Source organism: Amblyomma mixtum, chromosome 2 (genome assembly GCF_055824585.1).
Source record: "Amblyomma mixtum isolate Tamu chromosome 2, ASM5582458v1, whole genome shotgun sequence".
Lineage (NCBI taxonomy): Eukaryota > Metazoa > Arthropoda > Arachnida > Ixodida > Ixodidae > Amblyomma > Amblyomma mixtum.
The window spans coordinates 87,231,988-87,376,166 of NC_143013.1; the positions used below are offsets into that span (position 1 = coordinate 87,231,988).

At 47.7% G+C, this 144,179-nt stretch overlaps 3 protein-coding genes across 3 annotated transcripts in view; 2 read left to right on the top strand and 1 right to left on the bottom strand.

Annotated features, from left to right (window-relative positions):
* Positions 1-14,042: 14,042 nt before the first annotated feature.
* Positions 14,043-44,827, top strand: LOC149360046 (uncharacterized). Its single transcript, XM_089569184.1, has 5 exons — positions 14,043-14,172; positions 24,414-24,475; positions 32,232-32,339; positions 42,521-42,547; positions 44,713-44,827. Exons 1-5 carry the CDS (start codon positions 14,070-14,072, stop codon positions 44,794-44,796), a joined length of 384 nt encoding a protein of 127 aa, XP_089425310.1. The 5' UTR covers positions 14,043-14,069; the 3' UTR covers positions 44,797-44,827.
* On the bottom strand, positions 24,581-30,705 carry LOC149360047 (uncharacterized). The gene is made up of 2 exons (XM_089575302.1): positions 27,891-30,705; positions 24,581-24,584 (listed from the first exon to the last, which is right to left on the bottom strand). Exons 1-2 carry the CDS (start codon positions 30,698-30,700, stop codon positions 24,581-24,583), a joined length of 2,814 nt encoding a protein of 937 aa, XP_089431428.1. The 5' UTR covers positions 30,701-30,705.
* Positions 44,828-87,518: 42,691 nt separating the features above from the next.
* LOC149360048 (sodium-coupled monocarboxylate transporter 2-like) overlaps positions 87,519-144,179 on the top strand; it is a 181,138-nt gene continuing 124,477 nt past the window's right edge. The window contains exon 1 of the mRNA XM_089572150.1: positions 87,519-87,690. The gene's annotated coding sequence lies outside the window, so the exon portion shown is untranslated. The remainder of the gene's footprint in view (positions 87,691-144,179) is intronic.

Here is a 144,179-nt window from a genome sequence, read left to right on the forward strand (position 1 = left end):
TGTTAATGATGCAGTGGTCGCTACCGAGGGTCTCCTCGGTGTTGAGCCAGTCTGCGTGTCGTATGTTGCGAGTGAAGGTTAAGTCCGGACACGTATCCCGTGTCACGGAATTTCCTAGCCGGGTTGGGTGGACAGGGTCCGTGTGGAGGGTGAGGCCCAACGTGGACGCAAGCTCCGCCAGCTTACGCCCGCGCGACTCCTCCTTGCGATACCCCCACTGCTGACTGGGAGCGTTAAAGTCGCCCACAATCAGCAGGGGATCGCGGCCCGCTACTCTTAGCGCGCGGCTAAAGAGGTCCGCAAAAGTCACTCGCTTTAGTTTGGGAGAGCAGTACACGTTGAGTATATGCAACGGTGGGTCCCTGCGGCGGACTGGTAGGAGGGTCACCATTACATAAGAGTACTCTAGTTGGAGGTCGAGATCCACTAGGTTGGCTGTGTAGTCTTTGTGAACGAGAAGACAAGACGCGGGGTCCTGTTGGAACGTCGTGTAATTTGAAATTGTGGCGCCCAGGCCTGGCTCTTGGAGGGCAACCACGGCTGGTAAGGACTCGAAACTTTCAAGGCAGAGGCGGAAATTGGCCCGCTTAGTGCGGTCCTTAAAGCCTCTACAGTTCCACTGTGTTATTGAAGTTGACACGGCCGAATTGGATATGGCGGAACTCCTTTGATTAAGGTGTCTCGCCATGATTTAAAATTCTTGGGGGGGAGGAGGAGGGATTGGCTGCCTCAGAGCCAGCTACTTGCGCCATCAAGGGGGTGATGACGGAAGGAGCGGGGCAGCTGTCCTCATTGTCCGAATCAATAATCAGACGGTTGAATTTTGAAGGACGGGATACGTCCCTAATGGGCCCCGTCCGACGGAGGAGGCGAGGGTTGTCCAATATGTGTTTTGATACTACCGCGGGGATGGCAAATTTGACCTTGGTCAAAATTTGGTCCATGGCGGTCTCGATCATAGATCGTAATTTAGAGGTTAAGCGCTCCTCCATCGCGGAGATGGCTGTCACGAGGGCAGGCGAGATCTCCGCGTCGCTCTCCATTGCGTCCGAGTTCTGCGGGCTCGGAGCGGCGGACGCCAATTTTGATTCTAAATTTTGAATTTTGTTGAGCAAAAGCTCATTCTGTGCCCGGAGCACGTCGATCTGTTTTTTGTATTCCGCATCGAGTGCGGAGACGGTAACTGGGGAGGAGGGGGAATGGGAGGAGGAGGAGGCGATCTCAGCCCAGCTGCTCACCTGTTGTTTGCCGTGTTGAGACGCTGATGCCCGGGCGCCGGCAGCGCCATTTGTCTTGAGCGCCGGGAAGTGGCCAGCGTCCCTGCCGCTGGGCGGTGGCGGTGGGGGCGTAGTCTTGTTCCCGGGTGGTGACTTCACCGAGGATGATGATGATGACGTTTTGTTGTCGATGCCGTCAGCTCCACGCGGCGTTCCGCCACCGGCACCTGAATTGGGATGACTTGCCTGCCGGCCAGGTCGCTGTTTTTCAGGGAGCTCTGGGCGCCTAGTCTTGCGGCCGGGCACCTTGAGCTGCCTGAATTTCCCCGTGCAGTCCCGGGAGTTGGTGGCGTGGGCTTGCCCACAGACTGCACAGGACGGTGTGCACTCATGCGGTGTCTTCACCCCGTCGACGGTCGACACCGCACTGCCACAAATGCCACACTTTTGATCCGGGCAGGGGCATGTGTCCGCTCGGTGTCCCACGGTGCCGCACCGCACGCAGGCCGGGATGGTTTTCTTATATGTACGCACAAGGGTGACTTCCGAGTTGTAATGAACGTATCGCGGCACCACTTTGCCCACGAAGGTGAGCACCGCGACGTCTGATTTTCCAAGCTTGCGGATATCGGCAAGCTCTCCAGCACGCCACTGGATCTTGTTTTGCAGGGACTCACTGGTCTCGTGCTTGGCCACGGTGATGACGCCGCGGCACACGTCACCAGTGAGCTTCAACTGGCCGTACATAGAGAGCTGGCCTTTCGGTGTTGTTAGTTCGAAGTCCCGCAATAGCTTGTCTGCGACGTGCGGCTCTCGGGTGCCTGCCACGATCAGGTTTTGCTCCCATGTGGGGAGCAGGCAGAGCGATGCTGCGGCCTTGGCGCCCAGGTAGGCCGCGAACGCTGCTCCCAGCTCACCATGTTGAAAGACATCCTTCAGAGCGACGGTCACCCGGGGCTTCAGGATGATAACGATGTCTTCGGGATGAAGCCGCGGCAGCGGCTTTGGTTTCCAAGCAGGTCCCTGGGGCCCACCGTGAAGCGCTGCAGCGCGCGCAGCAGCGTTGTGCCGTGTTGAGCGGCCTGGCGACGTGGCGTCCGCTTTCTTGGAAGCGTTCCGCTTGCGGGAGCGGCGTTCCACTAGCTTGAATAACTTCAAGTTCTCGATGGGCGCAGAGGCCGGGCTATCAGGCGCTGGATTTGCTGGAACCTCGGACCAGGCCATGGCGTCCGGGTCGTAGCCACGTTGCAGGTTTGGCGAAGCCATCTTGCCGCGGGTGGGCGACTCACTCACGGCCGGGCGCCGCCGTAGGCGCTAGGCCCAGCGCCGCCGCCACGACACCTAAGTGAAGATCGGCCCTAAAAGGCCTAAATTTTGCCCCACCTGTGTGCGAGAGGTATGCACAGGTAGCTGACGACTTCGGGAAGCCAGACGCGGCTGTGTTGACGGGGTTGCGGTCGAAGATACGTGGCTCCAGCCGAAAATTGGCGGAGCCGATGCACCGACGCTCTCTCGCTCCGCGCGCTCACCAGAGTGGTGCGCGCCGAGTGCGCCGTAGTCTGTCGTCCGTCACCACTGCATGTACCAACGTTTGCATGTACGGAGGTAGAATGGATAGGGGACTGATTCTCCGAGGCGGCATGCGCACATGCGTTCTCTCTTCGCAATCGCGCCACGCTCTGCTCCGTTGGCAGGCGGCGCTGTGAAATATGCTGCAGTACGCGATTGATTGTCCGCGTCGACCACAGCGCTATCAGCATTGTCTTCCTCATATAAACCGCCGGCTTATGAACCAGGCATTGGTGCAACAGGTTGAACTTATCTCCATATCTCCGACCACGTACACTAGCCACCTTCATGACAAAAACTGGGAGAAGAGTGTTACTTGAAGAAAGAGTGTGTGCGAAAATATAGAGTGTTTTGTAACTGTGCATACATACACGTATCTCTCAAATTCTTTACTTAAGTATATCGGAAAATCGAAATACCCAGAGAGCTGCGCTGAAATGTTTAGGGAGCTAGTATCGTAATCGTCCTTAGAATTTTTTTGATAAAAATGCGCTAGCAGTTTCGAAACAAAACTTAATGTAATAAAGACGCATAACCGTCATGCACATCTATGAGCCTTAATTATTAGAGATACGTGGTTTCCGATGATTTCGTCATCGCGCTTCTACTTGCGAACAGTGAGAGATTCGTCGGTCTATGGCGGGGATACCTAGTTATTTTCCTTTGTTCTCTGGCTGTGATGCGAGCGCACGTTCAGATACTTTTTCATTCGGTTAGACGACACTCTCGCGTCGTCTGCGTTGTGGTGGTGGTGAAAAACTTTAATCAAAGAGAGCTTGAGGGTAAAAAAAAAAAAAACCCTGCTGCATGGTCGGTATCCTTAGTCCGGGACACCGCACGACGAGGCCCCGTCTCGCGCCCGCTTGACCAGAGCCCTTTGGGACTCCAGTGTGGAGCAGTTGAGGAGGGCAGTCTCCCATGCCTCTCGGGTGGGGGTGGGGGAAGGGGGAAGGTGAGGATTCTGAGTACATGCCCACACCATGTGAAAGATATCGCAGATCTCTCCACAGTGCGGGCAGCGCCCATCTGTGTTCGGATCGAAGTGTTTTGCTATAGGCACCCTGCACCCGCCAGGCACCGCCACCGTCGAGGCTGCGTTCAGCTCCCCCGCGCGGCCAGTTCCTCGTCCCTGTCAGGAAGGCTCGCCCCGCGACAGCGATGGGATGGCATCTGCTAGCGGCTGCCGCTGTTCGTAGAGGCGGGATTTCGACCTATGCATTCATGAGGCTGAAAAATTCTTTCGAGGAGCGAACGTCAGGAAAGGAACGAAGCTTTTTGAAGCAGGCCATGTACACAACGTGAAAGAGGCGGTATCTTGCGACGGGAGCGAAGTAGCAGGCCGGTACACTGCGCAGACAAGCATCCCTGCGCCACCGAAAACCATCAAATTAACGCTAAGAAATATTTGTATCTGGTGCCTGTTACCGCTGAACTCTCACTCATTTTTTTTATGTAGCTATAGCTTGTTACCGCGAGCTGTAGTTGCAAGGCAGGCATCGCAGGCAAATGTAAATGCGCTGCTGTCGTTGCCGTGTTTTTGGAGCGGTGTGAAACGCTCTCCAATACGAGCCACCCGCAAGCCTGCAGTGTTCCTGCATTTAAAAAAACTTACCCTAAACTTTCAAAGACGGCCAGGCGGCATAACATTGAAGGTAATTAGAAAAGTCCACTTTTTGAGCGAGCGGCGCAAACTTGACTTCATAACATTCTCGTCTGCCGCAACTTCGGTGTTCGATGTGAAATGCCCTGTTCAAACTACGCCTTGAAATGATGTACCCATGGCGTAATCTGCCGCTCATATTTTCTCATTTTTCCAGCAACTGCCAGGTCCTTATCGTTGCAACACGTGCGTCAGTGTTTTGATGATATGAGATGTCCAATGTACTAGCTTTTGCAAGCAGAAAAGGATGCAAGCTGCGGCGAAGCGCCTGTGCGCACTGAAACTCAGTGCGGAAAACATAAAACTTTTTGACTGGGATTGTGCAAAAAAGGAGTATCCCAGCTATTTCATGCAGGATTCTTGCAGAATGCGTGGGCTCAAAAAGCGGGATTTCATTGCGAGCTTTGTTTAATTTCTACACATTCAGTACAAGTACCTAGCTAAATTTTCGACATTAGAATTGTACTAAATTATCACCCAGTCGTTCAGATGTGGAGGCAAAGATTTATCAAGAACATGTTGCCGTTGCCTCTGAAAACGTGCCTTTACTGTCGAAAAAGACGCTGGACGACACGGCGCAGTGGAAGCGAGCAAGGATTCCGCGCATAACTGGAAGTAAGGTAAACGATTCTTTACTGCGCAAAATTTCGGCTTCTTCCACAGGCGTGACTGCGGGCGAGTTATGCGTGGCTTTTCAAGACCACATATTGTGTACAGTCATGCATGAGTCAAGTAAGCTTCTGCACGGGTTTGACCACTGCTTGACCAGAAACCGCGCGTGCGTGTTGCCCGTCGCGAAGGGTGGGCAGTCTCCCAATGTCGCGTCGGAAGTCCACAAAACCTTGTCCCAGGCGAATTTATATATGCATTATTGCATCCTGCAACACAGCAGTGTGTCCTGCTGTTGTTATGTGCCATTTTTTGCTCGGTAAGGACGCCCAAAACTGCTTCGGGACGGCGCGCGCAGCACAGCGGGAGCTGTCGGGCTACCCCAGCCTTCCTGACAGGGACGCGCGCGCCGCCGCCAGTGGCGCGCGCGTCGCGCTGGAGTTAGATGCGCAGGGTAGGCGCCGCAGAGTTCGCTCCTCCGCCTTACTCAGCCCCTTGGCAGGTGCCGGGTAGAGACGGTGGCTGTCGCAATAATAAATTAGGATTTCGCGGAACCGCAGAAGCGGTTTATGAGCTTCTGAGCCATGAGAGCTAGGATGAGGAGCCCGGTGTGTGAGCGCTCGGGCGGCCGCATCAGCGGCCTCATTGCCTCGTAGACCCTGGTGGCCTGGAGCCCAGATCACTTTTGTGTGAGTTGGATCGGCGAGAGCGCGTCTTAGAATTTGCGAGGCAAGAGGTGATATTTCGCCTGCAAGATAATGTTCACAGGCCCGGCGAGAGTCTGTGATAACCGTTTTCGATTTTGGATCGGCGGCAGCGAGAGCTCCGCTCGTGTTGAATTTGGGGCCCGAAAAGATAGCCCATCGACATTCATTCCCCGGTGGACTACGGCAGCCGTGAAGAATCCCGCGGGCGACGGCCCTGTGATGTCCACGTAATAGACGCCCTCTTTATAGCCATATTGCCTCTCAAGCGTGCGAACCCGCGCTTGTCGTCTGCCTTCATGTGAAGCCATGTCCATGTTACGCGGGAGCGGAGCGACCAAGAGCATGTGGCGCCACAGCACCGGGATGTTCTCCGTCCCCTCTGGTATGCATGTGTGTTGGATGTGTAAGCGGTTTAGCAGGCGGCGCCCAGGCACATCTACGATAGCCGCGTATATTGGTTCACGAGGTGGGCCTCCCGCAACTCCTGATAGGAGTTTACCACTCCTAACGCCTTCAGTTTGGCGTTGGAGGTAGCCACCGGGAGGTACAGTGCTCGCTTTGTTGCCTTCCTGATGATGGCGTCAATGCGCTCGTCTTGTTGTTTGGTGGTGCGTAGGTACGGCACGGCGTAGAGGATGCGGCTGGTCACGAAGGCATAGGCGAGCCGTAGCGCGTCCCTGCCCCGCAGACCACCCCGCTTGTTGGAAACACGGTGGATCATGCGCCCTACCTGTTCACCTATGCTCTTGAGCTTCGCTATAGTAGAGTCCGGCCTAAGTTTGTTATTGATGAACAGACCCAGGGTCCGGAGCTCTGCGACTTCTCTGATGGGACCGCCCGACAGAGATATGTGTAGAGACGTGTTGTCCTTGTGGTTTGTCCTGACGTGTAGAAGCTCTGATTTGGCGGGAGCACATTGGAGACCGCAGTCGGAAGCATATGCTTCGACTATGGAGGCGGCCTGCTGAAGGCGGTCCTCCATCTCCCCAAGGCTCCCCTCGGTGGTCCATATTGTAATGTCGTCTGCGTAGAGTGCGTGTTTTATGCCCTCCACCTGAGCCAGTCGGCCGGGCAGGTGCATCATGGCGATGTTGAAAAGGAGCGGTGATAACACCGCCCCTTGTGGTGTACCTTGTGTACCTATAGAGTACGGGCCGTATTCCTCGTCCTCGATCCGGAGGAGTGCCTGACGCGCAGGGAGGAAGTCTCTGACATAGGCGAGGACCTTCGCCCCGCAGTTAGTGGTGTTCAAGTTAGAGAGTATGGTGCCATGTTTAACATTGTCAAACGCCCCCTTAAGATCGAGGGCGAGAATGGCCTTGTCGTTTTGTTGCATGGCTGTGGGTTGTATTATGTCCCTATGTAGTTGGAGTAGGACATCCTGTGCAGACATGTGCGGGCGGAACCCGAACATAGTGTCTGCAAAGAGGCCCTTACCCTCCATGTATGGAGAGAGGCGATCCCGAACCATCGTCTCCATGAGCTTTCCCACACACGAGGTTAATAAGATGGGTCTCAAGTTGTCCGTAGTCACGGCTTTACCTGCTTTGGGGAGTCTGCGTTGTCGGTTCCGTTGGTTTATGCCAGATTTCTTAGTTTGCCCTTAATACGGCGTAAATTGGAGTTCAACCTCGCTAATACGAACAACCTGTTTATTCGAAGTGATTCTTTGCGCCGTCCGACTGTTTCTTCTTCTTCTCCTTCCATGGCGAGTGTCTGCGCCGTGCGTGACGTCACTCGGTTTCGCGCATGCGCAGAAGTATCAAATGTGTAGTGTGGCTCACGCGAAGCGCGGTGTTGACTAGCCTGGTGAAGCTTTCCGCTTCAAAATAATTGAGGCGACTGCTTACGCAAGGAAGCTTGACGAAAGAAAGGCCATACGGCTGGAGCGCCATACGACTGCATGTTCGGTGCGAATGATATACCGGGTGATTTTTAAAATGTTAGATTTTTATTTTAAAACCTGTTAGAGCTACGTCTGTGTGGTTTGTGCAGGCGGGTTGTACAGCATGACGGACACCATTTACGTGATCATAATAATTGGCTACTTCATAAAATAACTAATTTTAAGGGGCAATAAATTGAAAACCGTCAAAATATAGGTTGAGCTTAATTTTTTTTATTTTCTTAATCGGCCATGTATACTTAGAAATATCGAACTCCAAAAATAAATATTTGAAATCTCGTTGAGTTGGCTTTATTGAATTACACATTTATAAAATGGCATCGCTCCGACCACACTATCCGAAACAAGAACCTCATAGGCTGCAAAAAAGTCTCAATGAGGGTCACTGTAGCGCCCCTCACCAACTTCTTGTGGTATCAAGAAACTACACGATAGTATGGAAATTAACTCGACGAGTGGACTTCACTAGAGAGTACCATATATCGGATGAACACGTGGCCCATAGAAATGCTTGAAAGATGAAAGGACAACGTTCGTCATGGCAGCATCTTGGCTAACTTGAGTACCACCGATTGTGGGCGCAAGGCATTCACATATGTAAGAGACTTTCTCTCGAAGCGTCACGCCTTCCTCAAGATTGACGACGACGAATACGGACCATACACGATGGGTACACGGGGTACACCCCAAGGGGCGGTCTTGTCACCCCTTCTTTTCAACATTGCCATGATGCAGCTTCCGCACCAATTGGCCCGGGTGGAAGGCATTCATCACGCACTCTACGCGGATGACATAACAATTTGGACTACCGAAGGGAGCCTTGGGGAAATGGAGGACCGCCTTCAGCGGGCCGCCACCATAACAGATAGCTACGCTATCGGCTGTGGTCTCCAATGTGCTCCCGCAAAATCGGAACTTCTGCACACCAGATCCAATCCTAAGGACAACACGAGTTTGCAAATCTCTCTGACGGGAGGTCCTATCAAAGAGGTCGGGGAGCTCCGCATACTAGGTCTGTTCATCCATAACAGGCTCAGCCCGGAATCCACTATTGCCAAACTCAAGCGCGCAGGCGAACAGGTCGGACGCATGATCCATCGCGTTTCTAACAAGCGCGGCGGGTTGCGGGGCAGGGACGCGCTTCGGCTCGCCCATGCCTTCGTGACCAGCAGGATCCTCTACTCCGTTCCCTACCTTCGCACTACGAAACAACAAGAAATAAGAATCGACACCATCGTTAGGAAGGCTACAAAGCGAGCACTGGGCCTACCAGTGGCCACATCCAATGCTAAGTTGTCGGCGTTGGGGGTGATCAACTCCTACCAGGAGTTACGGGAGGCCCACCTCGTGAACCAATATACGCGACTCTCGCAGACGGCATCCGGGCGCCGCATGCTAGGCCGCTTGCACATCCAACACGAGTGCACTCCAGAGGAGACGTGTCGGATTCCGGAGCTATGGCGTCACAAGCTCTGGGTCCCTCCACTCCCGCGCAACATGGACACACATACACACGAAGGCAGACGAGAGGCGCGCGCTCGGGCCCTCGAACACCAACACGGATCCAAACAGGGTGTATACTACGTTGACGTGGCAGGGCCGTCGCCCACTGGATTCTACACGGCCGCAGTAGTTCACCAGGATCAATGCGTTAACGGGCTCTCCTTTCGAGCTCGAAATTCAGCACAGGCCGAGGAAGTAGCCATTGCGCTTGCCGCCTCGGACTTGAATTCGAAGGTAATCGTGACAGATTCGCGTCGAGCCTGTCAACACTACCTGGCTGGCGAGATTTCACCTTTAGCCTACAGTATAATAAAGCGCGCAGTGAGGGAATCGGACCCTTCGCCCAAACGCATAGTTTGGACTCCAGGCCATCAGGGCGTTAGAGGTAATGAGGCTGCGGACGCGGCTGCCCGAGCGCTTACCTACCGGGCACCTCATCCAAGCTCTTCCGGCTCGGAGATTGTGCAACCGCTTCTGCGGTTCAGAGAAATTCTGGACTACTATTGCGAACGCCATCGGCTTTTCCCGGTCCCGGCTAAGGGCCTAAGTAAAGCTGATGAGCGAACTCTGAGGCGCTTGCAGACCAACACTCTGTTGTGTCCTGCAATAGTGAAACATTTCGACCCCAAAATTGATGGGCGCTGCCCTCACTGTGGGGAAGTATCCGATACCTTCCACATGGTTTGGGCCTGTCAAAATAATCCTTCCCTTCCCCCCAGTCCTTCCCCTTCCCGAGAGGCATGGGAGGCAGCCCTGCTCAACTGCTCGGGGCTGGAGTCTCAAAGGGCTCTAGTCCAACGGGCGCGAGTAGCGGCTTTGTCCAGCGGGGTCCCGGACTAAGGACTCCACCTATGTAAAGGGCCATTTTTGGTCTGCAAACTCTCCTTTTGCTTATTAAAAAGTTTTCACCACCACCGTTTCGATGGAGGCGGAACGCAAAAGGCGGCCATGCGCTGTGCGATGTCAGTGCATGTTAAAGATCCGCACGTGGTCGACGTGGTCGAAATTATTCCGGAGCCCTCCACTACAGCACCTCTTTCTCTCTTTCTTCTTTCACTCCCACCTTCCTCCCTTCCCTTACGGCGCGGCTGAGGTGTCCACAGGGATATATGTGTGACCGATACTGCGCCATTTTCCTTTCCTCAAAAAACCAATTTACCAAGCATATGTATACTGGGCACCAGGAGCGAAGCTCGGTGTTGTTTGGGATGCCCTGTACGGAATGTCTAGAGTTGTATAAACTATACAGTGAAGGAGTGGTACATAGAACACATCTTTGTAGCTGCTGCAGTCGGCTGCGCCCAGGTTTACCAGGTTAGAAGCTGAATTTTTGGATTGTAAAACGTTTATTGCCAACAGTCTGAAGGGCATATAGGCCCCCCGCCTAAACGACGGCCGGAAGGTCTTGGCTCCTGGCGGCGTCTTCGGCCAGTTGGACGACTTTTGTTTGAGTCTCCGGATCGGAGCTGAGTAGGAGAGCCTCCCATTGTTCAAGTGACTTTATTTTTTGTCCCTCCAGGGGGGCAAAAGGGCATTTCCAGAGAATATGGTTGAGATCCGCTTTGGCCTTACATTGCTTACACTCGTTTGAATATTGTCCCGGATAATAACGACTACACATAACCGGGTTCGGAAAAGTATAAGTTTGGAGACGGCGCCAAGAGGTGGCCTGACTCTTTGTCAATGATTTATCAGCAGCGGGGTACTTTGTTCGATTGAGCCTATAATGTTGTGTGATTTCTCTGTAACCTACAAGACGATCCCTGTCTGCGAAGCCCTCGGTATGGCCACTGGCTCGGAAAGCAAGACCTCGAGCCAGTTCGTGAGCTGCTTCATTTCCAGCCAGGGATGCGTGTGCAGGTGTCCAGACTATACGAATTTTGCGGTCGTCCCTTGCAGTCCGCAGGATTCCGTTCGTCAGAGGGGAGACCCTCCCCTTGGCAAAGTTCATCACTGCTACCTTTGAGTCACTGACTATCATTGACGCATCCGTGCCCACTATTGCAAGTGCGATGGCGGCTTCTTCTGCAATTTCGGGACTGTCCGTCGTGATCGAAGCGCCGGCTCGGAGATATGTCTCGGCGCTAGCTACCGCTATCACCATTCTCCCCCTCCCGCAATTAGCTGCGTCCACGTAGGCCACGTCTTCTATCGGATAGTTTTTGAAACATTTGCCGAGGGCTTCAGCCCGTTTCTCTCTGCGATCCTTGTGGTGGACGGGATGCATGTTTTTCGGTAATGGTGGGATCATCAGCCTATCGCGCACGCTCTTAAGCATGTCCACTTTCGGACCTCGCTGACTCTCGTAATTTATTCCTAGTTTCGCGAGGATTTGCCTGCCTGTAACGCTTCCCGACAGCCTTTCGTACTGCGAGACTGTCACGCCTTCCACAATTTCATCCAATGTGTTGTGAAGACCTAGTTCTAAAAGTTTTGCGGTGGGGGTCCGAATTGGTAAACCCAGCGCCTGCTTGACACTTCTGCGAATGATCCCTCCCAGCTTGGACTTCTCCGCTGCCTTGAGATTAAGGAAAGGAGCTACGTAAGCAATCTTACTTATTACAAAGGCTTGAACTAATCTGATTAGATTCGTTTCTTTCATGCCATAGCGCCTATTTGCGATTCTGCGGATGAGCCGCATAGTCTGTTGCGCGCATATCTCCAACTTCTTTATTGCTTCTCCATTGAAACCGTTGTTTTGAATGTACAGCCCTAAGACTCTAATCCTGTCCACCGTCGGGATATCGAGTCCCTGAGCCTTAAGAGATATCCGCGGGGGATCCGACCGTGATTTCCTCTTTGGTTGGTAAAAAAGCATTTCCGATTTTTGCGGGGAGCACCTAAGCCCCCTATCATTTACATACTTTTCAACTTCTCCTATGGCCATTTGTTAGAAGCTGAAAAAATAAAAATAAACGATGAACGATTATCTGTGCATTGCTATTGACTCGCGCTTGCCAGAATTCACGGGGAGAGCAAATACGCTTACTGTTTGGCACGTACAAAGCGCATATTTGTGAAATGCTTATGCTGTTGCAAAGAGTTCGGTTGCAATAGTTCAGCGTCAGCAGGCGTTAAGCAACGATCCAGTCATGGCTTCGTTCAAAACAAGTGAAGATCTGCAATCAGGCCATGGGGGAAATGAACTGGTTCATCAGCTCTACCGCGACATAGATGACCGCGTCCACCCATAATCCCCTGGCCATTCCTGGTGACGGGGGACGACGCAGAGCTGTGCAGGGAACAGGCAGCCGAACGCTACGAGCACATAAGAGAAGAACGCGCCTTGTTCCTTCCACCACATCCACATTTCATCTAACAACAATCCCCAATCATTTGCTACTTACCACGTGCTACTTACTACACACAGGCTTACTTGTTCGTCACCGGCAGCGACAAATATTGCCCAATTTATTCTCGATAAATAGCAAGCACCAAACAAACAGGTACCTTTTGCAACACTACCCACAGTTTTCTCTCTCCCCTTCCCACAACCTCAGAGGGCGTGGCTACATGTGAGCTGGACAACCAGTGAGCCCTGTCTGTGCGACGACCCACTTACTGGGGTCATAATCAGACTCCACGATATAAAGTTACTCTGAATGAGTGAGACTGCATATGTACCTAGCTGCTTAGTGTGCAGCTCACTGGTCCAGCGTTTGGGATACTCTCCCCGAGGCTTTGCAGCAAGGCGCAGAAAGCTTTTATACGGCGTGTTTCAATGAAACCCACCAGTGGTGTTCAAAAATGCGTTTTTTTAGGTATAAAGACGACTTTAGCACCGTGATAAGTCTAGTTAATTTCAACTCGCTAATTCGAGCTGCCGGATTACTCGAGGTAACGCCCCAGGGGCCATCAGCATCAGGTGTGCGAAAAGCTGGGCTCTCCGTAATTCAAACTCCTCATAATTAGAACAAATTTTCTGTCCTTTTCGAGTTTTCATTATCCAGTGTCGACTTAAAAGTGGAGGCCTATGTCAGGAAACAGATGAATTGTGCTAAATATAGTTGAATACAAATCAGGAACCAAGCGGTGAATTCCTTTCAAAGTGGTCCTCCAGTCGACGGAGTTCCCCCTCTGAGAGGAATTCGCCGTTTTATACTGATTAACCTCGGGCATTAATTGAGATACTTAGCTTCATGTCCCGCGTTCACGACGGCACTTTTTATTTGGCTGCCTCATCACCGTTTCAGTGTGATCGTAATGTGGCTGAACAATAAGCATGGTGATACCATCCACCTGCTGAAAGAGGGCTCAAGCGACCCCAGGGAACTTTCTTGCGCATTCATTTGTGCCGACACTTCTGTCGTGAAGTGACAACGTAGAACTACTTCGGCAATTCCTTTAAACTTTTAAAGGGAATCGTGAAGATGTGTTAAAGCAATCTTTCTGCATCACGAATTCACATTTTACTGCTTCTAAAACGGGCTACTATGAGGTGAATTTTTCGATGCACGTTAAGTGAACTCGGAGTTTGAATTAGAAGGGAATCAATACGTTTGCCTCTTAGGTTGCCTTGGACTTTCAACGTAGAAGTTATTCACGATACACCATGATGCTTTCAGTGTCGTAATGCAAATTTCTTGGGGCAAGCATTTCCTGGTCGCTGCGGAAACATGTATTTCCAGTCATGAGAAATGAAAACATCGGATCGGATTCAAACGCGCAGAGCCTCCGCATGAACGCTAATATGTAGTACTAGGAATGCGCACCGATTATGACCGATCATGTAATGAGGATAATCAGGGCGCTGTTAGCTCAGCTGTCAATACGGGCAGCCACTTGGCTCGATATGGTAATCCAAGCAAACAGTGGTTCCGTATAAATCGGCGACGTCAAAAACGAAAAACCTCGCTGGCCAAGGCTATGACCGAGTTTCAATACATGAGCCGTTCACTATGAACTTCCGCCAAATGCACACGCTTGCTCTGCTGCTTCTATCCACCTCCGTGCTTCACGTATTTTGCGCGTCTAATGCGACGAATCTGGTCAAGTTGTGCGGTATCGTTTTCATTTTCAGTTCACTGTCTTTGAGATGTAGCGCTTCGGCCGAGCTAGGGTGGATGTTAATTTTAAAGTGTTCCCTTTAATTGTATTCTTTTCTTTCATGAGCCGCTTTCTCAGCGGACCTCATTAACGCATGACGGTTTGTACGGGCATGAATGCAGTGAAAAGGGTAGGCTAAGAAGGAAAAAAAAAACGATTTGCTGACATAGCCCATTGTTAGCGGTACGAATGTGTCGGAGCTTTTTCGAAGTTTTTAATAACCTACATGCCTTTGTATATAGTGCACATAATCTTTTTTGGAAAGTTTTCCCAGCAAGGACTCTCAGAAATAGATGAAGGATCTTAATTAAGGAGTCGCTCAATCAAGTGACGTCACCATCACTAGTGAGTGTGACAGAAGTTGATGGTAACCCGCCAATCGCTAACGATGGATGGCTGGTGCGAATGTACCATTCCTGGTAATATATTGCTTGTGGGGCGGTACCATAAGTTGAACCTTGTTATAACGAAGTTCAATAGTAGCCCGACGATTACTCCTTTATAGCCGTAGCTTCTTTATAGCCTACGTTGACCGAGCTTCCAAGGGAATCGTCATTCCTTCGTCACAAATAATTTCGTTATAAACCGTTTCGTTATAACGGAGTTCGATTGTAGACTGCGGGCCCTCTTGGGTGTGAAAGAGAGGGAATGAGGTACCACTATCGCACTTGCTTCTTCATAACAAGGGAGGGCTAACCCAATACCGATCTAGCTCGTACTGGCTACACGTGTGACTGTTTTGAAGTGCCGAACCAGATTTGTAAAAAGGAGACGCACTGGTCTCTCGCACAGCGCCTAAGTGGTACCCATCGTGTTAGGTATGTAAGAGCTTTTAGAACATGAAATATCTGCAGGCGCAACTAAATTATGACGTCTATACTACTGACTATAAAGAGACCTTAGATTGCTCCTTCAAATGCTCATCCAAGAATGACAAAAAGCGGTGGAGTGCTCTGAATGTTAGAAGTAGAAATATTGCTGTATATATTGTATGTTTTTAAGGTGCCCTGGAACGTTTAAAATAAGATAAATAAACGCAACGCGTGTCAATTTTTGTGACACTTTAGGCATAAATACAGGAATTGCATAAAGAAATAAATACCGGCGACAATAAGTTGACAAATGCTTTGCAGAGTTCGTGACATATGTTGCGGTAACTTATTGTTCCAGTTTTCAATCAATGATGGTAAACAGGCAAACATGAACACATAATGCTCCCTCGAAATAGGGTGATATATAGCCTGAAGTTGTGCCGATGGCGGGAATTTTTGTGTGTGTAAGACCCTGATGTAGACCACAATGTCTGGTGTATATATAGGTTGCGGCTATTCATCCTTAAGTGTTAAAATTTTGTGCTGTCCATGCTATATGTAAAGGTGCTGATTATACAGTATTTTTGTTCTTAATCATGAAGTGCAACTGGCAACGTGATTCTCCCTGTCGTGAATTTTTTTTTACATTCGTACTTATGCTGTGCTTACGTTTAAACTACGCGGCACACTGGCCTCAGAAGCCATCTCGATTTCTAAGGATATCACTCGCGTGTGTGCCTCGTGCAACGAAAAAAAAAAGCGCAGGGCGGGTCATCGGAGCGTGCCTTACATAACATACGTGCGTAGCTGAAGTTCGGTGTAGACGAGAGATTTTGGATTCTTCGCGAAGGGTAGATGATAATGAGTCACGATGACGCTCGTTAGCGATATATATAACGCAGTAAAAGCGTGTACACAACTTTTATGCCTAGGCTGTTCACATGGCATACTTGCGGAGTTGAGTTCAGTTGAGTTGAGTTGCTGTATGCTACAGGTGGAATTAGCCTTGCTTATTCTACCGGCAATTGCTCCACCGTCCCAACAAAGACAAAACCTCCTCAAAATCTCCCAAAAATGACCCATCGGGACATCTGGAATCTCCCCAGGAGGTGCTCATTTTTCCCGAACACATCTAAAAAACGTCCCCACAACTAGCAATGTCCAAAAAGTTGTGCGTCCCATGGAAAGCCCCAAAAGGTTAATGCTCGATTTCTCGGCTCGGTTCCGACTTTTTCATGCAGCCTGCAGGCATCCAAGCGCACATATGTGCCAAATTTCAGGTGCATACTTACGTTACAGGTGGTGTAATCCACCTTTCCACTCGTCTGAATGCGTGCTGTCTCGGCCGTTCTGCACTTATCCGTTTACGTGACATGTCCTAGCATTTTGCACACAAAAAAAATATGAACTCAAAAAGTCACCCGATTTGGCCCATATAAGAGCAAATAGCAGCGCCATACGGAAGTAATTTCAGTTTACTAGCTGTGCTCTTGCACGAATTGCATCCTGTCGTCCATGCCGGCGACCGCACCATACACCACCACAATCAAAATGCATTCATGTTTCAGTCAAAGAAAAACAATAAAGACCGAATTGAAAGTCCGTGCCGAACAAACCTTACGTTCAACGGCGTAAATCTGAATGAATACAAACAGCGGACGCAAACGCATGCACCATTTAATACACAGTGTACATACACTACGGCGCCATGCATATAATGATGGCCACTTTTTTCTCCAGCCCTGAGAAATCTGCAATATGAAGCAAGTAAAACAGAATACAGGCTGAAAGTTGATGCACCTTAAACGAGCGTTCTAAGGTCTACAAAAGCAGATATGCACACGCAAAAGCAAACGTATGTAAAGAGCAACTTGGGTGACAAAAGAAAAGACGAGATGGGCGTACGCTGCAGACACGCAGTTTCAGGTCACGGATTTTCTTCAAGTTGAAACCCCCCTACGCTTAGACTCGGAGCAAGCTTCAGCGACGTGTTATCAAAACAGAAAAAAAATATTAGTTCTACTTGGCGAAAATAAAAAAAAACTGCGAAAAGGGCCTGCAGTATGCTTAAATAAATAAATAAATTAATTAATTAAATAATTAAAATAAACCAACATACCTTGACGACGTTGCCTACGGAAACCCAGGGATGAAATACAAGGCTGCAACAGCTGAAACCATAAATTAAACGCAGGCCTCTGTCCTGCGTCTTCTCACAGCACAGCGAGCGCTCAAACATACGCGTTACACCCTCGCAACGATCTTGGGAGTTTTATTTTCTTGTGACTAAGTGTGGGGATAAGACTGCTTGGAGCCAGGCGGGAAGGTGAACGTGCTCAGGTACGTGCGGTGGCGCGCTGCATCCATGGTGCGGCAGACCGCGCATGCGGCACAGTCCAGCTTGGGAGTCGAGATCAAGGCACGATTAATCCAGTGGGTGAGAGTCAATATAACCACGCGAACACTGCACAAACTATACCGCTGCGGCAGGATGGCTGCGCGGTGGCGAAGTAGGTAGAGCAGGCTAATCCATGGGCACTCGCAGAAAGAGAGTGGCGGGTCTCCGAAAGTCCTTCCCGCCTCAGACCGTAGTAGACGGCCACGCTGCCACCACCAACGTGCTGCAGTCGTCGGAGGCGCTGAGGAATGCAGGGTGCGTGCGAGGAGTCACCCATTGCCACGAACTCCGCTGCCGCGAACGCCGCCTCGGACAGCGGCATCAGTAGGGCCGTGGAGCTGCGCAAAGGACTTGCGATGCGCGGCATCAGTTCCAATGGTGTGGGCACGCCGAGGTGCGCGGGAAAACTTCCGTGAATCCGTAGCTACGAAGTCCACGACAGTCCAGTTGGCGCAGTGACGAGAGCAAGAACTGCCGCGCGCTGGGGCTTGTGCTCGAACGTCTCGGGCAGCGCGCATCGCGCGCAAAATGGCGTCCGTCCAGCGAGGAAGCCGGGCGAGCGACGGGAGGCCATTACTGCACTTCTGCTAGACAGCGGCGCAGCGAGGAGTGCCGAGAGTCGGAGACGCCTGTAGGGACCACCACATAATGTTGAAGTTTGGCGCAAGCTGGGAAAACGCTAGAAGACGTGAAAGCTGGTGACCGCCGCTGCCGGCGGCGCGATGAAAATGCAGACCACCGCCGCTTGCCTGCAGCATGGAGCCGACGGCCCACGTGCGAGAAACGCATGCGTCGAGAGAGATGCGGGGTTTACCGTTTCCTTCGGCTGTTCGAATGAAACTGCTGTTTCATCTCTCAAAACGGCGACTGCAAGAGGAAAACCTTCTCTCCCCGCAGCTTGTGGCGCGAGGGAGAGAGAAAAGAAAGCAAGTAGTCGATTTTTATTTCTTGTTGAAAACCATTGGTCCCGAAAACGTTATACCCAGTTACCTTTCTGGGACCAAAACGCATTAATTCTTTTTTGTTGCTGCTTAAAACTCTCGAAAGAACGTTTCTAGACCTTTAGTGGGAGCACTGCCTTTCTTTTGTGTTTCTATGTCTTGCCTCTATGGTCTGGAAACGTTTGATAAATGCTGTACTGGGACTGGGACATTCCATCCTTTTTTGGAGTTTCTGAGGAGGTTTTGTGTTTGTTGGGGTAGCGTCACTTATATGTTAATAATGACCTAAAACCGGTCAGATCTGCCCCGCTATGTACACAGTCGCTCATAATAGAACATAGGCCATTCTCGCAGTCACCATCTATGCACACATTCACTCACAGCACAACATTATCCATTCCATACGTCACCATTTATACACACATTCAGTCACAGTAGAACATAGGCCATTGCAGAGCCACCATCCATGCACACACTCACTCACTCACAGAAAAACATAGACCGCTCCAGAAGGCACCATCTACGCACACATTAAATTACAGAAGACCATATACCGTCCCTGATGTCACCATTTAGAGTCAAGATCACTGTCCTGCAGGAATGTTAAAAAAAGGACTATGTACCGTAGATGTGTAGAGTCTAGTGAACACTTTTTTTTCAGTCAAAATTATGGTATTTCGCCGCTATCTCTATTGGGTGAGATAGTGCGATCCCTATTTTAAACGAAGGAATGCACAAAAGTTTAGCCGGCATATTGTTGTCTTACCGTTATCTGCCAACAAGGAGACTACGTCAGGGGCTATATCAATTGCACAAAGAAAATGAGAGCCCTAACGCGCTTTCTTGCGAAGTACCCGGTGCAGCAGAGGTTGGCGGAGAGCAATTGTATTGCCTATTTCCACTGTTGCATCCGATTCCGTAGGTAAGAGATGATATAGCTTGCAATAGCAATCGGTGTTCTGGTCAATCTCTGTGCAACACGGAGTATGCAATGCATAACATTTCCGAAACATTTACTGGGGCCGTATTCTCTAAGCTGTTCATTTTAAGATAGCCATCTCGCGTCCTGGTTAAAGAATGCAGAGCGAAAAGACAAGGACAAAAGAAGAAGTGGACAGGACTGGCGCGGACTTCTTCGTTTGTCCTTGTCTTTTCACGCTGCATTCTTTAACCATGATCACTGACCAACAAGCCCAAACAGCCACTTTATTTCGCGTCCGTCTGGTCATCTGTCATTGGCCAGTCACATATACTCGTGGCTTTCAAGCGCCTGTGGGAAAGCGACCCGGCCATGTGGTAGTTGCCGACCGGACCTCACCATTGGCTGCTATTGGCTGCCATATGCACCCAATGGTGAGGTACGGTCGCCTTCTATCCAATGGCTGGGTCGCTCTCCACAGACGCTTGAAAGCAGCGGGTATACCCAAAGACCGCTGACAGCGGAACATACAGGCGTGAAATGGCAACTTTAAAATGAACAGCTTGTGGAATACGGCCACAGAAGTCTGAAAATATTATATCTATAATTTCGTATATATCTGGAATAGCCCTGAAATCGTGACCTGCCTTTTATGGACCGAATTGAAACGAAATTGAGGCACCAATTTTGCGTAGTATGCCAAATATATGATTCTGCACTACGTATTCAATAAACGCGCAAAAGAACGACTTTAAGGAGATAGGGTGGTAGTTGCTGACACATAAACTACCACCTTCTTTCTTTCTGAACACGAAAACTGCCGGTAGGCCAGTCGAAAGGCAACAAAGGAGAACTAAGTTATAGGTGAAATATAGCTGCTGCGAAAACACTCCATACCTTTCACTTCTCAACCTAAAAATAAGAAATCTTGTTGCCCCATCGCATGCCCGTGCGTCCAATTTCCATTGTTTCTTATTCTTCTTTGAGTCACTGCGTATCACCATGCCATCTTCCACTTGCAACGGGTCTGTGTATGAACTCACTTCCTTCTCGATGCACCTGTCGCACTTATTACGCTAGAAAATTGGCATAATGAAAGCATCGAGACCGACTGTCCGCGCCTGACGCCGCCACTGCACGCGAATCATCATCTATTATGCGGTTTTTTTAGGACAGCGCACTTCTAGGAGCACTTCACGGATTTCGGGCAGCATACGTACTGTCGAGAGCAAAAGCGGTATATTCCACGCGGCGGCCGCCAGAGCAGCGCGAAACTACGCAAAAGTGAATCGCAATGGCAGGCGGAATTTGGGATCGAGACAGCCAATGGGAGCCCTTTATTATCTGCAGGCATGTGGCTTGACTCTTTTCAATGCAACGTGCTTCAGCTCGCTAAAATGCCGAGAGGCGCCGCGGCAGCCACTCAACAAGGAGGTGAAACTTCCTATACCTCCCAGCGGTCATGAATTACAGACGGAAGCGCCAATTCCTCCTTCAGTTAAGTTCATAACGAATGGTGTACGAGTTATCTCCATGACAACGGACGACCGTCGCATGAATACGGATGACCGATGACAAGCGTGAAATATAGCATCGGCTTCAAGCATAGACTGGTCCAAATCGGTCCCGCTGTTGGAGATGGGCGGATATAGTATTGCTGTCCGCCTGGTGCGCGCGGCCGCGCGCCGCGCTTTATACTTGGGTCAGCATTTCTTTGCTGTTGTGGCATGTTAAGATTGGTTGCGCTGCTGGTCAACAATGGTAACCTCAGCTCTAGGAGACTGTATGGAGAACAGAGTACATATGTATTTCACGGTTTTGTTGACACATACGTCCTTCTCGTTAATTTCAGCGTAAAAGAGATATTTCTCAAGATGCGCTATATGTCTACGTTACATCATTCCCTACAATACAGGTAATGTGTGTAGACGCACAAGAGGTGTTAAGTTTATCTCAAATGGCGCAGCTGACGTTTTCGGTATATCATTTCGTGCATCATTCACGCAATACATGTGCGATCATTCGTGCATAATGTTCACCCGATACATGGAGATCATTCTATGCGCAGTGAGTGCACGCAATTCAATGCATGCGTGATGTAGTACCTTACAGTCGTAGATAATTGCACAAAAAATTGTTTAATATTTATGTAAACGCGTGAAAGCAAACCACTATCACGCCACTGTCCATGCCGATATATCGACACCAATAAAATTCAGTTAGCATATAGTTGCACCATCGGTTCCCGCGATGTTCCGACTTTTCTGCGGATCAAACCTGATGACGGCTTCGTCACCAGCAATGACTAAATCATTGTTCATGATCCGCGGTGCCGAAATGAGCGGTGGCCCCCGGTAAAGCGAGCGCAGGTAGTGGTTCCCGTCGTATCCGTGCGGATCTCGGTGCACTCTTCGCAGTTTGTAAGGTCACGAGCACAATACCAAACACCACCGTATGTTATCGTAGCACCGACATCACTAACACATGAAGGAACACGACGCCAAAGTGTCTGTGATCAGCGCTTCAAAGCAGGCGACAGCGCCCGAGATAACGCGACTGACGGAGTTCACGAAAAACGCGAATGATGCGCGGCGGTTACAACGGCCGCGGGGGATCAGAAATTCAAAAGATATAGAAAGCGAGAGAGAGAGAGAGAGAGAGAGAGAGAGACTTTTCTCCTTTCAGAACCTTCTTTCAGTTAGACCTTGTTCTTTACGAGGTCTGTTAGAAAAGTATCCGACTTTATTTTTTTTTGCGAACACCTGATGGATATGAAACAAGCGCGTTTACAGCAGCCGACCTTGAACCCTCGTGCGCATGCACGAATTTTTTCCCGCCTGCCGATAGCGTCAGTCGCTGGGAAGCAGCGTTTGAGTGAGGCAGTGCGCAGTGCTCTCGTCGGTTTTTTAGTGCAAGCAAAATGGCGGAGCGAGAGGAGCAGCGCTACTGCATCAAATTTTGCCAGAAACTTGGCGATAGCCAAGGGGAAACCATTCGAAATGTTCAGACGCCTTTCGGTGATGATGCTATGAGCAGCACACAGATTAAGCAGTGGTGCAACTGGTTTAAAGACGGCCGCACATCTGTGGAGAGAGAGCCACGCTCCGGTCGGCCATCAACATGCCTAAATTACTAGGTAATTGCCGAAGTGAACTCTGTGGTGATGCGGGACTGTTGTGTGACTATCCGAGAAATTGCGGAAGAGGTGGACATCAGCAATTTTTCTGCACATTCCATTATCACCGAAGATTTGGCCATAGAGAGAGTTGCGGCGAAATTCGTGCCGAAGCTGCTGACGGTGGAGAAAAAGCAGCTTCGTGTTGAAGTCTCACAGGAGATGCTGGATTCCACAAACAGTTACCCTGACTTCACCGACGCCGTAATCAGTAGTGACGAGTCTTGGGTGTACGGGTACGACCCGGAAACCAAATCCCAGTCGTCACACAGGACGCATTCCACGTCACCAAGACCAAAGTCTGCGCCCGCCAAGTGCGCAGCAATGTCAGTTTTTCTGACTGCTTTTTTGACTCCCTCTGTGTGGCACACCACGAGTACGCACCCCACAGGATCAAAGAATGACTAAAGAGTACTACAGGGATGTCCTCCATCGCCTACGTGGTGCTGTGCGGCGCAAGAGACCGGAATTGAGGTCAACAAGAAATTGGCGCATCCCTCGCGGCATTGCTCCTACACATTCCTCGCATTTGATTCAGACTTTTCTGGCGAAAAACCAGACTCCTGTAGTTCAACAGGCTCCTTACTCTCCTGATATGTCCCTGTACGACTTCTGGCTGTTTCCTAAAATCAAGAGGCCATTAAAAGGAGCGCGATTTCAGAAAAGAAAGGACATTATGGCTGCAACGACAGCTGAGCTAAACTCCATTCCGAAAAGGGCCTTTTCGGAATACTTCCAACAATGGCAGCACCGCTGGGAGATGTATATGGAGCCCCAAGGAGACTACTTTGAAGGTTATTAGGTTTCTAACGCTCCAGTTGTGCCAGTTTTTTTTCTTCGGCCAAAGGTCGGATACTTTTCTAACAGACCTCGTACTACAGGCGCTAGCGCCAGTTCCTCTTTCAGTTAGGTTCGCCACGGATGGTGTACGGAGTTCCGGTTTCAGCGGAGGATTCTCCAATTAGCCGGGACGGCTCGCGCTTTCCTCCCACTGCTCTCACGCCGTATCTCGTGGGCCAGCGAGGGCCAAAAGAGGGCCAGCGGATCGCTACTGCTGCGGCCTCGCTCGGCATTTTGGCGAGCTGAAGCACGATGCGTTGAAACGAGCCAAGCGACTGTCTTGATCCCAGATGCCGCCTGTAGATGGTGTTGCGATACAGTTTTGCGTTGCTCCGGCGCCTGCCGCGTAGAGTATACCACCTTTGCTTGACTTTTGCTGTCGACAGTCGCCTGCAATGTGACAGGCGGCCCACGGGTTGTGGTACATCTGGCCGCCAAAGTAAAGTCCTTCAATTTGGACAAGAGCCTTTAGGGTAAAGGTCTTCATGGTAAATGCCTTCCCGGTAAAGACCTTTAGGTAAGGACTTTAGATAAAGGCCTTTATGGCAACGGCCTTTAAATCAAAGAATTTTTTTGCATTCACAGCACGTAAGGACCATAAGTGCCCATCGTAACTAGTGCTACTGCATGATATTTCGCGCTTATCCATGTTAAACCGTCTGCTAATTTTTTCTAAACAATTATATGGTGCTAGGATCAAGTTTGTAGGCCATACGGCGAATAAAGAAAATATAATGCTGACTTCAGGCTGGTTACCCAGTTTAATTGCGACTTTGAGTGAGCGAAATTTCTTCATGAATGCGCGCTAGGGATGTTTAATTCTGATTATGAAGCAAACCGCACTGACTCGCATTTGAGAAGAAAAAAGCTGTTTTTTTTTTCAGGTTTATAATTTCAGCATTGCTGATGTACCTTAACTTAAAGCCCTACATGCTGTGTTACGCAACTTCTGGGCTGTCGACTTTTCGTTTTCGTTTTCGTTTTCGTTTTCTGATCGGAAAAAAATCCACGGTACCTTCACCTAATGTTTTTTTCTCCCTCGCCAAGAATTGATTTTTGTTTTGAGCAAGCAATCTGGCATGCCTTAAAAATTCGGCACTTTGGCTTGCAGATATGCCGAAAGACATGATGAAGCACTTTTTCCATTGTGGGTATATGATTCTACCTGGCCACGTAAGTACCACTTGCTGGCTCCCCATTGAATTTGCCACTAAAACTCGGATAGCCCATAATTTGTTCTTCGGTTCGTTCTGCTCAGTTTTTTGATAAATTCGTACTTCACCTAAGTGAACATGTGCAGTGTATACAAAGCATTCACTGCTTTCAGTTGGTTTAAAAATTATTTTGCAAAGCCGGAATGCAAAGAAAGACACGCTTTTTTTTTAAATTTCGAGCTACTGCTCAACTAAACGATAAGCTTTGCAAAGAAAACTACTGAACACAAAGAGTAATGGATGCCAGCGAAGCACCTCAAAAGTTGAATTCACGTTTTGAGTTGACCGTATTTTCATTAAGTTCGCTCTCATGATGAATATATAGAAAAACCGATTAATTTTATGGCCGTTTCGTATTACTGCTGCTGTATATTCGAAGCAGTTGTAACACGTGGACAGATTTTTCCCGTTGTCCATGCTTTGCTGACTGCAGCTAGTGCCATTGCTAATAAGGTAAAATTAAACACTTAGAGCAGGAGCCCAGAACTACGTGGACAATGGTCCCTTCATATCCTTGCTAACTGGATATATCTGGATGTAAGTTTCGGCCTAGCCGGAAATGATACCGCTATACTGCATCTCCCTTTTGTTTTTGTGAAAACAACCGTTTACCACGCAAGGGACACGCTATATATTTAAACTGCTTAAACGACATAAATATATTGCAAAGTATAGTTGTCATGGGTTCGGCGACTAGTCGACATCATCACCGAGTCCGGACAATGAGGGGGTGGCCGTTTGATGCCCGGCGTAGCCGGTAAGCAAACGCAGTGACTGAGACCGAGGCGTGTTAAGGGGTAACAACAACAAAATAACGTTTATAGTTCGATTGAACAATGCGGCAGCTTTCACAGATGCATAATTCACATTCTACAAAACAATTGCGGAAAGCACATAGCAGTAAACACGCTGAATTAAGTTATACATTGAATATTTCTACACAGCTAGGTCAGAACACAAGTGAGAGGCCAATTAGATACATTCGATCAAAAGTCAGAAGGTGAACAAACATACAGTCAACCGGGAAGCGCGGCTGCAGTCCATCCACAAAACACGCAGTCAGTGCGGCCCCCGAAGGCGACGTCCGTCCAGGGCAGCTTGCGGTTTCGAGGATGCGGTGCGGCGGCTCGGAGACCCGGGAGTTCGCGGCGGCAGCGTTTCCACCGACGAGCGGACTCAAGTTAGTTTCCATACGGCCCCCTTTTAAAGCCCCCGGGCGCTAGCGAGCGAGCACTCGCGGCGCCACAGCGTCGGCGTCGAAAAAAACAAAACACCAAAAAGCGCGACGAGAGCACGTAGGCACCTACGCTTTGACTCTGCATGGCCGCCATCTTGGAGGAGGAAAAAATTAACGCACAACTAAAAAGAAGCCCCAGGCTTCGACTCTCGATTCGGTGACCTTGGAAACGCAAAAAAGTAAAACACAACCAAAAAGCCAGTCACGTAGGCCGCAACTTCTTTCCCGCTAATGGTCAGCTCTAGACTTCGGCAGTATCGGGGACGAGTTTGAGCCGCCTCCGCTTTCGCAACGCGAGGGGTTGTCTACAGCACTGAAAAAAACGTGCATGCATTCTTGCTCTTCCCGAGACACATACAAAGAAACGCGGACGCATCAGTTTTATACAAACAAAAGTAATTTACAGGTTGCCGCCACTTCTGTGACACGGCCCCCCACTTTCGGAATATTATCCGATAATATTCTAGACCCACAGAAGTCGGCGAGCAGACCTGTGCACAGATATACAGCGCGTAACAGAACCTCTTATATAAATCTAGCACACACAAACTACAAGTCACCGTGTATACATGCACCATAATACTTGAATAAATTAATAGCGAAAATTAATAGCGCGCGACAAATCTACAGCCTGCTAAGAAAATCAGCACCGACATTGTCCTTGCCCTTTATATGCTCGACGGTAAACTGATATTCTTGGAGCCGCAAGCTCCAGCGCAGGACTCTGCTGTTTAGCTGTTTGGCTCTTTGGATGTAGCTCAGTGGTTGGTGGTACGTCTGAACTAAGAACGGTACACCATACAGGTAGGTGGAAAACTTCTGTATTCCCCAAACTAACGCTAGGCACTCCCTCTCGATTGCGCTGTATGCTGCTTCCCTGGGGAGCAATTTTCTGCTCGCGTATGCCACCGGGTGAAGCGTTCCGTCATGCCGCTGCATTAGTACCGCGCCAAGGCTGGTATCAGAGGCGTCCGTGCGCAGCACAAACGGTTTGGAGAAGTCTGGCAGCCGTAGTATCGGAGGGCTTGAGACTCGTCGCTTGAGCTCTTCGAAGGCTTCCTGATGGGCCGGCGTCCACCTTACGACGTTCCTCTCTCCTTTTCTCGTCAGCTGGGTGAGGGGCTCGCTTATTCTTGCGTAGTCGGGGATGAAGTCGCGGTAATACCCCGACAAGCCAAGGAAAGCGCGTACCTGACGCTTTGTTCGAGGAGTTGGCGCCGCCTGTATCTTGTCGAGCGTTTTACCGAGTGGTGCCAGCTCACCTCTGCCAATGCGATGCCCGAGGAACTCGATGCTTTCCATCCCGAATTCGCATTTGCTTGGTCGTACTGTCAGGCCGGCCATCTCGATTCTCGCAAACAGCTGCCTCAGCGAAGAAAGATGTTCCTCCCACGTAGCACTGGCAACGAGGACATCATCATAGTAGTGCTGCACTCCGGGAATTCCCTCCACCACTCGTTGCATCAATCTTGAAAATACTGCCGGGGCAGTTTTTATGCCGAACGGCATAAAACGGAATTGGAAGAGACCCGATGTCGTTGAAAACGCCGTTTTGGGCTTGGACTCCTCAGTCAATGGGATTTGCCAATATCCTTTGGCAAAGTCTACCTTTGAGAAGTATTTCTTCTCTCCAGCTGCAGCGAAGACCGCGTCCGCTCTGGGCATTGGCTCCGAATCGGCAACCAAGACGTCGTTCAGGCGTCGGAAATCAATGCAAAGCCGGTTCGTGCCGTCTGGTTTCTTCACCAAGAGGACCGGTGAATTGTAGGGTGACTGGGACTTCTCGATTATTCCCAGTCGCTCCATCTGCTGCATCTCTCTTTCTACGGCTTCTCTCGTCGCAAACGGAAGTGGGTATTGTTTAATGTGGACCGGAGTGCGGTTAGTGAGCTCTAACTGGCACTCGGCCCAGTCCGTCTTGCCTGGGACGTCGGAGAAGATGCGAGAGTGCTCTGATATCACTTCTCGGAGCTGTCTCCGTTGATCCGCCGTCAAATCATTAGAAAGCTTCACATCTCGCTCGCCCTCCGACTGTTCAAGCGCCGGAACAGGAATGGCTCCCTCGCTGTCCGATTCGGTAACGCCGCAGATCGCGTGGCACACGCGTTCTGTTGGCTGGCTTTCCCGCTCTTCGTACTTTTTAAGTAGGTTGGCGTGAAAAATCTTCCTCCCTCCGGCTGTCTCGATAACGTAGTCGGCCTCTCCTTTCTTCTCTTTGATCTCGAAGGGCCCCTTCCACTGAAGCAGCAGCTTGTTGTTGTCCGTAGGCAGCAAAATCAGGACCTTGTCTCCCGGATCAAACATCCTCTCTTTGGTTTTCCGGTTGTACAGTTTTGCGTAGCGCGCCCCGGCCTTTTCGAGCTCCTCGTGCGCTAGCTTGCACGTGTCTACCAGTCGATTACGGAGGTCAAAGACGTGCTGGTATGTGGTCTTCGCCTCCTCGTCGAGGTGATGGTTTGTCCAGAGCTCCTTCAAAATGGCCAGGGGTCCCCTCACATGCCGCCCATACAAAAGCTCGAAGGGCGAAAAGCCCAAACTTGCCTGTGGGACCTCCCTATATGCGAAGAGCAACGGCGCCAGATAGCGGTCCCAGTCTCGCGGCTTTTCGGCGCACATTCTCTTCAACATTAATTTCAGGGTGCCGTTGAATTTTTCGACCATCCCGTTCGCCATGGGGTGGTACGGCGTGGTATGCAGCTGGCGTATGGAGAGAAGTCGGGCCACCTCCTTCATTAAGTCGGAAGTGAAATTGGTGCCTCGGTCGCTTAGGACTTCATTAGGGACTCCAAATCGAGAAAACATTTCGACCAGTGCCTCAGCGACCCTCTCAGTTTCCACGCTCGGCAGCGCTACGGCCTCTGGGTACCGGGTAGCATAATCCATTAAGGTCAGGATGTACCGGTTGCCATGTTTGGAAGGGGGCTGGATTGGGCCCACAATGTCTATGGCCACTCTTTTGAATGGTGTTTCGATGAGCGGCGTCCTCCCCAGCGGCACCCGGGCGACCCGGCCCTTCGGGATTGTCCTCTGGCAGATGTCACAGGAGGCGACAAATCGCTTCACGTGCGCGGTGATACCCGGCCAGAAAAAATCTTCCAATATCCGGTCCTTCGTCTTTTGGGCGCCTAAATGTCCGGCCATTATTCCGTCGTGCGCAGTTTTCAGCACCGCCTCTCGATGACACTTTGGAACGACGAGCTGGCGCACGATCCGCCCAGTTTTCTCGGTGTAGATTCGGTACAGTACTTCATTCTCTTTCTGGAATTCTATTTTTCCTTGCGAATCCCTACACGTCACTTTCTTGCCAATTTGGGAGAAGCAGTGCTTGAGCGACTGGTCCTCTGCTTGCTCCTCAGCATAACTCTTCCTGCTTGGCTCCACTGCGACGCCGGGGGTTTTAAGCGCTTGGAACTTCTTGTTTTGCTCCCTTGCTTTCGCTCTTGTTACAACCGCTGCAACTTCCTCTTCAGCGAGCTCGTTGCTGACCGGTTGTTCAACCAATTCCTCCGGGTCATCTGGAGCTCTGGCGCCTTCTATGTTTCCGAGAATTAAGTCATACAGCGGCTCCTCCATGCAGAGCACCGATATAATCCCAGAGAAATACGGGGTGTCGATGTGAACCCGCGCCTCAGGCAGCATCTTAGCTGTTCCATCCACTAGATAAACTGGCCTCTTCTCTCCTGTGAGCTGGTCGTCGTTGATGAGCTCTCGTCTCACGATCGCCGTATTGCATCCGGTATCCCGCAGTACCGATATGCTCTTGCCTGCCAACGTTCCAGCCACCACCGGCAGTCCTTCAACGAGGAATTTCGGTCGCGTCATCATGACCGCGTTCACAACGCGAATCTTATCCCCATTTTTGAGCTCCAGGTAGCCATCGCGAATGCTCTCCTCATTAACGTTCTTGACGGGTGAGTAGACGCACGATGCCTGTGGCCTATCCTTTACCGCTGAGCGGCACGCATCCGCCTTGTGTCCCTTTCGCCCGCACTTGAAACAGGTGACGCTAGTACTGTTACTGGTGTGGGTACGGCACTGTGAAGCCTGATGCCCAATGCGGTTGCAAAGGTAACAGCGAGGCGGTGCTAGTTGATTGATTCTCTTTCCTTCGCTTTCGGGCCTCCCGGAATCGTCTCGGCTGTCTTTCTTCAATTTGGAGAGATTCAGGCTTCCTTGCGCTTCTAAAAACTGATCAGCTAGGTCCAACATCTCTCCTAGCGATTTTGCCTTCCTCTCCTTCAGGTAAAGTGCCATGTTGGAATGACAGCCTTGTAGGAATCTTTCCTTAATGAGGAGCTCTCTGAGTTCCTGAAACTCTGTCTTGATGCCTGAAAGTTCGATCCAGCGGTCAAAATAGTGGCTGAGACGCGCTGAGAACTGAGCTGCAGTTTCGCCATCCGCCGGTTTTCCTGTATTGAATTTCTCTCGAAATCCTTCTGCGGTGAAACGAAATCTCTTCAAAAGGGCGGTTTTCACCTTCGTATAATCAGCTGCATCACCCGGCGGCAAACGCCCATAAACACTAAGGGCTTCCCCACTCAGACAAGTAGCTAGCGCTGTCGACCACTGGCTCTCCGGCCACTTCTGGCTCTTCGCAATGCTTTCAAATCGTCTGATATACGCATCTAAATCATCCTTCCGGTCGTCAAATGGGATCAGGAGTTTACTTGTGTTTAACTTCAAATCACCTTTGTCCTGGCTCCCTTCTTTCTCTCTTGTCTCTTTCTCTAGTCGCTGACTCTCTATTTTTAAACGCATAATCTCTATCTGACGTTCGTCAGCTGCCTTCGCGGCCGCGCGCTCCGCCTCTGCGGCCGCGCGCTCCTGCTCCGCTCTCTCTCGGGCAAACGCCCGCTCTTCGCGCTGCTTATCTTCGACCCATTTTCTGAGCTCAGTGCCTTTCAGCCCCAACTGGCTACCCATAGCTATCAACCTTTCCAAATCCATGCTTCTATCTCCAAGCACACTTTCAATAACACAGCTACAAGCTTAGCACAAAGCAAATCCTATTGATACACGACACCTCTATAAAGTCGGCACAGTTCAATACCTCAACAAGTCTCCCTCTCAGTTCACCACGTTCCCTTCGCATCAAACGTCCTGTCGCGGACGCCAGTTAATTGTCACGGGTTCGGCGACTAGTCGACATCATCACCGAGTCCGGACAATGAGGGGGTGGCCGTTTGATGCCCGGCGTAGCCGGTAAGCAAACGCAGTGACTGAGACCGAGGCGTGTTAAGGGGTAACAACAACAAAATAACGTTTATAGTTCGATTGAACAATGCGGCAGCTTTCACAGATGCATAATTCACATTCTACAAAACAATTGCGGAAAGCACATAGCAGTAAACACGCTGAATTAAGTTATACATTGAATACGTTTATAGTTCGATTGAACAATGCGGCAGCTTTCACAGATGCATAATTCACATTCTACAAAACAATTGCGGAAAGCACATAGCAGTAAACACGCTGAATTAAGTTATACATTGAATATTTCTACACAGCTAGGTCAGAACACAAGTGAGAGGCCAATTAGATACATTCGATCAAAAGTCAGAAGGTGAACAAACATACAGTCAACCGGGAAGCGCGGCTGCAGTCCATCCACAAAACACGCAGTCAGTGCGGCCCCCGAAGGCGACGTCCGTCCAGGGCAGCTTGCGGTTTCGAGGATGCGGTGCGGCGGCTCGGAGACCCGGGAGTTCGCGGCGGCAGCGTTTCCACCGACGAGCGGACTCAAGTTAGTTTCCATACGGCCCCCTTTTAAAGCCCCCGGGCGCTAGCGAGCGAGCACTCGCGGCGCCACAGCGTCGGCGTCGAAAAAAACAAAACACCAAAAAGCGCGACGAGAGCACGTAGGCACCTACGCTTTGACTCTGCATGGCCGCCATCTTGGAGGAGGAAAAAATTAACGCACAACTAAAAAGAAGCCCCAGGCTTCGACTCTCGATTCGGTGACCTTGGAAACGCAAAAAAGTAAAACACAACCAAAAAGCCAGTCACGTAGGCCGCAACTTCTTTCCCGCTAATGGTCAGCTCTAGACTTCGGCAGTATCGGGGACGAGTTTGAGCCGCCTCCGCTTTCGCAACGCGAGGGGTTGTCTACAGCACTGAAAAAAACGTGCATGCATTCTTGCTCTTCCCGAGACACATACAAAGAAACGCGGACGCATCAGTTTTATACAAACAAAAGTAATTTACAGGTTGCCGCCACTTCTGTGACAATAGTGAAGTACAGGAAAGCGATATCCCTTAAATTACATGATTAAGATTATTCATGACAGATATTTGGAAGGTGAGAAACGGTGAGGATACGTTGTGAAAGGTGATAAAAAAGCTATAAATAAAGCTGTTAAATATAATACCAACTGAATTTTTCTGGCTACGTTCTTCTCTACCTTACGTTCTTCTCTACCTTACTCGTATCTTCATTGATCTCTATTGTTCGAGCAATGTTCGATGGATGACCATGCAGGTGTCGACCCTGCTGGAAAAGAAATTCAAGCGGTTCTTCAAGGGACGGGATATGGTAGACGCTCTCACCGACATGTGCGTCGATGCTTGGCCTGTAATCAACAACAATGTAAGTACACAATAGAGATCATTTGAAGAGCACGTGACAATAATAGCTTCATAATACCGGAAGGCATTACGTAGGTGAAGGAAACAACACTTCACTGATTCGCTTGAGTTCTGTAGCCCTTATGTACTCGTACAGTAATGGATATATTGTCACGTTGTAGTGACGGCAGTCCAGCGGTCAGGAAGACACCAACCAGTCTTGGAAACGAAGCTCTTTATTTGGGCTGACTTGCGCCCACAAAAGAACTGGATCACTCGGCGGCGGCGTAAGCAACAAACGTGCTCGTCGGTCGTCGAACTACGAATGTCCGCTGCTCGCGGCATCGCTCAATTTAAAGGCGGCAAGGAAACTTCCAGATAACAGGACAAGATCATCTCCAGTAATCTAGAAAAACCTAGATGCAGCCTTTCATGGCTGCGATCAATCGGGATTAGTCTGGTCGCTTCTCGCGTCACGAACAAAAGTGATAACAACCCTTTCCTGCAGCCTTGAGCGTGAACGAACAAACACTACAATGATACGTGGCATTACCCCCCTTCCAAATAAGCATCGTCTCGATGCTTTATAATGAAATTAAACAGGGAGAATGCTTCGAGAACTTAGAGTCCTTTAGCGTTCCTAATAATGTGTAAGGGCAGCGGTAAAAGCTTTAAGTCTGGCCGTGTCGTCGTCGTCGTCGGTGTTGTCGTCGGTGTTGTCGTAGTTTTTGTCGTCGTATTTGTCGTCGTATTTGTCGTCGTAGTAGTCGTCGTCGTCGCAGGGATCGTCGTCGTCGTGGGGGTCGTCGTAGGGGTCGTCGTAGGGGTCGTCGTCGTCGTAGGGGTCGTCGTTGTCGTTGGGGTCGTCGTTGTCGTTGGGGTCGTCGTTGTCGTTGGGGTCGTCATCCTAGGGGTCGTCCTAGTTGAGGCATAGTCTTGTGTTTTCGTTCATGGAGGATCTTAGTTCTTGCGCTCATAAGCAACCTCACCTCCAGAGGCTGCTTCATTCGGTTTAACCTTCGGGGCCTGGGGGAGCGTCCACGCACTACGTAGCCTCGGCTAGGAAATACAAAGCGCGGCGACGATGGCGACGGTGAACGTGATAGGCGGTTGGGCGGTGAGCATTCTTCCCGACGCAAAAACTCCTCGATTTCCGCTGGTCGCTGGCCGGGTCGGGGTTGGTGGCACCCGGGGCTGCTGAATAATGACTGGAGTCGTCGCCTGGGGAAAACTCATGGTGGACGTTGCTGCTGGCTTTCGCTTTCGGGTAGGGTCCGGCAGAATCCCGAACTCAGGTTCGTCCCCTTGCAGGCGTCGGCTTGCGCGGTGGACTGGACTCAGGTCCTGCGGTAGATGACTCAAAGGGCTGGCGTCACGACTTGTAGGGGGTGTCCGGAACATGGGAGGCTACCCCGCACCTCCACCAGATGTCACGTTGTAGTGACGGCAGTCCAGCGGTCAGGAAGACACCAACCAGTCTTGGAAACGAGGCTCTTTATTTGGGCTGACTTGCGCCCACAAAAGAACTGGATCACTCGGCGGCGGCGTAGAAAGAGAAGTTTATTTTATCTGTCATAGCATAGAAAATACAACAAAACAGATGAACTTAATTCTCTGATCATTCAAGCACATGCGCAGTGACGCAGCACTGAGCATGTCAGTAATGCAGTAAAAATGCCGATACTCGACCGCCGCGCAGGACGATAAAGTATGTCGACCATTTGCGCAAGAACTCAGCCTCGCTCATTGACAGAGCGTCCATGCATGCTTGTTCAAAGAGGCGCGTGCGCAGGCGCTGCAACATTGGGAACATTGTTCTTTGCGGACGCCCATTTAAGGATGCCACTCCACGCTGCCGCCACAAAACGAACATGCCGACACACAAGAGCATATTTTGAAACACTTCGGGAGAACTAGTGCGCGCTTCCAGGCGGGTTAAAAACATGCGTGACACTAATGTCCAAAAGGTGCGCGCAACTACACACTCAAACATTGCGTGCTGCAAAGTTTCAAGCAGACCGCACTGCGGGCATCGGGCGGAGGGCGCCACGCCCCACGCCGCAAGGCGGTCTCTTGTGGGCAGGACCCGCCAGCCTCGCAGCCAGCCGAAGTCCCTGACATCTGCAGGAAGCGTAGCTGAGGTCAGTTGGCGCCAGCGTGCCCGTCTCGTTTTCTGGAGTTGTTCGCGGGTCAGCGCAGCGACCGTTAGTGCTTCACACATTCTGGAGGGTGGGGTTTCATCAACATCCAGATCGGGCACGCTGGCAGTCAACGACGTCAGTGTGCGACGCACATTAACGAAAAATGCCGGCGGCTGCTCGGCTGTAGGGCCAACCACGTGTTGTGAAAAAAACACGTTACGCGCTGTACCCAGAAAATATGTGAGGAGTGTTCTCCCGGGATAGTCTGGGTTGCGTACAAGATCTCGTACTCCTCGCAAGGCGAGCACATTGCACATGGTGCGGATACAAGGTATACCAAACCCACCCATGTACGATGGAAGGCGCATGAACATTCGTGACACAAGTTCGGTTTTGCCCGCCCAAACGAAAGAGCCACAGGCCGAGGTTAGGCTGCGCGCAAACGTGCGTGGTGGGTTTGCGACGCGGGCGACAAAAAAACATGCGGCTAGGATTGTGGACTTAACTATATAGCAGCGCTCTGCCATTGAAAGGCGGAAAGTTGACGCCACCGAGAGGCGTTTCTCAGCGTTCGTGCGGAGGTTAGTCCAGGTTTCGCGGGCTACTTCTCCGCTGGCGAGGAATACTACTCCCAGGACTTTCACTCCCTGCACCCACTCCACCTCGCCCGCAAGGTTCGGTGTGAAGGTGCCAAACCTTAGTGCCTTGCTTTTTCCCCTGTTCAATAGGGCCCCAGATATCTCGCTGTACTCGAGAAACAGCCGCGAAAAAGCGGCGTAGCTATCCTCGTCCTTGAGGAAAAGCGACACGTCATCGGCGTAGGCCGATACCTTGATTTGGCCCTGGCCAGGCAGAGGGAAGCCGCGTATGGATGGGCTGTCGTTAATGCGCCGGATGAGTGGATCCAGGCACAACACGAAGAATGTTGGGGAGAGAGGGCATCCTTGCCTTATGCCCCTGGTGACTGAGAAGGGAGCGCTCTGGTGGCCGTTTACGGAGAGACGAGCATTCAGGTCTGCGTAAAGTAAGCGCAGCCTGCTGACAATTTGCAGAGGGAATCCGAAGGCTTCAAGGACTCCGAACAGATACGAGTGTTCCACCCGATCGAATGCTTTCGCCTGGTCTAGTGAAACAAAGCACCCGCTGAAGCCCGTCCTGCTGGCAAATGTGAACAGGTCTCTAGTGAGTGCCAATGCATCAAACACAGAGCGGTCAGGCACGCTGCTGGTTTGAGCCCGGTGGATTAGGTGAGGTAGGATCGTCCGCATTCTTGTGTTCAGTAAAGATGTGACTATTTTGTAATCTGCGTTTAAGAGGCTTATGGGCCGCCATGCTTGCGGGTCGGAGGGGTCACCGCCCGCATTCGGAATGAGTATGATGCGACATTCGCGGAAAGAGTTTGGACGTAACCCATCCGCGAGGAAGCCGTTGACCATCTTCAGGAGCGCTCCTTGGATCTCGTAAAAAAAGTTTGAATAAAAACTTGTTGGAATGCCGTCTGGACCGGGGGCAGAGGCTGCATTCATACTCTGCAGGATGGCGTGCAGCTCTTGGCTTGTGGCTGGTGCGCAAAGGTTTTCATGCAACTCTTCAGCTACTCGTGGCAAGTTTCCAAAAAAACTTTGTAGAAGCCCGTCATAACCATCTTGAAGATGTAGCCAACTGTCCGTAGAGAACAGGTTCGAAAAGTGGCTTGCGAAGATCGTGCAGATATCGGCCGTGGTTTTGCTTTGGGTGCCGTCTGGGAGTGTCACGAAAGGCACAGTAGCGGGAGCGAATTCCTCTGCCGTGCCTGCGCGTACGTGTCGTAGCACAGCCGGGTCTGATATCGGCCGCCCGAGCTGGTGTGCACGACTAGCTGCCCGTGATGACTGGCAGAGCAACACGTGGTAACGTGCTTTAAGTAGACTCAGGTAATCGCTCATGGCAAAGGTTAAGGGTGCTCCCCTTTGCACTATACGGATGCGCTTGAGGGTGTCATTCAGTGCATGAGTTACCCGGCGTCTGCGGTCTTGACCGGCCGCCACCAGGGTTGCTTGCCAACGAGCCTTGAGTGTGTCCCATGAATCAGTCGCAACGAAGCTCCTGCACGATGCTGCCAACGCCGTACGCAGCGACGCCACGCTTTCCGGGTCCGCCAGTAGGCTCGTGTCCATGCGCCACGTAACAGTACGTGGGGTGTCCTCACCAAAGTCGAGCCTGACTGACAAGGGGTGGTGATCGGAAATCACCGGCGTGCCTGCAGGGAACGCGAGAACTTCGCAGCTAACGACAAAAGAAGCGAGCTCTGGTGGAAAATAGAATTTGTCTATCCGACTCGCTGACTGTGCTCTCTCAAACGTCGCTCCAAAGGCATCCCCGTGAAGCTGCACCCACGCGTCAGACAAGCGGAACTGAGTCACGAGATCGCGGAGCGCGGGGGCACCGCAATAACGGCGACCGTGACCCTGTCCGCGGACGTCACGGTCGATGTTAAGTACACAATTGAAGTCACCGACGATGAAAGTGGGGTAGGGATCAAGGAGGAATGAGTCGAGGCGCTCAAAAAAATCAGAACTATTAGTCCGCCGTGCTGGCGCATATACAACCAACGCACGTACCCGCCGCTGGTTTAGTGTGAAGTCGACCGCAAGAGTGCGGCCGTCCAGCCCGAAAGTGCAATGAGCACCCGCGCGCAGGCAGGGGTTTACAAAAACGACACCAACACCGCACATATGAAAATCAGTCAACGAAAAATAAGCAAAAACAGAAAACCGGGTGGTGAAATTCAGCACATCAAGTGAAGTACGGAAGTTGCATTCCTGTAAAAACAGGATGTCGACGCCCCTAGCCCTGGCAAAGTGCATCACCTCTCTCTGTCTGTCTACGGATTGAAATCCCCGAACATTCAGGGAGAGGAGATGCACAACCGCCATGACTGCCAAGAGCACCGACGGCATAGCATACAACCTAAAGAGCGCTGCCATGGGCGGCGCTTGGCGCGCGCGGCACTTTTTTGCTAGAACGTTCGTTAACAGTCCCTTCGGATTCCGATGATTGGGGGTGGGCACGTTTGAAGTCTGGTCGGGAAAAGTCCATGTTTTCGGGGCCGTCGGCGCTTGTGGCCTCGCTCACCGGTTGCTGCGTGGTCTTGGCGACGCTCGCAGCTGAAGCCGATGCCGACGCCAGGGTCGCCGATGGGAGGGTGTGGCTGGCTGGTGACGGGAAGCGCGCGTCGTCCGCACCTCCAGGAGTCGTCGTTCCTGACACCTGGCCGCACGTCAAGTCGCCTGTCAGGCGAAGCGGCGTGACTTTGTCCGGTACGTCCACCAGGTCGCCCGACGCCACGCTCGACTCATCGCCGCTGCTGCTCTCGGTGTTGAAGGAAGCTGTGCGGGGTAGCGGCGGCAAGGGTTCCGCGAAAACAGCACCGAACGGCTCCACCTCGTTTGAAGGCGTCCCCTCGAGCTGCTCCTTCACGGGCACCTCCGTCGCGGGGGCGGGTTCGGGCTCCCTCGGGCGGCTGGTCGTTGGGTGCTCGTCGGCAACAGGCGTCCGGACGGTTGGTGGGCTCCGCGTTTCTGCGGCCACGTTGTCCTTACTCGGTTCCTTCCTCGAGGCGGCGGCCGCCGCATAGGACCGTGGCCGCAGGCAGTCCGCTGTGGCGTGGCTTCCACCGCAGCGCCTGCAAGCCGCTCCGCATCCGGCCGTGTCGTGGCCGAACACCTCGCAGCGAGCGCACCGCGGCGTTCGACACGCCGCGCCGATGTGGCCGTCCTGCCCGCAGCGGGAACACACCTTCCGGACGCCTCGGTAGTCAAACATGACGCGGTGGCCCTGGACGGTCAAGAAGTTCGGCACCGCCTGCTTCATCTCGATCCGGACCACGCGCGTCCCGTTGCCGACGTGACGACGGCCCTTGAGGACGGGGTGGGTGATGTCCAGCACCTTGCCGAAAGAGCTCAGTGCCGCTGCCAGCGCCGCGTCTCCCACGAACAGCGGCACACGAAAAGCCGTCACGTGGACCACGGCAGGACCCACGCAGGCTACTGGGACGGAAGTGCCGTTCACGTTGAAGGCGCCTTCCACGAGCATCTTCTCCGCCGCCGCAGCCGAGGCCATGGCGACGCAGAACTTCATGCCTCCATGGTGCTGGAGGCTCTCTAGCCCTTTCGGGCCGACAACCAACTCGATGCCGTCGACGATGTCGTCAGCTGTCGCGTCGGATGTAACTGTGAACGAAAAACAGTGCGCCTTTGGGGGCGGCGCACGGAACACCGGAGGGGCAGCAGGTCCCGGGCCTCCCATGACGTCACGGGCGGCCGACTGGGCTGCTGCTTGAAGGCCAGGAAGTTGCCCGAGCACCGGCAAAGGCACGGCGCCTGGGCTGGGAGGCTGGTTGCGGATCCTCGGGGTCGCAGTGGATCCGAGGCCCGCCTGCACTTGTCAAAACTTCTCAGCAAGCCAGCGCCGAAAAAACTTCGCTGGTTCTGGACGAGCTCGGGCAGCAACAAGCGTGCTCGGCGGTCGTCGAACTACGAATGTCCGCTGCTCGCGGCATCGCTCAATTTAAAGGCGGCAAGGAAACTTCCAGATAACAGGACAAGATCATCTACAGTAATCTAGAAAAACCTAGATGCAGCCTTTCATGGCTGCGATCAATCGAGATTAGTCTGGTCGCTTCTCGCGTCACGAACAAAAGTGATAACAACCCTTTCCTGCAGCCTTGAGCGTGAACGAACAAACACTACAATGATACGTGGCAATATGCTATATCCTTAAAGTTTATTTGGAGGCATTTGACTTGTCGATACGCAACAGGCGTCCGTCGAAATAGAACACGTCAACAGCTTAAAGTTAGTTTATGGACGAATAGAGCTCCGCAACGGCTGGAAGCTTTGGCCACACCGCTACACATCAATACGTCACTGCCCGGCTCTTCACATGTAACGTTGACCATGAAAATTACACAAATGCAATAAACGTCGGCTGCCATTTTGCTAGCTTCTTCAATTCCTTTGAATCGGTACCACTGTTTAATGACGCACTATGACCGCGAGCAAAGGTGTTGACCGATTCCTAGGAACTTGGGCAATTTGCTGAATTTTCGAAATATCTACAAGGTGCTTTCAAACTGTCAATCAAAAACCAATCGCTTACATTCTAAAGTACAAAAAAACCCCTCAGTCTTCCTTTTATTCTCGGTTTTATTATAATACATATAATAGAGAAATAATTAACGCTCCCTCACTAATTCCGCGTGGATTCATCCGACCTCAGACAGAGAGGGAGAAATACCTTTCCAATGCCTTTCCAATGGGCTCCAGCCAAGCTCCTACCACTCCTATACGATTTTGATGAATAAGGGGATCCAGCAAGGCGTGTTGCAGTTTCGTTGGTGGTGCGAGTCAGCGCTACCGAGAGGCTAAGCGAAAGTTTTTGAAAGCGACATAAGGAGTTGAAAATTGGGGGGGGGGGGGGGGGGGGAGATTCCCACATATTGTGTTTGCCGGATGGGTATAGTATCCGCAATAGGCGCATGATCTAATGGCATGGAGTGTTCGCTAAGGTCAGAGCATAAAAGAAGGAACCTCTTGACGATAAAAGAAACGTGTGCATGCAAATCAACACTTTAACTTAGACGTGTTGCTTATTGCGAAAGAAGAAAAATGCTGCCCATTATCGTGCACAAGATGTCTTACAGAAAACTGAGAGAGTGAAGGGCGGAGAAACATCATATACATAAAAAAAGCTTGATATTTGCGGTGTCAACCCGTGCCACATTCCTGGTGTTGCTGTCCGCAGTAGTCTTGGCAGAGGTGTATTCGCACGACGCGTGGATCAGGACTTGTCCGCTCGGAAGGCGTATTGCTTGGCGCAAACGCCCCTCTGCAGCCGTCCCAGAGAGCATCACCCTCCAAATGCAGGGCCTATCGAAAATACTGGCTCCCTCCAGTCCGTTCGGTAATCGGCGGGCAAGGATTTACATACAGCGACTCACTCCTAGGCCTCCCAGCACAGGCTGGCTTATACTCCGTAGCTATTTGGCATTAAGTGGTTGGACTCGGTTTTTAGACCAAGGTATTATTTCGCATTGTGTGCGCCATCCTCGTATTACCTTAACGGTGCGTACTGTATACGAGTATCATTTTCTGTTTATCTCGTTGATCGGGTCGTGTTAGCAATTGTGTTTATTTTCTTGAACGTGATTGTGTTGCTAAGAACAACGCGACTGCCACTTCTAGGGCTCGTTGAAACTGTTCAACACTTATGCAACATTCAACAGGTTGTAGAATCGGCCCCTTTGAAGGTCGGTCGGTGCGGGAAAGACTGACAGCATTACACGTGGCGGATGCTGCATCATGCTTGCTTTTGAAGCTTCGGCCACACCAGAAGCGCAGGAAAGAGAGGTTTCTTTTCAGAGACAACGAAATATGACTACTGAGGAGAGTAGTAGAGTACTTCATATATTTGGTTACATTGATCTCAATTTTTGCTCTTTTAATGCTTGCTAAGCTCGTCTCTCGACCAAAGCCACAGACGAGTTCTCGTGGTCTGCAGCCACTGTGACGACGAGTTTACTTGCGGTATATACAGGGTGTTTCACCTAAGTCTGCAATTTTTAAAACTAGGCATTTTGAGTTAGAAGAGCGTTTTTTCTGGATAGTATTGTTAGCCGCGTAGTAGATCAGAATACAGCTAAGACCTGCTAACTAGCACGCTTTCTACCTGATATTGAGTAGTTAACTTTTTATCTATTACTATTAGGCTCCTTAATTATTGAAAGGCGTGTACATCCCACCGTAAGTAATATCCATATCAGTTTTTAGTATTTCGAAAACGCGGTTACCCTCGGCGCTGTGGCCCAACAAATTCCGGCTATCGCGCCAAAATGCATGCGCCTTCGAGAAGCTTGGAGGCAAGGTACCCTCTCCAGTGCACGTAACTAGTCGAAATAGCCAAAATTTGCTCGACCACAGCGCTAAGGGTAAGCTCATTTTCGAAATTCTAAAAATTTTTATTGATATTACTTACGGCAGGCTACAGCACCTGAGTAATTAATGAGCCTAGTGATAATAGTTAAAACCTTAACTATTCAGTATTAGTTAAACAGCCTGTTAGCGCATCTTGCTGTATTCTGGTTCACTACACCGCTGACAGTGCTATGTAAAAAAAAGCGCTCATCTAAGTCAAAAAGCCTATTTTAAAAAAATTGTGTAAAGTCTTAGGTGAAACACCTGTATATCCGGCCGTGCACCGCCCATTCCAAAGATCCCTGAACGCTTTGCTGCCACATGTTAACAATGAAAGCAGCTACATGAATGTCCCGCAGATACCTGCTTGACCGTAGTCCATACCGAAATACATATTGCTGTTCCCGGAAGAACAAAACGGGCTTCACTATTACCACATGAGCCCATGGTGCACGGAACGAGGGCACCGCACCCACTCCACGGCGTACCTTAGCCAGCAGATGAGCAGGAATTTTGAGAGCTACCACTCCAAGGCTTCCGGAAGCAGGTCCACATAACGACCCCGCAGGGCACATTCATACCCAACAATACTGGACCAAAGCATTTTTGAACGGGGAAAAATTTATGGGCGCAATGTTTTCATATGTGTAAGATTTTGCTATAATAATCAACATATCCGCAGATCTCCCGTCGGCCGGCTTGCATTTTTTTTGCTACCTGTTATTAACGCTTTCGCTCTCGTCAAAAGCCTTCCTCTTTGGCTTTCTATGGCAGTCTGAACTGCTCGATGCGAGCGATGGAATCACTCTAAAAGAAAGACTTTGTCACATATCGGAAGAATGGACCATTGCCTTCAATATTTCTATACTATTATCTTACAGTTTCCAGTTTTCAAAACTTTTGTCTAAGAATGCTGTAAATGCACTTGAACAACAATCATAACGTGCATAACAGGTGGACGATAGAGTTGTGGCTTCGAGATACTACACCTGTGACGGCTCCTTCATTTGCTTCTAAGGCGGGTCGCTACGCGGTTGTCGCTGCAAAAAAAAAGAAAATGGCTGGACATCTTCGAGTGATCGAGTTGCTCCCTCCTGGTTTTTTTTCAGGTTCCTATGGCTGTGATGCAAGTCAAGGTAAGGGAAGTTCATGAGTTCGTACCATTTCAACGCCACTGAAGGCAAAACAACTCTTATTCTGTCAGTTCGAGCTTTTACAACTTATCTACAATTTCATCGAGTAAGCATGCTTGTATATATACTTCAACTGAGTAAGGGCCGAATATTATTCACTGAGCTGAAATTCTTAGTACTGCTGGGAATTCTAGATATAGAAGGTAGAAAGGCTGGCATCCTCGTTTACTAGTGCTAAGTAATGTAATGAGGAGAAATAAATCTACAAAAGGGAAACTGGGGCATTCACCGAGAGAGACAGCGATCAAAGGGGCAAGGGGCCCAGCGCCTGAACGCACACGTCATTCTCATCGTCTTCCACGCACAGCACTTTGTCCTCGTCGTCTTCCACGCATGCGTCACGGTATTCCGCAGTATGGCTGTCGAACGACTTCTAAGAACTTTTTTCTGTCCTATGACCAATATATGATCTACAAGAAGCCCTATAGCCAAACTAATCAGGCAGGTAGCCATGAATTTTTTTGTCGGGTGTGTGGGGGGGGGCAAGGGAATTTATTGTACCCAGGAAAGGGCGGGGTGGGGGGGGGGGGGTGCATGTTAACGAGAAACTTCTAGGACGACTGGTGGAGGGAGGGGTTGAGCGCGATTTGGGGGGAAGGAGGGGGGGGGGGGGGTCGGGCTCACCCCCCCCCCCCCCCCTGGATACGTGCGAAACTACTACCTACACGTGCGACAGTTACTTCACCGACGTCTTTCAACGAGAGCGTGATTAGCTTAGGCTTAACTCGGGTTTTCCTATTCGAATGTATGGAGAAGGGAGATGCGCTCCCAGCGACCAATTATTATTCTACTATTTAAAGTGCGCTCCACTAGATATTGTGAATACTGGGCCCTACCTGAGATGGGAACTGCACAGACTAAGCGTTTGCTCGGAACACTACAGCCTCCAGTCTGTATAGGGATTCGATGTGTTAACAATAACGCGTGTGGGCACAGCCGTCGATAGCTGTTCCGACGTCTGCATATAACAACCTGCGCGAACGACAAGGCTATGTGAGTGCAGTGAGGGCCATAGGCGCTGGTGTTATGCTGTATGAATATACACAGGCGCCTAGAACCCGCAGCGCAAGCTCGCATCCTCGTCACACATGTAGGTTTGTTATCTACGAGAGGCGAGAGAAATAACGCAGGCCGTGCATGCACGCTGTATTGTTAACTCGTAGGGGTACTATATACATTGATCACTGCCCTGTTTTTATGATATACTACTCAGTAAAAGGAGAACGCAAATGATCAAGACGCAGAAGTGCAGTTATCCAGCAGGTATCTGACAATTCTCTTGAATCCTTCTAACATTAAAGGCTCGTTTTATTTGACTGCCATTTCGATTTTTCGACCTGCTTCTTTCGAGATTTCTAAAGAGATACCGCGTCTCTTAAGCCAATACGCCGCTCAATATACGCCTAGTACCGATTCATGGACCACCCCCTGCATTCGTACTAACTAGAGCTTGCATATAGCCTTGAGCATAACCTTCCATCCAAACTAAACAAGCATAAGCTGACTGTCAGTTTCACAATTAGACAACTGAAATAACATTCTGTACACATATGATTTATTTTTTCAATCGTTTGTAGTTTCACTGTGTATTTGCCTTCCGTAACTCAGTTTCTTCTCTTCATGTCTTGCGAATAGCTGATTAAACAAAAGACTTTCGCTCCTATGGTAACGTGTACAGTTACCTATTACCGATCACAGATTTCACTCTCTCGTCAGATGCATGATGTATTAGGCATTTTATTTTTTATTTCTTATTGGTCATTTGTTGTCGATGTTTATTCTCTAATGTAGGCCTGTATTAATGAAGTCCTGCTTGTAGCTGCATTAACAAAAGGCGTACTTGCACTTTTTCTTTGTTTTGAGTGTTTACTGCTACTTAGAGATTGTATGTATTTATATTAGTTTCTTTTACTTTTTATGCTTTATAAACTGGCGTCAAGACTGACCCTGTAAACCGGGTGCCTGAGCATTGTCAGGCTGTTGTTAAACAGCTCTTTGCTCAAGTAACCCTTCCCGAAATTGGTATTCAATTCAAGTGAATACGCGTGAATAGAAAGAGGTAGGCAACCTAATCCCAGCCTTTCTAAAATCGAAACTTCTGTCCGCAGGATGAAGACAAGCCTTTTACCGAATACACACTTTGGACATGCATGAACACCACTCGTTACCTGATGGCACAAGGAAATCTGTAAACACTTTGGAGGCATCATATCAACAACGACACCACCACCAACAACAACAACAAAAGAACTAGAAATAAAGCATCGCCACTACGTACTTACATAGGTTTAGTGACTACATTGGTGTAGCGTTGCAGCAGCTGACCGTACTATAGTCGTATACAACTTAAGTCTGCAGTGACTGAAGGTCCGCCCACATTCAGCCCCCGCGTACAGAATTCCTCCATGACGAAAAAGTAGTCCGCTAGTTAAACATTTATTGTCACCTAAAAAAGAAGCTTATCTCAAGAAATAAGATTATGAGCTCTAGAATTCTGATACCTATATTCTTTGATATAGTCAAACATTGAAAAGTTGATTTCGTTTACTTCTGAGATTGGCCAGCGGAGTAATGCAAAATGCCGCGGACCGCGTCCCAGTGTTATCAACTGCTGTGTTTTAAGTTGTATCCTACTATAGTTACGTCTTTTGAAGAAGTGGTTTGATCGTCGTCTTCAGTTCTTACACGGAACCCAAGCTCAAGTTTGGTCGCGCGACGGCAGCGCCGCATTTATCCCCTGGCGGCGAGCTGTGGCCGACTGGGAACACACGCTGTAGACCGCGGCGTCGGCGCGCACGCGCACGCGCTCTGCAATCCGGTCGGGGCACAGGAGAGGACGCCGCTCCGCTTGTTTGGTGCAATCACTCGACAGGCGTGGTGACCGAAGCGGCATTTTAGCAGCAACAGCAGCGAGATGCGTCGTGGGCTGCCACTAGAGTGCTGAAAATACCGAGGGACACGGTACACCTGTTCAACTGGGCCAACATGTGGAAACATTCTGTTACAGGCGCCTCTTCCCACTTGGCTAGCCCCATTTCTGCGGCTGGCATGCATTTACTTCGTGAACATGTACATGAAAGTACACCACAGCTGCGTGCTTGCACTGAGCTTTAAAAATTCAGCGGGTACTTTGGCTCTCTAAAGTGCTGCAAGGCGAAAACGTTTCCTGGCGCACTGTTTGTTTTTATTTATTTTTGATTTTTCATATTTTGTCCTTCTATTTTTATTTTTGTTTCTTTTCTTATTTTCATTGTTCTTTTATTCTGTTATTTTCCATATTTTTTCCCATTTCATTTTCTTTCCGTTGCTTTCATTACTTTTATTGTTTTTTTACTTTTCCTTTTCTTCTTTTTAATTCTTATTCTATTTATTTCATTTATGAAACCCACGCATTCACTACATGCGCCTTTATTCATGCTGGGACCTTGAGCCTTCGTGGCCGAGTGTTAGCGTCTCCGCTTCAAATGCCAAAGGCCCTGGTTTGATTCCCAGCCTCGACGCGGTTTCTTTTTAAATAGTAACGCCGAAACGCGGACAGATCTGCCGACACGGCTGCTAACGACAGTATGAGGCATTCAAGGCTTTCGCCTTAATATCAGCTTTACAGGTGCATCTTCCTTCTCGAACGAAAATCTGCCGCTTTTGCTGGCATGGCCCCTCCAGAATAAGACTGAGACATCGTAGATATTTGCCGCCGTTTTTGAAGGCATACAACTCTGGAAGGCAGGCAATTCAAGGCGCATATGGCGTCTTCCCGCCGCGATGGCTCAGTGGCTAGGACGCTCGGCTACTGAGTGGGAGCTCCGTGTTCAATACCGGCCGTGGCGGCCGTGTTTCGATGGAGGCGGAACGCAAAAGGCGCACGTCTGCTGTGCGGTGTCAGTGCATGTTAAAGATCCCCAGAGGGTCGAAATGAGCCTTCCTTTATGGCACCTCTTTCTTCCTTTCTTCTTTCACTCACTCCTTTATCCCTTTCCTTATGGCGGTGTTCGGGAGTACATCGTGATGTGAGACATAAACTGTGCAATTTACTTTCTTCAAAAACCATTTTTATATGTTTAGCATATGTATTCGTTCGGCAGCTGGATGCGGGATTGTAGCGCACGCTCAGCTCGTTCGCGATGATCCACGCTTGTGTAGGCCTCCAGCACCCGACGACGGAATTCATGCCACGAGATTAAAACGTCCTCTTGGTTTTCAAACCAGGTGCGAGCACCATCCTCGAGGCTGCAGTAAACGTTCCGGAGTTTGGCTGCGTCGTCCCATTGGTTAAACGCAGCTACGCGTTCAAAGTGAAGGAGCCAGTCCTCCACATCCTCAAAAAGTTCCCCACGGAACGTCTTGGGAATCCGCGGAGTCTGCTAGGTGTAGTGGGATGGCGCGGCAGCAGCGGTTTGCAGATGAGGAGGAGCGGCTGTCGCTATGGCGCCGCTCTCTAATGGTCCAACCTCCGAAGGCAGTCCCTGGATCCTCCGACTGAAGCGATGTACCGGGGTGTCAAGCGGTACAGGGATGGCGCGACGGCTGCCTGGAGGGGTCTCTTGCATGGGCTCACGGGTACCCCGCACCTCCACCAGACTGTAACGTACTTGTTGACTACCCACTAGCCCGAACCCGGACCCTTCTTGTTGACGAAGGGGGCCTTAATACCAGGCACGAAGACAGACAAGGCCAGGCAAGCTGGGGCTATATGCATATGCAGCGCGCCTAACATGCATGGTTAGAGCTTACTGGCATGAATAAGAATAATGTTAATAGCTTATTGCAAAATACTAGTAAAGACTAAGAAATCTGTAGCAAGAAATATCAGTGCGAATTTTTGCACAAAATGCACGCTTCTCGTAGCAACATAATAAGCATCTTGATTGATGGATTAGTCATGCTTGCAAGATCAGAAATGAAATCTAAAAGCATATGGTGTTTTTCTGCCTTCAACTTTAAGTTTTTTGCCACTGGCATTAAAAAAATTACAGGATTGCACCTGTCTGCTTAGGATCGGAAATGCGAAAGCCTTTCCCTGTCCTCTCTTTCTCCCTCCAGTTTTTTTTTTTGATCATTAGTTTTTGTTTTGTGAATATTTTCTTCTTGTTCTGTGCTTTTTCTATTTAAATTGTATATACATTTTTTAATCTTTAACTTTTCTTTCTTTTTCAATTCTTCTTTTTCACTTGAATTTTTTTCGAAGAAATGACTGTTTAGCCTATGTATGGATTGTTATGTGGCTAGCGTTGGATTGGCTATGGATCTGTCTCGTCGGACGAAACCACTGATGAGCCAAGAAATGCTTTCGTAATAATACTGTTATGCATAAGAAAATTTAATCGTATAGGACGCAAAATGTTATTTTTGGGAACTGAAAATTGAAAAAAAAAATGTTTTTATGAAAGGAAATGATACAATAACTGTCTCACAAATCTCGGTGGACACCCGAATCGCTCCGTAAAGGAATGGATAAAGGAGAGAGTGAAAGAATAAAGGAAGGAAGAGGTACCAGAGTGGAGGTCTCCAGAATTTCGACCTTCTGGGGATCTTTAGCGTGCACTGATTGACTGATTGAACAACTTTTATTTCCATCATGCAATACGTTTACCCCGCCCCCGGCACGCAGGCCTGGGAGACGAGGGTTTTAGGGCGGCTGGCAGTCCTTGACTGGCAGCGGCCTTTTCCGCCAGATGGATGGTGGTGCGCTGGAGCTCAGGGTCCGGGCTTCTTAGCAGGGTCTTCCAGGCTTTTCTACTTCCAATGTTTTTTTCCGCCCCGGGAGAATTTGGGCACTCCCAAATGATGTGGTCGAGGGGTCCCTCTCGCCCCACAGTGTGTGCATCTATCATGCGACCTGTGGTCTGGGTACACGTGGTACGCCCATACCGGTTTCATAAATGTATTAGTTTGTAGCCGCCTCCACGCGACAGCTTCTCTATTATTTAATTCTGGGTCTGGTGGGGCCCGGGGGTACCAGCCTACATCCCAATTTGTAATGGTCAATAATTTCCCCGTAATTTTGCAGACGCTTCTCTTTTCCCCAGTGCTCGGGGGGCTCTGCGGCTACTCGGAAGAATAGAACTCGGGCTAGCTCGTGAGCCGTCTCGTCACCGGGGACGGCCGCATGAGCGGGTGTCCAAATTAAATGAATTTTCCTATTAAGCGGTTGTTGGCTAAGGATCTTGGCCGCTTCCGGCGAGATCGTGCCTCGTCCAAAATTATGAATGGCAGTCTTACTGTTACTTACTGTACACTTTGCATTTGTTGATAGCAAGCGAGCGCTTTAGCAACTTCCTCCGTAGCCTCTATGTTGCGCCTCCGGATGACTGCCGCGGAGACTGGCGCCCCTCGGCCGCTGACGACCGAAGCTACTGCCGCTCCCGTCCTGTCACCCGCCGCGTCAGCATACGCTACGTCCGCTGTCTCCATATTAGCGAACCTCAGCTCTACAGCCTCGGCTCGCTTGGCCCTGCGTTCCACGCTGAACTCCGGGTGCATGTTTTTCGGGAAAGGGGGGACCTTCAAGGCGTTCCCTCGTTCCCTGTCGATTGAAACTTTCATTTTGATCCCTATATCGGGATCTATCACAACTACCGTATTTACTCGCATAATCCTCGCACTTTTTTTCGCAGAAAATCGGTGCGAAGTTAGGGGGTGCGATAATTACGCTGGGAAAATTTTTGAACAATGCTTTGGAGTGCTGAAAGCAAATGTAAATAGGCTGTGAACCGGGGTTCTCAAGCCAGCTATTGTAAATTTAACCAAAACTTCAATTGCAAGCAGGACTTACGTTTGTAATAAAACCACAGAGACGACAAACACTAGCTGCAGAAACACTTTACTTGCGAAGGCTGGCCGCCCGCAACATCACCATCATTCAGAGTCCGCGGAGTCCACGTTGACATTGCCATCGCTATCGCTGGTCGCTGCTTCGTCGGCTTCCTCAGCTTCACCCTCTTCATCTTCGTCACACACCAAGTGGTCTTCTGTCGCGTCCAGGGCGTTGGAAATGCCAGTTTTCTTGAAACTCTTCACGACCACGTCAGCGCCTACGAAAGTCTTCGCAAAATGGCAGAACTATGCGCGGAACTCGGGAGAACGTGCGGCGGTACCAGCGGAACAAAACTGACGAAACACCTTCTCGCCTTCTCGCTCTCTTGAATGTTTTTATGTAGCCCAAAGATTCCGCTTTGCTTTGAAGTAATCATTTTCTTTCCTATCTGAGCTGTAGTTGTCTTAGGCTGTAGCTGGGTCATCCGCTCCTTTGTAACTGTTAGTCCTTTTATCATTAGTTTGGTAATGCTATATTTTGATAGTGCATGCACTTTTCCTTAGTTCTGTCGAGTGATGTTGGGGATGCGATGATTATGCAAGGAAAAAAAAAATTCCAATTTTCGATAGGCAATGTGGGGGGTGCGAGCATTATGCGAGTGCGAGCATTATGCGAGTGCGAGCATTATGCGAGTAAATACGGTATTGCTCAGATTACCCCACCTGTTTTCGTTGTGCTGATTCTCTCGATTTCATAGGCGCGCACTGCCTCTACTAGTTCTATCCACGTGTTATGCACCCCTAACCCAAACAGTCACTCCGTCGAGGCACCCATCGGTAGCCTTAGTGCTTTTTTAATACATTTTCGAATGAGGACATCTATTTTCTCCCTCTCTCCGGCTTTTATATCTAAGTAGGCGTCGCGTAACTAATTCTACTAATTACGTACGCCTGTATTAGCCTCAGCAAGTTCCTCTCTTTCAATCCCCTACCTTTAACCGCGATTATTATGAGGCCTAGAGTTTGCATCGCGTAATGCTCCAACTTATTAAGGACCTCCCCGTTTTATCCGTGATTGGATGATTAAACCCAAGATCCTTATTTTATACACCTTTGGCACCTGCATGTCCGCGACCTTTATTTTAATATCCCCGCGTTCTTTACACCGGAGGTGTTCTGGGTTATGGTTGGTTGGTTTATGGGGTTTAACGTCCCAAAGCGACTCAGGGTATGAGAGACGCCGTAGTGAAGGGCTCCGGCCATTTCGACCACCTGGGGTTCTTTAACGTGCACTGACATCACACAGTACACGGGCCTCTAGAATTTCTCCTCCAAAGAAATTCAACCGCCGCGGCCGGGATCGAACCCGCGTATTTCGGGTCAGCAGCCGAGCGCCGTAACCACTGAGCCACCGCGGCGGCTGTTCCGGGTTATATACAAAAGTTCTGACTTTTGCGGCGAACACCCGAGTCCCCTTTCGGCTGTGCACTCGACAATGATGTCGGTTACGGCCTGTAACCGCTCTTCCGTGCGTGCATCACTCCCTTGGTTGACCAAGAGATTAATATGGTCCGCGTAAACGCTGAAATGTATTACCTCTAGCTCATTTAATCTGTCCGGGAGGCCTCTCATTGCCGCGTTGAAGATAAACGGTGACAGGAGCGAGCCCTGCGGCGTGCCCCTGCTTCCTACTCAATCGCGGGTGATTCTAAGCTTTGGAATCGCAGACAGGCTTTCCTGCTCGATAAGTAATTTCTGATATATTCTTAAGTTCTCTTCCCCACTCCAAGCTTGTTCAGCCCGTGGCGGATCGCCTCTTGTTTGACATTGTCAAACGCTTTGGTGAGGTCTAGGCCCAAAATTACTTTCGCGTCTTCGGAGCGCGAGTCTATGATGTCGTGTTTAAGTCGAAGCATCGCGTCCTGCGTGCACAAGTGTGGCCGGAAACCGGCCACCTCTTGCGGCCACAGGTTGTTTTTCTCCATGAAGCTCGTCAGCCGTGTTTGCACGACGTGCTCCAACAATTTTCCAACGCATGACGTAAGGGAAATTGGCCCTAGGTGACACGCAGCCAGCCGTCGGAGGGAGCGGACGTGCCTTCCAAGGGCTCCGCCAATTTCGGTTACTTTCGGCGGTTCATCGAAATTTTCATTTTGAATTCTGTGTCGAATCGACGGATCTCATCGAGAGGACAACAGGGATACCAAAATTTTCGAGGTAGGACTCCTTCTTCCGATTTCTTTGAACTTTTCGCGTCTTGCTGACTACGTGGCGCAGCTAGGCCTAACGCGATCTAGCTTTCCGCGGCTGATCAGGCTCGCGGCGACACTATCGGGGGATCGCACCCAGCCACGTGAAGTCGACCAAAGCTCGAAACATGGAAGCAGTAGAGGAAATGTGCACTGAGGTCGCAGAGCACTCGGACGCCTTTTGCGTTTCGCTTCCATCGAAATGCGGCCGAAGCTAACTGTTTTTCCGGTGTTTTGCTTCTGAGATCACTTCTATAGGACACACGTGTTAATAGAAATCTGGCGAATCGGCTGGCTTTGTCACAACCTGCAACACCGCGGTGCCATGACAGCCGCTTACCTTGCACTGAAATCTTGAAGCAAGGAAGCAGCGATAGAAACGCCGAAACGCATGCGTGTTGGGCAGCGTACTTGGAAACTAGTGAAGCAAAGATGATTTGGCGAGTTTTTTTTGGAAGTCAAAGGTGGAAGGACATTCTCTTGCTCTGCTCGACACCAGGAACCATATGCGTCATCTTCTTGGATAAGGTGACAAGACTGCAGCTTTTTTAAGCGCGTTGTTTTGAATAGGTCAAACGTGCGGCGCATAATGGGCCACTCAAAGATGATGGTACGGGCTCCGCCTGTGGTAGATTCAATGAGTCAACACAACACATGCCCTAAACGACATGAACCCCTGCTCGTGATCTAAGAGAAGTTAAATTTAAATTTCTGTAATTACCTGCATGGTTTTTTATGCTTTGATGCGTGAACTAGTTGCTAACAGCAAACAGTTTGGTACTCATAACTGCTGATGTGTTTGGAACCCAAATGCACTTTTGAAAGCATTTCGTAGAGAAGTACTGAATAAATCTGAAAATACTGTGAAAGCGCGTTTGCATTCCTAAGGTACGATACCTTATAGAATAGTAGCATAATTCCGTTTTTTTTTTTGAGCGGATGGCTCTGCTTGGGACGTTATGTGAGAGGCCGCCTGGCTGCACTCAGCCATGACTGAGCGTGCTCCATGCTACCAGCCAGCGGATCTGACGCCACGACTGCCCTCATCAGCACTGTAGAGAAGATGGCTGGAAGTCTGCAGTTGAGGTTCTCACTTGTCGTGTCGTGTTTTTCGAGCGTTGTAGGTTGCAAAGTTGACGTGAGTGTGACGACACGAGCGGAAATTGCGACTGCGTCTGCGGTGAGCGACCACCTAACAGATCCCGCATGATATAAAAAAAATAAATATCTCTCGTGGTCTAGAGTAGACGTAAGCATGAAATGCTCTGCAGTACCGGCGTAGCACATTATACAGACTCGAACTCGGTATTGTTTCGTAAGCGCTCTCTGCCATGTGGTCAGAGTGTGCATGCCACTCCCGACAGTATTAAGACGTGAGCCTTACTTACCCCTTTGTGCGAAAACCCGTGTGTGTGTGTGTGTGTGTGTGTGTGTGTGTGTGTGTGTGTGCGTGCGTGCGTGCGCGTGTGCGCGCGCGCGTGTGTGAGTGTGTGTGGTGGCACTCGATCCTACCCATTGAAGGTGGCGTCCTCATGCGAACTGGCAGATGGCGGTTAAATACCTAAAAGGTGTGAAGGGTTTTTGAGTTAGGTGAAAGGTTGCATACAAGGAGGTTACGGTTTCCAGCAACAAAAAGCTTGTTGCTGTAACCGAATGCTCACTGTTTTTCGCTTTTCAGCTAAGTGGCTAAACGGCGTATGCATTCGGTCTTCCCTTACAAAAAAAGTTTTAGACAGTCTAAGAGTGTCAATAGACTTCTGTCTATAAAGTCTATAAACACACCCTAGAGAAGAGTCTAGAGGCAATAAAAATGACATACACAGTCTATAGACAATCTATAGATTTATGACCATACAGTTTCAGTAGACCTTTGTCTATATACAGTGTATAGAATATGAATAGACAAAAAGCAATATCTACAGAAAGTCAATAAGAAGTCTATAGATTGTCTATAGACCATTTTTATAAGGGTTGTGTGTGCTCCCATAAAGATCTTCATGTTTACGCCGACTCGTTCGGAACGAAGCGGACACGTCAAAAAGCGCAAATGGAAAACACTAGAACGTTCCTCATGTGACACCGTTTGCTCCATGTAGGAAGCAAGCGGTGTATAGTCCTTGCCGCTGTGTGCGCACAAAGATGCCAAAACACCTCCTCTCTGGAGTGTTGCAAGCCGGTTCAGAGGGCACGCGCTGCCTTCTACGTCATGCTACTGTAAGGAGCGCACAACAGCGTAGTGAGCAATAAGGCGACGCTCAGAGAGCGGTTTTCGGGAAGGACTATGGTATAATACTTTCTTTCGATTGTTTTTACATTGTTCAGGCTGGTTGCTGCCTGAATGTGTGAAAAAGAGAGCATTGGGATTCGTTATCGTCAGCAACGTCGCCACATTTGTCGAAAAAAAAATGAATGCCTCTATGCCGCATTGCTCTTGTGGTTAGTAACAGTCACGACCAGAGCACGCGGGAAATGATACAAACACTCCTTCATTCCTAGTGCTGAAAGTACCTGCAGCAGCTGAGTCTTCACTTTCTTTTACCGAAGAAGATGGCATATCTGGAGACCGCGGCCAAGCAGTCTGTCTTGTCTGCAGACTTGTTATCGACTGTAATTTTAATGCAATTACTTTAATTATAGTTTTGGTTCTTGAATGTAAAACATGCTGTCCAGAGCCTGTTACTTTCATTCTTCCGTATCTGTGCACCTGTATTCTTTGCAATAAAAGCGCTTTCATGAGGAAGCGCTGGTGTGTGCATGTTTCTTTTTTTTTAACTGCTAGGTATCCGCGCTTGAAGCTAATGACGACTGCACTCAAATTTACCCAGTACGATATCGTCCGAAGTTTTGGTAACGTACAATTTTTGTTGTTGAGAATACATGTTCATTCAAAATTTTGAAGCATAACATTGCAAAAAGTAAAGCTCACTATGCAAGTAAATTACAGCTGTGAAAAGAAGGATGACTTCATCAATAAGTTAATTAACATTCGCGCAAGGGCGGCTTTTCAAACCAAACCAAGCTTATAGATTCCACATGAAGGGAAGCATACATACTGATATGCAGAATCCGTATTCATAGTCTGAGGACTGGCACGTGTTGAAGGTACCTTTGCTGATTATTTTTCGTTATACTTTAATTTTACGTTGCCGCAGTGCACATCAATACGCCGCTACAGTCGACAGGCGGAGCTGATCTACTTTGTACTTGAGCTCTATGACGCTAGTGATGTCGCGCTGACGTTCTCGCAATTCTTTGTCGCCGGTGTAGCATGTTGTTTGCGGTGTATTTTATTTCCTCATGAGATGATCTGCTGTCCCGTTTTTATTTTTTTGTGTTTCTTTCGAACACTGGCTGCTTTTTCCGCAGAGGACTTGTTTTTACTTCGTCGAAGTTATTTCAGTTTGTTGGTCCTTTCAAGCCGCTGGACATAGAAAGGGAGAACGAATCAGAAATTGTAATTCCAGAGCTGAATGGAGAACGAACATTTAAAGTGACTCAAGCAAGAGGATTAGTGACTGCTAAGATCACGCTATGTATTTCGCACTGCATCGCATTAGTAGTAGTAGTATTAGTATTAGTATTAGTAGTAGTAGTAGTAGTAGTAGTAGAAGTGGTAGTAGTAGTAGCAGTAGTGGTAGTAGTGGTGGTCGTAGTAATAGTAGTAGTGGTGGTGGTGGTAGTTGTAGCAGTAGTAGTAGCAGTAGCAGCAGCAGTAGTAGTAGTAGTAGTAGTAGTAGCAGTAGTAGTAGTGGTAGTAGTAGTAGCAGTAGTATTAGTAGTAGCAGTAGTAGTAGTAGTAGCAGCAGCAGCAGTAGTAGTAGTAGTGGTAGTAGTAGTAGTAGTAGTAGCAGTAGTATTAGTAGTAGTAGTAGTAGTAGTAGTAGTCGTAGCAGTAGTAGAAGTAGTAGTAGTAGTAGTAGTAGTAGTGGTAGTAGTAGCAGCAGCAGCAGCAGCAGCAGTAGTAGTAGTAGTAGTAGTAGTTGTAGTAGTAGTAGTAGTAGTAGTGGTAGTAGCAGTAGTAGTTTTTATTTAAAATAATAGTTAAATAAAGGAAAAGATTTTTGCTAGCCCCGTAATCTGCCATCGCTACGGGAAGCACCTGAGCTGGGGCACCGGAAATAAAGGGTTAGCAGGCAGACTGGAGAAATGAAATGAAAGAGGTAGAGATGGGAGGACAGTTAGAAAGGATAGGGGGGAGTGAGGTGAGAGGTACACTGCACCTAGCATTAGTACTAAATCCACGTAGACGGGTAACCCTCGGCGTTTCGCAGGCCGAATGAAATCTCTGGGCAGCTCAAGTTATATACCGTGCACGCCTAGGTTGGTGTACGAAACACTTAAGTATTTTCCAAGGCCACAAATAAGTATCTGTATAATGCTCTGCGACTCACAGGCCACATTAAAAGCCCTCGACGGCGTAATTTCGTTACGGGGGAAGACTGATTTGGTGTACGAAACACTTGAAGAATTCTCCAAGGACATAAAGGGGCAGATTATTACAGTCTTTAAACGGATACCCGGTCACTGACTTATTCCTTGCGACATCGAGGTAAATGTAGCCGGAGGAAAGTTGATGCCAATGCTACTACGTCTAGCTTTTCGTTCTAGAGATGTGAACTTCGAATATTTTTATGGACCATGCGAGTTGGTATGAATGAAAAGATGTTTTGAACCACATCAAACAAGTTGTGACCTTTATCGCAATGATCCGCTGTAACTGTTTGCAATTCTACTGTAGCTGAACAGAAGTCTGCAAACTTATTCATCCTTTGCGACTGCACGGGAGTAGCGTAACTGATCCGCAATTAAACTGTTTACAATATGGTAATTTTAGGACATCACTGAAGAGAAACTTAACCGCTGTTCAAAAAAGGCCTCTCATTGCTGACAAGTTGTTAGGTCTATGGCTTACGCGTGCGCTCAGAAACGCTCAAACGCGGCACTGTAATATTTTCTCTAGGACAGCGCCGTTCTCAGCAGGGACTAGATACTCTTTGAGTTACTAGAAGTTAGATCCCTTACTTGACTGACGCACTCCATTGGCGTTCTACAGCGTTTTTTTACAGGTTTGTCTTACAGGTTTGTTGGCAGCTCGGGAAACAATTCTATTTTTAACAATAATGTGTGTTGGATAATACAACCATTTTATAACATTCTTGTGACCTTGCTTACTGATTTTTGTTCATTTAGTGTATTCTTGGATTATTTACCATTTAGTGCGATTATGACTGATCTTTGCACATAGTTTATTTTCCATTTCCTGTGAACATTCCTACCCTGCTGAAAAAAAGTTTTATGATTCAATAACCTCATAGAGGCTTCATCATAGAATATCATACAATTTGAATGATATATCATACAATTTGTATGATATTCTATGACATCTCTATGACGACTGCATGATTTTACAGAAATCTATGGCATTTGTATGATAACTTTCTATGATTTGTATGATAAGTCCATGATATTTGTATGACAAACTGCATGAGTTTATTGCATCATAGAACTTTTTTCAGTAGGGTGGCAGGTGCTTTTTTTTTCTTATGGTATGTTGTAGCTCTCTTTTGTGCGCTATATCGGCAGTTTCGGTTCATTTTATTCCTTGATACGAAACGGAGTAGATGGCGCCCCTGCTGCCAATGGATGGGAGCTCGGGTAAGTTCAGAGGAGCGTAGTGCCAGCTGTAACCAATGGGAGGATGGCTTCGCGCCACGTGTCACCTAAATTTGTGGCGTCATCACAACCTGCCCATCGGATTGTGAGCAAACTGACTAGCGTGGCAGGTGGCAGTTCATTTAATGCTTGGTCACGAGAGGTTGCTCGGGAAGAGCAACATGAGTTGCACAATCACTACTGGTGGCTGGGATGGAAACAGCCATCTGCCAGTGCAGTAGCTCATCGCTTAACCTCAGTGCCATTGTGCTAATAGTGATAAGAGGACTTGCCGCGATTTGTGAATGTTAAGTGCACAATGAATTCCACATATATGTGCATCAACACACTAAAATCCGTAAGGCGGTGTTTAAGTGACCCCTTCTTTCGCACGTGTACTCGGTTTTAACCACTTTAAACTTTTACCACTTTTTCGTAGATTTTTCGCTCACTGTCAACGACACCGACGACGACGTCGGATTTTCTGCTACGAGCTCCTTAACGTTATCTCGTTAAAAATACCACATGTAGGCTATTTAGTGGCTTAAAATACGGTGATCGGCGGGAAGACGCTCGGAGAAAGGAAGCGCAGTTATCACGAAAGCTGTACTTTCGTCACGTAGCAGTAAAACTGACTTTTATTAGCGATGTTGGCTGCATTTTTAGGGCTTAATAGCTGTGGTTTTGTAATCAATGTTTGTGTTTGAATCCAGTACAGCAATGCCCATCGGGGGACTTGTGCGTGATGAGATGATAAATAAACTAAACAGACCTTTCTACACACCAAGCAGAGTCAAAAACATGAGGAGGCGTCGCGGTGGCTTATACCCGTGCCACAAGGCCAGATTTAATGCCATTAAGTGCTTACTGCCTTAAGTTTTAATGGCATTCGTGCGGTGCCACACGCATAAATTTAATGGCATTAATCTTACTGCCATTCGCTACCTACTGAGTTCGCCACAACTCATTCGGCCTTGTGATGCGTACTCTCGTTTCCATTCCACACGGAGAAAAGCATGAGTAACAACTTTGTAACCAGTTAGCAAATGGTTAATTCGCAACTTTGTCAGATGAAGCATCTATTTACGCCGCGTTTTCGATGTGGAGAGCGCCATTTTTACCAGTCTTTTTGACATGTACTCTCGACTTGTGTGCCGACATGCGACTTTATGGCTACTTTTCCGACTTGTAAAGCAGAAACAACCGTATTTTATGAAAAATCATTTTTACATTACATTTGAACGACATTCCCGTTATATTGCGCTCATTAACACTGTTTATATTCAGATGAAACTTTTGACTCCCTTGAAAGCGTTATCGTCATCCTCACTTTCGATAATGGCATTAAATGTGGACGTGTAGCACCAACTCCGAATATAATGGCATTAACAAACTTAAGGCCTTCAGCATTTACTGCCATTTCTTTTGCGCGTGTGGCACGGGTTTTTATGGAGCTCGGCTGCTGATCCGAAATAAGCGGGTTCGATCCCGGCCGTGGCGGTCACATTTCAATGGAGGAGAAATTCTAGAGGCCCGTGTACTGTGCGATGTCAGCGCACGTTAAAAGAACCCCAGGAGGGGTCGAAATTAACGAAGCCATCCACTACGGCGTCCCCCATAGCCTGAGTCACTTTGGGCCGTTAAAGTCCTGCTTGACCGAAAATTTGCAAACCGTAAAAATGTTGTTTTTTAATAGTAAATCCGCTGATTATGTTACCACAAGATATTAGGTTCCACTTTCAAGCAGTTAAGGTGCCAACGACACGCAAAAATCAGTACCGTTTTCAATACCGAAACTGGAAAAGTGACGCATGTTTGAGACGGGAGTCTGGGCAGGTTCGGAGCATCTGCTCGATGCGGCTCGTGCAAAGCGCTGGTACCGGTAGCGCGTGTAGCACTTTGCTCAATAAATGCTGGTTATATACGAAATATATATATATATATATATATATATATATATATATATATATATATATATATATATATATATATATATATATATATATATATATATATATATATATATATGAAAGAAGCCAACAGCCACAGAAACCAAGGGGCACAGAGGATTTTTTTATTTATTTATTTTGTGGTGTTGATCAATTTAGGATATTGCTGAAAATGTTATCGCCTAAAGCTAATTGAATAGAAAAGCAGAAGAAAAAACAACCACCTGCCGCCGGTGGGGAGTTCGGATCCCACCGGCGTCAGGTGGTTGTTTGGGCGGATGAGATTAAGAAGTTTGCGGGGATACAGTGGCGGCAACTGACAAATGACAGGGTTAATTGGAGAGAAATGGGAGAGGCCTTTGCCCTGCAGTGGGTGTAGTCAGGCTGATGATGATGATGATGACTTAACACCCGTGTACTGCAGGGACGAAATGGTTTTTCTAATCTTTGCAACCACATAGCTGGGCAGAACGACGTGGTTGTCGGAACCCAGTCGACCATACGCCCACCACGCAAATTGCCGGTAGGCAGTGTATCTGTATCGACTGAGTAATAATGCAGAACATATAATAAAAACTACGTGTTGTCGTTTGAAAATATTATTATTCAAATAGCTTATGCGTTCAGGTCTCTGAGGTCGTATAAACACGACGGATGGTAATGCTGAAGCTTCCTATATTCGACCTCAAGTATGAACGGCGTGTGAGGTAGTAAGAAATTTGGTGCTTTCAGTAACGCACGTGTGACCTTCCAGGATTCTCAGCCCGGCCCGCGAGTCTTCGCGGCAGCAGATGCACTCGGTGCACGACGGAATGATTGCGCATCGGGTAGAGCTGCACCCGCAATAAACGCGTACATCCTGAATCCCTTTCAGACGAAGCAGACCTCTCTTTAGACCACTGCCTGGTCTCAACAACGTGAAGTCAAAAGGGCATGTTTCAATGAGCAAAGCCGTGCACTTTAGCTTCTTAACCGGCTAAGCTAGCTTGTGACCAGCGCTCCCCGGTCGTCTTTATTCTCCCGATTAGAGACGCCTCGCAGCCTTTCATCTGCCAATTATAGCCCCCTCGGTACGTGACATGCATTGCCAATCGGACCAGAAACACGTACGTGCTCTGACGATGTAGACCGGGAGACGTCTATTGACAAAGCCATGCCTACAAAAGGGGCTAGCGCGAGGGAGAAGTGTCAGTCACCCACCGTTATCTTTTTGAAAAAGACCGTGGAATTCACGTTAAAACGTGTACTCTGGACAGTGACACCAGCTTTCGAGATAGGGTGTAAAGGGTAGTGGCCGAGAGGTATACATGGTGTTTTCCGCATTCCTCGCATTCCTTTCTGCAGCCACGTACAAAGTTGGCCGCGCGCTGCGTCGACATGATGCCAGCAGTTAATTTTCCTCGGAGGGCATCGAGCTTCGCGGTGAAAACATCCAGAAACGCACCAGAAAAAACTGCCGACGATTACGTTACTTCCTGAAACAAAATTTGAGCGCAGCTCATCAGCTGTTGCAGCTTTTCGATAGATTGAGGCAAAGAATTCGGGCAAGACATGTATGTGCAGCTGGCCAAATTTTAAGCTGGCGTGCGCGGCGGCTGCGTTTTTCGCGCTCATGCAGCTTGTGACGGAGCAAACTTGCTAAAAAATCAAAGCTAAGCACAAGCTCACTAAGCCCGTGCGTAATACTGAACTTTCCACATATTAGCTTCGTAGCAAAACCCATGAGCGCAGAAAAAGCGGCCGTCACGCACGAAAGCTAAAGATTTGGCCGGGTGTACAATTACAGACAACTTGTTATTTTTCACACATATTCTTTCTTCAAGAACAGGCTGTCGAACCGGAATTCTTTCGGGTCCGGTTCGGGTTCGGGTTCACGCCTTTCGGGTTCAGTTCCGGGTTCGGCTCCAGAGGGCCATTCCGTTCCGGTTCGAACCGGTTCGGGCAGTCTCGAACCGGTTCAAACGGGTTCAGGAAAAAAAATAGAACGCAGATGGGTTTTAGTCAACGTTACTATGCGTTTTCTTTTTTCTTGCTCATCGGTATACAAAATAAAAAATGCAAAGGTTTTTTTTGCGAGAATATAAAACTGGGCTAGTAGGTAAGGGTTCATGCTTAAGCAGCGCAGTAAACAGGACAAAAGGAAGACTGGAGACGACACAGACGCTGACTAACAACTGGTTATTACATTCTGGGAAAGGTATATAAGAAGGCGCAGGACACAGTGAGCAATCCAAAAACGGAAGATCAAAGATGAAAACTAAAAAACCATACTGCGCATGCACATCATAGTCGAGTTATGACATCTTTTTCGACGAAATTCGAAGACTATGTTTCATAGTAGACGGCACTTCCCTCTCTCCTGGACCTCACGCAGTTGCCAAGAAAGCCTGACTCCTCATCTGCGAAATTGATGGATGGAGCAGCAACACGCTCATCTATTTCTTTCCTGATCATAAAGGCCTCCACCATCTCCCTAAAAATTCGATCAGGGTGATTAAACAGGAGACTTGTCTTTCGAAATGGGGAAGCAATGAGCTTTTGTTCGAACGTCACAGATGGGTGAAAAAGGTAGCGGTGTCGTACAACTTGGCTTTGCATTGCAGCGAGTGCAACGATTGCTTCCCCAATGGCTCCACAGCCATTGATCCATTTTTTTTCTTTATTGCCCTACATACCTATCGTGAGGGGTCTAATTTAGAACCTGCTGTCTGAGACAGTGAGCGCCTACAAAAGTAAATGTTGCACAACCCACTGCTGGGGCTCAGTGGTTAGGGCGCTCGGTTACTTATTCGGTGTACCCGGGTTGTAACCCGGTCCCGGGAGCCACGTTTCGATGGAGGCGAAACGGAAAAAGGCACCGTGTGCTGCACGATGTCAGTGCGCGTTAACGTACAACTGCGCCACTTTTTGAGAATTTCGCGATATTCAAGGATTCAAATCTATATAGGCTGTAGGTAAAGCATGCTAAGATTTTTTTTGCACTACCATTTATAATAGTGACGTAATCGACGATTAAATTTTGCACTTCATCTCAAAGCAACGGAAGAGTGCGGGGAAGTTCAGTGGGACGCCACCGAAGGCATGATTTCAAATTGCCACAGCCGTCAGCCACGCCCTGCCGTGCCTCGTTGGACGCTGCCAAATAACGTTCGGCGGGCTTTGCCTTCGGTGGCGTTGGTTTTTTTCATTCAAGCCAAGCGTTTATGCATTGAAAATGTACCAATACCTTCGATGACGTCATCACGCGTCCCCCACTTTGCGCTGTGTGCTGCGGAGAAATTTGAAGGCCGTCGTAATTTTGATTGGTGATTACGTCACCGTTTCACATTCTAGGCCGAAAGGACTTCGCATACTTTACTTGGAAGTTTCACACATTCGACGCTTTTAAGCTCGTCGATTTCTAAAACCTATATAGTAGCCCTTTAAGGATCCCCAGCTGGTAGAAATAATTCCGGAGCCTGTTTCTCTTTTTTCTTTCTCTCCCACCTTCCTCCCTCTCTTACGGCGCGATTCAGGTGTCCATAAAGAAGTGAGACAGTTACTGCGCCATTTCGTTTCATTAAAAACCACCATCACAACGTTGTTGGGTCCTCGCACTAACATTTCATCTATTTGTGGGAATTGGCGCAAAGAAAAGGAAGGCATCCTCAATCGGTGCTAAAATGACTGTAGACACCCAGTTTTATTGCGTGTTTTCTCCTTTCAAATGACGCCATAGATATTCGAATATATGGATCACCGTGTGGCATTCGCCTACTGCCACTAAATAATTTAGAAAATAATTTTTCTCCCATGCTGTTTCGGTTTCATCAACCGAATGATATCTGAGACGTGAGTTCCAAATTAGGTCACTTGAGGCACGGGAAAACTAATAAAAACGCGGATACGTTGTTTTGACTCACTATAGCACTTTAATCTGCCGGCTTCAAGACCTATATAATTACAACAAACGAAGTATCAGCAGTTGTATTGCTGTTTTATTGCACCTGACGCGACCTAATTTCCACTACACGTCCCAGCCATCGTTATGTTGGTGAAAGCGAAACAGGGTCAAGAAGAAATTTAAATATAAATTACTTATTATGTGTTCAGGGATACCACGCGGTGCTCCATCTACACCAATGTCTAACGCATCGTTTGAAATAAGAAATCACGCAAGCAAAAATTTGGTGTCTATAGTACTTTATTAAGTTAGAGCACTCCTAACAATCTGATTAAAGATTTACGCAAATATGTAAAAGGTAACATACCATAGTGGGCGAGTTGGTATTGCATATCTAAGGAACGAAACAGCGCAACTAAAACGAAAGACCAGAAAAAAAGAGACACGAACACGCGCTGACGTACAACTGAGTGTTTTAATCGGAAAACCACATATAAATAATCTCTAATCGGTTCGTCACAGCCTCACGTCGTCATCGCTAACTACTAACATAAAAAGAAGGAAAATAACCATTGCCGAAAAGTAAGCACCTACAGGCTCCCACGCTTTTCCAACACATATATCTCGCGCTTAGTCAATTGTAAGTCAGTCAGTCGTAAGTCAGTTGTAAGTCAGCGCGGGTTCGTGTCTCTCTTTTTCTGGTCCTTCGTTTTAGTTGCGTTGTTTCGTTCCTTAAATATGTAAAAGTGTACGAGTAATAAATCAAGATTTTAAACAAACCTGATGTACAAGTCTTTATATTTGGCGGTAGTACATTACAGAAGCGCCAATTAGGCTTCTTCCCAGGCACCAGACTTCCTGGAAGCTTGTCGTCGATTTTCGCACTTCCCAGCGAGGACAGCTACGGGTGGGTAAATTTATGCGCTAGATCGTCTCATTTTGTCCGAAAACAAGAAGTACGCTGGGATGGAAAAAAAGTGGGGCTGAACCGGGTCCCGAACCGGTTCGGAACGGTTCCTTTAAATCGTTCCGGTTCGGGTTCAGTTCCAAGATGGCGAAAAAAATATGGGTTCGGTTCGGTTCCGGTTCCGGCCCAAAATTCGGGTTCAGTTCCGGTTCGACACCCTGTTCAAGAAGCACTCCACTGACGGTTCTTGATTGTCATGACGGAAGCTTTGTGGTCGGAGAAATAGATGGGTATTTGGTCTACTTGCTGCACCAATGACTGGTTCCCAAAGACGAGGTCTGTGCAAGTATTTCGCGAGGTTGTCACAGCCATGGAAGGCGTTACGAGCGAGAGGAACAGGATGTTCTCCCGCATAAGGGGTAAGAAATTCCTGTTTGTCTTTATATGTACATTAAAGTCCTCACCCACCCTGCCACCCCGGCAGGTGGCAGTCAATGGTTAATACACCATTGTCATCTCCAACGCATGCAGCCCACATCTCTCCCTCATCACCCCACGTATGTACATATAAGCGCGATTCCGGCGTCCACTGACATAGGGAGCCAGCTATGCGCACTTCCTTTCCTTAAAATGATCGCAGTTTAAAACGTTGTCACCGCGAATGAACACAATGAACCCCGACGGCCCATGGCTTCAGCGCCGCGTTTCTGGCACAAGAGGGAGAGAGAGAGAGAGAGAGAAGCAACTTTGTTGCCATAGATTGGCGGGATTTAGGGCAGGTGGGCTTGGTGTGGCCCCCAGGTGGGGGCGACTTCCTGGGCCCGTGAAATGAGTGCTAGTTGGATAGTCTTGTCTGGCCTTCTGATGAGTTGGTTCCCTCTCTCCTCGGAGGGAGCTGGCAGTAAGGTTCGAGGGGGCGGATTTCCCGCGCAACCCCAGAGGATGTGCGCCTGGGTGGCGATTTCTCCCTGGTAACAATTTTGGCAGACGGGGTCGTATTCCCCGTCTGTGATGAGGGAAAGTCTATAATGGCTAAGTATGGAGTGTGTCTGCAACCTGCGGAGCAAGGTGGCTTGCGCTCGATTTAAGTCGAGGTGGGGAGGCGGAAACTGGCGTCTCATCTCACTGTGGAGGTTGGTGATTTCGCCAAAGGTCTGGGAAGCCTCGGGAAGAGCGTATGGGTCCGTGAGGCCAGCCGCCCGGTTGATTAGTCTTCGGGCTAATCGGTCGACCCCTTTGTTTCCAGATTTTCCCGCGTGGGCGTTGATCTTATGGTCCAGGTTGATCTTATGGTCGGGAGTGCAGCCGCGAAGGATGCGTGCAGCGGGGTGGCAGATAAAACCTGCCGATCCGTTTAGGACTGTGCGTGTACGTGGGTCAGCGATTGGCAGCGCGATGGCGGTTTTTTTCGCCGCTGTGGGAGAGTGGGTCGTACTGCGGCGGCGGTGACGAGAGTGGATTGTGGCGTGGTTGCACAAGCCACGTATGTGTGTGCATTTTTCCGTGCAGCGTCCACGTATATTGCGTGTTCGTCGGCAAAGTATGTGGCATCTAGTGCTTGGGCTTTCAGCTAACGGCGCGTATCATGGCGGCCAGGTAGCATGTTTTTGGGGCTTGGTTTTATGACAAGACGGCTATCGACACCTATCGGAATGGGAGCCGTGAGGTGGACGTCGCCTATGGGGTTGATGTTCCGACGGTCAAGTATGAGCCGCCCGTGTTTGGTGCGGGAGAGGCGGTGTATTTGGGTGGTCTTGTGTGCCTCTATGAGTTCTGTGAGCGTGTTGCAGATGCCGAGTTGGAGGAGATGCTGTGTGATGGAGTACTGGGGTAGCTCCCAGTGCCGTTTTGTACGCTGAACGCATAATGTCGTTCACAGCTTCCCCGTCCTTCCGGCGAAGGTGATAGTAGGGGTAGGAGTACACTCTCCTGCTAATGAGGAAAGCTTGCGTGAGCCGACAGAGGTCATCCTCCTTAATACCTCTGCGGCGGATGAGGCCGTTGATCTGATTGACTGTGGTGCGGAGGCGCTGAATGGGCCTCCCAGTTTTGCGTGTTGTTTTGTATTACCATATCCAGAACGGGGATGGTGCAGACCGGAGGTATGGCATGTGTGTCTACTTGGAGAACTAAGGTTCTTGCGGGTCGGGGACGGGCAGGCTAACTCGTCTGTCTCTGATGACTAGTAATGCGGACTTCGTGGAGGAGAGCGTGAGCCCGTTCGCCTGTACAAAGGAGTGTACTTTGTAGATTGCTGTTTGGAGGGAGCTTTAGATTTCCCCGTTAGAACCTGATTTGCTCCAGAGGGTAATGTCATCGGCATATATTGAGTGTTGAATGTGAAGTATGTCCTCCAGGAGTGGAGGGAGGCCTCTCATTGTAGGGTTGAAAAGGAACGCATATAGGACTGCACCTTGTGGTGTTCCTCGGGTGCCTCGCTGTGGAGGTCTGAAATGTAAAGTTCTGCTGTACGGTTATCGGTGGCGTTGTCGGGTGCGGCGATGTAGGCACGCAGGGGGTAAGGAATAGGACCCAAGCGGAGTTCCGAGACCCGGAGGTAGAGACGAGCGCGGCTCAGATGGGGTGCTGACTGTGGTTGAGTTATTGTACGGATTGATTCGTACATGGCCGGCGGTGCGGGCGGTGGTGTAGTCGATGTTGGCAATGGTACATAGGACTTGCAGCAGGGCTCCGTTGGTGGTAGTGCGGAGTTCAAGCCCCCCTCCCGGTCGGAAGACGATTTTGAAGTCCTCCGCTGCCAGGTGAGGGAGGGGAGCGTGGCGACGTAGAGTGGCAGTACCGGAGGTGGTGTTAGACGATGGAGGAGAGGTCATGGATGCGCTGGTAGCAGGCGGTGGCGAGACGCTGGGCTCATGTGCCGCGGCTGCACGTTGTGCCTTCACGGCACGCAGCCAGTGCGAGTCGGCTGCAAATTCGACAGGGGCGATGGACACGCCTACTGCTTGGTAGGCTATATTGTGTGTCTGCGAACGGCAGCGGCGCAGGCGGCGAAGCAGGGCCGCGATGGCCGCGGGTGTGGCGAAGAGCGCAGCAGTGCGTCGCGCACTATGCTTAGCGCCTCGGTGGCGTGGATCAGCAGAAAAATGGACTAAAATGCTCGAAAGTAGACGGAATCGGGCTCCGAAGGTGTCAAACGGATCCTCTCACCTTCAAAGATGCATTAGTGAAGTTTCGCAACAAAGAGTGAAGTCCGGTGAAATGGAGCCAAAAAGCACGGAGCTCATGCGAGGCACGTCCATTTAGCTCCCTTTAGCGAGTAGCGTCCCTCCGCCCTCCCACTGGTCTGGATTCGAGAGCTCCAAATCTCGAGAAGGGGCGCCCCGAGGGCAAGCCCAGAGTTTGTGGTATAGAGTGGCATGTTGGCCACACAGCTTGCAGGAAGGGGAGTAGAGCCCAGTGTACATGCGAGCATATACCGCGTGGTTGGGGAAGGTGTTCGTATGGAGTTGCCTACACGCAACCTCTTGAGGTTTGAGGCGAGAAATGTGTGCGGGGGAGATATAGAAGTCTACTTAAGCGATAGTGCATAGCGATGTCATGAAAGCTAACCACACGAGAATGGGCGACGCCACATCCCGGTCGGTGAATCCTCAGGCATGATTGTGGGCCGCCTCGTTCCCTGGATGGGATGAGTGCGCAGGGACCCAAATCAGTTGGATGGGGTGGAGTTGAATATTGTTGACGATAATGATGATAGTAAATTTACATGCCGCAAAGGCGTCTGCGGTCAAAGAGCACCATGGCACACGGCATTTTCGTTTGCTCAAGGTGGGGTCAAAGACCCATTTCCCAAGCATTTCACTCTGATTAAGCTGAGTACGAGGCCAGGGAAGCTTGTACCCATTGTATCACCGGTGGGTACCCGGCGGCACTGGGGATCGAACCCCGAACTTCCCGCATGCGAGGCGGATACTCAAACGACTGGGCCACCGCTGCGATGGATTTGAATATTAGTGGAGTGGAGGAGGGATAGGGTGGCAGGGGAGACCCGGCCTTTGGCGAAATTACGAATCGCAGACTTATAGTCGCTGAAGATGGGCGGCGTTATGATCGTGTTTGAGCTTATAGAGTTGTACAGTTGGCAAAACAGATGTCTAGAACGACCGAATCGTGTGTTCAGCAGCTCCTAAAGCCGCTGCGAGCAGGAAGGCGAAAAATGACGATGAAATCCTACGAGTTTAAATGCACATGCTTACATCCAGACCATTCTTAACCAAATGTTATCGCTATATATTGCATGTTCAGCCCGAAACACGCCCTGAACGTGTTCTAGACAAGCGTTTTGCCCTCTGTACGTTCCAAAGCGACACAGGCTATGCGGGACGCCGTAGCGGAGGGCTGCGGTAATTTCGGTGACCTGGGGTTCCTTAACGTGCACAGAGAGGGATTGTGGATTTCAATTTGGAGGACCAGCAGAAGAAACCTTTGAAGACGTAAAGTGGTGCGAACACCGAGCACCGATGATAACACGTAGGTTTCGCCCCTGCGGGTTTCTGCAGAGGTGGAGGACCAGCAGAGGAAACCTTTGAAGACGTCAACTGGTCCGAGCGTGGAGCCCGGTGATAACACGACGGTTTCGCCCCTGCAGGTTTCTGCGGAGGCGGATATGGTCTGTACATTTAAGCACCGGCTAGCTTGTCCGATGTACGAACGGCGACAGGGGAGTGGAAGTTTACAGACTATCGCTTTTTAACATGTGACGTATTGGTTTACATGGCTCACTGCATATATCCTAGCCCTGCCACGCTCAACACTACCGGAGCGTGTGCCGACCAGAGCACAGATTGTGCAAACTTTTTGTTGACCCGGAAATAGCACGTGGATAAAGAAAAAACTTACTGATACCAAGAGTTTGTCACCAGCGATTGCAGAAGAGGGAAAGAAAAAGAATAAAACTGCAGCTTTTCGACGTTCACTGTTTTTCCCATCAACCAAAAAATATCGGTAATAGGTACGGTAAGAACGGTATCAATGCAGCTTATGGCTTCCACCTTCAATCCATCTTGCGGGACATGTGCGTGCATGCAAAGCAGGAGTGAGCAGTTTCTGTCGGCGATATCTTTCTTCTGAGTGCTGATGAAAAGCAAAAGGAAACAAAAAAACTCGGGGTCTTTTTGTCGACATGGTCGCAGGCCGGCTGGAAAAGTGTGAAGCTCTCGGTTGCGGCATACTATTATGTCGACTCAAATGTAGTTTACTCCAGATATGAAGTTGATAAGATATTTGACGCACATGTGAAAGTGATATGCAGCGTAACTGAAAAAAAAAATCATCTAACAGCAGTTCGCACTGTGCGCAGGAAGTGGCGGTATTGGGACGGCCGACATTTCTGCCCTTAGGAGCTGCCGTCAACAACACCGCTGTGCTGTGCGGACTGCTGATCCGAAGCTTGTGTACGAATATCAGGTGAGCTTTTAACACCGCTGCTTTGATGTGTACGTGAAGCGTGCTTTTGAAGCAATGTTGTTCCTGTGGTCGATTGGTGGAAAAATTCACGGCGCTCTTAACATATCGGGCACTTCGTGGCACAGGCCTCCGTTTTCTGAGAGCTGTCTTGCAAATTCTTACTCGCTTCTGTGAGGATAGAACATCCGTGAGCTGGCGCACCGAAAAAAACGTCAATTTATCCAAAAAACCCACGCGCCAGCTTATTTTCAGCACTGGCGGTAGATACGGAAATTCGCACTGTCGCTGCATTATTGCCGCAGTGGATTAACAGAACGGTTTGGCTGTTGCTAGTGCAGTACGTTCATACTAAAGTCATCATGCTCACTTGTTCAAAGAAACATTGCTCACTTTCGAAAACAATATCCAATACATTGCATAATTGATGCTTTTAGATCTATGCACATATGTGCACGAGACAGGTGAATATTTCGTATTTTGCGTATTTATGCTGATTACCGCTGGCTACATCCGCGAAAGTTGATGTCAGGCGCAGTTTTCTGCCTTACTTCCTCTAGAGTACAGCGGAATGCTGCTGAGCACTTGAACGACCTTTGAGCAAAGTGCTTATTGACACAAAGCTTAGCAACGATTTTCACATTCCTCAAAGCTGCCAGCACGCGACTTTATCGCTTTGATTGAAATGCAAGACGGGACCAGATTTATCTCGAATAATGGCACACCGGCGGAACAGATTCTACCTTGTTACATACCATTGTGGTTACTTTGCGCGTTATGTCTTGAAAGCTGGCTGTCTGTTTTAAACTGAGCGTGGCCGAGAGCGGCGGGCATTCTGCTCGACGACCGCCGAGCACGCTTGTTGCTATCGCTACCGCAGATTCATTCAGTTCTCCGTGGGCGCAGGTCCGCCCAATAAACAGTTTCTTTCGGAAGCCTTCTTTCGCTGCCTTCCTCACCGAGGACTGTCGTCACTATTACGTGACATCTGGTGGAGGTGCTGGGAAGTGATCTGAGTACCTCCACTAGATGTAACGTAGTGGGTGCCTCAATAATAATGGAATATAAATTAATACCCGCATAATCCGCGGAGCAGCCAGAAGCGCCTGGACGTACCATCGAGGACAAAATTTTGCGGGACGTCGGAGCGGCGTTTTCAAGCTGCCTCTGCGCCACTACGCGGCGCAGTGGCCGCGTCGAGGCTGTGATGGCCGATGATTAAGCGCATGCGCGTCCTATATTCCTCCGCTTGCCTGTCTGATAGCTCGTTTCGCGTGAGTAACTGGTTTTTCTGAGCTTGGCCGCGGGCGGCCGCTTTTCGCTGCTTCCGCTCGTCAGCCGCCACATGGCCGCCGTAGCCGGCGCGCTGCCCGGCGACAGCGATGACGGTGCGCATTCACGGCGCCCGTCGCATTAATGTAACTTTTTTTCTTTTTAAGGAGAGGCTGTCTGAGCCGCAAGTCAATGAGAGGGCTCAGACCTGTATAGTGACAATCGACGGACCCTTGCCTTGTTACGCGAACAATATTGAGAACGTGTCCTGCCCTGCGTCCTTGGCGGACTATTGTGGGTTAAATGCTTTCTATTTCAGCGGGACAGAGGTCCTGCGCACACTTCGCAGAGAGTGAGGGTTGCTCTTGGAAGTCGTGGTGTGCGGCAGCTAGCACGGTCACCGGAAGGCCAGACGGACACCATAGAAAATGCATGGGGCTTAATAAAAGCTTACCATTTGGGGTCGCACTTTGGGAATGCCAACCAACGCGGATAATTAGCAGGCGGCCATCAAGACAGTAGGAAAGGCTTCGTGCTTTAAAGGTCTTTATACAAATAGATGCTGCGGCGTTTCATAAGCGTGACTTCTGCGATGGACTCCTGGATTGCGGTTTTGTTTAAGTCCACTTTTTTCATTTGTGGTAATAAATTTGTTGTGAAAGAATTCCCACCTTTGCACTTTACAGGGGCAGAATATTTATGAAGTGGTTACGATGCACGCTCGCCGTTAAGGTGCGTCAGAAAGTGGTTCTAACACGCAGCTGAACAAACCCGTCCTCCAACGTAGGCACGAAGTTACAAACGATTTCTTAAATGAAGGAAAAAACAGCGCTTTATTTCTCTCCATAAGAAAAAAGTTACATTAATGCGACGGGCGCCGTGAATGCGCACCGTCACCGCTGTCGCCAGGAAGCGCGCCGAGTACGGCTGCCATGTGGCGGCTGACGAGCGCAAGCGGCGAAAAGCGGCCGCCCGCGGCCAAGCTCAGAAAAACCAGCTACTGACGCGAAACAGGCAAGCGGAAGGCAAGACAGAACAGGCAAGACAGGCAAGCGGAAGAATATAGGACGCGCATGCGCCTAATCATCGGCAATCACAGCCTCGACGCGGCCACTGCGCCGCCTAGTGGAGCAGAGGCAGCTTGAAAACGCCGCTCCGACGTCCCGCAAAATTTTGTCCCCGATGGTACACCCCCGTAAAAGTATACGGCCCAAGGGGCTTGCTTGAGAGGCCTGCTGTATGCCTCGCTATGCATCCTAAGCGTCAGTAATCTTTCTATAGAAAAATGGCTTCGCGTCCTTAATTCTCCCAAGCTTCGGACTGCTGTATGTGCTAGAGAGCACCGATAAGAAGCTTAGAAGCGAATCCCTTGGGCTGTATACTTTTGACGGGGCCTGTACGTCCAGCTTTATAACTGTACAGCGCTAAGCATCGAACATTTTAACAAGTGTGCACTAATTCCTCCTTTCGGCAAAATTTCCGTGCTCTCGGAAGGAAGCGCTGTGTTAATACTGTGCTTGTAATCTGTGTAGTTTGACAAAATAATTATGATATTTACAAAGCGCATTAGACGCTGAATCGAATAACAAAATAAACACTTGTAGCGGGGTGTGCGCTTGGGCGATACAGTTGGGCCTATGCCGGCGATCAGAAGAGTTAATCGCACGGCTGAATTGCACTTTTTACATCGCCAACACATGCTATGTACATTCACACGAATGTTTTGTGCCGTTCACCGGCTGTTTTTCCACAGCGAGAGGCTGAACAGCGCTCCGCAACAGAGCGCCAGCGCGCCCGCTGCAGTGGGAAGCAAAGGCCCGAAGGCCGGCGATGGCGGAAAGGTCACGTGATTAAAATGGCGGCTCCTATGCTTTTGTGCTGTAAAGCGTCATGCTGCGTTATACGACGCAATGTTTCCTAGATTACATAGACATAATTTAGAGGGATAGTAAGGTAGCAGAAAAGCGAAGTAAGACGGGTGTAGTCAGTGTTCATGCGTACTTGAGGTGGCTATTTTTCGTGTCTACTCACTTTTGGGTCATTCCTATTAAGTTTTTCAACATAGCCTTTAAATGTGAACGCATCAATCTGAAATTTGTTCACTGTAGTGACAGACAGCGGAGGGCAGCGCCCTCGGTTGTTTGAAGGAAAGAAAAAAAAGATGCCCAGGCTTAGCTTGGTTAAGCCAGGAATGCGTTGCATATTGCCCGGTCTTTTTGCGCGAGGTATTGCTTGGCGGCACTCGATTTTCTCAGCAGCTTTTCCTCCGTGACGTACGTATGGATGGATGGATGGATGGATAGGAGCGCCCCCTTTGAAACGGGGCGGTGGCAACCGCCACCATGCTCATACGTCCTTTTTTTTTTCTTATTTAGTTTTTCTTTCGTTTTTTGTTTCTTTTTCTTTTTTTGTTTTGCTTTTTGTTTGTTTTTTTCCCCACGCGACGTCACCAAAACACGTGACGTCACGTCACGTGGTTTGGTGGCTGCCCGGCCGCGCCCAAGGACTGAACTGAGTGATTGGAATATGTTACGCATAAAAATCTGCAACGTTATAAGGACCGTAATTTAAAACGTTTAAAGAGAAAGACGAGTGTGCCACAGGCAACGGTTGTGACGCCCGTGACAAACGTGGTGCTGACTAATCACATACATGTCGTGCAGCAGGTCTGTCAATCACTTGAACAAATGCATTTGATATAAAGTAATAAACAACTATCAGATGCTAAATCCAGGTCTCACTGCACCGAGACATTGCGTCAGTAAAGACGTTACTTTCTAGCCTTTTTAATAGTAATTTGATTTCATTTCGTTCGTATTACAAAGCAAATAGCCTAGATATTCTCATTTATTGCTTTGAAAATGATACAAGTAAGATCTATTTGTTGCAGCTGCAGTAAAAACAAGGAAACAAAGGTGGTGAAAATGCGCTAATTGGTTGCTGCATATCTTTTAAAGCTCATTGCACTCATTGCACAATAACAGCACTTATGCTGTCGGCAGCCATTGATGCCCGAAGATAATGTTGGCGTGTAGGCCTTCGCCGCAGTGATGGTGGCGAATAATGCATGGATGGCGGTGCCATGTCCGGATGGGCAGCATAGCACGCATGTTTTCACTGTAGCTGTTGCGCGCTTTGTAAGCAAACAAATCCGAGGCAACACATCACAGCCCGCAGGAAACCTGCTCTCGCCGGAAATGTATGGGGCAAGCAAAGAAGCTTAGCAGTGCCTGCTTTTTTTTTCTTGACGCCGATATTCAATAGGGAGATAAATTGGAGTAAGTCGAATTCGCCTCGGGCGACATGCGGATTACAGCATACCTGATAAACCGCTGTCTTTAAAAGGGGTGCCGGGCGTGATAAAAACTTCGGATACAACTCATGTATGCTCTCCAGACCGCAGGCGAAATCGATCAGTGGCGCATTTTGGCATGCACTGCTTATCGGCTGTTAGTCGTTGGTGCTCCACCTGTTCTGAACGATAGCAGGGAGTGTGCAGATATAGCCCGACTGCTTAAAGAAGGCTACTTTTACAGTCCCACGCGAGCATGTAGTACAGTCATGAAATTTATGAACGTGAACGCGGCAGCGCGTGGCACGTAGCCTCGAACCCTACTCGTGGCGATGTGCAGCGGCCGCTTTCATTAACAAAGTGGAAAGGGAGGTGTGTCCTTTGGTTTGCAGGAAGCTCGGCAAGCGGCATAACCCTTTCCACCACGTTGCGGAGAGCTGCCGCCGCGTACCGCCGCAAGTAGGGCTCGAGCATATCAGCTACGCACTCTCGTGTTTACGTTCATAAATTTCATGACTGTACTACAGTGATGGACAAAAGCTTGCGCGATGCCAATTCACGAATAACTTTTTTTTTTTCTGCGTTGCCTTGCTAGCCAGTCTGCTAGCATGAAACTTAAAATTGTTTTTTTAGGCTCTTGAGAAAAGGAAATGGCGCAGTATCTGTCTCGCATATATCGGTGGACAGGTGGTGGTGGTTACAACATTACTGTCACAAAATGGAATGGATTAGTTGGGGCTGGGGAGAATCCAGGGTGGCCTCCAGTCGGGGGCGACCTCTTGAGCTAGCGTGATGAGGGCCAGTTGCGTTGTTTTTTTTGTACTGGCCAAGAGCCTGTCCCATTCCTCCACTCAGGGAGCTGGCAAGAATGTCGTCGGAGGGGTTTGGTAGCGAATTTCCATAAAATATGGTCTTGGGTGGCATGCGTGTCGTCACCAAAGTGCGGGCATGCAGGGTCATATTTACCGTTCGTGATTAAATATAATCGGTAGGGGCTAAGAAATGCCTTTGTTTGTAGGCGTCTGAGTGTCGTGGCTTGCGCCCTGTGCCAAGTCGGGGTGAAGGGCGGGATACGTGCATCTTTGCTCGCGATGAAAGTGTAATCTCCGCGTACGAGCGAGGCGCCTCGGCGGGGGCGTCCGTTCCCGAAAGGTCTCCCGTCCCCCGGTTGGTTAAACCTCGGGCTGGACAGTCGAAGTTACCCGCGTGAGCCAGTACGTGCAATTGAGGAGAGACCTGAGCGATAAAAGAGATAACCATCACCACCACCGCGTGAGCCAGAGCCCATACGAGACTGATGTTGTGATCAACAGTTCGGTTGCGTAGAATTCGCATTGCGAACGCGATTATCGTGTTTTTGGCGAAATTTTTAATGGTGCTCTTAAAGTCTATTAGAATAGTTTTGGTCCGGGTTCCGCGATGGCCAGTGCGATAGCTACTTCCTCTGCCTCGCGTACAGAGCTAGAGTGAAAGGCTGTGGCGTTAACTAGGGCTGACTGTGGAGTGGCCATACATGTCACGTATGTTCCGCCTTTGATGTGTTGAGCTGCGTCCCCGTACACTGCTCGTGGTTCGTTCTCGTACTGTTTCTCAAGGGCCTGCGCCCTTGCTTTCCTGCGGGCATCATGTCGGCCTGACAGCATGTTCTTGGCTATTGGTTTAACAATTAGACTACTAATAATGTCGACTGATAAATGTGATGTTTCACATACCTCTTCAGCTGGGTGGATGTGGAGTTTTTCCAGAATTAAGCGTCCCGCAGCAGTGCGCAACAAGCGGGTCACTTGTGGATACTAGTATTTACTGTCTTTCTTTGTGCTTCTGCGCTTTTTATCGGCCTGCTTTGCCTGACCGCACAGAAACAATTTTTCTTTTGCCGAATCCGCATCCCGTAATCTTTTGTCCTTGCATGCCTGTACGGCATCATCGGACGATGAAGCTGTGCCGTGTTCCGCAACTAGCATCCCACTGTACACGTGCCCGTGCAACATATTCGAGGAGTCCTCCCCTGTTAGTGCGAAAGCTCACCAGCAAAGCTGAAAAAACCGGGGTATACTTGAAGCCTCAACCTTTGACCTTGGACGGAGCGCCAGCGGCGGACGCCTTGCGCAGCTGCTCCATCAATTCGCGGATTCGGAACCCCAGCTCCCCACGCTCGACTGCCGACAGCGGCTGACGATAAGTGGATGCGGCCAAATAACGCTATCGCGTTCTGTTTCAAAGGCGGATCTCAAGCGTCCTAGAAGTTTTCGGTGTGAGAGCGCTACTTCACTAGCAAAGCAGAAAAACCCGGGGTATGTGTGAAGCTTCAACCTTTGGCCTTTGCCCTTCACCTTTGACCATGAACTTTTACGTTTGTCTTGAGTGCGGCTGTCTTTGAGGCGGTGCTGCCTGAAGTGCTACTCGATTTAACTACGTTAGAACCCGGCCATTTTTTTACAGAGCCGCTCTTCCAGCTCCAGTGGTTAAAAGCGATGAAAACAACCGGCCAGCTTGTACTGCGCTTGCGCAGCTTACGTTAGTGAGCAGCAGATGTGCAAACACATGATACTTCGCAGTCGCTGTTAGTGCCTCGTGGAACCAGATCGCGCTTGCGTTTCCTACTCGCGTTTGTATTCATCCAGTAGCAAACAAATTTTCTCCACTCTACAGTGAGCGCCACATCTTGCGATAAACGCGGATTGTTGTCGCCCTTTAATTAATGCTGATTTTTATTGGAATGTGAACTTCAGGTGCCAGAGCAGCGGAGACTGCACCTGCACTGCTTCAAATGTGTCTTTTTGATTTCTGAGCGCCTGAGTTAGCAGTCTTCACGAGATGCGAAAATTTAATCAGATTGTCTGCTTCAACATAAAGAACGTGATGACCAAGAACTCTTGCGCGTCGCTAAGAGGAAGGCACCGCTTAATTTATGCATTCGAACGCTGCATTTTCTTATCTTTATTCTGGTGCGCTTACGGCACCTCTCCTACGTCTTAGTTACTAACGTGAATTTCTTATGCAAAAGACTGGGTAACGATCTAAGAGACGGGGCTAAAAGAAAAGACGACACCGTAGTTGTCTATGGTCGGTCTCCTTTGTTCGTCGCGTTTCGCAGCACTACTTCCTGCCTTTTCATGAAACAACCAGCCTTAGTCAGCCCTCTTCTTGAATGGCATATTTTCTTAAACAGTAGTACCACTCAGTTACAATTTAGAATACGCAGCCTGTCCCTCAATCGCAAGGTGAAAGTTTTTAAAAAGAAAGGTTTGCTGCAGAAAGCTTCGTCGGCATTTCTGGTTTGGTTTATGGGGTTTAACGTCCCAAACCGACTCAGGCTATGAGGGACGCCGTAGTGAAGGGCTCCGGAAATTTCGACCACCTGGGGTTCTTTAACGTGCACTGACATCGCACAGTACACGGGCCTCTAGAATTTCGCCTTCGTCGAAATTCAGCCGCCGCGGCCAGGATCGAATCCGCGTCTTTCGGGTCAGTAGCCGAGCGGCGCCCTAACTACTGAGCCACCGCGGCGGGGTCGTCGGCATTTCTAGAATCGCGGGAGAGTTAACGGTGTCGGTCATATAACCCGATGTACAAAAAGCACCGCTATTCCTCAAGGCTCCAATTCACAGGGCGCTCAGGTTTTCCTGCACACAATACCTTTGCGCCACGTAGCCTCTAGAGTTTTCCTTAGCATTTATGGCATACGTTTCTTTTCTATTACTGCCGCACGCGCAAACGCGGAACAGAAGATGCAGTGGCAATCACTACATGCGCCAGTACGCGTTAGAAAGAGAACTTCGCAGGCTATCAGGCAGAGCCGATAAGGCCGTCAGCTAGCCTCTATATCTTAAAAAGGATGTGGGCGCGTTTCCCTACGTTTTCCACCTTCTTGGCGCCATTTATACAAGCCTGTATCACTGTTCACAAAACATCTGCTTGTCACCCTGGAACTAATGGCCTCACGGAACATTTCAATAGCAGGCTTTCGGCAAACTTATCAACCCCTATACTATACAGAGACCCCATACTTCCGCCTGCTACAGTTCTCTGTGAGTCTGCAATGAGACAATCAAATAACCTCTGTTCTGTCTCGTCAGTCGTCACTCCACATTGCCCCGCTTCCATTGTCCTTAAAAATCTTTCATCTCCGCATCCGCACCTTCAGCCGGTAGTCGTTAAGGGTAACGTAATGGAATCCAATGGAAGGCAAGCCTGGCAGGAGACGGCAATGATTCAGGCGGGTGTGTGCCATTTGCAAGTACGCAGTGATAACGTGGCGGCAGCTCATCATCATCACCAGACTGACTACGCGCACTGCAGGGCAAATGCTTCTAACATGTCTCTCCAATTAACTCTGTCCTTCGCCAGTTGCAGCCACTGTATCCCCGCAGACTTCTTAATCTCATCAGCTCACCGCGCAGTGATTTCCAGCAGTGCCAATGACATTTCGCTGTGGATAGATGTCAGTACCCAAGGCTTTTACTTCTCAGCCGCCTGAGTGGTCAAGACGTCCCTCGTGAACAAACATCCCCACTAAACTATCGCATAGCCACAGCTCCCCTCTCACCAACCTATGCTGTCCTGGCAACGAGAAACTGCATTTTTCCCACCTTAAACCATTTGCTCATCCTTCTGCAGTGCAAGCTGTGACCAGCATTGCCGCTTTCTTCCGTAGAAGAAACAATTGGGCAAGAATTGCACACGAACTTTATCTTCATGTATATTTCATTACTGAAATTCTATCTGCATCGCATTCGTCCTGAGCAGTTCATGCGTGTCAAGTCGGAATAAAGACCACTGCAAAGAACGATGGCCTGACAAGAATAATAGTGAAACAAATATTCTCGTTCTGGCTTGTTTCTGTTAACACACAAACTTCTATTAAAAGAGCCGTCGCAGTTTTTTTCTTTTTATAGCAAAACCTGTTATGTTGTGAAAATACATCAGTTTCATCAAGGTAGTCTGTTTCGTCAGAATATACTCTGTAGGGTAAAGTGTACTTATCCGTGACTGGCATTCCTCTTTGCTGGATGCACGGGGTACATGCGAGGCAGCTGATGGCACTGCGCGGACGCCGGTGGCCATCCAAGTCGACTCCAAGTTATCCTTGACCGTTTGTGTCTGAGAGAATGCTCCAGAGCAAAAAAAAAAAAAAATCTCCAGCGCAAAGCTGCGCCGCTAGAAACCCGGCAAGCGATAAGGCGGTGTTCGCATGCTCACCGGGACGGCATCAATCCAGCGAGATTTGTTGCCTTCCCTTAAGCTGTGTCTCTAAATGGTCTTAAAGAAATCTCACCACAGCCGGTAACAATTTCTCAAACGAGTTGCTTAAGATTGGAGTGTGGGATTTGAGCATTTGACGCAAAGCATTTGACGTCTGTAGTTGTCTTTTACGTGGCGGCTCTCTGTTCTTATCATTGCATCAAGATTTACAGCGAAACAGCCGGCAGCCAGCCTTGGGCGCCAAACGTGGTGTCCGCTGGTTGCTTCAAAATGTAAACAGCACATCGAACTCAAGTAGCGACCGTGCTCCACGGAAAAGAGGATTTCTGCGAACTCGTTTTCATCTGTGGTGCAAACGACATCGATGCTCTTACGAAAGCCCAGAGTGATTTACGCGATTTGCCATAGTATCTTTTTTTGTTTCTTTTGCGCCCGACTAAATGAACGGTTCACGTGCTCCAGCAGAATCTCTTGTAAAAGGAAGGTAGTGAGCACTGTCAAATGGTGCACACTAAATTTTTCGCGGGCCGCGGGTTTTCCAACTTTATTTCGGTTTACCGCGTATTCACTTACGTGTTGAGACACTGACATCATTGCTTGCCTTTTATTGCGAAAGCAATATTACTTTCACTTTCAGCCCCTCGCGTGGCGAGGCCGCGGTAGCTACCATTGACCTTTAGCTTGACCTCTGCTATGACGTCATACCATCTGCCGCAAAAACCAGGGGCCCAACTTGTGCCGTCGCGAGGGGAGGCCGCGCTTGGTAGCTGCTGCCTAACCCCTGCTCCCGACGCGCGCGGCGCGCCTTTCAGCGCTCTTCATCACACACCGGGATAACGGTAATCTACACACGACCACTTCAACATTGGATTGGATTGGATCGGATTGCATTGGATTTGATTGGATTTGATTTCAATGGATTGGATTGGATTGTATAACCGATGCATCACCACAAGTCTAACCACAAGCACCACCACCAGCTACACTACCAGCTGAACCATGGCGTAGCTTTTCGCAATTACCGGGCTTAACCAAGCTAAGCCACAGCCATTTTTTAACTGCTAGGGTATGTACACGTCGGGTTTTTTTAAATGAAAAAAAAAGCTGGGAAAGTGTAGAAAGGAGTACTACTTTAGCCGACAAGTTATAAAATTTCTTAAAAGAACCATTTAATAATGAGTACGCCTTTACACAGTTTAAATCTAATGCGATGCATGCGGGAAATACTAAAAGGCGGGTAGTGCCTAACATAAGAGTGGATAAGGGCGTACAGTGTATTTTGCCCACTAGTACAAAAGTACACTAGTATACAAGTATTAGTATTGCGCAAGTATTATTGGTACAGAAGTACGCGTATTAGTACACATTCGTATACAGTACGTGGAAGAACGCGGGGGAGCAAGCAGGTGAGCATACCTTTATCAGCTCAGTCAGTGCGCTGTAATGCCTTTTGTAAGGCAGCCGTATTCTCTTAATGTGTCTTAGTTTCTCCACGTGGTAGAAATCGTTTCGCACTATAGCATTAGATCTTTTCGGTCTCTTGATGGGTGAGTGGAATTTCTAGGAGGGGCAACTTATATGGCATGACGGTCATTGTGGGCCCGCTGTCAACTATTTTAGGCGTGCCGAGATTCTAGAATTACTCAGGAAGTTATCATCTGCAGACGTTTCCCTTACAGAATTTTCATTTTTAGCTTGGAGACAGGCTATAAATGCATCGCGGTGATTAAATTGTAGCCTCGTTTATCCTTTGGGTGATGTCGAATGCGATGAAAGCTTTTCATTCTAGTTGCCGGAAATACAGACGGGCAGTTTAATTGGTCCTAAGAGCAGAGGTCATTGGCGCTTCTGTTTCTTACGAATAAAGAGAAGGGTATGGCTAAGAATGAAAAGAATTTGAGGTTTCTTAAAGTGTTTAGGGTTCGCTCATGAAAAAACGAGAGCGGCGGCAGGGAATGTAATGCGCGTAGCTCTTTAACGCTCATCATCCTATTGCAGCCTGCTGGTTGACATCTGTAGTGTTTTGTTCAGCCCTTCGCCTGAATGCAGGGTCGACAGGCTCCACTGTGTGCATTATCTCAATGCATGTACGCCACTATATCTTCGCTGCCATCAACGACCATCACTTAATGTCAAAGCTGTCCTTCTCAAGTCGCAAGTAAAATTGGCGCTGATAAGTAGCTAGCTACAGAGCATGCTGTGTGCACAATTCAGCGTATTGTCAATATTTACAAGAGTACGAACGATGCTTTTTTGTTTTCAGAGTATAACGATGGTGCAACAGCAGCCAGGAAATTATGAGACGCAAATTATAGGACGAAAAGAAGTCGCCGCAGTGGCTTAGCGGTTATGGTGCTCGACAGGCGGCGGTCTCATTTCGGTGGAGGCGAAATTCTAGAGGCCCGTGTACTGTGCGTTGTCCGTGGGCGCTAAAGATTTCCAGGGTGCTAGAAATTATCCGGAGCCGTTCACTATGGCGTCCCTTTAGCCTGAGTGGATTTGGGGCGTTAAACGCCATAAAAAACCCATTAGATGAAAAGAACAATTAACCCAGCTGCGGTGGCTCAGTGGTTACGGCGCTCGGCTGCTGACCCGAAAGACGCGGGTTCGATCCCAGCCGCGGCGGCTGAATTTCGATGAAGGCGAAATTCTAGAGGCCCGTGTACTGTGCGATGTCAGTGCACGTTAAAGAACCCCAGGTGGTCGAAATTTCCGGAGCCATTCACTACGGGGTCTCTCATAGCCTGAGTTGCTTTGGGACGCTAAACTCCAATAAACCAAACCAAAAGAACAATTACGGTAACCGCCCTTGCACAGTAATATTTCAGGCTGCATTTGTTATTGGCAGCAAAATTGGTTGCTTCTAGCACTGCATTTCATGAGCAGATATCTATGGGTTCCTGCATTCCTTCTCGGAACTTTCACCTGGCTGAATAAGCGAGAGAGTAAACTGGCCGGTCGCCAGTGACTTCTCCGTGTGACGATGCGTCGTCCTCTGTATGCGCTTTGCTATGCTCTCTGCGTAGCTGCCGAAGCATATGTTTTTTTTTTTGCGCTTGTGTTCGATGTTGCTTGTCGGAGAGGCGTGAAGAAAATTAAGAAGCAACGCAAGCCCACAAGGACACCGATGAAGGACGCAAGAGCGCTTGCGCGAGCCCAGGCTTCTTCTTCACTTGAGTTTCGCCATTTATCTAGATGAAAAAAAGTTGCAATGATTACCCTCGAAAAGTTTCCCCCTAATAATAGCTCTGTCAATTTGTTTCTGAATGGCGGGCATCTCTAAAAGGATGTTCGACATCGGCGATACGGGAATTTTCGCCGCTGAACTCGCGTTTTTTGCTTGATTTGTTTGTTTTAGATTTTCTTTCTGAAAGCAGAGTCTTAAAATATCGCATTCTTAATTTTGGTATGATTATTCCCGCGGTGAATAGTAGTTACTATCATGGCTTTTATTCGTGATTTTTCTGTCGTGTAACACTTTATGTGAATGCGCCTGCCTTAAATCTAATTTCTCGCCATAACGTGGATGGAATCAAATAAACTTCTCCCACAACGTAAAACACTCATTCATACTATGTTTTGTAACATGTCATCACGTCTAGTTTCATTTTGCAGGGCCGGGTGTATAATGTTGACGTGGGTCGGCTTCTTGACGTTCGGTGTCCAATCAGCTTCCTCTGACGTCACAGCATTGCGTAACCGAATAAGGCCATGTTAAGAGCAGTGGTCGTTTTAGCCCCCTCCCTATATCTCGCTGGATTATCCGCTCTTGCTCCTCGATAGCACTTGCTATACGTCCTGTTTTGGATCGTTAGTCTATTGCACGGGCTGACCCGTAAGCATACCTTCACGCGTTCAATTGCTAATCTACAAGGAAGGGTTGGTGAAGGGTGAGGTGTTAGGTTTAGCTGTCTTTGGAACTCGCTGTGCCTGTTATGGTCGTCTCTTATTTTTTTTACATTCACTTCATTGTACGTATTCACACCATCTCCAATTTCTCACCTATGTTTTATTTTTGTGTTATTCCTCGTACCATCGGCGCCTTGTTTGCAATGCCACAAGCATGCGCTTGCATTTCTTTAATTACTACGGGCCGAAAACTGAACGAACTTAGACGCGTTTTGTCAGAATGAGCTGCTATATGACAGCATTCAATATGTTTTGAACTGAACGTTTATCGAGTCAGTAAGCATCGAAGCTGGCACACAGTCTGCTAATTGAGCCCGTAGGAAATGTAGCAGCTGCATCGATGTGACGGTGTGCCATGGCATGAGTGCGATGTTGGAGGGCTGGAACGAAGACTCGGTAATTATCCGCATTTTCCTGAATGTCGGGTGCACGCCGGATGCAAGCGACGCCGTAGCAGCGAGTTCAAGGCTGCCACCTGTACAAGGATTTCGCATTAGCGGTGACCTGGTGCTACTTCCGGTAGCAAGAATACAAAGTTGTTCGCTGAGGCATTTCATACTGGGTCAAGGAAAGGTTGGTCTTGTGATCTTGAGTGTGGAAACTCAAAAAATTGGAATTACATTACCGTGCAGCCCGAGGAGGAATGCGCAGCCACATTTGCCTGCATTTCAGTGCGCAGTAAGTTTTGTGTGTTCTGGGCGTGTAATATTTCCAGGCAGTGTAGCAGAATGTATTAAGCTGCGGGAAAACCATGAGTTGAGTTCGGTACATAGTTTAGTTCATTAAAAAATGGCGCTCGTATAGGCGAACAGCGTCCTCTGACGTCAAAAAATTCATGTCAGGAAAGGAAATGGTGAAGCACTGTCTCGTTTCACAGTGGAGTCCGCAACCGCGCTGTAAGGGAAGGAAGGAAGGTGGGAGTGAAAGAAGGAAGACGGAAAGGGGTGCTGTAGTGGAGAGCTCCGGACTAATTTCGGCCACCTGGGGATCTCTAACATGCACCTAAATCTCACAGCACACGGGCACGTTAAGGATCCCAAAGTGGCCGAAATGATTTCGGAGATGTGGTGATGCTGGCGACGCCGGGGGAGGGGGTGTTAGAATGGTCACTGGCCTTTTATATTGTATACTCGCACTTTTGGATATGGTAATTAAGGTCTCGGTGTAAGGCAGTCAAGAGGCATTATTTAGTAGGAAAAGCCTAAAATACTCCTGGTTTATTAAGACGAGCGGTGAGTTCTCAAGTGTAATAATGAATTTCTACCACGAACTGTAGAACGCCGTCTGGAAGTCCTAGCTAAAGACCTTAGTGCACATACAGGATGACGCTGCTTGCGTTAGCGATATTTCTTGCTGGCTAATTAATGTAGTCGATGGCTTCAAGCCAATCACTTAGTGCTTCTCTGAAACGACAAAGTGGGTATCCGCCCTGTCGGGTCTACTGAAGTGAAGTACTAATATTGTGACTGCAGCGATGATAGTGGTTTTAGACATACGGTTCTGCTCCGTTGAAATTGTGGACGTGTGTTTCGATGCAAGAAAGGACATACCGAAGTTTCCCCTTCGAAGTTTGGAACGGAAGTTTCTTACAATCTTGAGTTGATGCTTATTTCCCGTTTGCGGTCAACCCCTCTAGTCCGCGTCACACTAGTCGCGAGCGTGTGGAGGGGCTGGTGGTATTGGTGATGCTAGTCGTGCGTGGGCTATAAGCGCAGGCAGGTTTAGGCATGTGTTTTTTCCCCTTTATCACTGGATTTCGGCATAGCACGACATTTCACAAAAACAATTAAACTCAGAACACAATGTATATATACACAAAGTACACCTGACGGCGTTGGGATTAGCCAGCCGCAGCTTGTTTTCGTCTAATAAAAATTCGCGCAGATATAGCAAGGGCTCCACTCTTGAAAGCCACTCGGGAATTTCTGCCACCCCTTTTTGGATAGATAGAAAGCAATGCATACTTTCACAAAAGTAAATTCGGACGGTAATGGCGCTACATGAGTTACGTATTTGAATAAAGGTGTGCGATAAGGCCGTCAAGCGTGCGCGTAAGCACGACTTCTTGGCACATTCAGCGAAAATATCACCCATTTTCACGGTAGGCACTTTGTTACCAATAAAAATCCTTGTTGGCTACCTCCGAACCTTTCAAGCTGGCAACTGCGCCCATTTCAACACATGTGCGTGCTTTGTGATTTTGGCAAGCGCTTAAGTTCTCCTAATTTAATTTGGTTGATGGACAACTAAGGGTTACTATACTGGAGGGGTGGACATTGAAGCTCTTTCGGAAGCCCCAATGTAATTTACGCGATCTGCCTTAGTATTTTTGGTGTTCCTCTTGCGCCCGGGCTCCGGCAGAATCTCTTGCAAAAGAAATGTGATGAGCATTGTAAACTGGTGCACACTGATGTGATCGAGGATCGAGACCGAGGACTTCACTGCATGAGGATGAAGTAGGCAGACTACGGAGGGAAGCTTTGAGGAGAATCAGTAAACTTGAAGGTTTATTTTACATACAAAATAACAAGGAGTTCAAGAGTCAGAAAAGAAGCGCTGTGACACATGACAGATTGCGGCTTAAGTACCGTGGATAGTCCTCAGCGCCTAGCTAGGGAAGGAAATCCGATATCTGGTCGAGTGTCCAATGGGCTTGCAGCTTCTTCATAGGCTCCGCCCTCACCACGTGACCACACACACTCCACGAAAACACACACAGGCAAGGAGGAATCTTGGCGCCTTGCAGTCGCGGACTGCGGTTCCCGCGGGCCGACCAGGCCCGCATCCTGCCTTTCTGCATCCTGCCTTTCCCTGCAATCTCGGACGTCCCCCAAGGCATTCCCTTTGGCCTCAGCTTTTTATTACCCACGTTATGACCTTCCCTTCAGTGTATTGTCATGTGTCTTCACTGACAGGTAATACGGGGTCTGCCATCTTGCAATAAATACCAGCATTTAAGTTCTCGAAAACAACGTTTTGCATGCTCTGGAATGGCCTTCTTGCTAATGTTACTAAGAATGCACTGATATTTTTTTTTATCGTCAGCATTACATTTTGTCAACTCATAAGGCCTTCTGATAGAGGTATATTCACTGTTTTGTGGTTCAAATGCTCACATAATAATCCTTACACACCAACCTGCAACCTAGAATATTTACACCATGACAAGTGCTCAGTATCACCGTCTTCCAAATTACTTGCGTTCAAAGCCCATGTGTGGCATCAGCTTGGGTATTCTAACGGCACATGGCACAAATCTAACTTAACTAGAATCCTGAAATAAGTTCAGACCTGAGCCGCTTGTTTTATTTTCTGACTATTGTTGAAACTCCAGTGTAACAGTACTAAAGGTGAATCTTCAAATTTCCACGCGTCGTGCAGAAACTACGCATCGTTTCCCACGATATCGCCTCAAATTATCAGACTCGCCTTCGATGTTGCAGTTTTGTCGCAAATTGGTTCGTGGCCGTCAGGGTCGGCTGAACCGAGATCGGTGCCATCACAGCGGACCATTGTTTTATCTTCGACGGAAATCCCGTAGCAAAAGAAACGTTGACGCAACGGATATGTCTCCAATACGCCACAAATAATACGGGCAATTTCTACCGCAGATATCTTCGCGTTTCGCAACATACACACGCCTGTACGGGCGCACGCGATTAGACAGGCACAGCCGGGAGCTCCAAACAAACCGAACGCTCGAGAAGCAAAGTGATCGTACAACGCTTTCCGCCCCACTCCCGAGCAGAGGCCGAACACGTGCGGTCCGCATGCTTGCGGAATCCCTTCGCCCCCCCCCCCCCCTCCCCCCCCCAAAAAAAAAAAAAAAATTGATCATACGACGGCCTTAGGCTGGAGATACAAGGAGCGAAGAAGCGGCGGCGCGCCGCCGCGTATCTCACGGCGCGAAAGCAATTGTGATCAACAAGTGGCAAATACCAGTGAGCAATTAGGACGGTGAGAGCAACGACACTGACTCTTCTGTTAAAATCACTTCGGCACCAATGTACTTGCTTTAACACGCGTGCATAAGTATCTATAAGAATTTGCGTGCTCGAATGCATGGTGTCGCGTACCTTTGGGCGCCCGCTCAGCCGCGGACGCCACCGTCTGCGGTTTTCTTCGACACATTCGCTTCAGGGAGGAAATGAAGGCATTTAGATCCAAGATTCGGCCGTGTTTCCTGATAATAACATTTCTGTGCCAAGATCACGGCGTAGCTCGTCGGCCATGGCGGTCATGCTGGTGACGGCAGACAGAGGCAGCCAAGTACGGGCTATCTGCGCTGCTATTAGCTTGCTTCAACTGCTGCTTCCGGTCTCACCGGACGCCGCGCGTCAATATCTTGCGAAACCAGATCGGAAGCGGCGGGTGTTTCTCTCGACGCCCGGAGTGCACCCTGCCGGGCGAAAATCACCGACTGGCAGCCGTGGAAAAACTCCATGTATCCTGGCCTTTAAGCACAGCTTCACACGTTCAGTTGCTCATCTCCGAGGAAAAGTGGGTGGAGGGTTAGGTGTTAGTTTCAGCTACCTTTGGAACTCGCAGTGTCTCTGATGATCAACTCACTTTTTTTCACATTCGCTTCATTGTGAGTATATTCACTCCATTTTCGGTTTCTCCCATATATTTTATTTTTATGTTAACCATCGTAGTATCCGCGTCTTGCTTGAAATGCAACAGCCATGTGTTTGCTTTTCTTTAATTACTACTGGCCGGAAACTGAGCGAACTTTGATGCCTTTTGTAAGAATGAAATGCTTAATGGCAGTATTCAGGATGTTTTGAACTGAACATTTATTGTGTCGAAGTTTGCACCCAGTCTGCTCATTGAGCCCATAGGAAATGTCGCAGCTGCATCGATGTGCAATGCCACGTGCATGTTGGAGGGCAGGAACGAAGGTTCAGCAATTATCCGCCTTTTCCTCAAGGCCGCGTGCACGCCGGATGCAAACGGCGCAGTAGCGGCGAGTTCAAGGCTGCCACTTGTACAAGGATTTCTTGTTAGAGATCATCTCACGCTATTTCCGGTCGCGAGAATTCAAAGTCGTTAGCTGATGCATTTAAAACTGGGCCAAGGAAAGGTTGGTCGTGTGATAGTGGGTGTGGAAACGCAAAGACAGGGAAGGACGTCACCGTGCAGCGCGAATAGGAATGCAGACACATATGCCTGCATTTCAGTGGGGAAGAAGTTTTGTGGGCACTGGACATGTAATGCTTCTTGGTGCTGTAGTAGAATCTAAGGTTGTGGCGGAAAATCATGAGCTGAATACGCTAAATAATTGAGTTCATTAAAAAATGTCGCTAATGCAGGCCAACAGCGTTTTCTAAGATAATTGAATTGGATTTCAAAACTTTTATTGTCCAACGAAAAGGCGAGTTTTTTTAGGCTTCCCACCTAGACGATGGCTAAGAGGAAAAAAAAGGTAAAAAAAATGTACGTGAGGAAAGGAAGTGGCACTTTAACTGTCTCACTTCTCCGTGGACACCTCAACCACGCTGTAAGGGATGGGGCGCCGGTGACAGTGAATAGAGAAAGGGAGAAAGAGGGGCCGTAGTGGACGGTTGCGTAATAATTTCGGCCACGTGGGGATCTCTAACGTGCACTGACATCGCACAGCACACGGACACGTTAAGGATCCCAAAGTGCACGAAATGATTGCGGAGATATGTTGCTGCTCACGCCGGCGCAAGGAGTATTGAAATGACCACTTCCCTGGTCTTGGTGTAAGAGGTCTTGGTGTAAGACGGTCAAGAAGCATTCTTTAACAGAGAAACCTTAAAAACACTCCTCTTGGCTTACTAACGCCAGCAGTAACTTGTAAAGCGTTGACATAAATTTTTACCCCAAACAGTTCAACGCCGGCTGGATGTCGCAGCTAAAGCTCTTAGTGCACATACAACTGGGCGCCGCACTCGTTAGCGAAATTTCTTACTCGTTAATGCCCGTAGTCAATGACTATAAGGAAATAGCTTACTACTTCGCAGAAATGATAAAAGAGGTATTCGACTTGATGAGCGTGTTGAAGTGAATTAATGCTATTGCGATTGCAGACATGATGCTGGCTTTAAAGCTGCAGTGCTTCGCCGTTGAAACTGTAGACGTGTGTTTCGATGCCTGAAATTACATACAGGAGTTTCCCCTTCGAAGTATGAAACGAAAGGTTCTAGCAATCTTGCCGTGAAGGTTCCTTCACGTTTGCAGTCATTGCCTCTAGTCCGCGTCACACCAGTCTCGAGCGTGTAGAGGCGCTGGTGGTATTGGTGGGGCTAGTTGTGCGTGTGGTATATGCGCAGGCGGGTTTAGATATATTGTGATTTTCCCCCTTTATTACCGGGTTTCGCATAGCACGAAACTTCACAAAAACAACAAACACTACAAAACAACGAGAAAATTCGAGAGCACGCAAAACAAAGAATATATATACACAAAGCACATCTGACGGCGTTGCGATTAGCCAGCCGCAGGCTGTTTTCGTCTAATTAAAATCCGCGCAGGTATAGCAATTGCTCTACTATTGAGGGCCACTGGGTAATTTGTGCCGCCTCTTTTTGGATAGATACAATGCAATACATACTTTCACGAAAGTCAAGTCAGGAGGTAGTAGCGCTACATGAGTCACTTAATTGAATAAAGGTGACCGACAAGGCCGTGAACAGTGCGCGTAAACACAACTTCTTAGTACATTCAGCGAGAATAACATCACACATTTTCACTGTAACCACTTTGTAACCATAGAAATCCTCGTTGGGTGCCTCCGAAGCTTTCAAGCTGCAAGTTCGCTTATTTCGACACTTGTGCATGCTTTGTGATGTGCGCACGTGCTTAAGTTACCTTAATTTAGTTTTGTTGATGAACAAATTAGTGTTATATTGTCACGGATGGGTCCTTCACGGATGGGGGTATATTGTCACGGATGGGGTCGGGTTTTACACCGTCGGCGCTCACAACATGGCCAAGAAACTTGAGCTCTTTGTAGCCAAAGTGGCACTTCTCGGGTTTAAGTGTCAAGTCGGCCAACCGCAGGGCATCCAGCACGGTCGGCAGTCGTTCAAGGTGTTGGTCGAAGGTTTCTGAAAACACCACCACGTCATCTAGATAAACTAAACAGGTTTGCCATTTGAGGCCAGCCAGGACAGTGTCCATCATGCGCTGAAACGTCGCAGGCGCTGAACAAAGGCCGAAGGGCAACACCTTAAATTCATATAGGCCGTCGGGTGTGATGAAGGCAGTTTTTTCGCGGTCACGTTCATCAACCTCAATCTGCCAATATCCGCTCTTTAGGTCGATCGATGAAAAATACTTGGCGCGGCGAAGTCTGTCGAGTGAGTCGTCGATGCGAGGCAGCGGGTAGACGTCCTTTTTCGTTATGGCGTTCAGCTTACGGTAATCGACGCAAAAGCGCAAAGTCCCATCCTTCTTCTTTACCAGAACAACAGGCGACGACCACGGGCTCTTAGAAGGCTGAATTATGCCGTCTGTAAGCATCTCCTTCACCTGCGTTTGGATGGCGTCGCGTTCCTTCGGGGAAATGCGGTACGGCTGCTGTCGTATGGGGCGAGCATCATCGGAAGTGATGATTCGATGCTTTGTGACCGCCGTTTGCCGCACTTTCGAGGAGGATGCGAAGCAGGTTTGGTATTGAAGCAGTAGGGCGCGTAGGTCGCGCTGTTGAGTGGCTGATAGCCCGGAGCTAATATCGATGCGATCCAGGGACGTCTCCGGTTGTACCATGCCCTCGGACGCAAAACACTCAGTAACATCTGCCAATTGGTCGGCCCACGCTATGGCAGTAGCTCGGAAAAGGCGACGAGGTTCGTTGGTAAAATTAGTAATCAGGAGCTCCGACCGACCGTTATGGAGGTGGACAAGGCTTCGGGCCGAGCAAATGCCGTGTGTCAGTAGCAAGGAAAGGTTGCCCTCGGCGACTGCAGGTCCATCACGTAGCCTATCATCGCATTCAACTCTTGCAAAAACACTGGCGCGCGGCGGGATCAAAACACTCTCAGTGGAAATACGAAGGGCGGAGCTGCGTTGACGAACATCGGAGGTGTTGTCGGCTTTCGCTCTAGAAAACGTAACGGTTCTGTTCCGCAGGTCGATAACGGCACCATTCTCACGGAGAAAATCTACGCCCAAAATCAGGTCACGAGAACAGTCGCGGAGCACCAGGCAGCTCACTACGAACGTCGAATCGATGATCTGGACCCTAGCCGTGCACTGTCCAAGCGGAGTAATGATATGGCCCCCCGCCGTCCGGATCTGCATGCCAGAGCAGGGAGTCGTGACTTTCTTCAGAAGCGCTGCCAATTTGCCACTAATAATTGAAAACTCTGCTCCTGTGTCCACCAACGCGCTAATGCTGTGACCGTCGAGAAGCACGGGTATGTCGAGTGAGAATCGCTCCTTTAGATCACCGGCTGTCGTCGACGTCGACAAAGCTCTATCATCGAATGTCGGCGTCGTCCGGGGGTCCTTACAGCATCGATATCCAGCGACCACGCCCCCGGAGGTCGCTGTCTTCAGTTTTCCCGGCGAGGACTGGGCGAGCGGTCCGCTGTCGCTCGCGAAAAGTTCTGCGGATTCGGTGAAAATGATGACCGGCGAGGGGACGGCGATCGGGACTGACGGCGCGCCGTGGACCACAGTGGTTGCTGCGTTACGTACTCTTCAATCGCAGGGGGCCGTTGACCAAATCGGGGTCTTGGCGCATCGGGGGAAAAACCCTGCAGGCCAAGTTCACGATATGGGCACCGCCGGAACAGGTGACCGGGCTCCCCACAATGGAAACACAAACGTCGTCGGTCTGGGCCACGCCAGACGTCCGCTCTGCGCAGGGATCGTCGGTCACTCGGGATGTGCTGCACTGGCTGCACGGAGGGTAGCGGGACGTCGTGATGGGCTTGAACAAACGCCGTTGCATTTGGGGGAGGGCGTCGTAAAGCGTCAGCATACGTCGGGCGGCAGTAGTCCGTCTGGATAGGCTGTGTAAATGCCGCTGGAGTCGGGGCAGGGCGTCGCAGAGCTTCAGCGTACGTCGGGCGGTAGTAATCTGACTGTACTGGCTGTGGTTCGCCGCGTAGTAACTGTGGCCTGACAGCCTGCTGCACCTCGTCGCGGATAACGCCCATAAAGGAGCTGGCCGTGGTCTGCGACGTACCACAGATCTTCTGCAGCTCCTCACGGACGACAGTGCGGATCATGTCACGGAGGAAGTCGGTATTGGTGTTGAACGCCGGGAGAGGCTCCGTTATGGAAGCAGCAAGGACTGGCCGGTCGTACGCGGTGGAACGCTGCCGGAGAACCTGCTCCATCGTGACAGCCTCTGCTAGAAACTCGGCAACAGTGCTTGGGGGGCTGCGCACGAGGCCGGCGAAAAGCTGTTCTTTCACACCACGCATTAGGTGGCGCAGCTTTTTGGCTTCCGACATGGCTGGGTCAGCCCGCCGGAAGAGACGCGTCATGTCTTCGACGTACATGGTAACCGTTTCATTGGGCATCTGCATGCGGGACTGTAGGGCGCGTTCAGCTCGCTCCCGACGATCAGCGCTGACATACGTGGCGAGCAATTGACGTCGGAACTCATGCCATGACAAAAGAGCGTCCTCACGGTTTTCGTACCACGTCCGAGCACCGTCCTCCAAGCTGAAGAAAACGTTCCTCAGTTTGGCGGCGTCATCCCACTGGTTAAATGCGGCGACCCGTTCAAACTGGAGGAGCCAATCTTCCACGTCCTCCAGCTGAGTCCCGTGAAAGGATTTTGGTAGCCGTGGGTTTTGGAGGGTGTAGTACGCGGCGCCTTGCATGACTGGTTGAGGGGCAGGCGCCGAGGTAGTGTCAAATGGCCTGAGCTCAGGAGGCAGCCGGCCAGGTGCCAAGGTAGTCTCCAACAGCCTATGCTCAGGGGGCAGTCCTAGATTGCCGCGACTGACCCGATGCACTGGCGTGTCGATAGGGAGAGGTCTGGGGTCCTCGGTGTTAGGAGGGGTGTGCGACATATTCCAGGGCGATGTACCCAGCGCACTCCACCAGAAATGTCACGGATGGGTCCTTAATCACACAGGCTAGGCGCAAGCCGCCAACAGAGAAGCAGAGTCCCAGCTCCGAGAGCACGCGAGTTCCTCACTTCTTCGTCCTTTCGGCGCCGCTCGGGGACACCTGGCGGCAATATTGTTATTCGGAACAGAATAATAACTTCACATTCTTATACATATCGTGATGGAAATACTGCGATTAACTATACGGTGTGCACAAGGCGTGAAGGCTAGGCTGCTACAGCTGTTTCTTCACTGTGGGCCACCGCGTTAGCGTTCATACATTAAATTAAACGGGAGTGGAATCCGCTAACTTAGATTAGCTATTACCCAAGATGCTTGGGTGGTTAGGCTTATGCCGCTTTTGTGTGAAATAAAGAAACGCCAGAAAAGAGGCAAGCATGTCTTTGTAAGTGCACTCATTTAGCATTAAGGCTTAGCTGCTGCCAAGCAGCCAGAAGTGTAGCATTGTTTTGAACAAAATCGTTTGTTTATCGCAACATCTATAAATGCATAAAAATGCCAGCTGTGCTTAGGCATTGGGGTCGTGCCAACCCATGTGTTTCTCTTCCTCTTCTAACATCGATAAAACAAACACGCATGCTGGAACAATTCTGTCCGACGTCATCGACCACTTTCCTGTTTGCCTTCATTCCAGACCACTGTTCTTCTCCGATACCAGAAAGGACTGCGTCATACTATAGAAGAATAGACAACAGCACTCCTGAGCGTTTTTGTATGGACGTTAGTGAGATAACATGGGAGGATGTTGAATGTCTCCAGGAAGTTAACAAAGCATATGATACTCTGCATATGATACTCTGGCGCAAGGAGTATTGAAATGGCCACTTCCCTGGTCTTGGTGTAAGAGGTCTTGGTGTAAGACGGTCAAGAAGCATTCTTTAACAGAGAAACCTTAAAAACACTCCTCTTGGCTTACTAACGCCAGCAGTAACTTGTAAAGCGTTGACATAAATTTTTACCCCAAACAGTTCAACGCCGGCTGGATGTCGCAGCTAAAGCTCTTAGTGCACATACAACTGGGCGCCGCACTCGTTAGCGAAATTTCTTACTCGTTAATGCCCGTAGTCAATGACTATAAGGAAATAGCTTACTACTTCGCAGAAATGATAAAAGAGGTATTCGACTTGATGAGCGTGTTGAAGTGAATTAATGCTATTGCGATTGCAGACATGATGCTGGCTTTAAAGCTGCAGTGCTTCGCCGTTGAAACTGTAGACGTGTGTTTCGATGCCTGAAATTACATACAGGAGTTTCCCCTTCGAAGTATGAAACGAAAGGTTCTAGCAATCTTGCCGTGAAGGTTCCTTCACGTTTGCAGTCATTGCCTCTAGTCCGCGTCACACCAGTCTCGAGCGTGTAGAGGCGCTGGTGGTATTGGTGGGGCTAGTTGTGCGTGTGGTATATGCGCAGGCGGGTTTAGATATATTGTGATTTTTCCCCTTTATTACCGGGTTTCGGCATAGCACGACACTTCACAAAAACAACAAACACTACAAAACAACGAGAAAATTCGAGAGCACGCAAAACAAAGAATATATATACACAAAGCACATCTGACGGCGTTGCGATTAGCCAGCCGCAGGCTGTTTTCGTCTAATTAAAATCCGCGCAGGTATAGCAATTGCTCTACTATTGAGGGCCACTGGGTAATTTGTGCCGCCTCTTTTTGGATAGATATAATGCAATACATACTTTCACGAAAGTCAAGTCAGGAGGTAGTAGCGCTACATGAGTCACTTAATTGAATAAAGGTGACCGACAAGGCCGTGAACAGTGCGCGTAAACACAACTTCTTAGTACATTCAGCGAGAATAACATCACACATTTTCACTGTAACCACTTTGTAACCATAGAAATCCTCGTTGGGTGCCTCCGAAGCTTTCAAGCTGCAAGTTCGCTTATTTCGACACTTGTGCATGCTTTGTGATGTGCGCACGTGCTTAAGTTACCTTAATTTACTTTTGTTGATGAACAAATTAGTGTTATATTGTTATTCGGAACAGAATAATAACTTCACATTCTTATACATATCGTGATGGAAATACTGCGATTAACTATACGGTGTGCACAAGGCGTGAAGGCTAGGCTGCTACAGCTGTTTCTTCACTGTGGGCCACCGCGTTAGCGTTCATACATTAAATTAAACGGGAGTGGAATCCGCTAACTTAGATTAGCTATTACCCAAGATGCTTGGGTGGTTAGGCTTATGCCGCTTTTGTGTGAAATAAAGAAACGCCAGAAGAGGCAAGCATGTCTTTGTAAGTGCACTCATTTAGCATTAAGGCTTAGCTGCTGCCAAGCAGCCAGAAGTGTAGCATTGTTTTGAACAAAATCGTTTGTTTTTCGCAACATCTATAAATGCATAAAAATGCCAGCTGTGCTTAGGCATTGGGGTCGTGCCAACCCATGTGTTTCTCTTCCTCTTCTAACATCGATAAAACAAACACGCATGCTGGAACAATTCTGTCCGACGTCATCGACCACTTTCCTGTGTTTGCCTTCATTCCAGACCACTGTTCTTCTCCGATACCAGAAAGGACTGCGTCATACTATAGAAGAATAGACAACAGCACTCCTGAGCGTTTTTGTATGGACGTTAGTGAGATAACATGGGAGGATGTTGAATGTCTCCAGGAAGTTAACAAAGCATATGATACTCTGTTAACTAAACTAAAGACAGTTTACGACAGGTGTTTCCCACTAGTATGTAGCCGTAAACGTAGAGCAAAGAAGCCATGGGTCACCGAAGGGTTACTGCGCAAAATAAAGCAAAAACAGAGGCTGTACGGGCAATTCCTGAAGTCTAGGGATCTCGCAAAACTGAAACAGTATAAAAAATTCCGCAGCCTCCTCAACAAGGAGCTACGCAACGCAAAGCTTGCATACTTTACTAAAAAGTTTTCTAGATCGCCCAGCGAAACTTTTAAACCGTGGGATCATCTGAATAAAATTTTTAATTTTAATATAAAGACTGCAATTGATAGCATCATAAGGGATGGTAAACTTATTAAGGGCGAAGAGCTTTCAAATGAACTAAGCAGTTTTTTTGTTAATTTCACAAAGGACCTTTGCGGTCCTTTTACTGGTGCCACAGGGTATGATTATCAAACGCCAAGTGTTCCTGAGTCGATGTTTTTTGAGCCTGTAACAGAGCACGAAATAATAACGGTATTCACAAACCTAAAAACTAGTAAAGCAGAGGACAAAGACGGCTTTAAAATCAGGCCTTTTAAGTATGTGATTAACTTACTCGCACTGGTACTGGTAGGCATTTACAATCTCGCTCTTTCCACCGGAACTTTTCCAGACCAAATGAAAATCGCTAAGGTTGTGGCTATATATAAGGGTGGTGCGAAAGCAGAACTGTCCAATTATAGACCGATTTCAGTTCTTCCTGTACTGTCCAAGGGCTTAGAAAAAATTATTTATACCAGAATAACCAAATTTTTAGAAAAACACTCCGTGCTTTCTGACTGTCAATACGGATTCAGGCAAGGGAGGTGAACAGAAATCGCGCTTAATAAACAAAAGGAACTGATCATAGATTCTTTTGAGGACCGAAAAATCGTTCTTGGAATTTATATTGATTTTACAAAGGCGTTTGACTTAGTCCACCATCGTCTGCTACTGCTTAAGCTACTCCATTATGGAATCAGAGGAATAGGTTTATCCTTAATGGAATCCTACCTAGAAAACCGCATGCAAATGATTGTAAATGACCGCACATCGTCAACATTAAAACCTATTTTTTCTGGAGTCCCACAGGGCAGAATTTTAGGCCCCTTACTATTTAATATCTATATTAATGATATATTTTACATGCCCTTACCTGTGACTTTTATAGCTTACGCCGATGATCTCACAATGCTTTTGCCCGGTGATAATGAAAGAAATCTATTACTGTATGGAAACCAATTTTTAGAATATTTGTGCGAATGGTTGAGAAAGAATTGTTTAAGAGTAAATGCTAAGAAAACTAATGCCATTATCTTCTGTCCAAAGAAGAAGCCTATCTCCATGAATTTCGATCTCATGCTGGGTGACACTAGAATTGAAGTTGTACACACTATAAAATGCCTTCGTGTGGTGCTCACGGAAACCCTGAGTTGGGACAAACATATAAACACTATCCGCAAGAAAATGAACTGAGTCAATGGTGCCTTGTGTCGACATAGATACACACTTCCAACAAAGATATATTCTTATATATAATGCATACTTTGTTCCCATCATTACCTACTGTGTAAGTGTCTGTGGTACCACAACGAAACATAACAAACACAAGATCTCAGTTGCACAGAAGCGTGGTGTCAGATTGATTGCAAATGTACCATGGCATTCCCATGCGTTTCCTTACTTTAAGCAATATGGTATTTTGTCTGTTGATATATTGCACCCATTCATATTGTTATGTGCATACAAAAATGCAGTTAAAACAAATAACCAACTGTTACTTGCAGCCTTTAATCTACATCAATACACACCAGTGTACAATACCCAATGTCTTTTACCTTTGCTTCTACCCTTTTGCCGTACTTTATACCGTAAACAGTCCTTATCCTATAACATAGGAAATTACCTCAACACATTGGCAGCAAATAATGTTTGTATAGAAGACATCTCAAAGAAGCAGTTATTATCTGTCATGTGCATTTTCGAATCTGTTGTGGCATCAATGTAAATAGGTTTGGTGTATTATAATGTCTATTGTTGCTATCATTTATGTGCATCTGTTGTTGTGTACGCGGTCAGGGTTACACTGTTGTTGTCCTTTTTCTTTCTTTGTTTTGATGGGGATATTCAGCTCAACTTCAGCCTGATGCTCGCGAAACACACTGCTGTCGTTGTATTCATGGGGCACTGGGTGCTACTTAAAGCTGCATTATGCAGCTTTTTGCCCAGTGTCCCCTTTTTCCACTGTAATGTGTGTGGAGAAATAAATTTTCAACTTCAAATTCTGCATGCAGTAATCTCAGCGACTGCCGGCAAGCAGTGTTTTGGCACGTGAATGTGGTTCGGCTTATGGGGTTTAGCGTCCCAGAACGGCTCAGGCCATGAGGGACGCCATAGTGGAGGGCTCCGGATAATTTCGACCACCTGGTGTTCTTTAAAGTGTACTGACATTGCACAGTACGCGGGACTACAGCATTTCGCCTCCATCGGAATGTGACCGCTGTGGGCGGCATGAAACCCGCGTCTTTTGGGTCAGCAGCCAAGCACCGTAACCACCGTGCCACCGTGGCGGCTCAGGGGAATCTGGAGACTACGCGTCGTATAGATCACCAGTTTGCTCTGGTGAATAAGTAAAAGTAAAATTGAAAGCAGCGATCTTGGTAGAAAAAGAGCTGAGTGGATTGAGCTTTAAATGGTAAATGTCGCCCCACTTCTATGTTCCCAAGAAAATCAAAGGGACGCATAGCAGTCCTGTCGGTTGGGAACCGTTTTCCCTGACTTCTTGTATACGTAGAAGCGTGTCCAACTCATGGGAACTCTTTGAACAGCGTTTGTCACAAGTTTAGAGCCCAGGATTCTTCGTTCTAATCCGTTAAGCGGGGCTCCTGTGACATTAGTGCGATTCCTACTCACAGCAGGGCTGCACAGGCACGGGAATTTTCTTGCCTTCAGGTGATTTAGAACGCTGGGGATGCATTACGAGCCTCAGGATGTGGCTCGGAAGCGAACGCTTTGGGCTCCAAACTTTTGACAAAGGTTGTGTGCGTGTGTGTGTGTGTATAATATATATATATATATATATATATATATATATATATATATATATATATATATATATTAGGGGTGTGCGAATAGCAATTTTTTTGAATACGAATACTTGGTTCCGAATATGGAATCGAATATCGAATAATCAAGTACAGACGCATTTAACCCCTACAAAACATTTATTTGAGCACCCAAGAACATCACAGTTCAACTATAAATGATTAAATGAACACAAAAGGTGTGTGTGGCTCCACAAAAAGTGTCCAAGTCTCGAAAATTATTCTTAGAAGAGTGGAAATATCAGAAGATGGCTAGTACTCTGCATTGATTAAGGCTAGCTTTCCATAAACACAAAAGCGCGTTGCTGGGAGGAACATAAAAGGTTGTCGTGAAGGAAAACCAGCTGCTCCACATGGTCAGGCAGAAGCAGTTCCCTTCTAGCTGAAACAACTTCTCCAGCCACAGAAAATGCCCTCTCACTTGACACTGAACTGGCAGGCATTGCGAGGTATTTCGTGCACCGCTGTGACTATACCAGCTTCGCAGGTATAGCCACATAGAAGGTCACCAGCGTAGTCATCTACGCCATGGCCCAACGTTACGCATTGCTATGGGCGCCGCCATGTTATGTCTCTGTCTATAGGACTTGAAGACCGCAACGAACGCAGTGGAATATTCGGCTTGATACGGTATTCGCGCCCGGTCGAATATTCGGAACAACACGAATACTTGGATATCGAATCGAATACGAATACTAAAAATATAATATTCGAATTATATTAGAAAATTTTGAATATTATTTTGAATATATATATATATATATATATATATATATATATATATATATATATATATATATATATATATATATATATATATATATATATATATATATATATATATATATATATATATATATATATATATATATATATATATATATATATATATATATATATATATATATATATATATACACACACACACACACACACACACACACACACACACACACACACACACACACACACACACACCATCATGGATAAAGAGTCGGGCGTCTGGAGATGGCCACCAGCAGCCACGGGGAGCTGGTACGGAGACGGGTGACTTTCTTTACAAAGACACGCGCCGGGGTTTTCGTGGTCAAGTCTAGTCCCCTACCGACATAGAAACCGCATATATCTTGCACGTCAGTGGTCGTATTGTGCTCATTTTCCCCTGCCGTATTCTTTTTTTTCAGTAATCACTAATAGCCGGTCGCAGATGAGTACCCAGGGCAGCTCGTTTTAAATTTTAATTTCCTACAAAAGCTGCTGTGCCAATACAAAGTGCGAAAGTTTTTCGAGGTTACTACGTTATGAAATACGGTTCGAATTAAACTTTACTCCTCGGGTAGCGCTTTTCTTCGCCTCAGCTGCGCCGACACTGCCGCCTGCGTGCGATTCCTCCTCAGCAAAAGCACAATGAGTTTGTAGTAGTTGCGCAAGTATGCAAGATCTCCATTAAACAGATGTCGAGTGTCTCCGTCTGGCTGCAGCAACAACTGGCGCTTTCTGCTGACGTAGGTGGCCCTGTGATCCTTCTGCGGAAAACTACGTTGAACCGTAGTTAGCAGACAACTCAGATTCCGCTCACATTATTAACCTCGTATGTTTGGGCATATACTGCGATTGCGAGCCAGGTGCTTATAGTTTCCGCAAACGTCACCAGAGTGGTACAATCGTTTCCCGTGAAGTGGGTAGACGCAGACACTCCTATTTTCTTTTTGTTGAGCCTTCTCGAGTATCGCATTTCATACGTAGGAAGCCTGGTCGCTATGCGATGAGAACGAAAGGTTCGGGGGCTTATGGTTTTAACTCTCTTGGCGAGGAGAGCCTGTCCCAGCCCTGCATAGGTTTTAAATAGGCGTAAAAGTAACTATAACTCGTTTTCATGTTAAAGAAGATACGACAGTGGAATCCAGTGCGACACTGTAGAAGCTTTTAGCCCACATATTTAGAGAGAACCACGATTTGAACTTAAGTACGGTCTATAACAGCAGCAGTGCAACCTTTCAGATGAACAAAAAGAGCATTGCGAGCTGCTTTTGATGCTGCAGCATGATTTTTCTTGTAGAAAAACTATTTCCGGACAAAGCCCGCTCATACATCGAAGAAAAGTGAGGAAGGAAAACTGAGTCTGAAAAATCACTCAGGGCATTTTTTTTCTAGATTTGTGCCATAAGGCATAAGTTGAGAAAGGTGTGGAATGTTGAATAAAGTTTTTTCTCTCTCTCTCTTGGAGATAGTAAGTTGAAAGAAGGGGTGGAAACCAGTTTCGGCGAGGTTGTCGCAGAGGGTGTTGGTCAACTGATTGTTCATAGTCCACTTCAAATAGTTTCCTTCGCGGTTCCACCACAGGCCGACCTCCCTGAGGAGCCGTTTTCTAATAGGGGCCGTCGCTGGGCAAGTCCACAACAGGTGCCGCACATCACAAATGTCCTGTGCAGCGCCGCAGTGAGGGCACATGTAGGTAACACAAAACTCACGTCCTTTGAATGTGAAAGCATCGTTTTATTTATTTACTTGTTGTTTTTATTTACTTTTAAATTTTGTTGTCTCTTCCTTCCTAATGAGACACCTACTGATTAGCATACAGTCGTAAGGCAACGCGTACACTAGGTTCATTTTTATTCGCGAAGAAAGCAGCGCGGTTTGAACACACATGGGTGGTCGTGCTCGCCTGACAATCTGACAGTCTGGGTTCAGCTCCCCGCACCTTCGGAAGAAGTTTTATTTTTATTTGATCCCGCGGTGAAGTTATCTGGGTTTTTGGGCGTCACTTTTGCGGTCAACGCCGGCAGCGGCAGATTTCGATACTGGTTTGACGTACAGTGCTTTCGATTTAAACAAGGCACACCGTCTCTTACTCCAGATGGCGAGGATAAAAGGCAACGCCGAGGAGGTTTTGTAGCCGTAAATGTCTTCATTTACACCTCCGCCTGTGCAAACAGAATCGGCAACCTCCATAATCTCAAGTCAGACCAGCGGCGATCAGCATGCAAGTAAAATATTAATGTCCATCGAACAGGGGCTGATCTAAATAGGGCGGGGTAGTACATCTCGAGGATGATTTTTCTCGTGCTCAATCAATAGTGCTTTCAAATGCCACTCCGTCTGGCCTATAAGAGTGCGACTGTGTGTCATGCTTAGCGGAGGTCGTGACGGACACCCTGAATGATCTGCATAAGCACACCTTACATGCTTGCTTTGAATGTGGACATCTCTGATATCCTAGCTAACGGGGTAGTACACTTGAAAGGGATATATACAGGGTGATTTCATTTGTTTACAAATTTATTATTTTAAAAACTGAGAGATGCGTCGATGCTGTCTATACAGGTGGATTGTACAGTAAAGCGTACATCATGTACCTGCATTTAATAAATAATCAGATGACTAATTAACTACAGTTTATTCAACTTTTTATTTTATTTTAATGGCCAACGTTACATTGCAAAACCGAAGGCCGTTAACATCGAAGCTGAGCACAGTTTTTAATTTTTCTTTATCGGCAACGTGATTCAAAATATCGTATGTCAAAGATGCGCATTCGAAAGCTCGTTGACTTGGCTCTCCCGAATTGCATACTTATAAAATATCTTCGCTCCCTTTTATTGTGTATCAAATACGGATTGGCCGCCGCGGTGGCTCAGTGGCTATGGTGCTCGGCTGCTGGCCCGAAAGACGCGGGTTCGATCCCGGCCGCGGCGGCTGAATTTCTTTGGAGGAGAAATTCGAGACCCGTGTACTGTGCGATGTCAGTGCACGTTAAAGAACCCCAGGTGGTCGAAATTTCCGGAGCCCTCCACTACGGCGTCTCTCATAGCCTTAGTCGCTTTGGGACGTTAAACCCCATAAACCAACCAACCAAATACGGATTCCGTTTGTGTAGTTGATGACGTAGAAGTTGACGTCATTTCGACGAAGATACGGCTCCTAGAGTAAAGGCCCACCCAACTGGCCTCAGTTTATTCTATTCATTAGATGATTTACACGCATAATATTTGGGGCAAAAGTAACACACCACCCCCCTTTCAAGTTCCGGCCCGTGCCACCCTGCCTGGGGGCACCACCTGACAAAACACTTCTAGTGTCGAGACCGGCGCAGTGGACCCGTTTCCAAACCAGAAGTGCTTTGTCAAGTGGTGTCCCTACGTAGAGTGACACGGGTCGGAGGAAGAAGGGGGGGGGGAGGGTCTGTTACTTTTGCCCCCGATGGTACACACGCACAATGCGATTTTTTAATTATGCTGTGCGAGGTAACCATATTATTTGGTGGAGACCGAGAGCCACCAACACCTTGTCAAGCTTCGTTTAATAGCATGGTATGCCCCGCCGCGGTGGCTCAGTGGTTATGATGCTCGGCTGCTGACTCGAAAGACGCGGGTTCAATCCCGGCCGCGGTGGTTGAATTTCTAGGAAGTTGAAATTTTAGAGGCTCGTGTGCTGTGCGATGTCGGTGCACGTTAAAGAACCCCAGGTGGTCGAAATTCCCGGAACCCTTCACTACGGCGTCCCTCATAGCCTGAGTCGCTTTGGGACGTTTAGCCCCATAAAACCAAACCTAATAGCATAGTACCTTTCGCTCGGGCTGTCATCGCTTTACAAGAGCAGTTACTTTGCTAACGAGGTTTTTATTATGTCATGCAAGGATACTGGCAAATTTTTTAGCCCTTGTAAGCCGCAGTCAACGCAAACTCACGCACATGCGTCTCTAAAAGTTGCTATGTTCTGGCGTCTGCGACGAGCTGCCTTTGCCACCCGGACTACCTAATCCAGAGCACTCTGCCTGCTCCTAGATTGCTGCTGTGGTAGCTTTTTCTTTGTTTCCAGTCCAAAGCTTGTTTCCTGTGAAGCGTTTGCTGCTTTTCTGTTCGTTCCGTGATCAAATTCGTGAGCAGTGTGTCGCAAGCAAAAAATGCACTCGCAGTTATCACAAACACGCAAAGTTTTTTGGACAACAAGGCGACTGGCAAGAAAGCCTCGGTTACAGTTTACTAAGAGAGGCAATTGTATACGTACTTTGCTACCTTGTTGGTGATGCTTGTTTTTTTCTCGGTTGTTTGGTCCTTGTGCAAGCCAGCTTTCGAAATTAACTTTTTAACGTTTTGTCTTACCAGCCGATAAATTAAACCCTACTCTTTTTTCTTATGGCGGTGATATTCAGTATAAAAAGCATCGCTGTTAACCCAGCCATTCTGCTTTAAGTACTGCTACATTGGCTCCCATTGCTAATGCACAATCCAAGTAAAATTACATGTGACTTTTCACACCCAACAATTGTGGACAAAAACTTTTTTCAATGAGAACCAGTTTATGAACGCAATTTTTTTATGAATTGTAAGGTTTTTTATTTATTTATTTATTTACACATACTGCAGTCATAGAGACCAAGCAGGGGGGCAACATTCAAAAAGCAAAAAATAATATCAAACACTACGCAAATCCAGCGTTCCGGCAACAATAAAAGAAGAAAACCAAACAGAGGGCAATGATATTGTTAAGTTTACACATACAATAAGACACTCTTTTCAAAAGCAGCGGCATCCTGAGCCGAAAAGACATTTGCTGGCAGTGAGTTCCATGTTGTGATTGTTCGGGGAAAAAATGAGTTTTTGAACGTATTTGTGCGTGCAAAGTACGGGGTAAGGTTATGGTTGTGGCTATTGCGTGTCTGCCGTGTAGAACGGGGGGATATATAGGGAGCAGGATTAATATTAAATTGACTAGAGTAAAATGAGTACAAAAATTTAAGCCTTGCGAGTGCTCTCCTTCTTTCTAGAGTGGATATGTTCTTCGTAGACATCAGAACGGATGGCGAGATAGAGCTATGGTAAGCGTTAAAAATGAAACGGACGGCTTTTCTTTGGATCATTTCAAGTTTCTTTATATCCTTTTTTAAGTGCGGATCCCATACGACGGAAGCATACTCAAGTTTCGGACGAATTAGTGTGTTGAAGGCAAGTTGTTTAAGTTCAGAGGGAGCGTGTTTTAATTTGTGTCTTAGAAGGCCGAGGTTCCTTGAAGCAGACGAGCAAATGCTATTAATGTGGCTGGACCATGAAAGGCGATTTGTAATGGTGACTCCAAGATATTTGTATTCGCTCACCTGTAGCAGTGGAAGATTGTTTATTGCGTAATTAAAACTGTATGGTGCTTTCTTGTTAGTAACCTGAAGAAGAACCGATTTGTCGCTATTTATTTTCATGGACCAAAGGGTGCACCACTCTAGGACATTATTAAGATTTGACTGCAAGCATTCTTGGTCGGTAGTGCTGCTAATTTTCTTAAACAGAATGCAGTCATCTGCGAATAGTCTAATACTGACTTCGGACGTATTTACGGAGTTAACCAAATCATTGATATAAATAAGGAATAAAAGAGGCCCAAGTACGCTGCCTTGAGGCACACCAGAGGTAACGGGTAAAATACCTGAATGAGATTTTTTAACATCGACGAACTGTTTTCTGTTGGAAAGATAGGTTTTAATCCATTTGACAAGTGCTGATGGAAGACCAAGATGCTGAAGTTTAAAGATGAGCTTATTGTGCATGACGCGATCAAACGCCTTGCTGAAATCTAAAAAAATGACGTCAACCTGTCCAGCATTGTCAATCGATGAAGCGAATTCATGAACTGTAGTGACGAGCTGAGTAACCGTAGATAAGCCTCTTCTAAAACCATGTTGAAAGGGAGACAGGATGTTATTTTTTTCCAGAAATGACATAAGATATTTAGATATAACATGCTCCATAAGCTTGCAGGTACCTGAAGTTAGCGATATGGGACGGTAATTGTTAACGTTCAAACGATCACCTTTCTTAAAAATTGGAACAACGCGAGCTAAGCGCCAGTCATCAGGGACAACAGAATCTTTTAATGAAAGTTCGAAGAGGCGAGTTAAAATGTGGGCTAATGGTTCGGAATAACGGCGCAGAAACTCATTAGGGATATCATCAGGCCCCACTGCCGATTTCGTTTTTAAGTTTAGCAGCATGTTTAGTACGCCTTCATAGCTTATAAAGTCACCTGATATATCAGATCCAGATACCTGCAGTTCCAAATCTGGATCACTCGAGGCAAAGACAGAATGAAAGAAACTATTGAAGTGATTTGCAATATCCAAAGGAATCTCCGAGACCATGCCGTCAATAGATAGCTGATTTACCTCATCTTTAGAGTCACGTAGGTAACGCCAAAACTTCTCAGGGCTCTCTCTTAAGAAGTTGGGCAGTGCCTGCGAAAAGTAGTTTTTTTTTGCTTCGGAAAGCTTAGAAGCTAGCTGAGTTTTCAGCGTGCAAAAACAGGTAGTTTTATGACCGCTTCGTTTAGCGCGTTTAATTTTGCGATGCAAATGAATGATTTCTCTAGTAATCCACGGATTAGGCTTATTTGTACGTACACGCTGGTTGGGAACAAAATTTTCAATGCAAAAGTGAATAGTGTCCTTAAGTGTAGTCCATATTGCTGTGACGTCGCTAGGCAGGTTATCACATAAATCCCAGAGTTTGTCTAGGATCGCAAGATCATCGGCACGTGAAAAATTTTTTACAGTGTTATTGTTCGCTATCTTATGGTTTTTCTGGGCATCAAGCAGCAAAGACAAATGAACGCTTTTGTGATCAGAGATAGCCGTGTCAACATGCACACTGTATTCAGATAAACTAGCGCTGACAAATACCAAATCAAGAATTGAACGAGCGTTACCCACTTCTCTAGTGAAATCAGAGACAGTCTGCACCAAATCACACATCAGCATAATATTCAAAAGAGGGTTGGTTGAATCATTAAAAACACAATCAGGGTTAGCCCAATCAAGTAAAGGAAGGTTGAAATCACCAGCGAGAATAAGGCGGTCATCTTTGAAGAAAGACATATGATCATACAGCTCAACCAAGAAATCGGGGGAGGCAGATGGTGGTCTGTACACTGCGCAGACTGTGAACAAACTACCCCAGCAGTTTACCCTAACAAATAAACTCTCATGATCATCTATCTGGTTAAGAACAGTGCCATTCAAACAGTTTTTTATTATGACGGCTACGCCCCCACCACGGGTAGGTCGGTCTCTTCGGAACATTTTATGTGACGCGGGGACAATAACACTGTCAGTAATGCCGTCATGCAACCAAGTTTCGGTAATTATCATTATGTGGGGATCATGGGCCAAAATGAGAAACTCAAGCTGGTCAACTTTATTGGCAATACTCTGTGCATTCAAGTTCACTACCCGTAACTCTTTGGGCGCAGTGGATGCATTCCGTCATGTCTCTACGGCGTTCCGAGAAGGAAGCGCGACGCGTGTGTTGTTAACTTCGTCCCAAACGAACAGGTTACCGTCAATTTTCAACTTATCATAAACAAGATACACCTTTTGTTTATTATCTCTTTCTGCCTTCGAGCTTTCCCAAAGCAGTTTGCGTTTGCGCAGCGTGTGCTGGCTGTAATCGTTTTGCAGGTATATATTGCTACCTTTGAGCTTGCTTACGTTCCGCCAGACGGCTTGTTTTTCATTAAAATCTTGGAAGTACGCAATGACTGGTCTGCGAGTTCCGCTGAGCCCAAGACGGTGAATGCGAGCGACGGACGTGCACTGGACGCCCAGTTTTACACCAAATACATCCGAAATCACCTTAGTTCTCAGTGTTTCTTCACTTTCATCCGGGGATTCATCAATGCCATACACAACAACGTTTGAGCGACGACTGCGGTCCTCAAGATCCGTTAATTTGTCCTTTTGCCAAGTAATAATGCTCTGAAGGGAAGCGGTAGAATTTTCTAAAGTGGCAATCTCAGGGGACTTTACATGCATTTGTTTCAGCTGTCCATCTAAAGAACGCAACCGAGAATCGACATCACGCAACAGTTGCTCGTTTTCTGACACACAGGTTTTAATGGATTCAAGCTCTTTAAAGATTCGAGTCTGACCTTCCAAAATACACTGAAACATATCTTCGACTGAAGGTCCAGGGTTTTGCTCAATATCGCCGCAGAGTAGCATTTTGCACATGAAGTAAAATTCATACACCAGGTTCATATAAGTGCGTGGGCACGGCACAACAACAAGAAAAATTTCGTTGCCAGAACGAACTTTTGAAAAGGAACAACTAACCTGTGTTGTGAAAAAGAATTTCGTGGTAAGCGACATGATGCCAATCGCTTCGCCGCGCCCACTGCCGAAGAACTGCTGTGGAGGCTCTTTTATAGCTGGGTTCAGTGTCGACGTAACGGATGTGCGAATGTCGGGTAGAACAGTATCCGGTAGACCTTATTATAACAATTAATATTTCCGCATATCTCCTGTCGGCAGGCTTTAATTTTAAGGCGGAAGCCTTTAAGGCCTCATCGTTCTAAGTAGGAGTTGTCGACAGATGATATTTCACGCTTTTCAATTGCTCGAAATGGTCGTGACGTCACAGTGTGCGAATTTCAAACGGGGCCAATTGTACTTTGGCTGGTAACCATGCAACCAATGTAAAGAGATGGTATAGTGATGCTCCAAGTAAATGGGACTGAGTTTAGTTAATTAGTGAATTTATCAATTAGCCTAATTAACCTTTCTAGTCAGACCAGAGAAATATATAAAACCGAGTAGGAAATTGGTCAAGTTGGGGAATCGAACCAGGGTCTCCGGAGTGCGAGACGAGCACGCTAACCACTCCGCCATGCCATCTCGATAGTTCGGAATGAACAAAGGCGCGTCTAGTGAATACGGTGTCTTCGTTCACTCCCATCTTCCTCCCTTCCCGTTACGGCGAGGTTCAGGTGTCCACCGAGATATGCGAGACAGATACGCTTCCTTTCCTCAAAAAACCAATTTACCGACGAGCAAGGCGTACAGCCGAACGAGCGATGCGTTCTGTAGGCTCCCTGGCAGCGTTGCAAGACGCTGTTGAGTTCCACTCTTAGAGGCGAAGCTTAACACCTTTACCACACATCAGTGACCCAAGCAGCAACACAGCGCTTAAGGCTTCCACCTCACCGCACTTTACGTCAACAAAGTGCCCTCTGAATTTTTTTTAGAGCGCAGCTCTTTGGCGTCCGTTCCTGGGTTTCGCGTCGTCGTCGGCGTTGTCGTCGGCCTCGTAACCAGCTCCGCCCCCCTTTCATCCCCCCAGCGCTAGCAGCGACCGACTGATACCGCTGGATGCCGCTGACGCCGCTAGAGAGTCAAGATAACGTGACTGCATAGAACACCGTCGCCGCCATGCAGAAAGAGGAGGAAAGGGTCCCCCCCCCCTGTTCTTGTGTGGCGGATAGGGTGCTCTTCAGTTGCCGACGCGCCGGTTATTTCACGTAGGCCCCGGCACGTCGACGAATACGTGACCACCTTCCCACGGCTAGACCTGGTTCTTAGCGCTGCGGAAGCGAGGGTATCATATTGTTTGTGTCGGCATCGGCGGCGTTGTCCCTGAAACCAACTCCGCAGCTGGGGTTGACTCACTATCGAAAAGGTGAAACAGCTTATTTGCTGCGCTCAAATTTCGCATTAGGAAGTAACGTAATCGTCGGTAATTTTTTTTGCTATTTAAGTTTTTTTCTGTCGTCAAAAGCGTTCCCCATTGTTTTTTTATGGTAGCCTTAACTGCTTGATGGGAGCGGCGGAAACATTCTAAAAGAAAGATTTTGCTACATATAAGAACGATGCACAGTTACCTTCAATACTTCCATAAAGAAACCTTGCAGTATTTCAATATTAAAAATTTTTTTCCAAGAATGTTGGACATAGACCGCACACAGGGGCCCATGTATCACTGAAAAAAACAAACATACCTGGTAGTTGCTCCGTGGGAGATAATATTCATCAAAAAAAGAGAGAATTGCCTTCTGAAACAAACGCTGAAAAAATTCCGCCGAATTTCCAAAGGATAGGTAACGAACACTACACAACCCCTATAGATATAACCAACCGCGGTTAAAGCGTTCACAGCAACTGGCACTTCTCGCTCCATACTCCAAGAATAGTACCCCTTACTATCAATGCCGTCATTAAGTAACCAATCAAATCCTTTTTGAACATTGCGGCGTTAAGCCCCAGAAACCAAACGTTTTATGAATTGCACTCGTGCTTAGGCTGTCTTTATTTTTCTTGATGGACAAATAATGGGCGTTATATTGTTACTTGTAACGATTTAATAACCTTAATTTTTCGATGTGTATCGTAACGGCAATGTTGTTATTAAGTAGACAGTGGGCACAAGGCTTGAAGACTCAGCTGCGGCACCTGTTTCTTCACTGAAGGCCACCTTGATAGCGTCCGTACCTTAAAGCAAACGGGAATGCAATCCGCTAACTAAACTTAGCCACTAGCCAAAATGCTTTTAATCTTAAGCCACTTCCTGCGAGAAAAAAGATACATCAGAAAAGAGATAAGCACGGCATTATAAGCAGGTTCATTTAGCAGTTAGGCTTGCTGGCTACCAAGCAGTCTGTAGTGTAGTATAGTTTTCAACGATAGTTTTTTTTTTTTTCACAACATATAAGTATTCATAAGTATTCCAGCTCTACTTAGGCGTTGCGTTCATGCCAACCCACGTGTTTCCTTTCCTCATTTTGCATGCGACAAGGACAGCGAGCTCAGGCAAGCAGTCTTCCGGCATGTGAATCAGGTTTGATTTATGGGGTTTAGCATCTCAAAGCGACAGTATCGCAAGCTCTGCACGAAACGCAAGTCGAGTTTTAACAGCTTGCTACAGCAACGACTGCAGCATCGTGCTGACCTTGGCAGCCGTGTGCTCCTTTCGCGGAAAGCTATAACGATAGTTAGCAGGCGATTCAGCTGCTGATCACATTCTAAACCTCGTATGTTTGGACATGTGCCTGCGATGGCGAACCAGGTGCGAGTTGTCATCGACAAACGTCACGGAAGTCGAGCACTTGTTTCGCTTTAAGTGGGTGGTACGCGCAGGCACTCCAACTTTTGTCTTTTCTTCTTGGTTGAACATTCTGGAGTATTGCACTTCACATGCAGATTCTTTCGTGGTTGCTATGGGATGAGAACCAAAGCTGCGGTGGCTGGTGGTTTTGTCTCGCGTGGCGAGGACAGCTCGGCCATATACCTGCGTTGGTCGTAGACGGGGGTAAAAGTAGTTGGGCGCCTAATTTTCATTTTAGGCAAGATAACAAAGTAGACTGAATGAGATATTCTTTGTTTTTAACCATGCACTTACGGGGAGGACTATAATTTCAATTGTAAGTACGGAATAAACAACAACTGTGTGAGTTATTCAACAAAACTGCGAAAAAAATTGCGCACGCTGATTCACCAGGGTGGAAATTTGGGCAAGTCGGTATTGATCCATAACATAAGAGTAGCGCAAAACCAGGATGACGGACACAAGGGGAGAGAACACACACCAACAACACAGGCGCTAACTTCCGACTTGAGTCGGAAGTTAGCGCCTGTGTTGTTGGTGTGTGTTCTCTCCCCTTGTGTCCGTAATCCTGGTTTTGCGCTACTCTTAAGTGATGTTTTGCGCACGCTGCTTTTGATACTGCGCATTCTTTTTTTAGAAAAAAATTATTCCTGGGCAAAGCCCACTGTCTAGTATCATAGAAAAGTAACGATTAGAAATTCAGTGCGAAAAAACAAGACTGTATTCCAGGGCCGTATTCTCTAAGTTTTACATTCTCCATTCTGAATTTCGTCATATACTCTGTCATATATCCGCGGCTTTCAAGTTTCTGTGGGTAGTGACCACGCCATTGGCTGGTTAGAGACAGTACCTCACCATTGGCTGCCAATGGCTGCCATGGGCAGCCAATGGTGAGCTGCATCGCAGCACTCTGCAATTCAAAGCTACAAACGGAAGACCAAGTAGCCCTACCATCTCCGGTCCTAAGTTACAGGTGCTGTCCAGTCAGCAGTTATGTATCTGATGCGCGTTGCATTTATACCTCGGCACAGTTCACCCACGTATCTCTATTGCAAATATCACGCAAGCCCACTTATTATTCGGGCATTTAAAATGTAACCGTCCCTGAAGGGAAGCTTCCAGGGATCAAACTTTCTTGATGGGATGCTTGATTATCGCACATTTTATTTTAAGTTGCGGTTGCTTCAACCATTCTGTCAGTTGACTAATGCGATCTAGCCAACACCTTCGATACAATTCAAAACTAGGCCCTCTGTTTATCACCAACGATTGCAGCCATTGATTGCAGCGGCACCAAAATCAGAACCCAGGATTGCTCTCAGTTGCTTGCTTAGACTGCAAGAAAGGCTAACATTGATCGAATCCTTTTCCTGTTGCACAACAGCTTCGAAGGCGTCAAAGCGCACTCGTGCATCAAGGCAATTTCAGGCTGTTCGAAGTCATCATTCCAGGCATAATCCAGTTATCACCGAGATGGTTTTCTGGAAAATACAATATGAAGATTCGCGATGTTAGTAAATTTCGAAGGCAACAAACACTTACATATTTTCGAGTGCTTATTCTCGCCCAGTACAGCTACTTAATGTATCATCTTGTTGTCTGAGATTACGTCAGTACCCTTAGTCTACGGCTCCAAGCAATTCGCTTACTGCTTCCCAGGAAGGATAAGCATGATATTTCGCCTCTACTGTGTGTTCGATGCATCGAACTACGTACCGGAGGTTCCCCTCCGAAGTTCGGAACGAAGGTATATAGCAATCTTGCTTTGAAACTTCCTTCACGTTTGCGGTCAATCCCTCAAGTCCTCGTCCCACCAGTCGCGAGCGTGTGGAGGCGCTGATTGTAGTCGTGTATGGTGTTTATGTGCAAGCAGAGTTAACTTTACTGTGGTAGATCGGTAATAGCTCCACCAGGGTCACTTAACTGCTTTAAGGTGTCCCATAAGGTCATTAAGCTTGTGCGTTAGTGTAACTCCTTGCTACATCCTCCAAGAATAATATTCCCCTATTCTCACACTCCGCTTTAAGTAACCAGCAAAAATAATTTGTGACCACCTCCAAAGCTTCAAGGCTGGCTACTGAGCCCATTTCGAAACTTTTGAGTACTTCGTGATTTGCACAGGTGCTTAAGTTCTCTCACTTTATTTTCCGATGGATGAATGAAGATTGTATTTTTACTCGTAACGATATAATAACCTTAATATTTCTATGCGTATCGTAACGACAACGTTGTTAACTACACAGTGCGCACAAAGCGTGAAGGCTTGCCTGCTGCAGCTGCTTATGAATTGAGGGGCACCTTACTAGCGTGTTTACTACTTTAAACTACACGGGAGCGGTATCTGGTAACTTAGCTTATCCACTTGCCAAAATGCTTGGAGGGTTAGGCTTAAGCTGCTTCCTGCGTGAAGAAAAAAACGCAAGTGGTAACCATGGCATTGTAAGAAGGCTCATTTAGCCCAGGGTTAGCAGCTGCCAAGCAGCCTGAAGTGTCAGCATAGTTTTGGATAAAATAATTTTTTCGTCGCATATAAGTAATCACAAATATGACAGCTGTACTTAGGCGTTGCGGTGATGCCATGTGTCTCCCTTCCTCGTTCTGCATGCGACAAGCACAGCAAGTGCAGGCAAGCAGTCTTTTGGTACGTGAATCTGGTTTGGTTTGAGAGGTTTGAGGGGCCTGCCAAAGCGACTCGGATTGTGAGGGACGCCGTAGTGGATACCTCCGGATAATTTATACCACGTGGGGTTATTTAAAGCGCATTGACATCGCGCAGTACACGGGTATCTAGCGTTTCACCTCTTTCGAATTGTGACCGCCGCGTCCGGCATCGAACCTGCGCCTTCACGGTCAGCATCCGAGCACCATAACCACACAGCCACCGCGGTGGCTCACGTGAATCGGGAGATTAGGTGTCGTATTTACTACGCGTTTCCTCTGGTGAATAATGTACAAGTCGAAGTGAAAGAACTGGTAGTGGGAGAAAATAGGTTGAATGTCTCTGTTTAAATGGGGAATGTTGCCCCGATTCTGTGCTGTCAAGAGAATCAAAGGGAAGCATTGTACGACTTCTGTTTGAGAGCGGTTATATTTCTTGCGTACACATAAGCATCTACAATTCGAGGGAACTCTTTGTAGATGCACCATTATGATTAAATAGTGGGGGCGTCTGGAGATGACCAGCGGCAAACACGGTACTCTGGTACCGAGACACCCGTGACTTGAAATACAAAGATGACTGTTTAACTCTTCCATGCCGCGGCTTTCGCGGTTAGGCTACCCGCCCGCTGAAATGAAAACCGCACGTATCTTGCGCGGCAATGCGCGGATCAAGGTTATTTTCCCCCGCCGTGTTTTCTTCTCTATAATTACGATCATACTGTTGCAGCTCAGTACCCGCGGCACATCGCTTTAAATTTCAATTTTCTAGAAAGATTGTTGTGGCACCATAAAGCTGGATGTTTTGTGTAGCACTTCCCTTCGCCTATACGCTGTGAAAATGCTATCGGCTACGAGAAGTTTCTCCTCACAAGAAATATAGAACTGAGGATTGGGAAGATGCTTGGGTTTATCAGATGATCCCTTGCTTTTTCAATCCATTCTGTCCGACAACTCGCCTACATAACGTTCATCTGTTCCAGACTCGAATATGCCTCGGCGATCTGGAATCCCCATCAGAAATATCTAATCGATCAGCTTGAAGTCATCCAAAATCGCGCGTCCGTTTTATCACATCGCAGTACGGCAGGCGACACAGTGTAACTCTTATCAAGGCATCCCTGGATCTTCAACCCTTGGTACTTCGACGTAAAATTTCCCAGCTTTGTTTATTCCACAAATTGTATTTTTTTCTTTATTGTTATTCCACAAATTGTACTACACCTTCCCACAGCTAAGGAACTCTGTATTGCAACCGCCGCTTCGCAGCTCGCGCCGACTTTTTCACTCTTTAAGTTTGCAGCGCATACACGGCTCCACAAACTCATTTAATAAATCTTTTACCTAGCTCCATTACACTGGGGAAGGGCTTACCCGATTTCAGTGTTACTGAAGTAGAATTCAATAAATTCAAGCAGTTATGTGTTCAAGCATGTATGCTTCTTATCTTTCTCCAAGTGGTTCTTGAGCTCCTGTGTCTTTAGGTTAATACTTTTGATAATGTTGATGTTGACCATGACCCCTGCACTTTGTATTTCTTGCTGATGATTACCGACCCCTGTATTATGTAACGCCTGCTCCCCCCCCCCCCCTCCTTATGTAATGCCCTAAGCCAAGGGCCCTTGAGTGTAAATAAATGATGATGATGATGATGAGTTGGTGGTGATTCATCGTATTATAAAACCAGCGCTAACAAACACAGACAGAGGTCGAGTTTGTGTCGTCTCGTACTCTGTGTCTGTTTGTTAGCGCTGGTTTTTTAATGCGAAGAATCACCAGAAACACACTCAGCCTGTAGTTGCGCAGTTATTTCAAGCTGTGCAAAAAGCACAAGTAGAGTGTCTCCAGGCGGCTACAGCAAAGACTGACACTTCCTGCTGACGTAGGCGGCCCTGTTGTCCCTGAGCAGAAAACTAGAACCGTAGGGAGCAGGGAATTCAGGTGGTGCACATTTCCTAACCCTTGCCTATTTGGACAGGTGCCTGCGATTGCGAACCAGGCGCGAGTTGTCGTCGAGAAGCCCCATGGAAGTTGTGCAATAGTTCAATACTACGCAGTACGCGCAGCCGCTTTATTTTTTTTGTTTTCCTTAGTTGAACATTCGCTAGTGTCGCGCTGCACAAGTAGACTCTTTCGTAGTTGCTATGCGGTGACAACCAAAGCTGCGGCGGCTCGTGGTTTTATCTCACTTGACGAGAAAAGCCCGGCCCATACCTGCACTGGTCTTAGACAGTTGTAAAAAACATCATGTTATTTTCATCCAAAGCAAAATAACAAAGTAGAATGCATGAGATATTGTTTGTTTGCAGCCGTCACTTTTTGGGAAGTACACGATTTGAACTAATAGTATGGCACAAAAAGATGCCGGGCGAGTTATCAAACAGCAGAAAAAAATGCGCGCTGCTGTTGATATCGTAGCATTAAAAAAATATTGCCGGACAAAGCCCACTTTCACATGCCCAAGTAAAGTAACGAAAAAATGTTCAGACCCCAAGAAAACAAGACCGTACTGGATGGGCCATATTTTATATATATACCGGGTGTCCCAGCTAAATGTAACCAAACTTTTAAAAAAGGCGAAGTGTCCTAGTCCAGTGAAACCAACTCAGGGTTGTTGATAGTCGCGTGGCCTAGTCTTGAGTATTTTTTTCGCTCTTCAAAGTTAATTTAGTTAAGTTTAATTAGCTAACTTTTTAATTATTAACTTCAGGAAGAAAGTGTCAATGCAAAAGTTGTAGATCACCTCGAAAAACCGCTAGTAGTGATGTTTCCGTCAAGTTACGATTTACGTAGCTTCATTTATTGGCCTTAAAGTTGTCACGTGGCCAGCTGCTCGCTCACTCCTCTGCCCCGAACCGCCGCGGTGGCTCAGTGGTTGTGGTGCTCGGCTGCTGACCCGAAAGACGCGGGTTCGATCCCGGCCGCGGCGGTTGAATTTCTTTGGAGGAGAAATTCTAGAGGCCCGTGTACTGTGCGATGTCAGTGCACGTTAAAGAACCCCGGGTGGTCGGAATTTCCGGAGCCCTCCACTACGGCGTCTCTCATAGCCTTAGTCGCTTTGGGACGTTAAACCCCATAAACCAAACCAAACTTCTCTGCCCCAATGTGCACCCAAACTCTCATCGAGGAGAGGAGTTCAGAAAAAATGGATTTTATTCTTTAAGGCGCGTCTTGGGACGTTGAAGTGGCGCAGTAGTCATGTGGAAGCTTTTTCTTATTGTGCGGGTTATGGTTAAAGGCCGGTAAAAAAAGTAGTTTACGTAAATATTACTTTGCTGCAAATGTCTCGGTAAGCTGTTTCTCAAAGCGATCTACAACTTTTCCATTGACACTTCGTTCCTCAAGTCAATAATTAGAGTTAGTTAATTAAGCTTAACTAATTAGTCAACCTTGAAGAACGAAAAAAATACTGCAGTCTAGGTCACGCGACTCTAAACAACCCTAATTTGATTTCAGACGGCTAGGACACCCCGTGTCTTTTAAAAGCTTCGTTACATTTAGCTGGGACACCCTTTATATATATAATATTAGCGAGCAAGGGAAGGGGAATGAGGGGTCGCTATAAATATGAGAGAAGCCAACAGCCACATAAACCTAGGGACACAGGGGATTTTAATTTATTTATAAACCAGGAGTACGGTCCAGCACAAAATAAATTAAAATCCCCTGTGTCCCTTGGTTTCTGTGGCTATTGGCTTCTCTCATATGTGTGTATCTATATCTATACGAGATGTAGATATCTATACGATATATCTATTACGAGATGTAGATTCCCAGAAATATATATATATATATATATATATATATATTTCTGGGAATCTACATCTCGTAAACGTTTGTGCATGACTGTACATACGCCGCGATAGCTGTTGGAGTTTTGCTTCTGCTCTTTTCTTTCTTGTTTGCAAAGCTGTGAGCATAGTGTCGTGTTTAAATGCGGTTGAGCGCACTTATAACGAGGATGAGGTTCGCACGGATTGTGGTCATTGTATAAGTTCGTAGTAAATGGCCTTGTTATATTACACAGCAAATTCTACAGTCAGACAGAAGGGGCGTTCATTGTTTGAAAACGTCAGTAGAGCGCTTATCCGCTTCTTCAGAGCAGACCCTGTCGTGGCGCTCACGAAGCTCTTCATCGAGGTGATGTAGCCCTTGCTGAAATCCTTGTTGCCAACAATCGGTTTTTAGGACCCGTTGTAAGTATGGGCTGGTGTTCCCGGTTTGAACCGAAAAAAAAAAGAAAACTGATAAGCGTACACTGAATTCATTTTTAAAATTAACTTTAAAATTAAACGCCAGTAGCCGTGAGGTGTACTCCTCCTCAGGTTGTGTACTATCAGCCACAAGAGGAAATAAACAAAGCGCAGAAACGAGAGGTACGGTGCGGCAGCGGAATCAATGATCTGTTCAGTTCTGTTTTTTTTTTGCATTGCTGGGCTAAATTACGTACTACATCGGGTACTGACCGAGAGCGACTACCACCATATCAAGCTTGTTTTAATAGGAGGGTGCCTTGTACTCATAGTCTGTAATCGCCGGATTGGAGCTGTTACTTTGTTTATAAGATGTTTTTTCATGGCATATAATGACACTGATTTGGTGTTTATTTCTTTCAAAACGAAAGGGGAAGCTAAAGCAAAAGCTGCTAGGCCTAATTAGGCCTACCTAGACAACGCTCGCAACTGTAGCAAGTTACCGTCAACGTAAAGCCGCGCACGAGCATCTCCAAAAGGTGCCATGTTCCGGCTTATGCGACGACTTAGCGGCACTTACTTCCCCTGTTGCAGTCGTCATGCGGACTACCTAATCCGATACCCCCTCTGGTTACTTCTGGATTTATGCTGCAGTCGCCCTTTTCTTTGAGTCCAAGCCGTAACACCTGGCTTCTTGTTCAGTGTTTGCTACTTTCCAGTTCGATCCGTGAGAAAAGAAATGAGCAGCGTGTCGCAAGCAGCGATTACTTTGGCAGTTTCCACAACCACGTAAAGTTATTCCAAAATTTATTTATCTTCTTTATTTATTCAAATACCCCAAGGGCCCACTGGGGGCACTACATGGGGGGAACAGATCAGAGCACAATTGTTTTAAAAAAAAAAAAAGCCGCTTCAGGTGGTTAATGCGGCATGTTGAGAAACAGCATAACAACGTAAACACTGCTTCAAAAAATGCACAAATAACAAAGGAAGAGAACACACTGGTTGCTAGTAAGGGATATAAAGAGCAAATATGGTTACTGAACGCGCTGGGATTCCAAATAATTTATTTATTTATTTATACAAATTACCTACAGCGCCCCCATTGGGGCTTTGTTGTAGGGGGGAAACATCAAAGTAACAACAGATAAAATACAGTAATTGAGGCAAATGATGAAATATACTAAGAAAACCCATGGACTATAGGAGTAAAGGCATAAATGAAAAGAACGTTGCAGAAACAAAAACACGCCCGCGACAGACGCGGAGAAAACGACATTTAAAATACAGCACTCTTTTAGCAAACACAAAAATAGACATAAAAAAGAACGTTGTAGAAACAAAAAAACGCCCGCGACAGACGCGGACGAAATGAATTTCAAAATACAGCACTGTTTTAGCAAACACAAAACTAGAACAAAATGTACCAGGATAGGAGCTATTGCTACACTGATACTAACAGTCATGTTAACTTAATGCAGTCATAATAACAGGTGGTTTTGCAAAGCAATGTAAAAAGATGTGGGAGGGGAAGCAGAAATTTGTGCAGGCAGACTGTTCCAGTCATATATTGTTCGTGGGAAAAAACTATATTTGAAAGTGTTAATTCGGGAATTGTACTCGCGCACTTTTAGTGGGCGGTCGGTGCGCGCGGAAACGTAACTTGGCTCGTGTATGTATTTCTCCTTTGGAATACCAGTTTTTCCATTAAGATTTTCCATTAAGAGAGTCTGAAACATTTTCTCCTGTTTTCAAGTAACGGCCACCCCAACTTGTCGCGCAAAAAAGAAGAGCTTTTTTCGAAACTGAAACCGCCGGAGACAAACCTAGCAGCCCGTTTTGAACACGCTCCAGTTCCTCAATATTCTGTTTTGAATGCGGGTCCCAAGCGGTGCAGGCGTATTCAAGTGCAGGGCGTACGTCGGACATGAATAACGTCTCCTAGAGTGGAATAGCAATTCGGACTGAAATAAGGAAAAACTGGGTTATAGTAGCGATACTGGAGGGCAACACGTTTCATTGTTTTATTGAACAGGTTAAAGGCGAATTCTTGTACTTTTCCGCCCGAGTGAAGATAGGGTTAACTTTGTAGACATGATCGGTACTGCATGAAGTATGAGGTGGCGGTAAAATACGCTACCGGGCAAATGATGTACTGCTGTGAAAGAGAATCTGAAAAAAGGATAATCAAGCAAAAAAAGACGAGCATAGGCAGACAGCCCTGGTTCCAATTGGCTCAACGAGACGATAGTATAGTATATGCGTTTCTAGCTTGCTGGTGATGCTTGTTTTTTTCTCCTTTGTTCGGTTATTGCTTAACCTAGTTTAAAAAGTAAAGTGACAGTTACCTCTTATTTCACACCCCGATGACTCAGCTCCTACACTGTTACCTTTTCTTACGGTGATGCCATTGATGCCGGTGAAATGATGCCGTGGATGCCGGTGATGCCATATTGATGGCATTGCTATAAACCGGACGATTTTCGTGTTGTTTACAGCTACATTCACTGCTATTGCTAATAAACAGTGCAAGTTGAGCTACATGTGACTTCTGACCGCATAGAGGCGTACATCCATCCCCCCCCCCCCCCCCCCCCCCACACACACACAAAACTAGTAGTTCATCCTTAAGATGTAATATTCACCAAAAAAAAATTACGTTCTAAAACAAACGCCGAGAAAAGTCCGCTGAAATTTGAGAAATAGGAAAAAAAAAGTAAAACCTCTAGATATAACTACTCCAGTTTGAAGTGCTCAGGGCAGCTGGTGGTACGTTGGCAGACTCTTCGTCTTCTTCGTCTTGATCATATTCCTGGCAGTCTATGAGTGCCCATACTGAGCGTACAATGGCTTCGTAAGGTCTTGGCTTTGCGATGTCGGCATCATCATCAGCGACAATCAGGTCATCCCAGCTGACATCAGGTCTCACCAGGTGTCATTTCAACGACGCGCTGCCATAGATCCTCATCTCTATGGTCACGTGGGTTTTTGCCGGAGCTATCGGTCTTTCCTGGGTGCATTCTGCGACGAAGCTGTCGCAGCTCACGTGTCCGACGAACGTATTAAGGCACTGGTAACAACTGCGCGGCCTGCTGGCTGCGCCTGCGCTAAGCTGGCACCACCTGAACGCGGTAGCAGAGAAAAGCATCTGGAGTGTCGAACTTGGAGTGGAAGGCATCGAAACCTCTCAAACCGCTGATGTGGGATGGTCACTAGCACGCACTAAATTGGCTTTTAACGCTGCCCCTGTCCCGTGCCTACCCATAGCTTCTACTTTCAATTTAGTCGCTTTGCCTAGGCGGTATGCTCGCATGCACTCGTTTGTGCATCGTTTCGTTTCCGCGTTTTCTAGTGTTTTTTTTTTATTGCCACGTTCATACTGGGACCGTGTCACGCAGGCATGAAGACACTTTCCGCCCTCCGCGGTTACTGGAAGCTCGAGCTTTCCCGATGGCCACTGAACCTCTTTTGGACGTCCTGCACAGACATCCTGAACATCCGTAGGACGTCTATGGGAGTTTCAATGCCCATTGGATGTCGACTATGCGGTCGAGTTCATTGCGCCTCCTTGTACGCTGTATCCCAGTAGTGAGGTCTCAATTGTTCGTTGTATCTGAGACGCAGGGTAGCTCTAATATATAGGTTGACGGTAGGACAACCCTAGCTCGTAATAAGCGAGCTTTAGTTATAACTGTGGCCGTTAAATGTGGGCTCCACAGTATTGCTGTAATTTACTTCCTGAGTTTTTTTATACCGCTATGTCACTGCCGCCTGAATCTCCAACTGTGCAGCTTGGGTCATATGAAAAGAAAGGAAGAATACAAAAGCACAAAAAAGAATCGTACTGAGCGGAAAAATAGAGCCGCGGTAGAGGAGCAGATTGGCACAACAGCTGTCATACACAGACCAAAAAAAGAAGAAACTATCAGAAAAAATTAGCACGACATGAAGTGACGACTGTAACAGCTGGAAAGCGGTGCTCGAAACGCCCACACACCTTGCGATACGGTTCTTTTAACGAGCGCAGCATTCAGTGGCACTCGATGTGTGTGATGTGTTTTTTTTATTTTGTTTTTGACGAAAGATTTCAAATCATTCTTTAACGCAGGGAAGTATATCTTCCGGTGAATTTAATAGACATAAAATGGGTCATTTACTGACTGCGGCAGCGTTATAACTCCTATATTGAATGAGTCAACGTGCAAATTATTTTTGCGCAGAATATTTGTCGCGAGTAAGCTTAAATTTAATAAAGGGTTCGACGAAATTTCTTCCGCTCGGCCATAGAAGGAAGTGAATCATGGTCACTGACCAAGTCTGAAAGTGATCGACGTTTTGCAACCGCCTAGGACGAAAAACGTCTGAACAAAGAACACGAATGCAAATAAGCGCGTAACACCTCAGGTAAATATTCGTTGCGTAAACAAGAACCAAGCCGCATTTAAAAAAAAAAAAATGATAGGTGTAACGTTCAGAGATCGGAAGCGGTCGGAGTGGGTGAGAGAACAAACTCGCGTTAATGATATCCTAGTTGAAATCAAGAGGAAGAAGTGGGCTTGGGCAGGGCATGTAATGCGAAGGCAAGATAACCGCTGGTCCTTAAGGGTAACGGAGTGGATTCCAAGAGAAGGCAAGCGTAGCAGGGGGCGGCAGAAAATTAGGTGAGCGGATGAGATTAAGAAATTTGCGGGAATATGGTGGCCGCGGCTGGCGAAGGACAGGGTTAACAGGGGAGACATGGGAGAGGCCTTTGCCCTGCAGTGGGCGTAGTCAGGCTGATGATGATGATGATGATGAAACTCGTGCATGAGCAGCGTGTGTCATGTGGTAAAGGTTTTTCTGAAGCTTTCATATCATTCCCTCGTTATCTTGATATTGCACGACTGCATCGATATACTATTTTTACTGGCGTAATGAACGCGCTCGCAAAATGAAGGCGCCATCTCGTTGTGCTCTAAGAAGTACCACCTTTTTTTTCGTTGTGCTATAAACTTATCCCTCTATTTTGATGAGCCGTCTGCTTGCGATAACCGTGAATGCTAACAGGAACCCTTTTTGTGAATGCCGAAAGAACCCGCAGTACTACAAAGCTCCATCTGTTAAACCTCGACTACTTTACTTGAACCCCCAGGACGAATGTTCCTGCCAGGAATCCGAGAATCAATAGAAAGTACTACACCTTGCCACAAAGGGCTTCTCGTATGGTCTTCTATGTTAATGACTGTATCGACCTGCTGAGGTCGGGTTTCGCGCTGAATGCTCCGAGTTGTGCGAGAGAGAGCTCAGTTTTGCTTTCTTTTTGGCGCACTGGGGACGGCTGCGCGAGTAATAGCGCTGCTTAAAGAGCTCTAGATATTTTTAGGTTCATTTGACACCACTGTGAATTTGTTCTTATGAAACTCCCTTCGAGCCCTCTTACGATCAGAGTTACTTTATTTCGAACTGAACTTCTCGAATTTTGTTAGTAGACTCAGGTACTTGAAGGAATAAATTATCATATAATTGATAAAAGGCCGCTGCGGTGGCTCAGTGGTTATGGTGCTCGGCTGCTGACCCGAAAGACGCGGGTTCGATACCGGCCGCGGAATTTCTTTGGAGGAGAAATTCTAGAGGCCCGTGTACTGTGCGATGTCAGTGCACGTTAAAGAACCCCAGGTGGTCGAAATTTCCGGAGCCCTCCACTACGGCGTCTCTCATAGCCTTAGTCGCTTTGGGACGTTAAACCCTGTAAACCAAACCAAACCAATTGATAAAAGTTTTCGAGTTAAAAAAAAATTGCAGGAGTGCAATACCTCACGTATGGCTGGGTACCGCCTTACTCAAGTCTCAAAACAACCTCTCGTGAGCCGTGTTGTCTTGTCTTTATGTAATCGATAATAAGTGCCGTGAAACGTCCTTTGAGCCTTACCTTTATGTCACTGAGCTGTGACTTAGCGGTGTCATGAGTGCTTTGCGAGAAGTCTGAAAATCAAACCTTGTGCCACTCGTAGAAACCGGAATGTGCTGTACTCTATGAGGAGCACCTCAGATTCGTCTTCCGGATGCCTCCTACAAAATTTGACGTTGAACGTGGGCGAATCGAAATCGCTTCTGCCTTTTTGGTTTCTTAGAATATCCATGCATTGCTGAAATGTGGCAAGCTAGCTCAGAGGTACCCAGGATGGCCTTGTAGAGTAGCAGGCTACCAGTTTTCGACGACGTGAACTGAGTGCGTTCTGATACGCAGGTGGTCTAGCAAACTAACAGGTGACCGCTTCTGACTGTTCTTGCGTGCTTCGGTCCAGTAGGTAAGCCATCCACGAAACTAACACAAGCGAAAAAAAACTTTTCTGATTGAAAACATGTGACTAAAACAGGATGCGGGGTACCTGCTTGTCTAGTTTAGCTTGTATGCCCTATGACGCAGACTTTAGAAATTGTGCAAACGCCAAGAGTAGTTTCTTCCCAGAAAGCGTGTGGCATTAGCATTTATAAGTGCTAATTGTTAAAAACGTATTAGATGCAAAAGAAATACGCGGGCATAAATATTGTTATAGATGTCTCCATTTCATTCCATTGCGATTCTTCCGATTCTTCTTTGTTGATTTAATAGACACCAGGTTATTTTGATGGAACAGATCTCTAGTAAGTGCAGCGAGGAATTGAGAAGCAAGATATTAAAGACTAAGTGCTGCTAGGCTGCATAAACTGAGTGATACCCAGAGACCTCGACACTTAGTGAGCATACGAGAACCAAATGATGAGGGATACTTTTGAGCATAGATACTCTCCCAAATCTTTTCATCATGCCATAAAACCTGTTTTCGTGCAACTAGCTCAGCTAGATCTTCTCGAGAAGTGCTTCCCGTGTAATACAAAATGCCAGGGAATCCTTTAACCAGGTCCTCTTGCAGTGCGCATAAAGGATGGCTTCTTTAGACTGGACATCTCCGAATTACCACCGCAGACGCAGTTCTTACGTTTAGTGAGTCATGGTCCTGAAGGCATTTGAGATAGCACAGAAATGCTGCATCATGATGCAGTTGAGATGCGCCATCAAAATGACCTTATTCGAAATATGCAGGAAAGATCACAAAGGAGTCCGTAGAAGGAAAGTTACAAGCAAATGAGCGTAAGAGTGGCGTTGGTACTGCTATACATGTGTGGTGGATGCTAAAAAAATATTTAAGTGCAAGTTGCTTGGAGCGAAAAACGCACGTAAACATCTTTTTACACCTTGATTGTCTTAAAATGCTATTTTTGTTACTTATGAATTTTTAATTTAAAAACTAGAAAATTAGAAAGCGGATATTTTTACGGCTTGTAATTGACCAAGGGTAGCGTCACCTGTGTTTCATTCTTTTCTTTTTCTAGCTTTTGAAAGCCCCGTTTTCAGGGAAAGTAACGGATTCATCATTAGATTGCTGTTTCGGGCTTTTTCCTTTATTTATTAATTTCTTTCTGAAACATTTCTCATGCCTTTACTTGTCTGCGGTAAAATTTGTTTATGCTTCGAAAATATTATCGGCAGCTTGATATCGCTCGTTTCTATAATTAGCATTTTGAGGGGAACATAAATAAGCGCATCTGTTACTTTGGTGGTCCACAAAACGGGACGCGATTGCATGCGACGTGTGCTAGTCACCGTATGACATTGCACAGACCTTATTAGGCAACGAAACCAGCTACAGCGCAAAGCTGCACAGGCAACAACCTGGAAAGGCACGAGGTGCTGTTTGCGTACTTGTCGGGGAGCTTTACTTTCATCCACATCTGCTTTTTTTTTTTTTGAAACGCTTCTGACGATAGTAAAAATGTTAATAAGAGCAAAATGCAAGCCTGAAGACGGATGATCTCCAGATATATTCAATCTTATATTGAAATCTTACAATTTATAAAAATGAGCTTATAAACTCATTCCCGTTCCTAAATGCTTTTGTCCAGAATTGTTCGGTATGCGTGTAGGGAATTAGCTGATATTGCCTCCAGGTCAAGATTTACCGCGGTGCATCCGTCGCCCCAAGCAGGGGCGGGAATTGCGGTGTTACTTACCATGGCGCTTCAAGGTCTAAGCAGCGCAAACAAGTAAAGTTGCTCCTCTCCAGGAAAAAAATGGAGGCTTCTGCGAAGCAGTGCTCAGCTGTGGTGCAAGCGACATCGTAGCTTTCTCGGAAGCCCAATGCAAATCACGCATCTAGGTAGTGGCGCTTGCGTTTCGTTTACTTGTGGCTTCAGATAACCTACCGCGATTAGGGGTGCGCGAATCATGGTCTCAACCAACGAGTAATACCACAAGAGTAAGCAGCCGAAACCATGTTTTATTCCGGGTCGAACAAAATGAACAAACAGAATTCAGGCGGCAAGATCAAGTAGTGGTTGCGAAAACAGGAAAACAGTTGGCTTGGAGTAGTGTACTGCAATGCGAACGGCAAAACGCCGCAAGAAAGAGCGCGGCAAGAGTTACAAGGCCGGTGATGACGCGTCGGCCAGAACCAAGCAGCAGCCTCAGATCGACGCTGTAGGAGTAACTCCAACCCGGCAGTTATAGCTGCTTATGAATACCTGTCCCAATATAGTAAAAGGATGCTGCGACTCTGCCTACATGACGCAACGTCCTGAAACAAGCAGCCCGTGGCAAATCCTAGCTGGACGGGTACCAAGTGACGAGTATGCGAGTATCCCAGCACATCACGCCAAGTACCGCATTGTGTTGTATTGTATTGGGTTTTATGGCGCATAACCATCTCGGACCATTATGCGGCAACCACATGGTATAATTTCTTTCAAAAATTGGGTGTCCTCAGTGACAGCCCTTGTCCGGACAAGGACTCGAGGAGTCTAAGAAATCAAATAAAAACCTCAGCCTTCTTCTCAGGCCCGAGAAAAAGGATGAGGTGCATCACAAAATATGTCAAAGCAGAGGGTGAGAATTTTTACTGTTTGTAGTTTTTGTGATGTTATAGTTTGTTTAGGATCGCCGCTTCTTTGAGGAACCTAACAACACATGGAACATCTACAAGTGCATTATCTCCTCAAAAGTAGATTGGGGTAGAAGGGAATGTGATGATTGTGAAATGCAGTAAAATATTTTGTCCTAAGCCGTTCGAGTTCTGTGTACGAAAATAAAAAGTGATTTACTGTGAGTTCACCTCCACATTTCTCACATAGATGTTTGTCTTGTTTTGTCAATAGAAAGTTATGTGTTAGGTGTGTGTGTCCGATGCGTATGTGGCATAAAATTACCTCCACAAAACGTTCCTGATGCCTGCATGATCTCGATTCTCCCAGAATGGGTTCTACTAAATGTAGTTTTTTACTTTCATGAATAGTCTTCATTACACAAAGGGAAAGCGGGTCAAACGCTGCTACACTATCGGTAGAACTAGCACAGAGCTGACATGGCAATCGCGCTATTTTGTCGCCCAAGTTAACAGGTACACTAAGCGCAGTCAGCCACTCTTGAGTCTCCCCCCACATTCCCCTGGGTTCTAGGACGGTCCATTCTGAAGCCGATCGGAGAGTCGACCGCAAATGAGCTGCAGCAGGCACCGCAGAGCCACATGCGGTGATTCTTGCTGCTCACCTAGGCTGCTTTTCCACCCCAATTCACCCTTTCGGGGTTGTTGGGCAGGGGTTAGAAGTAGGAGTGTTCCTAAACGAAGGCACAAAAACATGCGAGCCTCCAGGGAGGATGGGAGCGCGGGGGTGGGGGGGGGGGTGAGAAGGGGTGGTTGCTCCAAATGCAGGTACAGAGAGACACGCCGGCCTGGCCGATACCACGACTGCGAGGCGTCGCTTACTGCGACGTCTATCCCCTCTCTCTCGCACTTGGCACTGCGGCGAGTAAGACGCACGGAACGGCAGGCTGATAGCGCGCTGAGTACGGGATCAAACTTCCGGTGTGGATGAGCCTCCTAAAGGAGCTTTTGGATGTAAAAAGGGCCCCAGGTCGCTTTACTACACGAGACGGGTTTCAAGTTTTGCTATGACGGAACAAATTGCTGTCCAGCCGACGGGATGATTTGATCAGATAACCTTTTAATGCAATAAGGATCAGAGCCTCATCGGTGTGAAACCGCATTCCTGTATTAGTCCATGACGTCATCGGAAAGACGTCACTAAATTAGGGACCCTACCCAAATCGCAAGTGCCGACCGAAAGTGACGTAAGGAAACTGGAATTGTTCCGACACGTGTAGGACTTGGCTTGCTTTACTGATGTGTCCGAGAGAGGACACATCATTTTGCCTGGGAGGCGTTCCTGGCGCAAAAACTGTGGGCCCCGAAATTTTTTCTCAAGATGAATCCCAACCAACTCGCCCAGCAACACACCTTGCCCCCGAAATTTGTGTCTCACAGGCGCGAGACTTATCGCATTCGAATCTGTGCGTGACCTAGAACAGAACCGCTTGTCGCAACTTGCGTTAGGCATCGGTCAGGCACCAATACGTATACATGGGCGTCTGCGGGAGCCGGTCGGCCTTGCGAGTCGTTGCCCTTTTCTCTGCCTGGTTGGGGCCGGAGACGCCCACGACGCACTTGCGGGTCTAATGCTATCCCATTCTCCCCACGTAAGGTTATTAAACGGTGGTTGTCTCCCTGGTAGAAGTTATGATAAACAAAAGAACGACAGAAAAGGAAATGTTTTGACTGTTTCCCAAAACATGATTTCAAGCACTATAGGTTGTTCTGTAACAGCTTGAAGTGTGATGCAGTTATGTCTTCGAAGTTCGGATGAATTTAATCACATTTACGAAAGTGCACTTTTCATTCATTGCCAACATGCTCAAACCACATATACTGTTTCTCACGTATTTGAAATATTCTCGAAGCATGCTTTCAGGTGACGTATTTTTGACAAATTTGAAGAATTTTTTCCAATACCGAGCAAGAAATTGGACGAGCCTATTTCGTATGTATCTTTGTCCCATTCATGTATGGACAATATGTTTCAAATACAGCATGCATATCCCAGCACACACTTAAACATATTAATTTTAGATTGGGGTACTGCTCTCCCGGCGAAGACCTTGCCAAACATGCAGAGTTTTATCCAACCCGGGTTCAGCCGTTTGCACCGGAACGATGCCGAAGACGCGTACGCGTACTGCGCAGCTTAGTCCGCAGAGGGGTGAACGCCGCACGGACTAAAGGGAACGGTTCATGCCGCCTGGCTGGTTTGCTTGCATAAGTAAGGCATGACGAGCTTTGTGAAGTGGTGCACGCTGAATTCTGTAGTTTATCTTGTTTTACTTCAATTCACCCCACCATCCCATCCGGGTTGAAAAACTGCCATCACTGGTGATGTTTTAAACTAAGCCTCCATTTTTCGCGCCCGACCGGGGCACAGACTGCATGCAGAGGTACAAGCATGTTATTTATTATGAGCTTTTCTGTGCACACTAGGCTCTTTGCACAACATGGATTTTTTAATATAACCGATGTGACAGTTTGAATGAGGACAGCTGCTCGGGCACATAAGGTGTTAGTCTCTTAGTCACTAACAGCAAAAGTCTAAAATGATGCAATATCATGCAAACTTTCGTCATATGATATAAAAACCACGGTTAGCCAATTAAAATTAAACAAAGCCATAGAAAGTCAAGATAAACAATGCAAAACCACGGTTAACCGTTCTAGCACACTATAATTCGTGATTAGCGTCAAGCTGAACCGCTCGTGAATTGTTTAAATTTCGCTTTTAATCATATAGTTGAAATACGTTGAGAACAATTTATCGACTAGCACCTTTGCTAATGACAGTTGGTTGGTTGGTTGGTTCATGAGGTTTAACGTCCTTTGGGACGTTGGGACGACTAATGCTATGAGAGACGCCGTAGTGGAGGGCTGAGGAAATTTCGACCACCTGCGGTTCTTTAACGTGCACTGACATCGCACAGTACACGGGCCTCTAGAATTGTCCCGCCGTACAGCAAATAATCTTTTCACATAACCATGAAAGCATCGCTGTGATATACCTCTCCTCGAGCATTTAGGATACATTTCGGTTGGAACAACCTTATTCTGAAGCACTCAGTGCACATGATTTATTTTTCAGCCTTACAGTAGAGTACTCTGAGTATCAATGAAGACTTAGAGGTCTTGAAGGGTGAAGACGTGGATTTTCTCCACCCTTCAAAGATTTGTTGCTTTTGGGGGCGGAGTATGTGGACCACTACGCAGCTCAAAAATGGTAGAGGAACAACGTTTCTTGAACCTGGTTTATACGAGCGAAAGCTCTATTAAGCATGGTCTCCACTATCTCAAATCAAATATCAAGCTCAAGGTCAAGTACCCAATGGTCATTGCTATATGATCACGTGGTCATACTACCACACCTTGGGCCATACCACCACGCAATTAAGTTCGGTTTGACCTTGTGAGGCACTGAAGGTCATCGTCTTATCCACATCGAAATCGGAAGTTGTACCCGGAGGAGCAGTGCTCTCGCCCTAAAAGCAACAATGCAGCCTCAAGGCTTTGAACCAGAGTCTACCCTTGAAAAATAAATGATGTGTGCCCTACTAGGTAACTGATTTTGGGAAAGACTGCCGGAAAGCTGCCGAAATGGGGCCACACGCATTTAGTTTGCTCAGAAGGGATGCTGCGAGTCACCCTGCTGTTTCCTTTCTGCTTTAGTCGCCAGGAAGTGCCAGTATAGAAGTTGCAGCCTTAGATGAAACTGAGTAAGGAGCATTGAACTTCGGTTTAAACGTTTGCATGTTTTTCATCGTACCCTGACAGATCGGTAGGTAGGAGCACGACAGCTGCGGTTTCCGTGCCGCCAACAAAATGTTTAATGCTGAATGTACGTGCTATGAAATCATGCTTTCCTGCGTAGCTTCTTGGAATGTTCCCACATTGTGCGGGAAACGGGAAGCTCGTAGACAAACACAATGACTTATAAAAAGGCAGGTGACATTAACAAAATCTGTTGCGATCTGCCAGGGGACGAAGAAAGGTGAGTGGCAGGAGTCTCTCGGTACTTTTCGTGTCATTCGGACTAGTTTTTTGGCAGAGCTACGGAATGTTCATAGGTATCCACCAAATTCACTCTTGAGAAAGGAACACACCCTTTTCTGAAGTGAACGCATTTGAGCGGGATGTGGTAGTGGTATACATTGAGTCTGCTTTTTGACTCTGTATTGTATAGCTTATGGCGCAGGATTTTATGTTCAGTGACATCTGAAGTGCCCCAAACGCTACGGGAAGAAGGCTGTTGCTGTCATGAAGCAGCACATTCGTGATAAAGAGTACGGCCGCGACATTTTAGATACCAACAAATTAATGAAGTACTGGCAGGAAACAATATCCTGTTGTAGATAATAGATGAATTCGCTGATCATACCACTATATACGCATTTTTTACGCTTGGTGAATAGTTTAAGTGAGTCCACGCCTTCATTATCGCCGTGATCTGTCAGTTGGCGTTGCGAAAAATTCAAAGATAAAGAAATATAATGGAAAACAACTGCTAAGCCCTACTAGCCTCGAGCGATTCCCCATAGGCACTGTGAAGAGAGATGACGTAGCTTGTATTGAAAACTGCAGTTTGTGCAGAAAAGGTGAACATTCCGCAGAGCTCTACTGGCTTCGACGCAATAACGTCTGAAAGTGTACTCAAGAGCACCGTAACTTTTTTTATTATTTTTTCAGGGGCATTATGGAGTTAAAGAAGGCAGAAAGTGTAGAATTTGCCCATTTTTTTTTTAGGCTTAGAGAAAGAGAGCTTACTTAATTTTTATGGCTTGCGTGGGCAATGATTTGCTTAGTTTTGTAGATTAATGACAGCTTATCGTACAAATGCCTCTTCAATTCTCACCAGGAATCAATCCCTTTTTATCATAGATTCTTTGTGATGTGTAGGATTCAACAGGAACGCGGTGGCTTTCAGGAAGAACGGTGGCCACTGCTTTCACGAATTCGTAAGCAAGTATTAACAGCATCTGGAGCTCACGCTGGATATGTTGGTGAAAACGTAATGAGCAGCGACGCAGAGCATAGTTTTCTACGCAGTGAATCTATGATTTCATACACTGAGGGAATCTTCTATTGATTATCTACGTATGCAAAAAGAAGTGAGTTGTTGCTGTCCGTAATATTTTGTGGCTGATGATAAAAAACCCAAGTCTTTTGGCCGTCCCCGCATCGAGAAAAAGTGAACATCAGTAGAAGTATAGCGCTCCAAACTGTAGCATCTAGTCCGAGGCCAGCTTGAATCGAATACCTACACGTGCAGTTCTGCTTTGAAGTTTTTGTCGAAACTTTGGTGTGTAGCGATCGTAGTAAAATCACGAATCATATTTAAGCACTATTACATACTGCCAGAAACCTTTGTTTTGTTTCTTGTGTTCTTTCTTGATCGTTGCCGGCGCACGGCTTTATTGGTATTTTCTTACTTTGTAAGAAGCTATTTGATAATTAGTGGAATAATTACGATCACATCTCAGTTTGTAGAATGCTAAGGATTGTCCTTGGTGTTTCATGCGCCTTTAGAAGGTTCTTTGTCATTCGTAAATAGAAAGCGGTCGAAAGGGGCGGTGTTTCTGGTGGTCGACGACCAACGCGGCGCTTGTTTGCACCGCCACCGCCGATTTGTTTTCTGTTTGCGGGCCCAAGTTTGCCTAGTGAACAATTTGAATTACGCTTAAACCTTTTTTCTGCCCTCCTCGTCTGTCAGCCTGCTGATATGGTCACCATCGCAAGACAGTGTAATGTGTCCTGTTTAGCATGTACTGTCGGGGACAAAAGTGGTATACTTCCCGCGGCGGGAGCCGGAGCATCGGAAAACTGCGGCATTTTGGCGAGCCAAAGCACGGAACATTGAAACGAGCCAAGCGACATGCCTGCTGATGATAAAGGTCACGCAGTGGCTGTCTCGATTCCAGATGCCGGCTGTAGATGGTGCTGCAACGCAGTTTTTCGTAAAGCCCCTCAATGAAACAAAAGTAGCGAAAAGCTTTGAACTTTCCGACACTCCTCCTCTCCTGGCGCGCCGCAGGAGAATCGAGCCTCCCATTGGCCGAGGCGCCGTAGTCACGTGTTAGCGCGCGCTTTTTGGCTCCGCAGCAGACGCCGGCGCCATTGCCGGGGCTGGGAGTCGCGCTTCGTTTTCTGTGGTCGTTTTTCAGTTGTCAGTCGTGTTTTTTCAGATGATTTGGTGTGAAGCGCCAGCGGCTGCAGTCTTTCTTCGCACTAAATGCCGTTTGGCATGATTTTAAACAGGCTCGTTCGCTAGCGGGTACGAAAGCCGTGCTATGCAGGTTTAATGTTGCTCGCATTGCGCGGCGTGTTGGCTTGGTTGCAGTCGGGCTTGTTCGCAGGCTCGTTCGCATGTTGTTTGAGCCCCGCCGTTTACGTTGCTCGCTATGCAGGTCTAGGCTTGATGTCGCGCGCATTGCTTGCCGTATTTGTGTTGCTGCAGCTGGACTCCTGGGCTCACGAACTCGACACTAAAGGGGCGGTACTCGCTGTTTGAGCCTACGCTGCTCATGCTGCTCGCGGTGCAGGTTTAGCTTTCATGTTGAACGCATCGCTAGACGTATTTGTTTTGTTACAGTTTCACTCCTTCACTCACGAATTCGACACCAAAGGTGTGGTACTTGCTGTTGAAGCTCCTGCTGCTCATGCTGCTGCTTGCGATTAAGGTCTAGCTTTCATTTGCACGCATTGCTGAACGTATTTTTCAAGCAGGGTTCTAAACCTAAATCGGGCGTTACTGTGCCTAGGCACATTAACGCACCTGTCGCTTGAATACTCGATATCTGCGTCGACAATACTTGAGAATGCAAGCAAGGACCTCTGTAAAACATAGTTTCAGACATTTTGGGTTTAGGCCGTCGTCGCTGCCGCGAATTCCTGCGAAAATCACGCTGCGTGGAGCTATGTAACGTGGATAGGCGGTGTCAAATGAATCACTAACGCAGGGGCGCGCGCATTGATCCAGACCATTTCCAAAGTTCGACATTTGAAAAGCTCCTCATGGCCTTTAATGCAGAGTGGTGACGTGTTAACATTTGTGTATTCTTTTTTCAGTTATGAAAGGTCACGCTCTATATATTTTTTCGTGCCTTGTATCTCCCACGCCACAATCTCAATGCGGCCGAATATGAGGCAGAAAATGCAACAAAAATCATGCGGGCGCGCGGTCCGCTGCGCGCCAAAGCGCGAGCGACGAGAAAGCCACTCGTCGAGCGATGGTAGTCACTCTAGTGCCGCGAACTCACTCGCGCGCGCTACTTCCAACGTGTGCTCCGCAGTCAAAGTGATCGAAGAACAAAGTGTCTATAAAGCAGTGCAACGTTGGTCTGGACAGTTATTACCGTAACTGATTTTTCAATCTCTCATTTCATGATGTTATTTTGACCGAAGCCGAGGTAGAAAACGCAACACCAAGTTCATTTGGGCGCGCGGTCTGCCGGGCGCCCAAAAGGCGACGGTTGGGAGCGTCTGCTAGCTGCTCCCGGCCTAGGTGCCGTCACCGTCGGCGCCCAGGAGAAGCCGAGAGAAGGAGCGACGGCATAGGAGGAGGAGAGAGGAGATGTCGCTACTTTTAGTTCATTTAGGGGCTTTAGTGTTTCGTTGTTCCAGTTCCCACCGCATGAAGTATACCACTTTTGTCTCCGATAGTACGTAACTCAAGAAGAGTGTAGTGCATCACAAGAGTGAAGTTGAACGAATGCTCTTAGACTAAGCGATGCATTCAGCATAGTAATTTTTGAAGGTACATCCGCTATTTTGGAACAGCCATTAGTAAAATTTTGATCCGTGGCTTAAGCGTCTGAAAGCAGTTGAGTGCGGTCAGAGAACACCAAGACCGGGGCTTTCTCTCGGTTTTTGGCATTAAAAAAAAATCTTGTGAAGCGTTATAGAGAGAGCACGTTAAATTTTCTTATCTGAACGCAGTGCGCCACGCGCGGCCGGTCTGCCTTCTGGGATATTACTGCTGCTAACTAATGACACTTATTACACAGCAGATCTGAATGGGTCTCTTAACCAGTCCAGTGCAAATTAAATGATAAGAATTTCCACAAGCTACAATTATAGCTCACTGAACTAAGTATAACTCGCAGGTTTTTGCTGCGAAAGCAACACTACGCGAGTCGCCGAGCCAATTCGCGGAGCCGACGAAAGGCAATACTGCGCATGCGCGAGGAGCAGTGACGTCACACGGCGCACAGCTGGCGCGCCGCCGCCGTCACTGCGCGGGTGACTCAGGTGCCGCCGCCGCGCTCGCCAGTTGCGCATGCGCAGTAGCGGCGCATAGCTAGCGTGCCGGAGCCGCCGCCGCTACCGCGAGCTCTCCATCGCCTCTCCCTCTCTTCTCGTTGCTTTCGCAATCCTCCAGGTTTAATCACAGCTAAGCCACTGCCAATTTTTCCACCTATGCTCCGACTGCGTTTCATCCGATTTGATAAGACACTTGTCCGAAAGTGGTTAAGTTACTGCTTGGGAAATATCCAACGCACATACATATTTCTTAGATATAGAATCGAAAATAATCAGTCAAAACTGCTAAACATGCGCTAACTGGCAAGAGGGATGCGCTTCAAAACTGATTCCACGACACCCAGCATTTAGGCAGTCGTGAACGCCATGCATGTCAAAGTCAAAGTCATTTTATTCAGGCAGCAGTAATAGGTGCCTAGGAGGCAGACATAAAGGCAAATTAATGCCTGACTCAGTGTCGGCCCCCTTCCCCCCTTCCCAAACACATCACTCAACAGCAGGTACAGTCAGATCGTTAAACAAAGTTTCGATCAACATAAAAGGAACACATTAATACAGCATAGCATACAGGGCTAAGTCACACTGCGAGGAAACAAACAGCCAAAATAAATCGCATGCAGTAATAGGCAGAGAAAATAAACAAGCGGGAACAATAAAACATTCACAACAAAAACCATCTGGTGTCTACTTGGAACCCAGAAAAAAAAGGAAATAGTCAAAATTGTGTGCTCAAAAAAAATGTGTTAATGTTTCTTTTAAAGGCTAGAGCTGAAGAACTGTCAGTAATGATATTCATAACCATGGCGTGCTTATTCAAGAAGTCAGGAATCTGATATGTTAACTTTTGTGTTCCGTAGTTTGTACGAATCCTGTCTCTGTTATAAATGGTATGCCGGAGATTGTACATGTGTTCTTTATGAAGATATTTCTCAGTGAACGATGATGCATTCTGTTTGATTTGAGTGTATATAGCTAGTGCTAGTTTTTTACATAGGATGTTTGTGATAGTCAGGATTCGGTGTTTTTGGAATAACGGTGCTGAATGAGTTCGGCGTGGGACATTTTCTATTTGGCGCAGAAAATGTTTTTGTAGTACATGTAGGTTCTCTAAATTTGTTTTTGTGGTCGTACCCCATACAAGAAGACAGTAGTGCAGACGGGAGTGTATTAGAGCATAATACAATTGCTTTTTTAACCATGGCGGTAGCAAATACTTTAGTTTATAGGTGAGCCCAATCGTTCTTGATATATCTGTTCGAACTTTTGAGACATGTGTAGACCAGGTTAGGTGTTCCTGAAAGATTACACCTAGAAATTTATGTGATGCAACGCGTTCAATTTGCTCATTGCCGAAGCGCAGAAGAATGTCTGACATACATTTATTTTTTGGTCGAAATACAATATATTTTGTTTTGTTCGTGTTTAGGGCTAGTTTATTTACGTCAAGCCACACCGATAGGTTACACAGCCAGACATTCGCCTGCCTCTCAATATCTACAATATTCGCACCAGAAAAAAAGGCGTTAGTGTCATCAGCATACAGGATAATTTGCGGGGTTAGTGGAATATTTACAATATCATTAATATATAACAGAAACAATAATGGACCAAGTATAGACCCTTGTGGTATCCCATATGCGATAACACCAATATCTGACTGCACTTTGCCTACTGCTGTGTACTGAAATCTGTTTGACAGGTAACTCTTAATTAAGTCGAGAGCAACACCCCTAATTCCGTAGTTGGGTAACTTTTGCAGTAAGATTTCATGTTTGATAGAGTCGAATGCTTTTTTGAAATCAAGAAACAATCCTACTGTGTACAATTTATGCTCAAAGTTATCTATTATTCGATCTTTAATGTATAGAAGGGCCGTCTCCGTTGACTTAGATATTTGGAATCCATACTGTTGTTCTACTATGACGTCGTTGTGCTGGAAGTAGTTTAGAAGGCGTGTATTTATAACCTGTTCTATTATTTTAGAAAAGATTGGCAAGACAGAGATAGGTCTGTAGTTATTAAGGCTACATTTATCACCTCCTTTATGAACAACGGATACTCTTGCAATTTTCAGTTTATCAGGAAAGACACCCGAACTTAGGATCAAATTGCATATATGCGACAAAGGGCGGCTAAAAAGATGTGCAACTGATTTTATTGGTTGCGCTTTCAAGTTATCCACTCCGCAAGCACTACTGTTATTTAGCTTTTTTAGTAGCGTAAATATTTCTGCCTCTGTAGTAGGAGTCAAATAGATTGAACCCGCAACAGCCGAACCCATATATGATTTGCAGTGAAGGTTAGAGCTATCCGCGTTGTTTGTATTAAATGCTCCTGCGTTTAGGAAGTGTTCGTTGAATTAATTTGCTAGCGAGGTTCCCGTATAAGTTGTGCCTTCAATACTCAATTCCTTGAGTTCTTTCTTCTGAGTATTTGACATGAGATGGTTTGCGGTTTGCCACATTTTTCATGGGTTGTTGATGACACCTGCAAACTTGTTTTCGTAGTAGGAATGGCGCGCTTTTTTAATGTCATGTCCTAGTTTGTTTCTTATTTTCTTATATTGATTTAAGTAGTCCAGAGCTCTAGTTCTGATAAATAGAGCGAAAAGTCTATCACGTTCCTTGATTCTGTTTAAAAGTGCTCTGTTAATCCACGGCTTTCTTACTTTCCTAGTTTTCCTGAATTCTAATACCTGAGAGAATGGCACTCATCTGTGTCTTAGCGAGAGTGGATGAAAGGCTGATTCGGTCAAGTGGTTCGCACATTTTTGACAATCTGCCATGTGTTCTGGTGAGCTCCATGCGAACATTGAAGCGGGTGGACGGATGGCGTCAGAGCGGCGAGGAGTGGTAGAAGTGTTCGTCTCCAGGAAGCGATAAAACGGGACGTTTCTTTCTTTTTTTACCCTCTATTTTAAAGAGGGAGATGTACTTGAGTCATTATAAGTGACCGCCAGCCCCATAGTGTTACAATATGGCTGATAAAGCTGCTCCGTCGTCTTTCCCTCAGCGGATTTCCGCTGCACAGCTTGCGCCGCTTATCGAGCGCTAGTGATTAGCACAGCGCCTGTCCTGAACAACGAGTGGCATGCGGATAGGATAGCCTACTTAAGAGTGGCTGCTCAGAGTGCGAAAACTCTTGCTTGCCCCGCTGCATCAGAAGTTGAAAGGGTCACCTAGTGCCTTTGTTTTCAAGTAGCACTGGCGTTTCCTCGTGACGGCGCGACGGATTCAAAGTAGGTGGTTTGCGATCATCAGCCGCCTTTTTATTGCGCTATTATTTTTTTGCTTGCAACTGCGGACGTCACAACTGGGAATGATGAAGGGGGGGGGGTGCTGCGTCTCTTCCTCACATATGGGCTTTCTCGAGCCGCTGTGGTCGCAGTCTTCAGGACACGTCAGAATTAAATGGATTGTATGCTGCGACGCAAGTGATAACTGTGTAATTTTATTTTGCGCGCCGGTCTAATGTTATTGCGAAAAAATGTGAGGTAAAAGGCACTGTTTTGTGCAGATATACCGAGATGCATACGGATTTCTTTGTTTTAAAGTGGTGATGGCAGTGTTCGGCCCCATAGCTCCTCAAGGAGACGTTTGTTTGACTGAAAAATTAAAATTTTTTTCATACCAGCTTTTCTGACCACTCGCTTCAAGAAGATGAAAGGAGTTAGAATGTTCCGGATCATGAGAGGGAAATAAGTAAAAGAATAACGATGGGGTGGAGCGCATATGGCAGATTCTCTAAGATCATAAATGGCAGTTTACCGATATTCCTATAGAGAGAAGTATACAACAGCTGTATCTTACCAGTACTCACCTATGGGGCAGAAACTTGGAGGCTAACGAAAAGAGTTCAGCATAATTTAAGGACAGCGCAGCGAACTATGGAAAGAAAAATGATAGGTGTAACGTTAAGGGACCGGAAGCGGGCAGAGTGGGTGAGGGAACAAATGCGGGTTAATGACATCCTAGTCGAAATCAAGAGGAAGAAATGGGCTTGGGCAGGGCATATAATGCAAAGGCAAGATAACCGCTGGCTCTTAGAAGTAACGGAGTGGATTCCAAGACAAGGCAAGCGTAGCAGGGGGCTCCAGAAAGTTAGGTGGGCGGATGAGATTAAGTAGTTTGCGAGGATACGGTGGCTGCAGCTGGCAGGGGACAGGGTTAACTGGAGAGACATGGGAAAGGCCTTTGCCCTGCAGTGGGCGCAGTAAGGCTGATGATGATTGTGATGAGAATGTTAGAATTCATTTTCCGATGACCGATACGATGAGCCCCATTGCAAAACGCTAGTGGTGCCAATGACTAAATGCGTGAATGTAGCACCGCAGTGTGGTGGCGAGGTGGTTTGAGCGTCAGCCTAGTATGGGGAAGTGTCATTTTGCAGCGTAAGTTTAACCTCTGTAAATTAGCTATGGAATTAAATTAGCTATAAGTTTAACATCTGTAAATTATCTATAGAATGAATGGCTAAGGTGCATGAGGAATTTAGCATCCCTTTTCAACGCTGGCGAGCAACTACCTAAACAGGCTAGTTCATGCCTGCACTTTGCAAAGAAGCGCCATGTTCTGGAGGTCCCAGCTAAAAGTAACCAAGATTTTATCAGACAGAGTGACCTAGGAGAGTGAAACTATTTGAGTGCTGTCAAGAGTCTCGTGGCCTTGTCTGCCGTACTTTTTCAATCTTTAAGATTAATGATTGGCATAAACTAATAAGAAAACTTTTTAAAATCTTGACCAGAATAAAGCTTCAGTTCGGAAGTTGTATGTAACCTTGAAAAAAAAAAAACCGACTGGAATGACTGCAATTTCAAAAACATGGTTACCTATGGCGCTGTGGCCCGGCAAACTTTGACTATTTTGGTTAGCTACGTGCACTGGACAGGTTGCTTTGGCTGCTAGTTTTTCTAAAGCGGATGTATTTTGGCTCGATGTAGCCAAGAAATTCTTCGGCCACAGCGGAGAGGGTAACCGCGTTTTGGAAATTCTAAAAACTGATATGCATATTAGTTGCGGTGGGCTGCACGCCTCTCAGTAATTAAGGAGCCTAACAGTGATAGAAAGTTACATATTTGATATTAGGCAACCAGCCTGCTAGTTAGGTTGTCTTAGCTGTGTTCAAATGTGCTACATCGCTGACACTACTATTGCGAAAAAAAGCGTTCTTCTAACTCAAAAAACTTATTTTTAAAAATTGTGTCAGGTCTCAGGTGAAACACCCTGTGTAAATATTTGGTTCGTGTTGCTTTGATACAAGGGCAGCATGCGGAAGATGCGGGGTTCGATCCCCAGTGGCCCCGGGTAGCCATCGGTGCTACAATGGGTTCAAGATTCCCTCTGGTCTGTTGCTCGGCTTATCAGCCTGTTGCTTTGATCCCCAGTGGCCCCGGGTAGCCATCGGTGCTACAATGGGTTCAAGATTCCCTCTGGTCTGTTGCTCGGCTTATCAGCCTGTTGCTTTGATCCCCAGTGGCCCCGGGTAGCCATCGGTGCTACAATGGGTTCAAGATTCCCTCTGGTCTGTTGCTCGGCTTATCAGCCTGTTGCTTTGATCCCCAGTGGCCCCGGGTAGCCATCGGTGCTACAATGGGTTCAAGATTCCCTCTGGTCTGTTGCTCGGCTTATCAGCCTGTTGCTTTGATCCCCAGTGGCCCCGGGTAGCCATCGGTGCTACAATGGGTTCAAGATTCCCTCTGGTCTGTTGCTCGGCTTATCAGCCTGTTGCTTTGATCCCCAGTGGCCCCGGGTAGCCATCGGTGCTACAATGGGTTCAAGATTCCCTCTGGTCTGTTGCTCGGCTTATCAGCCTGTTGCTTTGATCCCCAGTGGCCCCGGGTAGCCATCGGTGCTACAATGGGTTCAAGATTCTCTCTGGTCTGGGCCTGTTGCTTTGATCCCCAGTGGCCCCGGGTAGCCATCGGTGCTACAATGGGTTCAAGATTCCCTCTGGTCTGTTGCTCGGCTTATCAGCCTGTTGCTTTGATCCCCAGTGGCCCCGGGTAGCCATCGGTGCTACAATGGGTTCAAGATTCCCTCTGGTCTGTTGCTCGGCTTATCAGCCTGTTGCTTTGATCCCCAGTGGCCCCGGGTAGCCATCGGTGCTACAATGGGTTCAAGATTCTCTCTGGTCTGTTGCTCGGCTTATCAGCCTGTTGCTTTGATCCCCAGTGGCCCCGGGTAGCCATCGGTGCTACAATGGGTTCAAGATTCCCTCTGGTCTGTTGCTCGGCTTATCAGCCTGTTGCTTTGATCCCCAGTGGCCCCGGGTAGCCATCGGTGCTACAATGGGTTCAAGATTCTCTCTGGTCTGTTGCTCGGCTTATAAGCCTGTTGCTTTGATCCCCAGTGGCCCCGGGTAGCCATCGGTGCTACAATGGGTTCAAGATTCCCTCTGGTCTGTTGCTCGGCTTATCAGCCTGTTGCTTTGATCCCCAGTGGCCCCGGGTAGCCATCGGTGCTACAATGGGTTCAAGATTCCCTCTGGTCTGTTGCTCGGCTTATCAGCCTGTTGCTTTCATCCGCAGTGGCCCCGGGTAGCCATCGGTGCTACAATGGGTTCAAGATTCCCTCTGGTCTGTTGCTCGGCTTATCAGGTGCAAAACAGTTCTCTGACAGCCTTGTGAAGAATAAAAATACCTTGTGCAATGGCACTCTTTGAGCGAAGCTGTCATTGCGCGATAAAAATTCATAGTCATCAAATGATACAACGGTCCAGTACTACAGATCTGATGTGAGGAACCAGAATATAAAAACTATTTTCTTACTGCAGCAGGTGCCTAGATTAGAAAATGATGACTGATTATCGCGACTTCAACGAATACGTACACTATTATTAATGCAGTTTTACGTGCGGAAACTGAGGCAGCCGTTATGAGACAGCGCTGTGGAGAGCTCCACATAAACTTCGGCCGCCCGTGCCCTGTTAACATGCAACAGAGATCCTAGCACAGGATGATTTTAGCATTCTACTTTCACCGTAGAGCGGCCGCCACAAGGTTAGTTCGGATCCGCGATGTTGTGCTCAGAACAGAACACGCGAGTAGGCTGCTTTCGCTCGGGGAATGAAATATTAGACCATGGATTGTATTTTATTTTTGACGAGTAATATTGAATCGTAGTAACATTTATAACAGTAGCAATAGCATCCTTTTTTGTTATATAATTTCTGTCAGAAAAGTTGTCACAGTATCTTGTTTCTATCGTAAAACTTCTTTGTGGGACAGAAGCCGTCTGGTTTGGTTTATCGGTTTTAACGTTCCAAAGCAACTCAGGCTATGAGGGACGCCGTAGTGAAGGGCTCCGGAAATTTCAACCACCTGGGGTTCTTTAACGTGCAGTGACGTCGCACAGCACACGGGCCTCTAGAATTTCACCTCCATCGAAATTCGACTGCCGCGGCCGGGATCGAACTCGCGTCTTTCGGGTCAGCAGCCGAGCGCCATAACCACTGAGCCACAGCGGCCGTCGTCAAGTTCATCAAGCCTCAGTTCGTTTCTTTCTGTAATGTTAAAACGTACGCTGCCGTGACGTAGCTGTTTCACTTAACTGGTCGATATCGCATGCGACGCATAAAAGGCAGCGGATGACATTACAAGGTGATTCCGGGCCATAGAAGTCCATTACACTGCAAAGTGGTGGCACTGGAAGGCCGAAAAGCGATTTGGTGGTGTCTGGACACTCACAGGCCCAGCTTCATTACAACAAGATTTGTCGCCTGTCCTTGAGGCTCCGACGCTAAATGTTACCAATGCTGGTAACAACTTCTCATACCGGTTGCACAAATTTGGAAAATGGCCAGTAATGGCGCAAGGCATTTGTAGCTAGTCGTTGCGCCTTTGAGCGTATTACGAGAGGTCCGATCATATCTTCCCGTCAAGATTTACGGCGGAGCAGCCTACGGCAAACATGGGCTGCAGGCGTAGTGTTTGGCGCCGGGAGCTTCAAGAACTAAGTAGCACAGCGAACTCAAGTAGTGCTCCATCTCAGGGAAAAAGTTTTTTTTTTTCGAAAACGAGTCCATATCTCTTGTGCAAGCGAGATCAAAGCTGTGACGGAAACCCAGGGTGAATTGCGCTATCACCGAGATCACCGTTCGAGTGCCTCTTGAGTCCGGCTAAAATGTACGGCTCATGCGGTCCGACACATTCGCCGGCGATAGAAAAGTGTCGCGCCCTTGGTCCAGCCGTGTATTTTACTTTATGCCGAAACCTGTGGCGCTTGAAAGACTCGTGCAGATACGAAGTAGACAACATGAACGCTTTGGCAGAAAAATCACTTCCACTTTGAGAAACTGTCGTTATCGTTGCTCATCTTCCAAACGTAGGCCCCGAACATTGCATTAAAACTGAATACAGAGTGACGAGGGTAGAAAGCGACAAGCCTGTTTTTATGCTGGAAGTTTTTGCTGAATACCAACTTCATTAATTATCGCATTTTTTTGTGATAAAGAAATGAAAATTTAAGGGCAGAGCGCCACTCCTGCCTATAGCCTATTATAATTGTGCTGTTAAGATCGGAGAACACGGGCCTGGGGAGAATTAGTACCGGACGTGACTCATTGCAAAGAAAAGATGCGGCGCGGGCTTGCGACAGCAGCAGCAGCAGCGGAAGCAGAGACAACGGCGGCGGCGGTAGTGTGGCCGAGTCTGTCCTCGGGTCACCGGATGGAGTGGTGCTGCTCAAGGTCGAGCGGTTGCCGTTGATTGAAAGCCGGCTGTGTCCTCGACAGAGGTCTCGTGCTTCGGTCATCCGGCGGGAGAGTTCGAGGACTTTCATTCAGCTGCAGGGCGACTGCAGGAAACTCTTTTCCCGCGGAGGCAACGCACAGAAGACTTGCCGCAGGGACGCATCAGTGTTTCATGACTCTGTCTTCCTCTTCCCATCGACCGAGCTCCGAGAGAGCCCAGCACCGCCCCCTGCCGTGGGTGGTACCACCAGTGCCCACATGTGCTCATCTGATTGGACATCGATTTCGAAACTTTATTCCCCAGTCAGGGATCTGGGGAATCCGAAGCCTATTTAACGGGATGTTGTTTAGTGACCGAAGCACTCCCATCTCGACTGTAAATATTTAAAATAATCCTTCTGTACAGTTTCTCCCATATCGGAGATCGACACTGTCCTTCGGAGCCTGGACCTGTGGGGCTGAACGAGTCAGTCATCTCCAGGCCCACGCCGTTTTCAACAGTGCAGAGAAGCGCCTTATCACTGAACTGCGCTTCTACATGTTAATGTCACGTAATGCGACCAAGAACATAGGAGGCGAAAAGCGCATCTCTTGGGAGGCGGGTGCACCAGTGCATTATGTTCACTAGCACATTCTCG

What these genes read in the sequence shown, in the direction of transcription:
- LOC149360046 (XM_089569184.1), top strand. Translation starts at nt 14,070, where the DNA reads ATGAACTTCCGCCAAATGCACACGCTTGCTCTGCTGCTTCTATCCACC. An exon ending in GGCCTGTAATCAACAACAAT is followed by an intron (nt 32,340 to 42,520) that starts GTAAGTACACAA and finishes GTTTTTTTTCAG; the next exon opens with GTTCCTATGGCTGTGATGCA. An exon ending in TGGCTGTGATGCAAGTCAAG is followed by an intron (nt 42,548 to 44,712) that starts GTAAGGGAAGTT and finishes TTCTGTCCGCAG; the next exon opens with GATGAAGACAAGCCTTTTAC.
- LOC149360047 (XM_089575302.1), bottom strand. Translation starts at nt 30,700, where the DNA reads ATGGATTTGGAAAGGTTGATAGCTATGGGTAGCCAGTTGGGGCTGAAA.